General features: G+C 42.9%; 2 protein-coding genes across 7 annotated transcripts; both read left to right on the top strand.

The window, feature by feature from the left end:
* Positions 1-2,506: 2,506 nt before the first annotated feature.
* LOC138206978 (nck-associated protein 5-like) lies at positions 2,507-105,282 on the top strand. Of its 5 annotated transcripts, XM_069163925.1 has the most exons (20): positions 2,507-2,605; positions 20,113-20,186; positions 43,765-43,828; positions 53,741-53,874; positions 67,876-67,966; positions 71,542-71,721; positions 74,590-74,658; positions 76,564-76,602; positions 76,812-76,931; positions 82,337-82,441; positions 83,393-83,581; positions 83,875-87,452; positions 88,048-88,153; positions 89,271-89,358; positions 93,128-93,448; positions 94,920-95,041; positions 95,439-95,568; positions 95,671-95,846; positions 101,894-101,983; positions 102,937-105,282. In XM_069163925.1, exons 1-20 carry the CDS (start codon positions 2,528-2,530, stop codon positions 103,249-103,251), a joined length of 6,069 nt encoding a protein of 2,022 aa, XP_069020026.1. In that variant the 5' UTR covers positions 2,507-2,527; the 3' UTR covers positions 103,252-105,282. The 5 variants fall into 5 exon arrangements, with proteins under 5 accessions (XP_069020026.1, XP_069020027.1, XP_069020028.1 ...); XM_069163926.1 differs by lacking the exon at positions 101,894-101,983; XM_069163927.1 differs by lacking the exon at positions 101,894-101,983 and having other exon boundaries at positions 102,940-105,282.
* Positions 105,283-106,917: 1,635 nt separating this feature from the next.
* On the top strand, positions 106,918-114,379 carry LOC138206967 (ly6/PLAUR domain-containing protein 1-like). Of its 2 annotated transcripts, XM_069163905.1 has the most exons (4): positions 106,918-107,177; positions 109,894-110,028; positions 112,220-112,480; positions 113,109-114,379. In XM_069163905.1, the coding sequence occupies exons 1-3, from the start codon at positions 107,129-107,131 to the stop codon at positions 112,456-112,458; spliced, it is 423 nt and encodes a 140-aa protein (XP_069020006.1). In that variant the 5' UTR covers positions 106,918-107,128; the 3' UTR covers positions 112,459-112,480; positions 113,109-114,379. The 2 variants fall into 2 exon arrangements, with proteins under 2 accessions (XP_069020006.1, XP_069020005.1); XM_069163904.1 differs by having other exon boundaries at positions 112,220-114,379.
* The last annotated feature ends 1,828 nt before the right edge of the window (positions 114,380-116,207 follow it).

Genomic DNA, 116,207 nt, shown 5'->3' on the forward strand with positions numbered 1-116,207 from the left:
AGATGACTGGTGACATTAGCTTCAATACAATTAGTCATCTCTTAACAAGCAGTGAAAGGACAATTTGCTTGCACAATAGATTTCAAAGTTTTCTATTTAGTGAAGGTCTCATGACTTGATGGTAGTTGCTTTGATGGGAAACCATTAATCACCTACAGGAATGCATTCGGGCAGGGCGACAATTTTACACCTGCGTCATCTCAGCTTGCGTCACACAACCTGGCTGTTGTGAAGCTAGTGTCAGATGTCATAAATTCCTCAGTAAGGCTTGTCCAGGCGTCTGCCGAGAAGATGAGTCTGTAACCTACATTTGAGCACGAGCACCACCTGCCACTCATCTCCCATCAATCACTGTGATAGCCACCGGTCATTAGCTTAATTCTCTGTGAGGAAAATATAGGTCAGCAGGAGAAGGATATTCATATCCAAGGTTTGCCAAAGATGCAAATGCATGTTATTTTTTGTTATTCATTAAATGTAACAGTGTAATTTAGCAGATGGCAGTCTAAGTGGAAAACTGCACTGATGTATTAACATTGGAGCTTTTAGTGTGTGTAATTTACTGTATTTGTGGTGGACTACAGATCAAGAGGCCCAAACTGAACAGTATTGGCCCACTCAAGTTCTTTCTGGAGGCTTTCTTAGGAGAAATATCTCAGCTGTGGTTTATATTGTGAAGCCAAACTAATTTTGCAAGATCAATCTTTGGTGCAATATTTACACCAAGTCTGGAAACCATCAACTCAAAAGTAATTCCTACATTGTCAGACAGCAGAAAGACCCATGAACAAGCATTTGGATGGAGACGAGAGTCTCTGCTGCTCAAAACGTATTTCAACAACCAAAACTAGCCCAGCAAATATGACCAGCTTTTGCTGCTTCCAATTAATACTTATTTTCTTAACAAGGACTTTGTGAAAATAATAGAACTTGCTGATAGTTTGAGAAGCATCCACTGGAGAATAATGTCTGCCAGTCAGATAGGGACTGCACCAATTAAGCTGACAAAAATAAAACATGACTGGTGGATAGTTTGGGGAGAAACGTGGCCATGTTTCCAGATGAGCTTCCATGGTTTCCACTCTGAAAGAGAGAGCTGTTATTATCTATTGTCCTGCCTACTTGACCAGAGCACTCTGACAGAAACCCAACCTGCAATCTGACATTCAGAGTTCAGTCTCAGGGTGTCACTCAGGAAACTGGTTAGCAGAGGTGGTAGGCGATGATTCACGGTCTTGGAAACAGCAGTCAAGAAATCAGTGTAACCTAAAGAGTCTAATTAGTAGCTGTTGTGGAACTTTTGATTCTCTCACATGATCTTCCTCAGCAGATGGAAGTTTAGATTGTCTTTTTGTTTGAAGGACTTCTTGTCCTCGTTGGCGTTAGATTTCCAACATGCTGCAGTGTTTGCAAGGCTAGAATTTAGTTTCAGTTCCTGTTTTAATCACCAAATTTCGGCAACAGTAAATGACAAATGTTTTTTTTGTACAGCAAACCTCGGATATGTTTCCCTAACATCTAACATCAGGGTTAAACACTTTGTATCAGTCTTCACTTTGACTTTGAGGTACAAAAAAACCTCCTTGTTTCAGTGCCATTAAGTGTCGGTCCATACTTGCTTGTTCATGTAAGTTACAGTGGTTACAGGCCAACGTGTTTTACGAAGACAGGAGCTGCCCTCCGACCTCCAATCCATGTGTCTTCCAAGTGGAAAGTGTACAAAGTAGTTGGATGAATATCCTGTCTTTCCCTGCCAGAGCTCGCGAGTCATCTGACTTATCTGATGTCAAATTGAAGCGCCGTGCTCACAGTGAGACGGGGGGAAATAGTCCCGAGGCCAAATTCAGGCAGTCATTTCATTGGCTTTCTGATACTCCTCTCGCTCTGCCAGTCATCTGCATGAAGGCGCACACACGCTCACCTTTTTCACTGCCAATTCTTTCTTTACATTACCTTAGATCTCTACTGGCAGCAGCAGCAGCAGTAGCAGCAGCAGCAACGGTAAGATTGAAGGGATCATGTGTTCAGAAGCCACATCATGACTGAGTGTGAGTTTTGGACTCAAGCTTAGAGTCACATAAAGAAGAGAAACAGCCAACCCAGAGTCTGACACAGACCCCTTTGCTGACATGTGTGAATGTTTTATGTCTTTACACACATGCACAAACACCAGCCATTCACTGCTTTGCACACAAACACGTAAAAACACACAAACACGCACTCTCCTGGGCAGCAAACCGCTGTTGGTCTCGCCCAGGTGATTTAATCCAACTTGACTTGCTGGTTAAATATTGACAAGAGCTGATGTGGCCTTGCTGAGGAGAGACAAGAATTCAGACGAGGCACTTTGCTGCCAAGGCTGCACGACTGCGTGCTGCATCATCATTCCAACACACATACCCCGCCGAATGCGAACACACTCATGCACACAGTGGCAGGCAGCAGCTGAGACTCAGCAAGGCAGCCGGGGCAGAAGTGGGGAGCGAAGCGGCAGAAGAGGAATCAGACGAGAAAAGGCGGTCTCGGGATGAGTCAGTTCGTGGACAGTGGCGTCGTGTCTGTTTGCGGGAGGATCCGAAATGTCCCCCTGTTGGAGCTGCTGGCGGTGAGTGCCGGTCCATACGTTCTCCCCTCCATCCCTCCCAGCGCTCCGTTCGTCAAGGAGGTATCTGGGGCAGGAGGCATGCTGTCTGGAGCTAGAAGTAGGTCTGACTGGGGTGATAATCAGGCTAACATCCTGCCCTCCAGTCCGCCCAAAGCCGCTACCACCTACATCGCTTGTGCCCCAGACAGGAGACAGGAATTGCCCTGGGTTAGAGGTGCAGGACGGGGGGGGGGGGAGAGAGAGTTGGTGGAGGGAAAGTTTAAAATCCATCAGGAAGGAAATGAAGTAATAGTTTGTATTTGGTGTGTGTGCATGCAGTATTTGCGTTGTGCCTCTGTTTACGAGTGCTTTCATGTGCATGTTGTGCTGAAATGAGTCGACTGAGGGATTAATCGGCAACAATTTGGAGAACTGATTGATTGTTTACGCTTTTGCTGAAATGTGAGGATTTGCTGCTTCTCTGCATGTAAATCAAATATATTTGGCAACATTTTTACCTCGTGCATTTTAGTGACTAAATGATGACTCGTTTATTCCGAAAGCAATTAATTGAGGTGGAAAAAAATGGAATGAGATCAAGTATTTTGAGCCGCACTTTCCTATTTTGTGTCACCGTGTGCGTCTACACCTCTCCAGTGTATTGCAGTGTTGGAGTTCTTGACTGTGTGCGGTGCATTTAGAGCGGAGCGATCTTTCCATGTTCCATATGTAGGTCACTAGCCGACAAGCTGCGACTACCACTAATTAGATGCGAGAATGGCGTTCGCCTCACGTCTCCGATACATCTCCAGAAGGTCTGAATCAGGGGACCTGCCTGCCATCTGTACATATTTACCCCAAATGGTTGGGCTGGATTGTGACATACTGCATGACAGTTTATTGCATGGTTGCCATAATGTGCAGTGTGTGTGTTGGGGGGAGAAACCAGCATTTTAATGTGGCAGCCAGATCTAAAAATATATTTTGTGTTTGAGGAGGGCTTTCAGATGTGACAATGCATTCATTTGTGACATTTTTCTACATTTATTTTGAGCAGAAAACATGTGCTTCATCTTTAATGGATTGGCAAGAAAAGGGGATTTCTTCTGGAAAGACAGCAAGAGATAAAAAAAAGAAAATGGATTACTTTAGGGGGGATTTTCTCTTTTTCCATGTCTCATTCTCTAAATGTCCCTCTCTGTCCTTCCTTCACTCTTCCTCCTTCTTCTTCTGAGTAAGCCAGAGGTGTTTTGTGGAAATCCAGGGGTTCTTAGCCTCTGCCACCGCATGGACGCAATTATGCAGACAAATGTCTCCGCTGAGCTTCGAGACTCCATATATCCTTTATCTAATTACATTAACAGGAGCTGGATAGTGACTAATGGCTCATGGAGGAGGAGGAGGGGGAAGAAATACATGATGAGGAGCTGGAGAGGGCTGGGATGCATGATTGCATTTTTCCATCCTATTTCACTCTCTCACTCCCTCTCATGCCCAGATCTCTCCCTGTGCTCCGTTTAGAAATCCCCCCCCCACTCCCCCCAAACCCACCACCACCACCACCACCACCCAACAACCCCAAACCTCCACACATACACACACAAACGCACACTGACCCACTGAGCCCTTTTGCAGCCTGAAAGCCTTCTATGTTGCAAAACTACATGACTGTGTTCCTTTTTTCGGTATTTCTTTTTTGGCTGTATTGCACTGTGGCACGACTGTTTGCATTATGGCACCGTCCATCATATTTCTGTTACAGGTTCGTACCAAAACTGCACTCAATCAAAACAAATCTCTCACAGGGCCACGGGAGACTCTTTCCTATTAACATTGCTTTTACTGCCAATTGAATGAAACATTACGTACTCTGAGGCCACAAGCAAACGCTGACTTTTTGTGTTCTGTTTGGCGTGGGAAACTACCTTAAAGGTCCAGGAGTGCTTTTTCTTTATCATCCTCAGCTGGCTCAGCCTGCCCAAATAAAAGCTTTCTTAACCAGCCCATGGTCATAATGACAAAGAAATATGAGGGAAGGCCAAAGTCACAATCACTACTCAGATCTGAGTCATCTGCTTTTGCATGTTCTCACCCATTTGCACTGAATCCTGCGCACACCATAACATCTTACATTGGTCATAGCTCCTTCAGTGGATTCCATGTTCGTTATTATGATGTAACATGCAGAGACTTGTTTGAGGCATTATTTATAAAACTTTCCCCTGGCTGACACTGACATCACCTGTTATGTTGATGTGGCAAGCCTCTTTGCAAACAATTTATGCACCCAGCAGACACAAAGCAACATCAGCATTCACGTGGATTTGTGTTTGTGTCCACCTGATGAGCGCATATCCGATATTCACTCTTCTATTTGAACTGAGGATCATAATTCTCTGTTGTATTGTGACAATGATTGACCGCTTTCACATACAAGTAGTCATGTAATCCATGGTTAATATAAAAGTATTGATTACAGCTGTTTTACAGAAACAATTACTTCTGACATTCTAGTTTACTGCATGATATTCAGCAGGATTTATGTGGTATATTTTTTCACTGTATTGTGTCCTAATAATACCAACAGTAGTGTAAAAAAACGCAGTCTCCATACTGCGAAACTACCTGTAATGTAAACTGTATGTGGCTTCTATGGAATCACAATACCGGGAGTGAGATGGTCATTTACAATCATACCATAAACAGGATTTGTTTTTTTCTTTGTTGTTTTTAATCAGTGCAGTGTCATCAAATAATATAGTTTCTACAATCTTTTAATTGTCTCCCTCCTTTTTCCTGCGGTCAATGAATAAAGCAGGTGTCAGTTGTTTCCTGTTTTTTCCTAAGAGGTTTGCTGCCGGCTTACAGCAGCTCAGCAGTCTACTGGCTCACATTACTTTATGCTAATATCTCCCAGCTGCAACCTGCACCACCCTCCTGCTTCCCTGCCTTGCTTTCTCTGCCTCTCACTCACATATACACATATACACATATATATACACACACACACACACAAAACACACTCGCACAAGCCCCCGGGACAGTCACGGGAGGGCCGTGAAAAGGAAGCCGAGATGATTAATTAACTCTGCCCTCATTTTGATACCGCCTTATTGGCTTTCAGCATCCGAAATTCGGCTTCAGAGCTTTGCATAGATTATTGTCCCACCGCCACAACAGCTACCACCCAAAACAGACAGACAAACACTTCCAAAAATATTGAGGTCATGTGGTTACTCATGCTACGCTGAATGCCCAGCGTTGCTTTCCGGGCAGGTTGTGTTGCTCAGCAGAGAGTGAGGTGTCTGTTTTGTTGAATGTTGGCTTTTCCACTAATGAGAGAGAAGCGGTTCTCGCAGGAAACAAATACTGCTGACAGATACTGACGGATATATTGACCTAAGAGTGGTTGTAATTATAACTGTTGAGGTTGATTTAGATTTAATAATGTGCAGGTGAATGAACTGGATTGTGTTTCGCATCTTGCTCAATAGTCTTACGGTTACTCATAAATCACATTGTCAGTGTCTTTTGGATTAAAAACGCATTTAATGGATGAGCTGATAATGTGACCTGGAAAAAAAAAAAAAGCACAAGTCATAAAAACACTGTTTATTTGCTTTGACAGAGCAGTTTTTGGCAGTGTCGGCAACAAAAATTTGCTTAACTTTAAGCACCAGTTCAATCCCGAGAATCGGTGCAGTGCGTGTTATTCGTGTGCTTACTGTTCCTACCTGTGTTTAGCAGTTGTGCAATCATGTGTACTCTGACCATCAATGCCTGTTCACGTGTAAGCAAATTTACGTGCTTAACAGCCCGGGTTTGTGTGTTCTTGCATGTGATCATCTGATGTGTGTGTAGCTGTGTTCGTGCATCATCACTGGTGTGTGTTTCTTTGTGTAAGCGCCTGCGTGTTTGCTCTGGACTCCAGGTGCTCCAGCTGGCTGTGTCCCTGCGGTGGCCTGGCCCTTGACCGACCGTCCTCTGGTCCCGCTTTTCTTTTGATGACAGCCTCTGAGTACAGACGGCTCCTCAGCATTAAAGGGCCTGTCGGGCCCCAGCAGCAGAGCTAGACAATACAATAGTGTTCCTGTATTTTGCCTATACACTGGGGGGAAAGCCTGCAGCACAGGTTTCTTTCATTTTTCTCTTTTTTGTTATCCGTTATTTATTTGTTTGACATCTCTTTGGATTTTCTCTGTGCAGTTGTCTTCCTCCCTGCACTGGTGGTCTATGCACTCATATTGTGCTCAGTTACTGTGTGTGTGTGTGTGTGTGTGTGTGTGAATAGTTCATCATCTTCTGCCTCCCAAACAAAAGATCACCTGCCTGGCTGTGTGATGCGTCACAGGGTTTGAGCCCCGAGGGAAAGCCTGCAGCCCTGTGTGGAGCTCTCTAACTTCTGTGTCATGATGGGCTCCTATTATCTCCCAGAATGCACTGTTTGGGTAATTTTACCCGCATGATGTGAGCTGTGGAAGAATAACCCATCATCACAAGTGTTTGAACCCGCATGTAACACTCCTATGTTGGAAATTCAGTGTGTTTTGGTGTATAGGGTCGCTCCTCTGATAACAGGAAGCTTTCTGGTTTGTTACTCGTCGTGAGAAAATGGTTTTAATTCTGCCTGACATACTTTACAGAAAATGGCCAGTGGTTATTTTCATAGTGTAAGCCATTCCCAGAAATGTTTTGCTACAATATCCTGCGCTGGAACTTGCTCATATGCAAACACGGCAACAGAGCACATGCAACAAAAGCCAAGATCTGTCTTGCCTCAAAGTGCTGCAGTGCGTTGCATTATAACAAGGTGTTGTTTGCAGGGGACCTGATTTTCTCTGACGTGGCTAATGCGCTCTGTCAGAAGCGTTTGCAGCTGATGCTACCCTTGTCTTTGCTCTGTGAAAAGTCAGCACGAGGGAAGCGGGGAGTTGAGTACAGTCCAGTTCCCCACATTCGCCTGCCGGCGACGCTTCCGCCACGGCCTCACAGTCGGGGGGCAATGATCTTCATGCCAGTCCCACTGTTTAAATCGGCTGCTGTCAGGGCTGATAGGTAGACTGCATCAATCTTTTCCTTTGCCTGCTAATGTAGACCATAACGTTTTCTAATTACGCTGCGGGTTAGGAATCAAGCATTTAAAGCAAGCTTCTTTTCCACACAGTTTACAATTGTGTTATCTCAGGGCTTCAAAGTGCTCACCATAACCCGGCGACTGTTGGCATTTTATCTCAAATGCCAAGTATCAATATGAGGTGCAGAGCAGCGTTATTACAATGATTAGAAGGAAGCCCATGCAGCGACTGTTTGATTGCGCACCATTATAAAGAGTCAGTGGCTGGAAGGTTGGCCATTTCTGCCGATCCAATTATACGCTGCAAAAAGTCTCCATCCCGAGTCCTTCTTCTTGGTCCTTCCAGCAGACTGAAGATCTGCCTTCTGTCACGAAAGATTACCTCGATTTCTAGAAACAAATGCAGATTTTTTGGAAACGAAGACGATAAAATGTTTCCACTTAGATTTGAAAAATGAAATTGTCTCTCCTTTTTGTTCTGTAAGTTAAATTCAGCTAAAATAAGGTAAATTATTTTGCAGTGGTTTTTCATCCTTTAATATCACTGATTGATTCTGGAGATAAAGTCATTTGGGAGCTCGGCTTTGTCATTAAAAGACAGGCTATTTGTACCAGAGATCCTTGAGAACAATCAATATCATCTGCATGTAGTAACATTTGTCTGTGCGAGTCATCCGGCTTGCTGGAGCCACTCACATTATTGAGTCTCAGTCACTTTCTAAAGAAATCATATGATCTACATGCCTTTCATGAGTCCATAACTCAACTTTATGGTGATGTGCTTGTGGCACTCAATGATTTTCCGGGACCCTTTCCGTGGCCAGACATCCGAGCAGTGATTGGGGTTTTATGAGGCGCACCGAGCCTCAGGTGAGCTGGATTGAATGAGGGATGCTTTGCAGGGGAGCGTTTGACCCTCAGGGCTGATTGTCTGCGGTGTCAGTGGTCGACGGTTGCCTTTGTGTGTGGTCACAGTGGTCACTGAGGGGCTATTGTCTATTGTGGAAACCCGTGGCAGCCAGAGGGCTATCGAACCGCAACCCAACATCCATCTGGCACAACAGCTGGAGAAGGCTGTAAACTTCCATGTCGGAAATTATGCAGTGCAAACAAGATTCCTATTATTATTTCATTAGCTTAATTTCTTTGGGATTATCATCAATTTGCTGAAAATGGCTCAGATATGTTAACAGCCCAACAAAGCAGTCTGTATTTACCCTTTGTTGAATATTGCAACACAACCCTGCCCCTCCAGTGTATTCACCTACAAGCAGGTTTTATTTTGGAGGCATTCCCCTCCCCTGTCATATTCCTGAAGCATTGAGGAGGGGGCCGTGAGACTCAGACTGAATTAGTGCATTATTAAGCCTTTCTGCCCTGACCCACTTCCCCTACAGCTTGCATGGCTCGACTCCAACATGGAGTCTGTGTACACCAGGAGCCTGGAAAGCATTTGAGAGGTCTTAGGATACGTTTCACAGTAAATGGACCTCTTATCTGGAAAGAGGCTGAAATGAGGCGATGCTGAAGGCTCTTCGTTTTTCTCATCAGATTTAACTTTCAGTTAGTTTCTTTCAGGCCTCGTTGCATAAAGAGCATGATCAGCGTCTTACATGCAACCCAAAAATACAGAAAGCAACAATTTCCTCCAAATAAACTATTGAATACGCTCATAACCTTCTATCTGACCCCCCTCTTTTACGAGCCTGTATATTAAGCAAGGCTGCCAGCTATTGAACAAATAAATATGAGAAGGGGGCGACACTTTACTGTAAGGTTAGATTAACTAACCTTAATTAATGCCGTAATGAGCACTGACTTAACACTTTACTAAAAAATGACCTAATGTGTAAATAATAATTTATTATGGTTTATTATTATTTTAAGCCACAATGCCAAACTATTATTCTGAAAGATGTTTGAGCCATAGTTTTCACCCTACCATGGAGTGGATATTGCCTGTTCACCCCCATGAATATTACAGCCAGCGTGGTCAGTCCAACTTCTGACCTACAAGGGGAACAAAGCAGAACGCTCCAGCATGTCCTGTATAATGCCATGGTAAACAGCTCATGCTGAAGGTAATGCTTTCAGGGGTAGAGGGCATCTGATGGGTGAGCTATTGTAACCTCAGAATGAAGCCGCTACCTCACTTCAATCGGCCTATTGGAGGGCTCTGGTTGGGAAATGGCTTCCAGAGGGTTCAGAGAATGCAGGCGCATTTGCTCAAAGGGGGGGTGCCCCAGATAAAGAGGGCTAGCTGAGTAAACAAATAATAATGACAGAACAGTGTTGTTATTGTAAGAGCAAATAGCTTGCCTAAGCTAAGGAAATTCAAGACCTTGCTCTGCGACATTTTCCCACAGTAGCGGAACTATCACATTCTGATCCTAAAATACCTCAGCGTTCGAGAGCCCAAACATCTCATGATATGAAATCCACAAAGTGAAATTTTTACACAAACAAATATTTGAATTGAGGTTCCTGTTAGGAAAGTCAGTTATGGTGATAATGAAAATATGATTTATTTATCAGATGGACCTTTGACACCCTGGTTATATTTCTATTTCTGTAAGTTCTTCACAGAGAAATCCAGTGTTTCAGTCCCGTTACGAGAGAGTATTCAAGTCCACTGATGTCACCTCATCTGAAAGGCTTAATGAGAACCAGCACTGATGTCAAATTCTTCCCCAGCTCCCATCTGGATGAAATACAACAAATATGGCTGCTAAAAATAAGACTCCACTTGAGATGATAACAAGGATTTAGTGCCATTAACTGTGTAAATACAGTGTGCGGTTGGCCCCACAGTCATATTGAAATTCCTTCCCAACCTGGAAGAACTCTGATCGTAAAAAGGCTCCAATAATACCTTTGAAAAGTCGATGATGGTCGATTTAAATATTTCATGCTGCTGAATTATTGGACTCTCAGTCCTCTCTCAGATCACTTGACAGAGTGCGGTGAGCCGCTGCTTCGAGAGGTCTTTGTTCACATTAACCCATAAAATGGGTGCAGTAGCGTGGAGATGATCTCTTTCTGCCAAAATCACTTCACTGACATGAAAATTGAAATATAAGACCAAAACAACCTCCAGTGAGCTTTGTGGACTGTCAGCTGTATGAGGCCCTGTTTCACAAAAAATATTTTTGAGCGGTTCGTACATGCAGAACGCAAATGGCGTCAGCATCACATTTCACTGCAGAACCATTTGCAAGTCGTACAAGGCCTTAGGTTTTATGTTGCAAGTTTTGGCAAGTGCAGTGTGTCAAAGTGTGAAAGTGAACATGAGAGCAAAGGATTTTATCTTCCACGTAGCACCTCGCAAATTTGTTAAAACAGGCCCCAGTTTGTGTCTGAAATGTGCATGTCAGTTCTCCAGTCCAGGTTTATTGAAAATGCGATTTAAACTGCACAAATGTCAGATTCATGTAACTGACAAAAAGAGCACGATGATATTTGTTCTGTTTAACAGAGTGGAGGGCAGGGATAATCACAAAATGTATTGATGATATACTGAGTTATGTCTGGCGAATCATGATTTTCTCTAAGACACACTAATTAAACAATTTTATGTGGTTGTGACTTTAATGCTGCAGTAGTGACTATGTTTTATGCCAGGTGTGGGTCAAATGACAATGTGGAAGTGGAAAAAAAGGGGAGATTTCCACAGATGCATTACCCAACGCTGCAGCTCCACAAAGCTTTTCAGTACTTTTACGGCATTGTTTGGTTTGCTGTCCCAAAACTTCACTGTTGTCAAGTTCCAGCTGCAGCAGGGAGGTGTTTTTTCACTGAACCAAAGTTACACGGCACTAACTGGTAGCCATAATGGATCAGGTAAGATGATTTGCTCGAGAATTGAGTTGGGGCAGAGGCAGAAAGCTCGGAGACAGATATGTCCAATCTGGGCGAGTAATTAAAACCATCTTCATGACTGAAGCTGAAAACATGTTTTTGTCATTTGGTTAAACTTACCTTTTCGAAATCAAGTTTAAAGTTGACTTCCTATGTGCTGCTTTCCATCGAAGGCACTAAAACATGCACCAAACAAGGCATCGTCTAACATGTATTATTCACCGAGGCGAGTTCACTGAGGACAGTCTTATTTACAGCAACGCTGGGGTGTGGGGGTTCACCGAGATTTACACCACCCACGCCAGGACTGCTGCCGTCGTGTATTGTTGGCTGCTGGTCACCTCCATTGGTTCCCCAAACCAGTCAGGGGCACTTATCTGTTTAGGGAAATGTGAAATTACTCATTCACTTTCCCCACGCAATTTTCTCTTCTGGTTAGCTTTCAGATTCAAACTGGCAACCTTTTGGCCAAAAGCCTACTTTGTTAGCCTCCAGGCTGCTGCCACCGCCACAGTCTGTCTGGAAAGATGCGCTGAGCAAAAACAAGGTGATCACCCCCTCTGCATCGCCACAGAAATAATTCATGACCACGGGAATAATCATTGCACTGAGTCCTGCAGCAGAGGTCAAAAGTCACCACAACCCATCTCTTTTCACATTTCTCATTATTATTCTTTTACTACACCTTCCATCCCCCATTTAAAAAAGAAATCATCCCACTGTATCTTGATCCGCTCTCTGTCACTGTCAAGTTAGATAGAAAATGGGGATCTGATAAGCATGAGTGGCACAGGTGGGTTTGTGGATGACAGGAGCGCAAACAAACAGCCTTCTCTTGTCACATTACCATTTCACTGGTTATGCTTTCTTGCATGCCTCTGGGGCAATCTCGCTCCCCCATCCCACGGCAGGAAGACGGAGAGGAAAGAAAATCAGAAGCTGACATTAATGCTCTCTCGAGCAGGAATGCAACTCTTTGCCTCCACGCTTGCGTCGACATCTGCCCGGCACCTGGGTCGACCAACTCAACGTGCAGACAGGCCGCGTCAATAAATCAGCCTCTGGATTAAACAGAGGAGAAGCTGTGATAAAGCTGAGTCCTGAAGCTAATGCACATGAACTGTCAGGGACTCTGACAAAGTATCCCAGGCAAGAAATATCTCTGCAAAAACACACGCTTGGAGGTCATGAATTTGTTGGTGGAGAGATTTTGCTGTATTTGTGGATTTTGATTTGTTAGCGGGGATATCTCATCTTATCCTTTCAGCTGAACTTTAGCAGAGTAGGTAATGTTTATATATATATATATATATATATATATCTTTCAGGTCATAAAACAAGCTTGCGTTGCGGGTTGCTTTAGGTATCTTCATTTTTTTTTTTTTTTTTTTTTTTTTTGTACATAGACAAGCCAACAGGAGAGCTTCAATAGAGTTTAAAGTAAGCATTGGCATGATGACACAAAGAATACTGTAATGAGACGAGGTGAGAAACTCTGTAAGGGCGAGCTTTTAAGTGCAGATAATGCTGAGTGGATCCTGCAGAGGACTTTTTGCTGAATATATAATATGCCTAATTTCCCGTAAAGGAACAGAGTTACTACTACGTGATCAACCCTCTCTGCTCTTGCAAAAGCTTTACAGTGCGGCTCGGTTAGGTGTGGTGCCTGTCTGTCAAGGCCTACATAAACAGAAGCCCAGCTTCCCCCTGTGAACCAACTAACATCTGTTTAGCATCAGCCCTGCGCTCTGATCTGCCCATTCCCTTGTCACTTTCCAAAGGATTTCTCTCATGCTCTTTTTGTCTCTTCTCATACGTCTTTTCACTTTCCTTTTGCTGTGGACCTGAGTGATGTTTAGATTAAATCATAGATATCATCGGCAGTGTTTTGCAGTCCACATTACGGTGGACGTTCCCCCTGTAATCTGTGCAAACTGCAGTTTAAAAAAAGAAGTCAAAATGCTGACCCCCTACTTTAGCTGTGTCTTTTTTCAATCAATCAATATTTTTTTTATTTACAGTGCAGTATGGCCATGAATCATGGTCCCAACACATTTAACAATTCTGTTTTTCTAGTATCTGTTTGTCCTTACAGAGCAGCTGAGGGTTTATCTTTCAATTTCTCTGCTGCTTTTGTTTCTGATCCTCTGACGCTCTCTGGCTTTCTGTCTCTCTCAGCAGCCTCCCTATTTTCCTTGTGCTCCTGTGGGTTGTCAGGTCCAGGTTTCCTTTTCATTTCTGTCATCGCCACTCTCCCTCCCTCTCCAAGTACACCTGGCTGAATATTGGCCCCCAGATGATAATAAAACCCAGCAACCCCCAGGCTTGTAAAATTTTGGGCAGAGGCGCACAACAGACTTCCAGCCGCTGTGCGCTCCCTGTTTCCTCGATTCCCATCCTGTCTGGAAACATCAGGACCAGCATGGACACACTGTGTTTTTGTTTTTATTTCTAAAGGCCGCATTCCTCCACTGCTCCTCCCTGATGGGTGTTTTCGCAGATTTAAAAGTCTGAGAGCAAAAGGGAAGAGATTCATTCAATTCACAGTGCCATATAGATCAATGACGAGCTATATTTCCCCTTTGTAATCTTTTTTATTTTTTCATTGATTCATTCTGAGGGGCTTTTATTTTGAAATGTAAGCTACTGTCACTCAAATTTTCCTGTTGGGATGACATAGAGCATGACTTGTCTTGATTAAAAGACTCAGGAAAAAAAAAACGACCTTGAAAATGCACATATACTATGATGGTCTGTCTGATGCTTTCACCTTCTCTTCCACATAGGTAGCTCTGTGGAAGTGATCGAATAGCGATGTCAGCTCCGATGTATTTCATTCCTCGGCTACTTTTTCACCTCTCCCCTGTGAGATTTGCGCTGTGAACAGCTTTGCCACTGTTCCCAAAAGGCATGAATGGCTCACTCTGTCAAACCCCAAAGAGCAGAGGAGGAGCCCAAACAGACGAGGGGTTATTTGAACGCTGGACGTATCTTAATGTTTGGAAAGATAATCTGCGGGGATTTGGATTCCTGACGGTGGCGAGGTGTTGATGTTTGGGCTGGGCCCGGCCGTAGGTGCTGCTGGAGGAAGAACATCAGATAACCCAAACTGGTGAAACTCACCCCGAGGTGATGAACAGGCTCCCTTTTGTATCTCAAGTAATCCATAGTCCTTGACACTCCTCCATCTGAGGCAGGTAGGGAGATGAAGAATATCCTGCTCACTGGAGGCATTTGTTACATGAATGTCCTCAACTCAATGAGTTCACTGTGTGAGCCTCCAAAGCCTTACAGTCATTGAGGTTTTAGGTACAATCAAGCAGTGTAGTACTCAGCTCAGATTCAGCATCATTTACTGAGTGACAGTTCATTAGCTGGGACGTAGTAAGAATTTAAAGTTTTATCTTATTGAGAATGAATAGGAAAGATAAACATGAGAGTAAATCTTGACATGTGAAATAGTCTAATATGGATGTCATTTCTTGTGATACTGAGCTGAGACAGATAGAAAAGTGTGCATCTTCCTGAGAAGCCACAAAGAGTAATTGGTCATGACCTCGTCTCAACTCATTCCACGTTCAAATCTTTATTCTATCTTGTCAAAAATGAACAATTTCCTCCATGAATTTATCAAATCATTTTGCTGCAGGAAGCTGTCGTCCTTTACACAACTGGATGAAAATACCTGGGATCATGTCTGTCACTGATACCAAATCCTGTCCTCCAGATCAATCTGACAGTACTCGGATGTCTTTTTCCACACGAGAGAAATGACACGCATTAATCCAAGGAGCTACTCTTTCCACTGATAACCGGCAGGGCTATCGGCGGAGCTATCAGGGTCTAAGGATATGAGAGCCCGATGGCTGAGCTGATATTATGACACCAGGTCATTGGGGATCTGAGTAAAGACCTCTCAGTGAAGGATCACCTGCTTAGAGCCTCAAAACATGCTGATAAGACTAATGAATTTAACCGAAGCTGACTGATATGCACAGGCCTGATACAAGCCAAAGCAGGTTTCTGGAAATCTGCACACCGAGACAATTAGTCATCCTGATTAGTTCGTTGCCTCCCTACGATAAGATCACAGTTATTATGGATTATATTGGTGTATGGGAATACGTTTTCATTGATGCTGATTACATTTGGAGTGTTTACATCTTTGCCACTGATGTTCGTATAAACTTTGGAGTATTGAATGGCAGAGATTTTGGCAGCAAACCCAGTCGTATCTTTGGCAGGAGGCCAAGATTAACAGCCATATCAGATGTGGTGCATCTCCCACACCTTGAAAAGTCACTGTCATAATCCACTCTCAAGTGTGCTATAAAATAACAGCCAGAAAGAAATCTTACATTCTATTGGCATAACCTTTGACTTGGAGCAGCCCGTGTGGGAGCTTTACTTTCTGTCAAATGTGCAGCTCAGGGTTTTCAGTTGGTTTGACAGTCCCAGAGGGCACGCTGGCATGTCATCAGCCTGCAAAAAAAACTCATGGAAAGCAGAGATAGGGCTGATGAGGCCGGCTGGGGCGCAGGGTGAGAGGATAGAGGTTGTGACCTTGTCTTGGGCAGGGTCTTATTCCCAGGGGCTGCAGACCTCTACAAGGTGTCTTATCAGTAACGGCAGGCTGTGCCTCTGATCTGCAGACACATCAAGGTGGTGGAGGCAGCTCATCGCGGCGAAGACTTAAAGAAACGCAGTCTGACCTCTGCGGCAACTAGGTCAGAGTTTTATCTGGCTTTAAGTTTATTTATTTTTTCCAGTCACCTCCAAAGCTGCCTATATAAGAACCAGACGCTTGTCTAGGATGTGATTCCGTCCCTACTAATCTTCACAAATGTGTGAAAGAGCAGAGCGTGCTAGCGTGGCTCGTATGGATGAATAATGCATCTGATGTTTTATTACTGAGAAATCTGGACCATTAATCTTAACCAGATTGCAGTGGGTTTGAGTGTCAGTCTGTTTGCATGTTTGCACGGCTTTACCCAGAAGTGTGTTGTTTTTTCTTTATTTTTATTATCCCCTCCCTGCTTCTCAGCGCCAAAGCGGTGGGGGGGACGGTGCTCAGATTTTAAAATTTCATAAAGCAGTTGGAGGGGCTGGGATATGGGACTCAAGCCGTGGCACATGGCAGAGCCCTCAGCAGCTACCGAGCGCCTCCTTATCAAACGCTCTCACACGCATGAGTAAACATGGCCGGATAAACATTACTGAGAACCTGCGGTCATAGAGCAGGAACATCAGCAAGCACATTACCTGTCAGGTTAACAGGAGCTCGGCCTCTGCTCTCATCATAGCAGCAAAAATCAATACTGTGTCCAACACTGGCCTTTTAATTAAATATTGTGAAAGAACCAGAGTTTCATTTGCAACGAAGTAGTTAGAGTGGACAACATTGCCTTAAATGAAAACCCCGAGAATGGCTTTTAATGTTTGAAGCACAATATTGAAGCAAGAGAGTGTATATAACTGAAAATAATTCTTCTTCATGGAGCTGCAAATAACAGAAATAAAAATATATCAAATAAAAATGGAAATCTTGAGTGGGCAATTAGATTTTTTTTTTTTTAGCCCTGAATTTTTTTTTTTTTTTTTTTTTTTTTTTTTTTTTCAAATAGCACCCATTGGTTCGATACAAGATAACTAATTTTGGCAATCTGTCACTTATTTCACTTGATGCAGCACAAAATCTGCTGATGGTCTCCACATCTTTCTGCTGTCATTGGAAGTATATTAGAATTTAAAAGCCTCTTCATGATTTAGTATACTTTGAGGTGATTACGCACTCTTTATGAGCTTACAGCTCTTACGACATTTTAACCACTGTGAGGAATTGTTGGGCTTCAGTCGCCAGAGCACCAGTCCTGAGAAATATGCCTTCGATAAAGTCTCAGGTCAGTAAATTCAGTTTTGTTTTTTTCGGTCCACACGTGAGTACCCGGGCCTCATGGGAACGGCACAGCTTTCACTCTCGCCGTAAAACCGTCAGAAATAATGCCCGGCTGAAGATATAACACGCGGCATTACATACGTGAGTCATGCTTTAAATCTCTGCTTTAAATACCCTCCCCGTTTCACATGACAACACGCATGCTGCATTCTCTGCATTCCTTCATGTGTGCTGAGGATTATTTCAGTGCCCTGTCATTAGGAAGAGGTCTACGTGATGACAACACAGACTTAGGCAGCTTTACTTTACTTTGATGTGGCCTGTAAATATTTCCCCCGACATGGGGCTTTCACGAAGAAGGTTGCCCTTTGTGCAGCAGCCGTAATCATTATGGGATCGCGTTGCTAATGGTCTCTCGGAGACAGACGTTTTACCCCAGACAGCTTTCTTGGTTGCTCCAGAAGAAGTCACACATTTGGGTCTGGTTTCTTGAATATTGTGCAAAATTATTTTGACAACTGTGTTTTGTAATTAATAACTCAAAAAGCCTCCCTGCTACTACTGAAAACCAACATCTCTGATATTTAACTGCAAAACTCATGCCACAGCGACCAGCTTCTCTCCATCCACCCACCCGGTTAGGATGAATTCAAATAGCAACGTGAATGCAATCATTTGTCATTGTTTTTGCTATTGATTAACTGCTGTTGGATGCCAACAGTAAATTTAACTTTGGAAACTTAGCCGAACGCTAATGGCCTTTCAGCTTGGGTGTGAGTGGCATCCAGGCTGCGTGCTGTGGCACTCCGAGACTAACAGATGGCTTTGGGGCACTGCTGTTAGACACTGTAATTGGTTGCTTTCCAGACATGAAACATGTCACACTGATTAGGTTGAAATTAATGAAAACAATGATGAAAGATGGGGAGAGTAGGAGGTGATCTTATTTTGTTGTCAGTCTCTCTTATCTTTTGAAAGATAATGGAAAATGTGACAGAAATTGGGAAATGCTGCACCACACTGTTCAGCATCGATCTGTTGTCGCGCTTGTACGTCAGCACGGTTTGCCTAATGGCCACAAGAGCGCCCTTGACTGGCAACTCCGCAGGAAGCCTGGGCCCTTTGCCATGTTCATCTCCTGGCAAGCTGGTTTTGATGCTTGTCTTCGAGTGGCAGGCTCACATGACATTAAGTGCTTTAACTGCTTGAGAGGCAGCAGCACAGGAGGAGACAAAACAACTGCACTTACTGTATTTAGACCAGCAGCTGCACATCTGGCATGTTGAGAGTTTGCTCTCAAGGCCACAGGTTAAAAAAGCCCATGCAGTGATAACAGAAGTACTTTAAGTCTGGTCGGGCTCCAAAGGTGGGTCAGAGGGAGGTCAGAATCAGTCTGCTGCAGGCAAATTATTAAAAGTTCTTTGGCTGTGAAATAGTATGCATGTTTCCATGATCAAAGAAGGATTGTGAATGAAAACAAGTGCAGCCCGTGTCACAGAGGAGGCTGGTATTTGTTGTGTTGCTGTTTTTGGTTGCATTATAAGGAGTGTGGTGTCTTGTTATGATATAGTGCATCGTTATAAGAGTCCCATTTCCATATAGAGCAAACTTTTGCTTTCTGTTATTGTACTGTATCACAGCAGGGGTTCTCCACCAAGTTTGAAAACTGCAGCCCCAGTGTTTGTTTTTCCTTTTCTGCAAATTCTCTTTTAAAAGAATCAGTTTGTGTCTCACAGAAGGGATTTATTTTTCCCAGTGACTAATTACAGAACTGAGATTACAATAGCAGCAAAGACAAGTATGTTCGAGGAGCAGGCGAGGGAGCTGCAGTCACAATAAATGTGAAAAAGGTTTTATGTGTACTTTGACAAGAGGACAAAAAAATGAATAGCTCAGAAACTTTTTTTTTCTCCTAGACTGAGACTCCTGGTTTAGTTACCTCTTCATGGGAATCCCCATTATTCAATTACACTCTGCAAGCACATGACCAGAATATCTGGAAATCAATGCAGAGCATCTGTCCCACTGAGATAACCATTTACCCAGGAGATGCATCAGGAGCTGTCAAGCAAACATCTAATTAATTAGTCTTAAACCTCGACTGCAGTGATCTGACAGCAGCAAGTCACAACTGGCTGTGTTATGTACTGTAGGTAGTGTCTGGAAAACGCAGATGTTTGAAATATGGTGCCTATGTGGCCTATTTCTTACAGTTGCAACCCCCTCCTGCTATATGTAGTCGGACCGCGAAGAAGCAAATCATTAGGCCCAAGCCAAGAAATCCTGACATCTGTTTTTTCCATTCTGCTCTTAGCCTTAGCTCATTTCGTCCTCGTTGTAACTCAGTAGCGCACGTTTTGTGAGTGTGGGCTATTCCCGGCTGACATTACACAGCTGGGCTCGCTTCTGGGCCAGCCGTTAGAAGTTACCCTGAGGTGCTCCTGGAGTTACACAGAGAGAGAGAGGGAGACTAAACTGATTAATCACACCTACTTCTGGTCTGCTTTGCTGTTCTTTGCACATTTATCAGAGCAAAGTGAGGATACAGTGTGTCGTCATGACTTTTCAGCACCTCATGCTCACATTTGATCAATTGTTAGTATCATTTGGTTCAGCTGTTTAGGATGAGGGTGTGGGCTGAGGTCTTCCTGTGATTCAGAGTGAGCATCTGCATAAGCCTTTCTCCTCTCTCCTTGGCAGGAATACATGGACGCCAACAAATGCATCGACGAGCTTCTCAAACAGCTCGAGGAGGAGCGCCGAAATGTCCGAAGGTAAGAGGCTTCTCAACATTTTTTGGGGCAGATGTTTTATTGCCAGAGGATATCAGCAGCTGCCTGCAATCCATTCCCAGCCAGAGGCAGCAGAACAATGTTGTTTGGTTTGAGTGCGAGACAAGCTTTGTACGCTGTTCTTGAGAAATGCTTTTTGTGTTGGAAGCCCACTAAAAGTGGCAGACAAAGGGGAGACTCTGGGCCCAGTGTGGGGTTGACTGGGGGCATTTCTCATGGAGGTCCTTTGGAGCAGATTTGCCCAGACAATGGGAATGAAGAGCTTATGGAGATGCCAATCTAATGACCTTGTCCCCTCCGTGCTCCTATCATCCTAGCCCTTTCCAGTGATGCACCGCCCCTGTAGAAAAGAGAGACAATTTTTTAAACTTCACCCTCTTTTGTACAGCCCTCTCTCCATCTCAATGGAGCAGTAGTCCCCCAGCTCAAAGTAATTTTCCCCCTGAGTGAGCAGAAAGAGGTTGGGGGTCGGACAGAGGAGGATCGGGGTCTCAGGGTGGGTGGCAGGGGGATGAATGACCACTGACCATCCCCTTTACTAGGCCAGGGCAGCCCCTTAAAAAAGGAAGTGATGTGTAAAGGAATGCCCCCCCCCCAGTCCAAGTCATCCCCACCCCTCTTTATAAGACATCCTCTGAGTGACCTAACAGCTACTTAGAAAAGCCAGGGTGTCTCTGTACGAACTGACCTGTATTTGGGACAGAGGACCAGCTCGTTTTAAAGCCATGAACTTGTACCGAGTGACTGGAGAGGCTGTCTTAACCTAAATTTTTACTGTATTCGATCTGAATCGCTTACCCTAGTGTTGCTTAAATTCCTTTGGGGATACAGTCAAGGTTAATGTCATTTTTTTTTTTATTTGTAAAATTGTGCTTTAATGGCATCAAATGCTAATTGTGCTGTATGTTTTTTTTTGTTTTTTTTTGTGTGTGCCTTTGTAAAGGTGTGTTCAGACAGAATTCATTGTTATCCTCTATAGTGCCCTCCTGCCTTGTACAACTGTGTGTTTGATTTAGTGTCAAAGTAATGTTGAATGCACTTATGGGACACAAGTTTAAAATAAGTGGCTTTGAAACTGAATATTGTAAAAATGCCCCTGACAGAGAGAAGCTGTGCAGTGTAAAGTCACTCCAAACCTGAATCAGTTCTTGCCTTTTGAAAAACATCCTTCAATTCTTTTTTCGAAGGATCAAAAATAAGAGCTTGGTGAGCCCAGTGTTTGTGGTTGAAGTTTGTCTGAAGGGAAGCGCTATTTACATTACAGAGCTATTTTGTCCTCCACTGTGGCAGAAACTACTGCAAGAAGGTCTGCATAGTTGAGATGTAACCCTCTCGATGTTGAAAACAAGTCAGTGCAAATTCAGCCAATGCTTTGAATATTTCCAGTGTTTGAAGCTCAGTTATTTCAACCAACAAACCACCAGGCAGGATTTGTTCTCATTTCTTTTCGAGTGTTGTTCGATTCAGAGTGGTGACAGTGATAAATGACCTCACCAAGCCTTTTGTTCAGCTAAAACATAGACCTCAAGGAAAACAAAAAACGCCTCCTTCCACGTATTGGGCATCGTCTCACGATGTTGGAGATGTCCCTCAACCACCCCTCTGAATATGGGGCCCATCAATCCGTCAAGAGGAGAAAGAGAAGCCCTTACATTCCTCTAGTTCTCTGCATCCTGACTTCATGACCCAGTGACCTACTACATTCATGTCTCTCATTGTACCATATTATTGGGTAGTTTCACACTGGTGAAGTACACAGATTGGACAATTATAGTTTCTTTTTTTTAACCACATTACGTTTTTTTTAACCAGCGAGGATGCTGGTATATTAAATATCCACGTCGTTACTTCCAATAAACAGACAATACAATTTTCTCTTTGTTGTGGTCAGTATGTTTTTCCCTTTAGAAAGACCATACAGAGACTACAGGCTACTTTTGGTGGTACCATGAAAAAGATGTTGTGATTGTTTGGAGCATGAATCAAAAGCAGAGACAGATGAGGCATATGTTACAAAAGTTGGATCTTTTACAGACATTTTTAAACATTTTGTTTCTTGCCAAGTTAATACCATCTGTGGAGCTATAAATGGGTCAGTGCCACATTTTATGCCTACAGGTGGTGAGTTTATACTAAAGAATAGGCATAGATATTTAATTACGTGGATCTAATTAAAGATCATTTTCAGCTTGTTTTTTAATCGTCCGTCAAAAGCATCTGCTGTATCCTCGACATCCTCACGCACAGACACACACACACACACACACACACACACACACACACACACACACACACACACACACACACACACACATATTGTCTCTTGCACTCCGTCTCAGCATCATTGCCCGACGGAGTACAAAACCCCAGTGGGATGCTGGCCGGGCTTTCCTGCTCCCTCCATTCAATGTGACCACTTCCTTGACAGACGGAAACAAAAGCTCCACGGCACAGTGTCAACATCAGATGGAGCAGATCCAAACTTGGCACCATCAGACACGACGTACAGTCAGAGTCTAACCCGGGGATTCTTCATCGTTTGTTTGCTCTCATTAAACGTGATGAAATGTCTTTTTAAATGTCTGCAGTCTCATTAGTGGTGGCCTTGATGTCCTGGTGACACACAGTCAAATCCAAGTCTGTGGAGGAAAATGGAGTTTATTATAGACGTCTGCTGAGTGACAGACATGTATGGGCGGGACATATGGATGCTCTGCAGAGTTAAAAAGCATGACGGGTGGGGAGTGAGTTTGCATGACCTCTTTCTGACAAGCTGCTGTGTCAAGGCACCGTGACGGTGTAATCTTCCCTGTGGATTAAAACAATGTGGATTAGATTTTTTTTTCCCTCTCTCTCTCTATCTCTGTGTTCCCACTCTTGATTTGTTGCTGTGCTCAGCTTTTTCTTTTTTTTTTTTTGCACCTGAATCTTCCTCTGACCTTGTTTTTAGTGGGTCAAGCACACCGTGGCTGGCCTCTACCAGGTCACATGGCCCAAAGCTGGCCTCACCTGCCATTTTCTGCCTGCTGGAGCAGATGGCGTTTGTCTGTGACCCCTTCCACACCTTGGAGGACAGGGAGGGACGAGGAGGCAGGCAGGGGGCCCCGCTCAGAGCAACTGGGAAGTGGGGAGGTGTGGAAGGGGGAGGAAGCAGGGGACTCAGCTGGAGATGCTCGGGGCTTAGGACAGGTTGCGTGGAGCAGGCAGCTGCAGCTCAAGCCGAAAGGACATTAACGACGACATCTGCTGATCAATAAGCTATTTGTCATGTTCATGGAGCAAAGTCACTTCGCAAGGCAGAGATAGAAAGTGGAGGTCAGATCAGATGTGCACTTAGCTGAGGGATTATAGGTAATAGGACTTGCTTTGTGTAAGTGAATTTGCCTGTGGGTAGAATTGAAAATTGACCAGTTTTGTCCTGTAAGAGCTCAACATTTCTGCCTATTTGTCCTTGCCTGATCAGACAAGGGTGGTTTGAAGATTTAGGATTGTGCATTTAGAAGAACCATCAAAAACTGCCTGAATATGTTACTTTTTGAAGTGTACTTTTTTTTTTAATGTTTGTCCTTCATCAGTGTAAATCCCCTTGTGTCATTTGAGCTTCTGTTTCAAATCTTTATAATTGATTACCCTATTAATAGTTTTTCAGCCACTAATCACTGGAGTCAATAAAAAATGGCAGCAACAGCTTCAAGTTAAGACTTTAGAAATGTCTCCAGAAGCGTTTTAAGAGACTTTAAGTGTTTCACAAATGTGTCATTTAGGAGGACAGATAGAGGAAAATGTCCTTGCACCCCTATGAAGAAGGTTAAGTGAGAGGGAAATAAATGAGTGACTATATACATGCGAAAGAGAGAAAGAGACCACAGGAGCGCAAAGCTGGGAAACAGCTTTACAAATCTGGACCTTGCTGATGTTACTACAAGGCATATCTGGCCTCAAAGACGCCTGTGTGCTGCCGGCGGTCTGAGCAAGATGAAAGGCTATAATCCGCTGCTGAAGTATGTGGCGAGGCCTGTTCTGTCGATGAGGAGGTGGATTGGGTTCAGCCTCCCGCAAACCCTCCAACGCCCCAAGGATCTGCCGTCTCGCTTGGGCGAGAGCCATGCGTTTTACAACTTTAATTGGATAAGATGACCGGTCTAATGCAATAATTTGATCATGCTAAGCTCCAAAGAGATCTAATACACTCTCAAAGTATATTTGTGTGCCCTCTGAAGTGAGCGACTGAGCCTAATCCATCTATTAGAGGTCACTTTACGGCCCAAAATATCTGAAAGGAGCAGTTAGTGCGTAAATAAATCAATCCATGAAACCTTCATTGGAAGCTTCATGCAGTGCTGGAATTTGGTTTTTCTTGTTAATTTTTCATTGAAATTTTGTTTTGTTTTTCAAATAAATTCTTGATTAAAGCTTGTGGGGTGCAAACAATGAAGAATCTGAGGCTAAAACAGGAGGTAGTCACGGCACAAGTGCTTCCCTTTCATGTGCTGTAATTGGCAAAAATCTGCTCGCATCTATGAGAGTTTGATTGTTCGCACGAAGTCGCAGGTCTGACAATGGCAACGTGTCCTGTTGATCATCACGGTACTTGTCAGTGAGGAGTTGACGGCGAACATGAACTCCCCGAAGCAATTAGCTAAGGAGGCGACGCTGCCTGTGCCCTGTGACACAAATCTACACCTGCTTGTTTATCTTGGTGAGGATTCACTAACTCTGTCTGGCAGCGGCTCTCTCGTCCTCCCCAGTCCTATAAACGCCGAACACTGCAGCCCTGATTCATGTGGTTAAAATACACACGTCGGTTTTATGGAGCTTAAGAGAGGAAGAGGTTAATCGAATGGTTTAATGAAGCCTTTTACTGATGCTCCCTCAAGGTCGTTTTCTCAGCCACTCACAGCGCTGCATTCCCATGCACACTGAAGAGTGCTGCTTCCCTCTCCACATATTACTCACGATAAGCCTTCGTGTTTCTTTTTCTGATGCGTTCAAGGTTAAATATGAAGCTAGAACGTATTCTAAGAAACTCCACACTTTACGTAATGAATCTATCTTTTTCCTTTAGATGCATCGTTGCAATAAACAATTTAGGTTGCTCCCACCTGGGATGCTGTGGTTTCACAACATGGATATGCAGTGCTTTATGGGACTTGTGATACGTATTCTTGAAATTTGGACTAAATGGGGTATTATCTGCATTCCTAGAAGCAATTAGCTGTGTTTAAGAGCTGAGTCTTTTTCATTGGGGTCTTGTGTAATGTTTTAATTACCGCTATTGTTATTCAGAGTTTTCACACACTCATTTAAATGTCTTGTGCTGCAAAAAAATCACTTTAATTATGCATTGCTTGAGAATATTATGGATTTTATCTGATTTCAGTCGCTGTGGCATTGTCTGCTGCACGTTTGATTAAATGAAGGTTCGCAACAACATTCAGGTCTATTAATATCAGTTGAGTTCCTCTGCGCTGTGCAGTGAATAGATGGTTTTTTTTTTTTAACAAGATTAGCTTGGGTTGAATGTGTTATGACTTCTATTGTGCTCCTGCAAGTGTGCAGTTCTTTTGACTAATAGGTGTGCTGTGAAGCGCTCCGATAAACATCCTCACTTTAAGATAAGAAACGCGATAGAGTCTGTGTGGGTTGTATTGTTGATAGACTCTGTGTGGTTTGGATTGTTGATAGATCCTGTGTGGTTTTGGCTGGTGGATGTCAGTGGTTGCATCCACGCTATTTACCTCCAGCTCAGGGCTCTTTGGGAAAACATCCTCATGTTTTTGAGGAAACAGAAAGAGGTGAAAATGTGTAAACCTCACAACATGGTCGACCTAAATGTGTGCGAGTCAGTGATGAAGTGATTATTCATAAAATCTGATGTTTCTTTTTACAAAGATTGTGTTTCGGGCATTTTATGCCTTTTAATTGGTAGTGTTAGTGGAGATGATGGAATGACAGCAAAGATCAATTATCAATATGTAGTGGTGCAGGTTCCATACATGCTTTGTAGCTTGATGGCATTAAATAGGAATGTGGAATCTTTTTTTTCCTATTTGCATTAAAAGAGTAAATAATAGTGGAAAAAATACAAAGCAAAGACCTTCTAGTGACAAACTTTGTGACAATAAAAATCTGTCTACTGCTGTGACTAGCAGGGCCGTTGGTGTGAGGAGGACACCACTAAGATTACTCCACAATAGCCCCATTTGTTAATTGTAATCACACGAGGAATGTTCAAGTATTTTTTTTTAAGATTTACTTAAATTGAATTAAAGATTATCTCCATCGGTGCTAATCCTGCTCATTCCAGTCTCACTGTTTTTAAGCATTTCCTGAGATTCATGAGGAGGAAAATCTTGCTGGACCACCATCCTGCGAATCGTTCCGCCCCCATCACCCTGCTTAATGAATCATGACGGAAGTGCATTATCGTTTTCATTGTATTACACACTTCATCCTGCCACAAAGAAGTTAAATGACACAGTTAGACTCTCACTATCGCACACACACACGCGCACACACACACACACACACACACACACACACACACACACACACACACACACACACACACACACACACATATACACACAATCCCTGGAGCGGCTCTTGCAGCCATCATGTGATCTGTATCTGTCTGGGTGTTTGAGCTGTGTAGATCCTGGCCAGCGTTGTTGGGTAAACAAACGCACTGCCTGTCTACAGCGTGGCATTTCCTTAACTCGTCTTGATGCAGAAAACACCCCACCCCCTCCCCTCTGTTTCCTAAAAGACTCTAGCCATGCTGACATCTGAATATGTGGAAGGATTGTAGCCCCCCCCACACACACATAGTACCCCTGATGTGTTTCCAAATGATTTTACACCCCTTAGTTTTCATTCGGTATATCAGACATTAAACTGGCTGTTCTCAGAAGTATGTCTGAAGTTAAACACACGCTAATCATCTTTAAGATGCTCGAGAGGCAGGAAGTTTTTCTTCTCCTCCTCCTGTGTGATTAATGTCTGACTGGGAACACACACCTACACGGCGGAATCGACTGGTCTGGTAATGAGCGCAAGTGACACATGCTGGCCCCCTCTGGTCACTCATCTGTGATCAAGCTGCAGGGGATTAATGTCATGGAAGGAAAGTGTGGCTGATGGCTGGAGCCCTGGACTAACAGGATGTTTGTACTTTGACATTAACAATGTAACGCACTACATTTACTCTTTTTCTTTTACTTTTGAGAGACTTCTACGTCATCTGGTATTTCCACCTTGTACGTGTGTTGAAGATTTGACATACATTAAGCTTAGAAACGATTACCATAGATTGCACCATCAAGCAGCATTAATTAGTTAAATTTAGCTCCATTTGGAACGGATACAACTTTAACATTCTCAATACATGTTAATGCATCAATTATTTACATCTAGAATGAGCCATTCTTCACTTTTAGGACATCTTTAACTGGGTGATAGCATCGCAATGAATTGCAAATTCTGATCCAGCTTGACTGCACAGCAGGATTTACATTAATCGTACCTGAAATGTGCACTTGTCCATATTTGATTTGCCAGTCGGGACACTAGTGGATGCTCTGACCTTGTGTTGTGACAAAACTTTGACAAATCTGTGTTTCTTTGAATGAACTCTCTGCATCAGCACTCCCACAATGCAAAACACACCCTTATCTAAAAGTCAAGAACATTTCATCTTAGACTATGCAGGCAGAATTAGTCTTGAACAGACTTCAACATTTACATAAAGTGACAGGATTCTTGCTTGTCACGGAGTATTTTGACATTGTTGAATTGCTCGTTTCACCTCAGTAAAGGATCTAAATACTTCTTTAACCACTGCACACATACTACCACAACCACTAGCATCCTTTTAACCTCGGCCACTCTGCACCGCAGTTCAAAGGCGCTGACACTCACACGTACACTCGCACTACACACAACCACAACCAGCATCCCTTTTCCTCAGACCACCCTGCACCCCATTACAAATCTATATCGACCCACCGGCCCTCCAGCCACTGTCCCAGCACCATCCTGTCTCCTTCCCTATACCCCCCCTCCTCTCTGTGGAATGCTAACCTTGCCTGCGCGCTTGTGTGTGTGTGTGTGTGTGTGTGTGTGTGTGTGTGTGTGTGTGTGTGTGTGTGTGTGTGTGTGTGTGTGTGTGTGTGTGTGTGTGTGTGTGAGTGAGTGAGTGTGAGACAGTGGTGGAGCCAGGCTGGCTGTGTGGGCGGCCGAGTGTTTCCAAACAGTGGAATCTGTCACTGACACCCCTGGCAGAGCAATAAGCAGCGCCTTAATGAGCTCAGCAGATCACTCAGCACACGGAGCCGACACACACACACACACACACACACACACACGAACGCACACGCACACACTTGCACTTTAGACACACGTGTACACGTGCATGAATTGTACAAATACACACGCACCATCAAACATACCCATCCATACTTTATTACGTAGTCACTGGACATAAATAAGGCTGTGAGGACATGTATTGACAATAATGTGCACATAATGTATGAACACACACACACACACACAGAAGCGTTTTATATACTTAAAAAAAAAAGCGCACACATTCACACAACATGCTCGCCTATGCACATGCACAGAGCAATCCACAGCCTTTACTTGCGCATGCATTCACAAACCCATTCATTACGTATGCAGTAACTGTTGTAACTCCCCCCCCACACACACACACAGGGAGTAAAAATATGTACTTATGGCACCAGGCAAACACACACTCACACACTTCCCAAGACTCTCATTAAGCAGTTAAAATGGAAAGAAAACTAAGCTACACAAACAAACACGGCCTGTTTCCTGATTAGAAGAAAAGGGAGGTGGTTCTTGAGAGTAAGTGCGACTATTTCTGACACCAAACGCCGCCTCTATACTGGACTTTGCTGTGTATTTGTCGCTGTGTAGACAAGAGCCATCGCTCAATGCTTCCTGGCTCGCTGCTGATCGAATTAAAAGGGAACACCACCTTCAATATTTTTTGATTACGGTGCATGTGTTTGCGTTCATGCTGACTCAGCCGTCCATTTGTCTTTTTTACCCAAATGGGACAATGGTTTCTAATTGGTGACCACCTGCTCTTGAAATCAAATCACGCTCGCTCCACATTCAGATTTCCCCACCAGACAGCTGCGCTTATGATAAACACAATCAGCCCTCTGCATGATGATTCAGTCATAATGATCTGGCATCATGAATCTTTGAGTTTTATGATGATAAATGAGAATACGGCTGCCAGTTTTAGAAGACATCCGATAACGAGACCTTGACAAGATGTGTCAGGTTTTTTTTATGATGGCTATTAACGTGGTGCCAGATTTCTCAGCATCAACTAATCTATACCCAAACTCTGACGGTGCAAGTTTATCTCCGGCCTTACTCGCTCCACCTTCCCTTATCTTGAAGTTATCCAGCCCCCCTCCCCTGCTCTTTCATTCTCCTGCAAGCTAATTTTCTCACATGGTTAGTGTCATTGTTCATTTAGGACATTAGTGACAGTGAATATGGGGCAAAGTGGCAGTGATGGCCCCGGCTCCAAGTCAGCCCCGTCCTTTCTTTCCCCTCTTTAACTGAGCGCTCCTGTCACCGGGACCCTTTTAATTCCCCCTTTCACCCCTCCGGTGCCCGCCCCCTCTCGCACTGGTCCTATTGGGGAGCAGACAATAGAGGATGCCCCCCCTTCCTCTTCCTTCTCTGCCTCTTCATCCCCCTCCTTCTCATCTCCCTCAGCCCTCACAGGCGTCCTGCCTGGTTGAGGCTATGGGCTCCAGGCTGCAGTTTGTCACAGCCATTCAGCTGAGACTGATTGTGATTGCGGCAGATGGGCTGGAGTCACTCGGCCCAGGCAAACCCAAGCACTTCTCTCTCGCTCTCTCTTTTTCTTTCCCAGCGTTTTGTTTTTTTTGCTTTGGCCTTCACTTTTTGTCCTTCGCTCTCTTGATCTTGATCTCTTCCTCGGTTGTCCCTATCTGTCTTTTGTCAGCGCCTTCTCTTTGTGATGTGTTGTTTTCCAAGAGCTCAGTTTTCCCCATCCACATTTTGAAATAATGCGCTGATTTAGCAAGCTTACGTCCTCAGAAAGCTTTCAGCCAAGGTGATTGTCAGATTATTTAACTGCATCTGAAAGCCGCTCACCCAACACCTTTCTGACGTTGGAATTCGGAGAGCTGCATTTGACAGTTTTTGTAACTTTCATGACAATCCATCAACTACTGTATGTCCAGGTGTGCAGGGTCTGAAAGTTTCTTTTTTTTTTTTTTTTTTTTTTCATCACAGTGACTTCCATCACTTTTTGCACCATAAATGCATTCAAGCAGAGATACCCAAAGGGTGCAACGTTTTTGAATGGGTTTGATGAGACCTTTGATGTGGACATTTTCTTCTTTAGCTGTCCCTGTCTGTCCTTTTTGTCACCTTCTCTGCCTCATCTCCTCTGCACTGAAAGAGTCCAGCTAGTGGAACATCACAAGCGGTCTGTCGCTTGCATGTTCACGTCCCCTTGTTGGGAGTTAACCCCCCCCCCCTCCCCCTTCAAACACTGTTGTCACCCCTCAAAAACTCCTCCTTCCATGTGCGAACCCCCACCCCAACCTCGCTTCTCCTCCCTTGAGTAAAAAGCCACCTTCAGAGAGGCAGCGGAGCAGCCGTCTCCCTGAACACATGTTAGATGTCCCGTGAGCCCGAGGAGGAAGGACACAGTCAGAGAGCGAGAGAGAGAGAGAGAGAGAGAGAGAGAGAGAGAGAGAGAGAGAGGCTTGGAGGCAAACAGAATGAGAGAGAAAGAGATAGAGGCAGAGACAGACTGAGGAGAGAAATATTCAGAGGAAAAGATAAAGCCGGGAGGCGGGGTGGGCGGGGGAGGGGGGGGGGAGGCTCACAACGCTGTGTGAAGAGGAGCCTCTGAGCGTGTGTGCCTTAGTGAGAGAGAGCGCAGCGCAGAGGGAGAGTGTATGTAGAAGAGAGGAAGAAGAGAGGAAGAAGAGAGGAGGAGAGGGAAGCAGCATCGGGAGACTCAATGCATGTTGCCAGATTGAGAGACACCGGGAGGGTAGAGGACAGAAGCAAAGAGGAATAGGAGAAAGAAAGGGAAGCAGGGACTTTAAGTGCTTGAGGGAGGACAAGGAGGAGGAGGACGAGGAGGAGGAGGAGGAGGAGGAGAGGCAGTTTGGTCTCAGTCAAGTCGAGAGGCAGGCAGGCAGGGAGCAGTGTGGAGCCGGCAGTGCTGCATTGTGGATGTAAACTTTATCATCTGCGGGATCAGAGGGTAGCAGCTGCAGAGCAGGAGGAAAGCGTGCTGGTGGATTACCATGTGTGTCCTCTGAATGCACCAGGATGCTGCATCTCCACTTGGGTAAGAGGCGGACGGTCGTCAGCATGCGTGACATTACAAAATGACAGCGTTTCTGGAGCGGCAGCACAATTTTACTGTCATGTTGTATGATCTACATTGTGCCTGTTTGTGGATTTGGGTTGTGTATTCATGTATATTTGTGCTTCACTGCTGTCAGGATAATACAGCCAGCTTTAGCTGCAGTAGCAGCCAATTCATAATGATTTATTTTCTCCGACTGCACCTCCTTCACCGTCTTTACTTTGCGCTGATCTGCGATTTTCCTAATAATCCTCCGAGGAGGAACATATTCCAGATAGCAGCACTGTACACATGTGCAGGGGATGATCTCGTATCTGCACTGAACCCGATTAGCCATTTGTGAGGGGGAATCGCGTGTCCTGTTGCTAGTGGCAACAGCATGGGGGCCGGGGTGCTGCGTAAACCACTTTGTTTCTGATTGATAACAGAAGGGAACAGATAGCAGTCGTTTAAGCGGAGGTAAAACAATCCAGCATTGCAGGGGATTCGTATGTGCAGGAATGTATGTTTCGCCCTCCCTCTGCTTCTTTTCTTTCCTTATACTCTCTCTCAAGCAGATTAAGATTTTCAATCCGGGCCCCTAATCCCAAATTAAAATGACTGGCATTGAACTGGGTGTGGATACTAAGTGGTGGAGAATATGGATTACAGGGATATGGCCTCTCTGTTATGGTCAGCTTCTCTGCCGCTTCTTCTTAATGTGGCATGAAGTGCTGCACTACTGCTCCCTATATGTCAAAGTCACAGCAGGTCAGAGGTCTTCCTTTATAGTCAGCCATTTTTACAGTAGACAGCAAGAGTCTATAGGATGCTTGCCACCAACACACCAAGGATGCCAAGCGTAGGATTGTGGATGATGGCTTTATGTTTTTGGCTGACTTTGTTATCTCTAAAAACAGAACTGCAAGGGAGCACAGAAATGAGAGCATGGGAGAGTATGGGAGGTATCATCGCGCTCTTGCCAGAATGAAATGCCATTCTCTGTCTTTTAAAAAAAAAAAAAAAAAAGCTTTAGTCAAGCTTTAGTTTGCCCTGGGAACTAGTGCTTCCCATAAACAAGAGCAAAAAATAGCATCTGTCATGTAGTGGATGCTTTATAACTGCAAACGCCAATGAATGAAGGACAAGAAACAAAAGCACATTTTTCAAAGTTTTTTTAGTAGAATCTAACATTAACTCAAAGAGCAAGGTGTTTATTGAGGTGAGCTTTAACCCAACATTTTCAACAGGCTCACCAGGAGAAGTCAGACTCCCAGGAGTGCTCCAAAGTTCGGGGCTTATTACAAGGCAAACAGCAGTGTGGGTCCAAACTGAGCTACACAACTTTTCCTACTTCACACCTGCTCTGCATTCTAGTTTTACACAGCTCATAATCTGCTATCTGTCCAGTAATCTACTGCAGAGACTTCAGTCTTCGTGAGTTATACCAGTGAAGCTCATTCAACTATTGTAAAGGTCATGTATTGTATGTACAGTAGCAGTCCCTGTTGGGGCTACAGTGAAGCTGTTTGGTCCAGTTTCTGTTCACACAGTGTCCATTTAAAGCCTTTATTGGGAGCAGAGCAGCTGGCGGTGATATCCCAACCAGCAGGGCAGATGTGTTTGGGGCAGTTTGAACCACGCTACCCTCTGAAACCTACCTGGGGATTACTGGGTAAGAGGATTGCCAAGTGGAGGGATTTGATTTTATAGAATTAAAACTGTAATTCTCTCTGTCCCAGCCATGCCACAGTGCAACCATTTCTCCATATTATTTTTTTCCCCCCTCCTGCTGCCATGTTCCAGTATGTATCAACAAGGTCCATTACTACATCATGTGTCCTACATTTAGGCAGTTTGGATGTAAAAGTTGCAACACAGCCACTGCATGTTTGAGTGGAAGTCTAACATGCTGTTATAGATGTGAGAATAAGTACTGCAGTGTTTTAGATGCCTGCGGCTGTTTCAGTTGGCATAACCCGAGTGTTAATTGTTACCCAAAAAAATCCTCCTGTGTGCGTTTGAATTTTCTTCCACCCCTCCAACTCGTGTCCGTCACTTTGCCTCTCACTCCTCTACTTCCGATTTTCCAAACTTTTCCTCCTCCCCTTTCGTCTCTTCCCTGTATGTGGTGCTCTGTATTTGGTGACCCTCAGCCAGCATATTGGGTTCAGGTCAAACAGAATTACTGAGGAATGTCCCCCTGTTCAATGGATGGCCCAGTGGGCCTCAGCATGGGAGCACTTCCCCTTCATTGACAGCCAGGGGACTTTCATTTTGAAGGGGGTGGTGGGGGTGAGTGTGTGTGTGTGTGTGGGGGGGGGGGGGGGTCTTCCAGACAACTTTCCCATATAATTCCCACTGTCTTTGCAGTGTTCATCGGCACTGTGGAGCTGTAAGCCAGTTTAATGATGTGTACGTGTGAGGCACATCTCAGGATCTCGCCAGCCTGAGCCTTGTTGAGACGCTCTGCTTCTGTGACTGCAGGCCATCCAGCTCAATTAAGGGTGCTTTGAATGCATTCTTCCCCTCGGCCTGCTCTACATTTATCTTCCCCCACAAACAACACGTGGGAACTCTAAAAACGGTACGAGTAGAGCTCTCTGGAGCTGGTATGAACCTGTTTTTGCAAATACAGCATCTAAAAAAAAAAACTAAAAAAAAAAAAAAAAACTAGCTCTATAAAGAATTCTGACATTTTGCCAGACAGCGATTTTTTTTTTTTTTTTAATTTTTTTTTTTAAATTTTTTTTTTATGCAAACAGCCACAACACATTGTATTCCAGCTGAAGTCTCATGCTTTGTGTTTCACTGAATGTTAACTAGTTGGAAATGCGGAAAAATTGGACTATCAGATGTCTTTTCTGGATGTCTCCTGTTGGCTCTAGTTAGAGTAATGTCACTCAGGGAAAATATAAAGTTAAATGGTCCGAAACAATTTATAACCAATAAAAGGCTTTTATTTGCTAGCTATCAGTGGCTTATTGCATGCACTGACTGTTTTGCCTGGAGACAAAGCATTACCCAGACACCCTCACTGACTGTTAAGTGATGTCATTAGAGCCAGAGCATTTTTGTGGTTTCTAAACGGATGAACTCGCTCCATGTAAGTTCACAAAGGTGCGAAGACTCGTGGGCTGTTTTTGCAGTTACTGCATTTAAATGGCCTGTTTTCCAGTCAGAACTGGCATAAAATATTATCTCTTTTTAATAATGGTAGTTTGAGTGTCTTGGCTTGCAAAGATAAGCTTTTTGTTTTCCCTTTATAGAGGCTTTAACTGATACGTCTCATGGTGTTTCACTTCTTTGGAAAAAGAAATCTCAAATAGGATTTGTTTTTTTAGGTCATAGTCATGCATGCCAACAGTTTACAAGATAATATGGTGTTGTCCTTGTTTACTATACTCAGACTTCCAGCTGACACACTTTCACAGTTGCATGCATCTCTCAAGTTTTTAGATCAAAGCAGTCAAAACCCACGTTGAGAGAATTCCCTCTTGTTTCATATTTCTTTCCTTGTCACAGTGATACTTTCAGCGGCGCAAGCTGTTTATGAGGTTGGAAAAGAGGTCAGTGTCGTATTTGAGGTTGTGCGGGGTGGGGAATGTCAACAAACTTCAGCTCCCCACTATCTTGGCTCTAAATCATTGGATAATAGAGGGAGAAACATGCAGGACCACATCCAGTGGCTGGAGGTGTTGGCGCAGCTGGAAAGGAAATGGAGAGAGGCTGCTGGAGAAGCTCACCTTTGAGCTGTAAAACTCTTACCCAAACACCTCTCGTTGTATTTCAGTTCTTTTAGCCATTTGGTGACAGTCTTTACTTAGAGTGAATTACAACAAGGGCAGTAACTTTTAGCTGCTTGATGACCAGCATGCCAGAGTGCCAGAAGGAGAATGCTATGGCAATATTCACGTGACAACTGAAAGAACACGGTAGGACGAATTGCTCGGACCAAACATGTTTTTTTCCAGGTACCTCCATCTGTTTATCTGTCAATTTTCACCCATCGGCAAGTTAAATAGTTTTGACATTTTTCTATCAAAGGGATGGAAACTACACTGTAAAACCAATTGAAATGAAGGGACACAACTGAAGCAATGACTTTTGAGAAACAACTATCTGCAGCAAAAATACAGATCAGATAAATTGAGCGACTTTTGCAGCAGCTGCCTGACACAGACATGCACCCAGGGGTAGGTGGGGTAGAGATGGCCGACCCTTGACTGGAGTGCTTCTGTTTACTGTACCTTTGTCTGTATTGTATTTGAAGCGGCCATTTGTCTGCATCTGTAAAGGGGCTTCTGTTTGCCTGAGTCTCTGAAAACGATGTGTTGACAGCCGCTGTAAAAAAAAAACAACCTGCAGCCTTTGCACAGCCTCCATGAGTCAGCAGAACCTTCTAGTATTATGGTACAGTAGTAATTGTGAGTCCCTGTTCCCCAATTACGTCAATGCAGGCCAGGCTGGGTGTGAAATACGGAACAATGGAGGAAACATGTGACATACATACCTTTTTACTGCTAAACATGTGCAGGCTGCTAAATGAGCATTTTATTTAATCAAACTGCTGCTTCATAAGAACTTTTTTGAGCATCTCTGTATTGTTATTGTTTTATTACCGATGTAGGATTCAGCTGATTCCTGATTTTAAAGGTTTAGAAACATTTTAATCTTAGCTGAAGGGGAAATCTTGCTGGAGGGGGGAATTATACAGTTTTTTATTAGCAATTTCAGGTGTTCAGATGCACGGCCTTTTTTCAACTGTTTCTACCTTCCTCCTGAGAGGAAGATGTATCAATCAGTTATTGTTGGACATGCCGAGAGGAAGAGACATGTTGTTGAGTTTTGGGAAGTGTGTGCATCAGCTCCCCTTCCACCCTCTGCAATTTTTAAATACCCAGACAAAGGCGTCAGTACGCTTCAAAAGAAGTACTTATTATATCATCAAACGGCGTCTCCTCCCACGCACCCCTCTTTCATTGTCAGAACTGAGCAGCGCTGCGTCTGACAACGTTTGTGACTTCAAACAGTTAAGTATTCTTATTCTAGATATTTTGGTCACTTTGTATGCCGAGTGCAACACCATGGCTGCTTTTGAGGAGAGACGTTCCCATTCATACAATTCATTTCATCTAGAATCTATTTCTCGCTTCCTTTAAGCGTGACATCTTTGGCCCAGGTTCAAACATTTTTGCCTTTAAACACGGTTTGGCGTCACATCTTCTGGATTCATTTGAAGCGTACAGTCTTCATCTCCACACACGCAGAGATGTTTATGTCTATATTGGCAGCAGTATGATTCCAGAGATTTGTTTATTGTGTCCGGATGCACCTCACAAGGTGAACTCCTAAATCATGAGGTAATTGTAGTCCAGCGTGAAAGGTGCTTTACTTAAACGCAATTATGTGTCGGAGTGTGTGACTGGAGAGACAAGACTCACTGGGAAAACTTAATCAAACACAAGATTACTACCTGTTGGATTGTGAATGTTTGGCTGGGAATCCCTGTTGAAGCTTGATTTCAAAACAAGTGTGTTTGTGTGTATTTTTTTTTACACTTTTGAGGAGGCAGCATGTTCTATCTCATCCTCTATGCCCCATATCAACACATCTGCCTTCTTCATATCTGTGTTTGTAGGTGCAGCAACAGTCATCTCTTTTTTATGATTTGGACATAAAAGATTCAAAGTTGTGTGAGTGTGTATGCATGTCTCTGAGTATCTTTGCCAGTGTGTTTGTACATGTGTGCTCATCCATGTGTTTAAGTGTGCCCCCTGTGTGATCATGTGTAGCTCCATCTTCACTCTGCATGAGCCGTGCTGGTGAGTAAACCCTCCCTCCCGACACAAGCAGACAGACAGATCGACGGGCAGGCAGGCAGGCGGGCTGGTGGGTGCTGCGGCCATATTTAAAGCACATCTGCTCATCCGCAATGTTTCGTTTCGTCTGGACAGGAATGCGTCTGTGGCTTGGAAACAATTGAGGTCAGGCCCTGCTCAGAGAATAAGAAAACATTTAGGGAGACAGACAGTCAGGCTGGGGTAATCCACGCTTGGCGAGTGCATTCCTTGGAGCTCAGGAGAAGTCTCAGAGGATTCTTCATGTCTGATTTTTGCTGCTTCAGAAGTTCCAAGATGCAATGCCTGTATATGACCTGATCATGGCCCACTAAACATTTAAGTCACTGCGCTGGCCTTGATGATTCCTTAAAGTTGTTTATGGGTGCAAAGACAAAAAAAATTCACACAGTCTTGCGATTGCATCCATTGATCATGTGCTCTGAGTTCACATCAGTCCCAGCTGTCAAAAATAACGAAAAGATTACACAGTGCTTTTATGTTGCACAAGTAATTAAGCTACCCAGCGCTGAGATTCATGTGAAGTCCTGAGGCCAATGTGTTATCACAGAGGGAAAGTATAAACAACTCCACGCACTCAACATGTTGTTGACTTTGGATAATTCCTGCTAATCGTGATAATCTCAATTCATTTAACTACATTACTCAGTGTGGTGCACACGTGTGCAAACAAAGTCCAATGCACAACTCCTTTGATAAAAGTATAAGGGTGAAGTTATGGGTGTGAAGATGTTGGTGTTTGTCGGGCACACTGGTGTCCAAATCCACACAGGAATACAGCTCTTTGTTTGGCAAGGCATTTGTCATGCACGGCACCTTTTGTAATTTTCACGGAAATGAAAGCATTTTTATATAAATGTGATTCGACATACATTTTGGTGTCTTCGTAATCGTTCGCTGTGAAAACAACATTGAATAGAATAGAATGTTAATCTTCAATGGAAACGGAAGAAAACTTGTTAATGATTTGAGATGTACCATTTCACAAAGTTAAGACATCATCAGGCCACATGGCAGCCTCGAAAGGCGTGTGTTCTTTGTGTGCTCACAGCAAAACCTCTTCACATTTCACCTCGTCAATAATTGATGGTCTGCCATGGTGAGGTAAGGCTCCTTGTGCCTGGCTGGCTGGTTGGCTGGCTGGCTGGCTGGCTGGTTGGTTGGCTGGCTGGTTGGCTGGCTGGTTGGGTGGTTGGGTGGTGTGTGAGGTGCTGACATGTGGCTCCTGTTTTTCTGCTGCCCTCAGACAGGGTCCGCGGCGGGAGACGGGGTCAGGAACCAGCTGTGGGTGAGGCGGTGGGAGCAGGCGCAGGTCAGGCCGCTGTTCAGCACTCATGATGACACTTCTTGGTGATTGATTGGACCTGCCTAATGCATTGGGACCAATTGAACGGTCACAGATGTGCAAGCCCCACCCCTTAGTCTCATGAACCAGATGAAAGTGCTTACACTCTGGGCTGTAGCAGAATTTGACGGCATCTCAGTATTTGCAGAAAGGTATTTCTTCATTAAAGTCATAATGAAGAGCAACTATTTGGTGATATGTTGCATTTGTCACAGCGATTAATGACCACAGATGGTGAAGTGGGATATTAGATTCCTCCATCAGAACGAGAAGGGAACATTACAGTAGAAATTAGACTCATGCAAGGTGTGAAAAGATGCATTTTTGATCTAAATATATGATTCTACATTTTTTGAGCCACAGGAATTCATGTTAGAGCCCATCTGGACTTCAAGCTCTCTGACAGTTGTAACTCTGTTTTCCTATCAGGCTGGGTTGGATGTTATAACTTATCAAACGGCTCGGTGGGCTCATTGTCCCACACTGGAGGCTGGGGTGACATTTTTGGATCGGTGCAGAAGGTTACATAACATAGCTGTAGGAGGATTAAGGATGGGAATGACCGTTCCGGAGTCGAAACCAAAACGTAGCCAGAATCCTTGTGAAGAGGATGCCCTGTGTTGGCCATGGGGTTTGCGTGCGTATCAGGGCTCTTAACCCAGCAGGAGTGCAGACACTAATACATAAATGCATGGCAGCTCTGCTCTCATCCAAACATTGATGCTTCCCTCCCAGCCACTCTGGGTACAGTTGTGGTTCAGAAGGATTGAAATGTTTAGCTCCCTGTAAGCCTCGGTGACAATATCGAAACAATGTTTTTTTTATTTATGCATCTTATATGCATCAGGATGTGTGTATTTATGCCGGTTTGTGTAACTTTTTCAGGGAAACAGTTGAAGCATGTGGTGTTTAATCTGTTAACATATTTCTGTGCAGAGGAAAGATTAACCACACTTGGTAATTAGATGGTGCACAGTATTGCAAGGAAAAGAGGAAACCAAAATGCAAGACACAGCACTTTTTTCTCTTTCATTATGTGCTTAACAGCAAACAATGTACAATGGATTAAACCACCTGTATGGCAGAGCTGTGATAACAGTGATGAAAACACAGCTAAACGTCTGCCTCCCATAATGCAGTTCAAAGCGCATGGGTCCGACATGTCAGCTCAAGTTGGCAAACGCTCTCGGCGTGATTGATCCTCCCTCTGCCCTGACAGATCGTGTCTTTGCATGCCGCCACCGCGACGCTCCGCGGCAAGCAGCCGGCGCGTTGTCTCAACGTGACCGAAGGAGGAAGAAGCGGGTGCACAAGGCGGGTTTACATGGTGTCTGAAAGGCAGAGAATGTGTGGAAGAAACGGGATTGATCTGCTGTGAATGCAACAAGGCGGGTTTCGGGATCTCTCGGTCTGTCTTATCTTAAACAGAGAGATGTGGAGTGTTTGATGCTGCTGGGATCATATGTGAACAGAAGGGTTAGTGATCTTTGAGGTGTGCAAAGTGTGTGTGGGCGGACAGGAGATACCGTCAGCTAAGGAATTTGAGAAAGCAGGTGTACACACTTGGTGGGTGCTTATACATGCTGCTGATACAACATACTGTATCCTAAACCAAATCATTTTCAGGAATTAAGAATATGAACCTTAACAGTAGTACCCATTTGTGACTGCTTTTAGCTTGAAAGCAGTGTAAGAAAGCAGTTTTTGTAGAATTGGCTTGACCTGATTTGTCTGCCGATGCTCTTATGACCAAGGTCTCTGGACTTCTGCTGCATGTTGATTCATAGAAATGACACAGTATACTTTACTGTGTGTAATAAAGACAAAAAAGCAGGGGTTGTGGCATTCGTGACTAGTTTGGCCTGCTCCAGCGAAGCTCGGAGGGATTCCCTCCTCTCCTAAGGCTTCCTGTGATATCAGGTGATTCCAGGTCACTGGGAAACTCCTGGAGGTCCACGTCCTCGCCGCTCATGATTGGCTGCTGGAATTTACTTAGCCAAGCTTTATAATGCTGCTCAAAGAGGAAGAAAAACAGCAGAGGAGGAATGTATACACGGTCAGCTGTCAGCTTCTGCTTTCATCACATGCTCGGGTATACAAGACAAACGTTTGAAGTGTGAAATATACCCAGTGTGTACCACATATAGAGCATTAAGTACACATGGTTCATTTTCCAGACCTTTCTGCCACAATGGAAACGATTCCTCCTCTTCTGAACAATAATTCTTGTTTTTTTCAAACTGGATTTGATTTTTGTAGTTTGGCCATTTTTATCCTTGCAATAATAATCTCTCTCAAACATAAAGAAAAGCAAGCAGTCTCACAGGTTGTAAACAAACTCCACATCAGCAAAACTTATTTGGAGAAGAAATGACCGCTCGTGCTTCCTCTGCTATGAAGGATTTTATGGTTTCAATATGGTTTAGATACACTGCTGGCTGAACATCTGACTGCTCATGCTTCTTGCAATGCAAAACTTTGTTAGTGTTATCTTAACCATTCGAAACAATGTCCATAACAACAGAAATAATACCCCAGTTAGAAGAAACTAGAATTATCCTTTAAAATGAGGCGTTTAGGGACCATGGCCAGTGTTCTGACCCTTCTGGATGACATTTATGAGGGGAAATGTAAACATCATAATGAATGTGCAAGACCCACCACACTATTATAACAGCAGCCTTTTACAAGAGATGGCTTGAGATAAACTTCTTGAACCTTCAGGTTGGACTCTTGCTCAGTCTCAGGCCAGTTTACACAGCTGGTAAAAGTTTACAAATTGAGTGATTGGCAAAACGTCTCGCATCGATTTGAAATATGAATTTAGAGCGGTATATATCCGTCCACACACACATACATAAACACATGAAGAATACAGCGGGTTACAGATTGCTTTCATGTGAATGCTGTCCACATATCGCACAGTACCACGCCAACTGGATGCAAATGTTGCCAGTGAGCATTCTGCACCAGAGAACTGTTTTGACTACTGCTCGTGCCAATTACTATAATTATGTTTAACACAAAATTTCAAATTGCTCTATATTTGGCGATGATTTTCTTGGGGCGCAGTTGGCTCATGCTCGGTTGCTCCTGGAACATGCCTGTGCATAAGTGGCCTGAAACTTAACCCCTTACAGGGCTGACGCTCAGCCATAACACAGACTGGAGGAATGCCAGGCCAGTCCCGTTTAACAAAACAATATCTGCTCTGAGAAGTTCCAGAGAGCTTTTTTTTTTTTTACCCCAGAATTTTTTTTTTTTTTTTCTCAAGGTGGTGTAATGGTGTACAGTATGTGGTAATAGGAAGAGACATTGTGTAACGAGAACATGAGGGTATTAGTCAGCCTCAGGTGTGGAGCATGCACTCACACACAGCTCTGTGCACAGTTTCACACATATATAACACCTTTACTTTGATGAACGCATGTACACACCCAAATTTGCGAATGCACAGACACGCAAACTTCCCATGTAATCCCAAATACACATCATATACAACATGCTCACACACCCCAACACACGCCCTTGTATCACTGCATCGACACTTTGCTCGACTTCCTTCTGGATTCGTCACCATCACACAGCGTGTTTCACAATCATTGTGCCAGGCTTGGCTTAATTCAGTCTGGTCCCATTAGAGGAAACACGGTGGTGAGAATGTCTTCCAGCACCAGCACCAGCACCAGCAGCGTTTAGCTCAGCGCAGTCCAGACGGTCGATTCATCCATCAGCCATACATCCCCAGCTGTCTCTTCATCACCAGGGTTTTTTTTCCGACAGGTAAGCCGCTCGGAAACAATGAGGTCTTGTCACAGGCGAGGAGATGTTAGTCATGAGCTATTTTGGGGGTTGGTGATGTTGGCAAGGGGTCTGGGTGTCTGCTCGACTGAAGAAATGTGAAAAATGTGCTGGTGATTGTGATTACTTGTGTGTGTCTGGTGTAAAAAAGTCTTTATTAGGTCCCATGGTCCCATGTTAGGTGGCTTTGTGTGATGTTTACAAGGATTATACTTGGGTGAAATCGGGTCATCTGCCTCTTCTGCCAGTACACTTTGAGGACTTTTGTGATACTTTTAGAGAGTACTATTTTTGAATGTACTATGAATGACTGACTTTTGGTCTTAAACAGATTCATGCACATGCTACCCTGCCAGAGGAGTTGGTTTGATCCTCAACATGTTTGTCATTTTCCCAGAAATATGAATAGAAGCACTTGTAGAGTGACGAGCTCTCAGCAAGCACATTCAGTGAGGGTTGACCTGGAGCAGTGCTTCGGTTGTTGTGATGTTTCAGGAGGGGCTCTAAAACAGGGCTCCTTATTATCCGTGCTAGTGTGCCAAGATTTATCCCATTAAAGTCTGGAATGCCCTCACGTGGGAAACGGATTGGACGTGCACAGTCAATTTCTTTGTTCAGCCTTGTTCATGTGTCCGTATTTGTGTGTAAGGCGGGGGAGAGTTTGTTATGAGTGTGTGTGTGTGTGTGTGTGTGTGTGTGTGTGTGTGTGTGTGTGTGTATGTGTATGTATGTGTCAGCGTGTTAGGTCTGGCGTGAGGATGCCCTGCTTTTTGTTTCCTCTGAGCTATTTTTGTCTGGACAGAACTGGAAGCTGTTTTGCGTGGTTAGCAAAAGACCTCGTCTCTTTTGTGTTTGTGTGTATATTTCTGTGTGTGTGTGTGATTTGCCGGCAGGCTTGTGCGGCTTCTGCTGTTTGTCAGAAGGCAGTGAAGGATGGAAGAGTGAAGAGCTGGAAGAGGAATTGTTTTCCTAATTTGATTTGAGGTCCAGAGCTGTGTTTGAGTGTCATATGATCAATTTAAATGTTCTGAATACTTGTTGATTTGGGGCAAAGTTATGGGTACCAGTGTTACTTTTTTTGGGACTCAGATCTGTCTGGTGTGTTGCTGACTGATCAATGATCACACATTGACTCACTCTTATTTTCTCTCCTCTCTTTTTGTTTAGGGAAAAGTTGGCTGTGGCTCGCCTGCAGAGGGAAGTCGCACGGATCAAGAGCGAAGGAACAATGGTAAAGTACAGTGGAATCACTCGCCCCTGTAATCTGTGCAAAGTCAAAAAAGCCACAGTATACTCACTTCACACTCACGCGCACACACACACACACACACACACACACACACATACACACACACACACACACACACACACACACACACACACACACACACACACACACACAGTGTTAAGCCGTGCCAAGCTGTCATGCTGGCCAAAGTCAATCTAAAGTGTCTCAACTCTTCATCACATCTTCAAAAAGGAAAAACTCTGGAGAAACCTGTACATATGCAGTTATTTTACATTCAGTAAAATCAAATACTCTCTGAAATTTATAAAAAATGTGTGATAAAACAAAATAAAAACAGACAAATAATCCAAGCATCGATGCCATCTTTATGCATTTGTCTGTTTTTGAACATCTGTGCCCTGGAGAGGTATTTGATGTCCTGTGTTTGCAGTCAATTGGATAAATCTCAACTAATCTGTAGGAACTACAGGTACTCAGAAGCATAGTCAGATTGTGTAATGGTATAAAGCTGCAGCTGGAGATTAAAGGTTGAGTTTGGGTTGATTAAAATACCTCAAAGGTCACACAATAACACAAACAAACTGAGCTGCCTCGATCAGCAACTATCAGCAGCGAACTAAGTTTTGTTTTCTGATCCCATCCACAGCAGGCATGAAAACAGAACTATTTATTTAATCTGTGTTGCTGCCTGCACAATGTTTTGTCCTAAGCTTTTAGTGGAAGTTGCTTTAAAGGAAGGTCTTTTTTTACACAACTTTCAAGGGAAGTTGTGAAAGCAGGCGAGAGTGTTTATCCGGTGGAGAGAAGCATATGTGTGTGTTCATCAGTGCATATCTTCTTCTCTGTATCCATATTTGTCGGTGTGTGTGTGTGTGTGTGTGTGTGAGGGAGGTCAGAAAGTGAAAAGTTGAACCGTGTGATGAAGCAGTGCTCAGCTGATTGCAGCCTCCGAGCAGACGCTCTAACCACAGGCCCAGCTGTTTGACTGCACCCCAGTGACGCCTCTGACTCTCTTTATGGCAGCAGGCCTAAAGCAACAGCACACAAGGGCCGATGCACTCCCAGCTTTTCTTTTTTTTTTTTTTTTTTTGCTCTATTGTGTGCGATTCTCAATTGGTCCCCAAAGGAGAGATGCTTGTTTTTCTTCCTCGCCTCTACCTACAGTGGAAGAGGTCAAAGCACAGGGTCGGATACAGATCAGCCTGCCCGGAGCTGTGCAGGGGCTCAGTGTGTTGCTCAAAGCCACTTTGGCAAAGCAAAATCTTGCTTTCATTGAGGAGCTGCACCAGAGACATATGTTACTGTGTTATGGTTTGTACTTAGGTGGGAAAGTCCCCTGCAAATGGTTCTTCTTGTAAGTCTAACATGCATCAGTTTATGCTTTAATTCATTAATGTAGACATTGAAACTATGAATATAGACTTGTGAAAGCAGACAATTGCAGGCAGAAATGGGCATTACTTCCAGTACTTGTTTACGTCGACCTCTGAGTGACTCCTCCATACTGTCACCCCAATCATGCACGTGGAAGTGAAACAAAAAGGCTCAGTATTGATTTCCAAGAAGGTTTGTTATTGATGGGTAGATACACTGATGCATGGAATGCGTACATCCTCAGACGATTCCTATATTTCACTGTGACTGTGGAGTCATGCGCTATCCAGTAGTTTGGCTGCATGTTGCATTGTAGGAATAAACATTTAAAGTCCCTTTGAGTGAATTTGGTCTGGACTGAAGAAATAAAATGATACATTGCAGCTTTAAGTGACTGCAAATGAACATGCTCATAAGCGTCATAGTTTTGATTGAACTGCACCAAATAGGTGTGAAAGTATCTCACGTGTTGCACACAGAAGATCCAGCTCTACTCAATTTGTGGTAGCACTGAGGTCACCTTTTTTTTTATTTTTTTCTTCCTCCTGTGTGCACATAATATAATTCTGTTTAAGTGTCCGCACCTCAAGGCTACACCTCCGTGTGTCAGCACCTCCTCCCGTAACACTAACCCGGCATCCTCTGACCTCAACGCAGCCCAAGAAAAACACATCATTCGCCACGCTGTGAGACTCTACTGAAGGCCCGGCTCTCAGACTCACACCAGAGGATGACATGCTAATTATTACTTTAGAGGGGTATGTGGATTGCTGTCTGCGCATGCACAGGGTTGAGAGAGAGAGAGAGGGATGAGTTATCTTTGCCAGACAGGAGGAGGGTGAGGGGGGGATGGAGGAAGAAAGGGAGGAGGGGGGATATCACTAAGCTCCATTTGAAATTGGGATTATCCCCGTTGGACTCCCCTTGCACTCTCTCTCTGGCATTCCTGGGAGGCTTCGGAGCTCGGGCACGGTTCTTCAATAGAAATGAAAAAGAGACTGCTGCATCAAGGAGATAATTGTCAAAGTGCTGCCGGTGCAAAGTGGAAACTGCAAACCAGCCGCAGCCTGTGCCCAGCCGCAGACCCCCACAACCTGACGCCCACTTCCATGCCCACTCGCTTACCCAACCCCCATCTTCTACTGCCAAGGGACTAACCTAGAGACACAGATTAAAACTGCAGAGACTTTTGAAGTGGCGCTACCCCTCCTCTGTATCTGATGCCTCTGTCTCTGTTCCCTGCCTCGGCCTTACCCTTTTTACATCCATTAATGTCTTCTGTGTAACGCGATCAGAGAAACAGAGAGCGGCAGTGCCACCCATCGCAGCCCGGCGCTGCTTGTTTCTGCTGGGTGGCTCCGCAGGGACGAGTCATGCAGCACCATTACCAGTGCATTGTGTAGGAAAAGAATGTGAACGGCATCTTTATGATTGTGCAAGGCGCTCGAGCATACTGCCACAATTGTAAGCCTCGGGTCTCGCTTGTGCAGTTATGCAGCCGTCGGTGTAAACGAAACTGTATTAACAGCACGGTTTACAGAGGAACGTGTGTTTTAATTGGGTCTCCTGTTGTGAAACACGACGACGGCTACTGGCAGTGAAAAAGTATAACACTGTTTTTGTGGATCATTTGGGAGAATCGCGTGAAACCTATTAAATAATTTGTTGGGCAATCAGTGATTAGGCTCAGGCTATGAACCGTAGCTTTTTCATCACACATATGGCCACACAAGATGCACGAGTTTGAAGTGATACGGTCGAACAACCAGCAGATCTGTCTCTCTTAGACCACTGTTTTTCCTTAAACTTTATATTAGGGCTTCGACATGGTGCTTTTGGCTTGCTTTGCTGAGTGTGATCTCTAAAACTCCCACTGGAAAAACAGTGGCTTTCCATTTAGGTGTTTGATAAAGCACAGGTCACAGTTTACTCTGTGAGAGCCTCAGTGTCTTTCCAACAAGCCTGGCCTGTCTGTGTGGAGTCAAACCGCTCGTTCACAGTCTCCTCGCTGCTGTAGGTTTTCTCAGGAATTCTTCACACCCCAGTCCAGAGGCGTGGTGCAGGGCAGGGCCGCTCTCTGTATCCCGCTCTCTTTTGATGCCACTATGAAGTGCAATCTCAGTCCATCAGGGGCAGGATGCTGGGTTTCCTGTCAGGGAGAAAAGAGAAGTCCACATGCAGGCTCGTAAAGGCAGCGCCGCCCGCTCTGCTGAGGGGGCTGGGCTCTCTATTAAAAAGGCTTTTAAAACTGTTAGGTAAGATTATGACCGCTGGAAACGGCTGTCCAAACAACATGTGAAAATAAACGATCCGGCTTTGAGAAAAACTGGCTTTATTTTTCTTTGGGTTTTGTGGATGCTCTGTGACATCTGAGCTCCAACACATATGAGCCTCACACATACAGCAGATCGACACAGTTATTTCCCAGGATGCTTGGGTTGATTGCAGCGTTTGATTTGTTCACGGTTGAGTGGAGTATACGTGTGAACGATAAAGGGAATTGTTTTTGCCTCGACTTGGCTTAATTGTGTAACATAGCTCGTTTAAAAATCCGATTTCTCCGGAGTACTTTATGTAGAAAATGAAGTTAAGATAAGAAGAGCTGCTGCGTTTGTGAATATAAAGTGGAAGCGGGGGGCACAGTATGGTAAAATAAGCCCTGAAGCCAAGATAGGAATCAGCTATTTCTGTGCATGAAAACAGATTTCTCAAGGCTGTATGTGACATAGTTTGAAACACAGCATCAATAAAATCTACTTTAAATTGAGCTGCCTCAGTGGTCTGAATGCCCTTCTTTACAAGTCTTTGTCATTCAGCGTCAACCAGTCAGTGGGTCGAGATGGTTTAACTTTTGTTCTGCTTGTTGTTAATTCAGCCTCACGTTTTCTTTCAGGAGTTCAACATAATCTCAAAAACGTTACAATTATGAAGTACACCTCCAGGATTATGTCTGCATTTAAAGCCCTTTATGTGGTGAGGAGGAAACTATGTGGTTTTAGATTGGGACAGTGGATGCGTCAGACATTCCTGCAGGATACCAGAGTCTGTGTCATATAATAGATATTGACAGATCACTTTATTTTCGCAAATTTAAAAGATTTAAATGTGTGGTTTTTAGTTTGTTTTCACAAAATGGACTTGTCATATTAATTAAGATTGTTTAAACAACTGAGTTGCCAGCGCTTCTGCTCAACTAGCTCAGATTTTACAGGACATTTTCTGGATTACTTCGGAGCCAAAGCTTTCCAAGTTGGACAAGCACAGACACCACACGGGGAGTGCTACTGATTGGCAGCATCACTGTGGTTTAATTAGTTGGTGGTAATTAGACGAAGGTATGATTGTTTATCATGACAGTGATTTATTAGTGTTTAAACCATCGTAAAAAAAGCACCTTTAAAGTGGACATATTTTGTAGTGTGCTTTCAGCAGATAATGGAGCACTCTGAGGGGCTCCAGTCTTTAAAAGACTGGGAGAAAGGCTTCGGTCCTCATGGAGCTTCCAGCGCTGAGGGACTTTCATAGAGTGTTTCTGACAGCTGTTTGGAGGATGTGTGACAGCGTGGTGGTTTGGGGACTCAGGTGCTGTCTCCGCAGATTGGCCTTATCAGCCACGGACAGGGGCGAGGGCCGAGCCGGGGTCCCCCCCAAGCGCTCAGCACATTCACCGGGGTGACGAGCGCTGACAGCCGGGCCCAAATCACATCTCCACACCGTCCCTTTCACGCACACTCTCCGCAGTCTATTTGTGTATGTGTGACTGAGTGACTCGGGAGTGCGTGGGTGTGGTGGGGGGAGCTCCCTTGGCAGTGATAAATGGGCCACTGGTATGATTTAGCATATTCCTGGGGTGTGTGTTTGCTATAGTGCCAGTGGCGGTCTAAGGGAGAAGTGGTCCACTTTAATGTAGTGGCTCTCCATGATAATTGAATTGATGAAGCCCTGGGGGACCCTGTGTGTAGATTTTGAGTAAATTAAACACTGTTTTGACTCAAGCTTATTTCTATAACAAGTCACTTCAGAAAACACGTTACTGTGAATCTTTCCTGTTTTCGTGTATTCCTTTTAAATTTTGTAGTGTTTTGTGAGGTACCAAACAATGTAGACCATAATTACTATTTTATCATTGGAATGGGGATTCTTTGATTGACATTTAATTTATATGCACATTATTATCTTTATTATTTTGCACGCTTTTGTCTTAAAGATAATGCTTGATTTGTCTTTGGTGTGTCAGACCTGGCATTTCAACTCCATTATGTGTGCTAGCCAGGAGGCCAAATCCTCCTCATGTTACACTTTCCTTTGAATTCAGTCTTGCTGATGAGCGCACACACACGCACACATGCACACACACACACACGCACACGCACGCACACACATACACACACACACACTCTCACACACACACACACACATACACAAACATACGCAAACAGCCTAGTGGCATGTTTTATTTATGAATGAAGAACCTGCACGTTGCATTGTGTCCCTGATGTTTGCTTTAGCAGCGAGCCACAGATCTGCTCCCGGCCCTTTGATTAGGCAAAGAGCTCCAACCGAGGGGGGTTTCTGTGTAATGAAGAGATTATTGAGCCCCCCAAAAACTGTACCCCAAACCCTGCATGAACACGCATATACAGTCACAGATGAATGCCCTACAGAATCATGGCTGCACAAACTGCACACATGCACTTAACCTGATAACACTGCACTGCAGCTTTTCTTTTATGGGAGAAAACATTGCAGGCACAACAAGACGAGGCAGAGGTCTCTAATTAATTTAGAGTCCTTGGTGGATCTTGGAGGGTATCAGGGGGGTTCGAGTCTTCAAGTAATTCAGCTCGGATGAATACCATTACCATCTAATGCTGTCCAATTACTGAGGCAGGCTTAATTCTGGGCTCCTCTGCAACTAATACAATTTTAGACATCTGATTTGCTTCAGAAGAAATAGGGGTGAAGCCCTCTGGGCTGCTGTACAACCCTGTGTATGTTACAAAACTGCCCAATATAGCACACATAAATTAGGTGTTTCTTTTATCCAAGATTTTTCATTTATTTCCCCACATATAGTGTATAGAAATCAATAGCATCTTGCGGTCCATTCAATCTCGGGGATGGAAGCTTTACATGTTGATGGTGATAAATTCTGTCATATCTAGATGGATACATTTTTTATCAAGCAGGAAATGAAACCAGCCGCGGCAGTGACAGAGGTCAAATTTAATCCTGAAACACCCAATCTGGGCGTCTTTCAGATATATGGCTCAGTAGGACGGTGTAAAATCCTGCTTGGGCCATTTTATAGATTGCTTTCATTTGACATTGCTTTTTCTAACCACTGTACTATATAGGCTTTGTTGCAGCTGCTACCACTCGCTCCAGTTTTATTCCAGGAACAGATTGCCCTCCACAGGACAGAGATGGTAGTACACCCCATCCAGTCATGCCCATGACAGGCAGTCAAGTGAGAGGATTACCTCCTCAGTGGTTGGATTAACTAAAATAAATGTTCTCATAGAAAGTTGCCAAGGATGTATTCATCACATCCCATCTCAGTGTTGACTTTGAAATATCTTCCCAGGGCTTTTCTAACGGTGTGTTGTCTTTGTAGCTGCAGCTCGGGCTTATTAAAGAATATGCTTTCAATTAGCATACTCCTTACCACAGAAAAAAAAAGTTGCTGTAGACAATAAACATTTCAACTGAGAAAAACTAATGTATGGTTTGGGATTTCTGGCCACGTAAAGATATGGTAATGTTTGATTTAACTGCCCCGGGCCTTGTTAAATTGCTGAAATTATATATCGAACAAAAGCAATAGAGGGCTTTTACTACAATGCCGACTATAAATCCTGCGTTGTTATTGAGGTTGTTGGCAAGACTCTGTCAGCAGACACATAGTGGTCGGTGGTTTATGCCCGGGGCGTTCGTTAGACCATGTGGGCAACAAAAATCACGACTAGAGCTACTGTGCTTTTTGTGCGAATCCAGGCCAACTTGCCGAACAATGCTCTGCACATTAATGCATGTGCTGGTGCAAATAAAAGGCCTTTGTGCTCATTTGCATTGAGGTGAAATTCAGCTAAACTACAGCATATTCGAGGCATTTGAAATAGTGCCATTATGCCATCATTTGTATTATTAAAAACACATTTCCATCCTTGCAACTTATGAGAAGCTGTTTTGTTTTTGCACTAAATATGTGCTTATAACATCGGCATGAGCAAACAGTCTGCGTGTTGCATCTCTTCACCCATTGTCCTTGAAGAAAGAAGGTGAAGAGGAGCCAGAAAGTCGTTGGTTTCTGTCCAGATATATAGGTTGCACTCTTGGCAGGGGGATGCACTACTTTATGCCTCTGTATGACTGGATTTACAGCAGCCATTACTCCTGACAGGGGGGAGCCTCCCTGTTGTGTAAAGAACCTCTCCACATAGTAGCCCTGAATTTACGGCCCCAATGGAGACCAGAACTGGTTTTAATGGTGACTTGGGTTTAATATTCTCTCTCTGGCTGATTCACCCTGTTAAAACACACTTTTGAGACAGAAGTAACAGCGTAATGAAATACGGTTGTTTATTGGTCGCATTAAAGACAGTATTGTCAGAGTGAATATGGCAGTTTGCTTTCGTGTTTGGTACTTTACAGGCATACCTTTCAGTTGTTTTGACAATTTTCTTTGCAGTGTGGTTTTATGGTATCGCTTTAAATCATGGTGGCATATTTTGATGATAGACTGAGCCTGAAGGGAAGCCTCATGTTGAAGATATTTTGTCTAAAGAAGAAGAAAAGGATAGAAATTGCCCGGTTGGTGTCCTGTAATCTTTTTACACCACTAGGTGTCCTCATAATGCTTGTGTGTGAGAAAACAACTCAGCATCTCTGTAGTCACACACTGAGTAATGATTGCTGCACAGGACGGGGACCTTAAGATGAGGTCTCGAGTGACAAAAGAGATATTACTTCTGATTGTCTACCGAACTGAAATCACTGAGTGTCTACTGTCTGCATGCTCTGTGGGTGCCTGTTCAAAGCAGATGGTGAGTGACAGACGGGATAATCCTTCTCTGAGTTCACAGCCATAGAATGACTTCTTTAAAAAGAATTAGAATTACGGGCAAAATATTTTAACTGTTTTTGGAGGAGATGGGTTCCCAGTGAGAAATTTCACTCCCAGATCACATTTGTAATTAAGCCAAAGCTGCAACTTGGTTTGCAAAAGCAATTTTTTTCCTAAATTATCATCTCTGGTCTCTTTGACCGGTTATTTTGTATATATGCATATTCCTGACAAGATCTTGACAAAGAATGATCATTTAAATCTTTACCTCCTAAAAGAGAGACAACTGCTTTGTTATAAATTGTCAGCGGCAGCAGCTGCCAGGCTTTATGTAGGACCTGCCAGACTAAGAGAACGATGCTCGCTCATTTGCTCTGTCAGCTAAAAATCCTCAGCCTCGCTGGTAGTAGCTGCTCAAAGCTCCTCTGCGACTTTGTCAAAAATACAACCTCAACTCATAATGCCAAACGTCTCCCATCAAGGAGGGAGTGTGCCAGCACAGGGCGAAGTCTTTGAAGTTTAGTTTGAGGCTAGGAAGGTTCTCTCTTTTGGGAGACAACGGCTGAGGCCATCAGAAAAAAGGAGAATCCTATTAAATACTGGAAAGACGTTTCATTTTGGAATTGTCTCTGGTGGGAGAAGACCAGATAATACTGGCTGCATGATCCGTGGAGCCCTTACACACCGTGGTAAAGTTCCTCATGGGGCAGATAGGGTTAACTCACACCAAACCTGGCTAAAAAAAAAAATCCCCCACACTTTACTATGTAACGGCTCTAAACTGAACCTCCCTCTTACTGATGGGTTCTTGATCCTGATTTCACAATCCATCAATAGGTGGATCAAGTGAGGTCATGTTTATCCTTAAAAACATATATCTTTGCAAAGTTACTAGGCAACAAAACTGTAAAAAATAAATCCTGCAGGGACAGAGTGCATTTTGTGTCTGTCGGGGGGTGGGGGTGGGGGGGGACTGCTGCAGAGGTAAACATGCTATTCATGGTTTGCGTGCAATCAGTCAGTGTGTTCTGCATGTTGGCCGACAGAAATGAAAAGAAAGAGCAGAGTGAACGTTTTAAGGGTCACGACACCAGGTTCTGTGATGTCGTTTGATATGTAGTGTGAACTTTCATAGCATAGAGACCAAAGCTATCAGAGGTTCATTACAAACATTTTTAAAGTAACAACAAACTACTGGAAGCTGCTGAATTGCCATCATGCCATCATGTTCTCTTATTTTCTCTCACCTGAGCCATGAACAAATTGCAGGGCTTTTTTTTTTTTTTTTTTAAATCAGGACGACCTGTGTTAAATGTCACACCAAAAAAAAAAAAAAATGTTTCAGGCACTTCCACCCATGGGCCGAAATATGGCATATGCCTTTAGCCTTTAGCCTTTAGGCCACTCACTGCTGCCAGTTAAACGTCCGTTCTTCTATTTCTGCTCGTCCACAGCGAGAAAAGCTGATCCACGAGCTAGAGGAAGAGCGACGCTTGCGACTGGAGAGCGAGAAGCGTCTCCGGGAAGTGACCGAGGAATCAGAGCTGGGACGGGCGCAGATGGTCTCACTGCAGCACCAATTCTCCAGGTAAAAAGACCTTTTAAACAAACTGAAAAACAGAATTGCACACTGTAAATGTGGTTTGGATGTTAATATTGAACATGTGGTATATATGTACAATGTAGAGTTATTAGCACCACAGTAGGAGCATCTCCCCTGAGTAAATGAGGCTTTTGAAGAGGTGACCTCACATATTCTCTGCCCTTTCCCTGACACTGAAACTAAGATCATCACCAGCCATCTGCAAGAAATTGTAATCAGCGAAGAAATGCGCTGAATTATTCAGGAATGTTTGGCTTTATTTAAACCTCTTCACATTACTTTATGTCCTGCTTGACATACCATCTTCACACAGTAATTAATGTCACCTTTGAGTCGTGTTAGAGCTACGACAGGAATTTAAGTCTCTTTTATTTGGAGTATGTAGCGCAGAAATCACAAATATGTCCTAATAGTCTGATGAAGGCTCCCAGAAGAAAAGGTTTTGTCATCGTACCGTTAGATTCAGAGTGTCTTGGATTTTTTGTTACCCTCTTGTTTGCAATTACTTTTGCCTTGGTGTCCAAAGGGCTCCTTTCTCCACTGATTTTTACTTCACAAACGTAAGACTTTGAGGTCTTTGAAGAATTTGAAAGTCCTTTGCGATTTGTGCAACGAAAAAAAACCTTAATGCCCTGAGGTAGCACAATTATTGTTTTGGTTTTGGAAACCAACAGTCACTGATTTCCTGCCATTTTTGTTCTTGCTATTTCGCTCGATGATATTCCTCTCGGCCACTTGACCTTGTCATCAGCGAGGAGATTGGCCAATACATTAGTTTGGCTGTGAAAAATAGAGCTTTTGAGGCGTGAAGTGCTCAAATAATGCTCTTGTCATAACTTTAGTAACCTCTGTTTCATGAACTCGCCCTCTGCCGCGCAGCTGCTGAAGTGTGACAGAGAGGGACAGCAAATCAAGAGTTGATGCCATAATTAGGCGATAGGCGTTCAGTGATTTACTTATGCAAAAAAAGTGCAAAGGATTTCACATTGACTGCTTATCTTCTCATTAAGTTGGTGGAGAAAATCCTGTACATTTTAATGGTCCCAGTGTTATAGCGCAGACGAGGGCAGAGTCACCGCCAAGGGAAGAGTGAAATATTTAAGAGCCATTCCAAAGATTTATCACATATTTAAAATGTTCCATTGATGACTATGAATTATGCTCACTGGTGTTTCTCACTTCCTCAAACTGGCTTTATAAAAGCAACACCCTGCGGCTCATTCATGCAGTTTACACCTGAGAGCTGCTGGATACAGCTGAGCTTTAACCACACGGGTTAAATGCCTTGCTTAAGGGTTCTTTTGCTGCAGTTTTTGAGAGCGATAGTCACATTTTCAGTTAACTTTCCTGTGCTTGGTATGTCAGCAGCAGGCCATACAGGAAATTACATATGAAATGCTAGTTTATAGGCAGTTTCCAGATGAAGTACCATGACTTTCTGTTCAGTCTGAGTCATATAAATCATCATGCAATCCTGCATAAATCTGTCTGAGCCAATTTTATATTTTCCAACATAGCTGGCTGCACCTGTCCACGTCTTCCGTTTGGGTTTTTTACTGTGAATAATTGATGATTAGACAGAAGTATCTCACTGTCTGACCTGTATGTAGACTCATTGTGTTCCCCGCACACAAGAAAATGTGATAATATTTGTGTAGGTACGGTCCACTCCCTCACTCCCTGTTCGAATGAGACTCCTAAAAGACAGGTCGATGCAGAAGTGAATTAGGGCAGCAGCAATATGGGAGTCAATGTGTTGATGCCAGAGCAAGAGAAAGTACAGCAATTCTATTAGGAGGGAAATGTATAAAGCTTATCCCTGATTGGGTCCTGCACAGGTCCCCGCAGAGACAGATTGTCGCCATGGCAGGGGTCGCCCAGATGGATGGTTCTCATTGGGTGTCCGACGGCTACTCGGGCTGCTATACCGAGACTATGGCTCGGCAATATAGACAAAGATTCCATTATGTCCTTAAAAAGTGCTTATCGAAGCGGGATGTTTACCCAACCTCGCTGGCGCGCTCAGCTGTTGTCATTTCACTGGTGTTGCTCATTGTCATCATGCTGGATTGCTGTAATTTCCACGTCGTCAATGGTTTTGTGACTCCTCAGGGAACACAAGGTTCAGCTGCTTTCCTTCCACAAGTCACAAAGATATCTCCCTCCACCTCCACACAAGCAAGCTAACAGGATTTCAGTCTCACTGTCAAAGTCTTAATCTTTGTTTAAGCAACGCTGAGTGCTTATCTGAATGTGAATGAAGCGAGTTTCTGCGTGAGCCACCAACATGTGTGTGGAGTGTGTTTACTGGTACCTGGCCCTTCAGCGGATTAACATGCTTACTTGACAGCCAATAATCTGTGGCACTGTGCCCTGGTGGCAGATGGCACATCGGTGTGGTCACTTTAATTAGCGACTTACAAGCCAGTAAAATAAGAGAAAAAAGATAACTCGGTCACCAGTGTCTTCCCATGAATCTTTGTCCTACTTGCTGTGCTGTTTTCAGATATTGTCTTATGGATATACCTACACCACAAAAGAACATGGCAAGAAATGCTCTATATGCGTGCACATGAATAGACGACAGTTATTTTGCTTCTGTGCGAGTTGAGCTGTGTGAGACCTTCATCCATATATTTTGATGGATTTAGGCTTGTTATTTGTTGTGCATTGGGGGAATAGAAACCCCAGTTCATCAATGTGTCTTTAGAGATAACACCTGCAAATCATGTTAAGTGGACATCCAATCTTTTAAATAGACTGGGATCCGTTTTACCCTAGGCAACAATTGATTTGCGTATTGCTAATTAATCGGGGTTGTGCTTTGAATCATAAGGATGGAATGAAATCAGGCTGTTAGCGGGCGGACCAGTATGAATGATAAACACCAGGCGAATGTAACAGCAAAGATATCAAACACTTTGGAAATGAGTGTTTTTAATGGATTTTTCAAACTGCCATAAATAGAGTCCCGTCAGCTTTAACTGCTTCAGGATTTGTTACACCGGGAGACATAGTTGTTCTGCGATGATATGAAACAAAGGTAATGAGCTGCACTTTACGATATCACACACAGAAGGGTATGTATGAATAAACAGGCGTAATCACACCAAACAGAAAAGATCAGACAGCCAACCCTGCAGCCAGACGAGCTCCAGGGAATCTCAGCTTCTTACAGCCTTTGTTTGCATGTTTGTTTTCCTCCGTACGCCCCTATGATGCTTACAGCGGTAATATTTTAAAGCAGGATTTGCCAAAACTGGAACAACTGGCTTTTCTTTTTCCGCCCACAAAAAACACAATTTGCCTGTGTTTTCACGGCTGAGAGTTGGCATTCCTCAAGTGACTGGCCACTTAGCTCCAGACATAGGTACACATGCCTATATCCACACAAACACACCCTCCCCCAACCAGTCGGGTCTTAGCCTGGTGTGGGTCACATGCCCAGCCCCTCCTGACTTGGGTCGACCCCCCCCCCCTCCTCCCACAAGGCTTCACCACCACTAGCAAGGCCTGCTGTCATTAAACTCCAGCAGATTAGTGGGAGACTCCAGCCCACAACTCGGCAGCCTCCTCAGCCCACCCTGAACGTCCCATGACATTTAAGAGCCGGAACAGGATGAGACAGGACAGAAGAATGGTGGTATGAAAAGATGGGGACACGACCAAGAGAGCTTCAAATCGTGTCCTTCAGTAGATGAGAACATAAAATGAGTGAGACTAAATTAATTGTAGAGACAAAAATACAATCAATCAAGTATATTTGGATGTGTATCCTGCAAGGGCACTTTGAGGCCTTGTCCACTTCCCCTCCCCATCCCGTGTTACCACTCCAGACGAGATGGCCGCTGAGCAGACAAGACCACGGGAGCCACTTGGGGCCCAACGTTAAGGTCTGGCTTGAAGATGAGGGAGGCAATTTTCAGGTAATGAGCAGAACTGCAATTATATTTCTCCCCATGAACAGGACCAACTTTTTCAGTCTTCTGTGGCAATTTGTTTGGTTTCCCTTCACTGCTTTTTGTTTTGCTTTCCATACTTATCCTCTTAAAGACTTTATTGTTGTCTTTGCTTGGTCCAGTGTGGGGATTAGACACTTGTGGAAAGGGAAAGGAGAGGCCCTTTGTTGGCCCAAATCTACTCACACACACACACACCTTTGCATGTTGAAGCTCGGGTCTGATAATGCTGACCTAAATGCTCCTCGCTAATTCTCTTTCTTTCTGCTCCATTCTCTGGAAGTCGTTCAAAGTAAAACAATGTGCTAAAGGTAGTTTAGAAATAAATTCCTCTTGACTTAATTTTGCTGCTGCTGCATTAGTCATTGTCACCCATAACACATGTGTGTGTGTGCTCATCTGCAAAACCAGGGCATCTACAGCCGACCCGGTCCTCTTGACTTTGAGTCATTACCATCTTGAAGGGCCCTCTTCTTGGCAGGATATGGGAGACTTGTGGCAAGACTAACAACAACAGCAGACGATGACGGGTGCCTGCAGATTTATAGCTCGGCGGCGTATTGTTTCTGCACATTAGTCAGTGTGTGAGAACATGCGTGCACACATGCATATTCAGTGTGTGTATATGTATGTCGGTGGAGCGATGATGTAAACAGGCAGGAATGGCAGCGCTTTTCAAGTCTGGACATGTTGTTTGGACAGTCACGCTCAAGTTGAGACGCCTCCACGGTCCGTAGAGTAAAGTTTCAGAGCTGTGTGTGTACTGTATGCATTCATGTGCTCCTCTCATTACCACGGCACTGGACTGCACAGCTGGACCGGCAAAGGCTAATACACTCAGAGAGGGAGCTGAGTGATTGCACTCTGTTTCCAGATCAATGCCCTCTCTTCTAATCATCCAAGCATCCCGCCATGCCTGGCCCAAGTGTTTTAATTTGGCACATTTGGAATGGGCCCCCTGCATGCCTTGGTGGCTGCAGGGTTTAGCCGGTTGAATCAGGCCCCTGTTCAAGACGACACATCTGTGGTCATTAACAGGATGGAAGGGGGGTCAGTCTTTTGAAGTTACTTCCTTACTCCTGCCCAATGGGGAGGAGGGCTGTTAAATAGATAATAGGTGTCTGGACTATTTTGGGCGCACCTCATATTTAAAGGATTTATTGGTCCATTTCAGCCGCTCTCTTTAACTTCCAAATTTGAACGGGGAATTATGTCTGATTGAGCTTAATTTGGGTTATTCTAGTCTATCACTTGCGCTAAATTACCGGCCTATAAGAAGGCTTTGGTATCAATCTCTCCGATTTTGTTTGAAGAGAACAGCGTCTGCTCATTTACCGAGCAAGACGCCGAGTATGTGTGTCAAAGTGCGACCCGCTACTTGCTTGTAATTGTGTCAAACAATCAGAACCACTTGTAAACAGCCACTCCACCCCACTAACTTCCGCCTCGGATTAAACATGCTGGTTATGATGTTTATAGGCTGTTGAAAGAGGCCAGATTACAAGCTTCTGCGGAAGTAGGGCATTCATCCTCACATCCCGGTAGCTCGCCTGTTTTCTGTGGCTTGTGAAGCTGGTGCTCACAGATTGTAGCCTAAAGCCAAACAGCATGTAATTCAAACTGACCTCGTGGTTGCAGTATAGATTTGGTTGTTTGGCAGCTGCTCTGGTTGACACATATGCATAGTGGCTGCTGACAAGCTCTGTATATATGTTTTTTTATGAGTAAGATTTGTATATGGACAATATATGAGCGACAAGAAGACATTACAACAGGAAATCCCAGTTACCTGCTTCTTTAAAGGCTCAGTTCACCCAATTCAGCCCCCATAGTACAATGGAGGTGAATTGAATTTGTGGAGCTCATTGACTCTGGATAATCATCAAACCTGAGTCAAGCCCACTTTCCGGCAAATAAATTGTCCCAAATTAAAAGTAACATTTGCAGATATTGCTGTTGCATTTCAATTGGAAAGGTTAAGTTAATGGAGAAAATGTTAAAATTGATCAAGGTGACCTTGGTGGATTTATTTGGCTGCAGGAAGGCATTACAGGAAATGTTGTGAAATACTAAGTTGGACAGCTTTATGGAAATATTTTATTTAAAAAATACATAGAATTCATGATCTTTTAAAAGAAATTCAAACCAGATGTTTGATCTATAAATCCTCTCTTAGTTTAATTACAAGATAGAAACATGGGTGAATATCTGTATGTTTCTGTTTGGCTGTGAAAACAAATCTCCCTCAGGTCAAGAAAGGCTTATCTATCTACATACACTCATGCCTGCAGCTTTCAGTTTTTTCATTTGGTCAAAAGAATTACAGAAAATAGAGTTAGAATTTCCTAGTGCCCAAGCTGTCATTGTTTTGTCTGACAAGGTGTTGAAAACCCAGAAAAGAATAAATTTACCGTCATCACAGACTACAAAAAAAGCAGTAAATATGCACATTTGAGAAGTTTGTTCTCTTTTACTTTAAAAAAAATTCTAAAAGACTAATGGAGTATGAAAGTAGCTGCAAATGTATTGTCTGTGGACCTACTAATCACTTAATCGACAGGTTGTTTCAGCTTCTACCTCCAGCTTGATTAGATTAGGATTTATCCACCATCATCACACCCAAGTTCCTAAATGGCCCTGTCTGGGAGAGGTTAAGGCTCCTGGTGTAAGTAATGGACTCTGCTGCTATCCTGACTCAGGTTTCCCACTGGGATGTCTTCCTCAGTCTGTGTCTCTGTCTCCCATGTGGAACACACATGCCTGCAACTCACTGGGGAGTTTCAGGCAACCAGTGAGATACTCTCTGCTCTCGAGAACCGATGGCTTCCTCATTGCTAACTGCTTCCTTTGACCAGAGGTGAACATGTGGGGCAGCCGTCTTGAATTTGCACTCTAAATCCTTCCAAATGTAGTGGAACTGCTGGAGGGATGAAGGAAGAACCTAAATCTGGTTCCCTCCATATGTCCCTTTTAATTCACAGTCTTTACAGACTCATCCTCAATTGCAGCCAGTCCGCACGGCACTTTGTGGTGATTCTAGAAAGAGGGGTTACATGTTCTGTGCATTTCTAATATTTGCAAGGAGATTTTAAATTCTATTTATGTTAAAAATAGGTCACAAAAACAATATTTATGTGATTCCCTGAACCATAACTTTAGTCTAATCAAGACATCTGACATTAAAAGAGCATCCCGTGTAAAACAAAATAAACTTTGTCACAGCAGTTGGTCAATAAAATGGTTAAAATGAAATATGACCGTCTGTGCTCACTAAATACTTTGCCCTCTTGATCTCTTTTTTTCTTACATGTGTGTCTTGTTGGTAAGGTTAAAGGTCGCTGGCGGGAGTCAGCGGTCATGAGAGCGAGGACCTTTGTAATGCTACTCCACTGTAACATGCATGACAGATCTGCATGACTTTTACAGCTCCAAAACTGTCCTCGGAGCTCTAAACTGGACCAAAGGTTTCACCAAAAGTGTCTAATTTAGCTCCAGCACGGTTGTTTCTCCTTCATTTAGGTCACGTCTAAGAAAGGGTCTCCTTGCATGTTTTCTGCAAAACAGCTCTAAGAGGATAAAAGTGGCTTAGCGTCGGGTTAAGCCAGGCAATCAGCCGGTGGGTGTATATAAGTGATTTGCTGGAAAAGAGTCTGGGAAGAAGAATGGAATATTTCTATTCAGAAACAGACAGTTTTGCAGGGGCTTGTTGAGGTCAGCTAAGGCGATTGTATGTCGATGAAGCAGTCACGCAAGGGCCCCTGATGCCTTCGATTCAGCTGCACAACCAGGTGATTGTTCTCCCTATCATTTCACCAGCTTTAGGATATTCCAATTGTTCTCGGGTCAAATCAGATTAGTGGGTTTTGGTCAGCCTGAGCCTCTGACAGCACTGATAAAGTGAGAGTCTCAACAGAGTCTGACGGAGAAGAGCCGACCGCTGAAGCTCGTTTCTTGTTCTGGTGAAATGGTTGAGGTGTGTGACAGAGCATTTAGATATTTCACTGGTCACTGATCTGAGATCTAAAACACATTAATGTCGGCGTTCTCTGTGTCTGACACTTAACAAAGTGGCCATGGGTTTCTGTGAAAAAGAAAAAAACAACATAGAGTGGGTGCAAGATGCCATGCTTTTATTTTTAATTCAGAATATAGGCACAGTGTAGCTAATGTACTGCTGCCAAGGAATGCTGGCAGCACGAATATCCAACCACTGCAGGGGGGACCAGCAACTCCTGCTCGGTCTGAGCTGTGAAACATGCAAACATGCAGGTGGTCGTTGGCAGAAAGGCGCTCACTATAATTAACAAACGTGTTTCTAAAAACTATGTTATTGAAAAGTGGCACATTTGGACAGAGGATCGTTGAGAAAGGCGAGCTGGAAGTCTGAGATGGCATGCAGAGATCTCTGATCATGCAGTGTCCTGGCATGCAGCCTCTGTGTTAGCTTTTCTTGCACAGAAAGTGTTGATTTTAGCTAAGCCAAAGCCTCTTAATCACCAATGAAGACCCACACAACCAAGTGCACACACAAATTCATGCACATCCTGGCTGACACAACAGGGGGATCCCTGTCTTTACTTGTGCTTCATCCTTGCAAGTCCATCCCCAATTCCTGTCTGATCCAAGACTACCGGCCTGCTTGCCTCCCAGCAGGGGCCCTTCTCCTTTGGAAAGGGCTTAACATGGGACATATGGGAAAGTCTTTGCCTGCCAGATCTCTGTCTTTGCACAGGGCCAGTGTCGGATAATGACACGCCGGAGACACAGCAAGTAGAAAATGAGAACAGGAGATCTGCTGTCAGGCTGACTCGGTAACCCAGCCACAGGACTAACCACGCTGTCTGTCGATTGAGCGAAAAGCACTCAGGCTTATATAATGACTGCATGGCCTATTTTAGGCTAGAGACCCACATTTCAGCAATATGTGTCTGGGTCACTTTTTAGCACTGTGAGAGGAGAGCGCTGGGTGTGGAGTTGGATTTCTCTGCATATGGAGCTCAGGGATGTCTACACTGTGATTCTGACTTTTTTCAGGAGAAATGGTGGCGTTAGAAGTGGAGAAAATCTGAAGATGGGGTAAGTTTGGAGCTAACATTGTCAGCTTTTGAGAGAGGTTTGGAGTCCTTTTGATAATTTTCACATCTGTGAACGAATTTGTCATTGAAGGCTGGAGCTGAGAAAAGCTGCTGCTTTTTCAATGAATAGAAATAGTTTGGAATAAAACAGTCTTTCTTTGGAAGTCCTGATGTCATTGTGACTCTTACAGTTAAATAGTAAAGAGGACAAAGACGTTAAGTTTTGAATATGTTAACTGCGGGTTTGTAAACTAGTAAGCGTGAGACGTCACGAAATGTTTCACCTCTAATTGCCCCAGTGTGTTCTGATGATGCATCGCTTTGTTCATCTCCGAGGATCACCGTCACATGAAAGCTCTAGACAGCCAGCTTGCAATCATATGTGTTGTCTGTGTGAGTGCGTGTGTGCGTGTGCGTGTGCGTGTGCGTGTGTGTGTGCGTGTGTGTGTGTGTGTGTGTGTGTGTGTGTGTGTGTGTGTGTGTTTGCAAGAGGGACAGCAGTGTCTTAGCCTGCAGATCGTCACACCTCAGGCTGAAAATTGATTGGACTTTTAATTGTATTTCCTGGATTGCTGACGAACGGGGCGTTTGAAATTCCGCTCAAGCGGCACAAGGGTCAGAAGAGTCAGAATTGGCGTTCGCCTTTCGCCCCACACACACACACACACACACACACACACACACACACACACACACACGTTTGTCCTTCCTTTCTTCTCTCCTTCCCTGCTTTCAATAGCTCATTGGCAAGCACTTTTTGAGATTAATCACACCGTGCAAAACCTTGTTTTTTTATGTAAAGTAATGCTCTGTCATCTGAGAATTATATTCCATCCATCATAAGCATTTAGCGCCTTCTCCCTCACATGTAAATAGGTTTTAGGTAGCTGAATTTATAGTAATGACAAATTATACTGTTTATTTTATGTGATGGTTTGCTGGGCGCATGTCCTCTTCTGTACTTCATAGTTAGAACTCTCACAAATACTTTTTAATGAATTATCAGCGATTTGTTCTTGGCATTCTTATTTGTATTCGTGCACTGCATGAGTTCCTGAGAGACTACCACTAATAGGTCAGTAAGAATCCTGTATTCAAGACATGAGATTACACTTCACCGCAGAGCTACAAACATAATATCTGGAGTGGATGATGTGTTTACTGTTGATGTTGCATCCTTCAACCTGCACTGTAGGTTTTTTTTAAAGAATAGGTGGAAGATTTCATTTAGGTATCAAAGAGAATACAGAGTGGAGAATACAATGAGTTTACTTTTTTCAGGTTTTGGATTGACAGGAAAAATCTCTCATCCGAATGGAGCAGATTTTCTGTCCGCATTAAGTGTCGTCAGTCCCTCAACACCACCACTAAAACTCCAAAGTCTCTCAGTCCTCTTTCCCTGCTATTAAAAGGACCCAAGTATGTCCAGTGAGATGCTACACATCTGTGTCTTCCCTGACATCAAACTTTGAAAGGAGGCAGTATGGAAAACGAGGCAGCTCCAGAGGTCTGTTTAGAAACACAAAGGGTCTCTTTCAGGTGTGCAGGAATGCCACAAAACAGGAGCACCCCATCCAGACCCACCCTCCCTCCTCCTCCAGCCACAACACAAGGAAGCAGGCAGGCTGCAGCATCAAAGTGTTTCATCCTGCCACTTAGTCATGTGAAGGTCATTGAGGCCTTTCCAGACGCAACGAGCATGTAAGTTTGTCTGGAAGTTGTGCAGGTATGGCTTTGTATGTAGGGCCACACCTGCAACAAAAACAAACGCTCATACCATTCGTTTAATTTTACATTCATTGCCTCCCTGGCTTATTTGGTGCAGGATTTCATGCATATCACATTAGAATAATTTTGACTCCATCTGGTGGCTTGCTTAATGATATTTCCACCATCTCCCATATCAGTCCCCCTCTACATATTCATCATTCACCTACCTCACATTACTCTTGTCGGTGATTTGTGCCGGATTTTTACTGGATCAAATCACCAAAATATTGAAGTGTTGTACGAAATTAGCTATAACTTTTGGTTACCATACTTTTTGTAATAAGAAAGAGATTTAAAGTCTGTTGTTTTGTGCCGTGGACAGAATAGTTTAGGTCCAGTTTGACGGAAGGTTTGAGGTTTGTGGAAATTTCCTCAAAGTGAAGTGTCAGGCAACGACCTTGATTTCTTTGAAAAATTGCCTGGGATTTATCTTTTACAAAGATAGAGACTTAGCTCTGTGATGTGATAATAAAGAAGAGGCACAGACTGCGGCTATATCTGTAGGTGGTCACCTGCCTGAGTCCCCTCAGTCCAAGGCCTACCCCTACTTATAATATTGATCATGCCTGTCCGCTAGTCCTTGACCCGGTGTCAGCTTCTCCGGACACCAAAGCTGTCTCTGTCTGTTTGCTCCATAGGTTGTGCTGATTAAGGCCAGCATTTAAAGCAGGAACTGGAGCAATCTGCCACCAGCATTGCCTGCCTGCCTCTTTGACTGTTCAGTCAGCAGCTAGCGGCCTGATTACAGGCAGCTTTATGGCTCAAGCCTGGACAGATGGTGTGCCGAGCATCGTCCTCCCCTGCCCTGCCTGCCTGTGCTCATTTTCACCCACTTCTACACAGCTAACAGCCAGGGCAGATCATTGGAAAACTACCAGGAAATAATTATATTGCAAAGCATATATAAAACGCAGTTCAGCATGAATATTCTACCTTTAAAGTCTTCAGTCGAGACACGAAAAATCTATTTCTAATGACATTTTCAATCTTCTCCACACTTCATTCACCATGAAAATTCCTAAAATAATTACAAAACTTGTTTTAGCTTTTTGCTTTTGGTAGAAAGAGTCTGTTTGGATTGAACCAACCACAGATAATGTGTTCATTAGTCAGCGTGAGAGGTGCGGGCAGGTAGATTTTGTGACCTTTGGGCAGATCCAGGTTGGTTGTTATGCTATAACAATAATAAGCATATTACCAAAAAACAGTTCTTTAAATTTGGACATGGAAAAACTCTCCTGGTAATCCACACATACAGTCAATTGATATGTTTTTTTTTCTGCACAAATACATCCACATTCACCTTGATAACTTTGGCTGTAAATGTGGAAAGGACTTGCTGACGTTCTCTGGTTGCTTAAACGTTTTGTGTGACTCGTGCACTTTTACATTGGCTTGACAAATGGTACACGACCTTCTGTCACAGTGACAAAGACATGAGTCATGGGTTAGAGATTTGAGAGACAAGGAGGTGATAGTCCTCGCTAATGCAAATGGTGTCCAACAGACGAATCTCAGAAAATTAGCATTTACTTCTTTTTTTTCCAGTTTCAACTTTGTCATGTTTTGACTGGTTTCTGATTTAACTTTGGTGTGAATCAGACCACAAAGAGACCAAGAAGAAGAAGACGGTTTCATGAAATTCAGATGATTCCCACTTGACAATGTTGAAGCCCTTCTTTGTCAAGATGGTTCTTCTTTTCTTTTTTTTACAATAGCTGCCTTTCACAACTGAACCACCGGTGCGCCTAAATGTCTTTTTTATCTTATCTTTTCCATTTACATGATCCCAGCCGGGTCTGAGATTATCTCACAAAGCTTATCTGGTGCTGTGGAAGTCTTCTTTTTTTTTCCTTTTCCAGAATCACAAGGTGATTTCATGTATAGTCAAAGTTCACCATACAGCTCGAGGGATAAAGGTGGCTTGTGGCTCTCATTCAAACGGAAATAGGCAGAGACATTTTCACATGCACTCTTTGGCACCTGTTTTGCATGCAGCTTGCAGTGTTCGCAGCACAAAACAGAAGCGTGGATTGATTCAAGCAGACCGGGCCTTTGAAGGTCAAGGTTACTCGCTTGGTGTTTGCTGCAGTGATTGCACTTAATTCAAGCCATCAGCCGACACATATGTGGTCGTGCACTGACACACGCCCACTAAAATCTCGCACAATAAGTCAGTAAGTATTATGTGTGCGTGTTTTGTACTCAGTTGAGTCATCTGAACAAAGTGTTCCCCCGCATAAGCAGAAGTTGGGATTCAGTCCAAAAACATTTCCACTTATCCATCGTTGTGTCTCTGGGTCTGATCCAGTCTCATTCCCTTTTCATGTTCACCGGAGGCCCATTTGGGTGTTTGTTTGTTTGTGTGGGCATTCTTATGGAAAATATAAAAAAGAAAAAAATCACAATTGAAAGAGGCAATGATCCATTTCAAACAACAAACATTTCATATTGCTTGAAAATAGATCCCATTTCAGATGTTTTTGGCCGTACCTTTGAGTCCGCTGCTCACTTTGAAGCCACTGATGGCTCTGGCACAACATCATTTCAGACATTTTAACTGAATGTAATCCTGAGGTTCTCTGGCAGGCTCATGCTGGCTGCCCAAAACAGTCAAGATTACAAACAAGACGCATTTGGCATCAAGGTTATTACACCTTGGAGCAATGTGACCCAAAAGAGCTTTCTCTGCCTCAAAGACAGTTACCCAGGATAATCCACAGCTTTTACTTTATTATCTGAGGACTTGTGTGAGCCCAGGAAGTTCTGTAAAATGATACATAGATGATTTTTTTTTTATCTGTCTGCGGGATGACAGGATTTGTCTCTGCCTTCCAAAAGAAGGTGACAATACTGTGGTTGAGGTTTTGCTACATTTACATACAAAAAGTTGTCTGTAAAGTTTAGAGAAATATGGTACAGTTAAGTGTATGATATGAACAGAGGTGGCTGCCTATGATTATTTCTGCCTTCCATCTCAAACTTTGTAAATAAGAAATGATGCCGCCCAAATTATCTTAAGTACATGTCATGCATAAGTGCCAAAGCAATAAATACTCACAACTAAAATGTCTGCCAAGTCTAACAAGTATCTGCCACATTATGTTCTCCTTCATTTCCTAATTCATGTTTATTTCAGTGCGACAGGTGACTTAACATGATAATGTGTGTTGTGTTTGCAGGATGGAAGAGACGGTGCGGTCGCTGCTGCAGAATCAGGGCGTCCTGGAGCAGACTGCTGTGGACACAGTGGACATCATGAAGGCCTACAAGGTAAACCAGCATCCCATGTGTGTCTGCCACTCTTCCTGTGCCCACTGCAGTGAGACTATGATTACAGTGGACAGAGTTCATGTTAGGTAAAGGTTGACGATTAAGTCAATTAATTGGCCAAAATTTTCAATTTGCCAAAAGGAAATAAAGTTATTTTCTGTATTTATTGACTCAAATCGTCTTGGAGGAAAGGGTATCTTTGTTTATTTTTCTGTTCAAACATCCACAGTGTTGAATAAAGCCGGACTGAGCTAAGGTGAAAGCGTTCATTGCTGACCCTGTTACATAAGAGAAATAGCCGCTGGGATTGAGCAGAAAAGCAGACAGAATAAGTAACACCGTATATTCTTATAGCACCGAGTCACCTTTGGGGTCGCACATCAGAATTTGGAGCTGAACATGTTTACACTGTGTTCCAGCACTGAAATGCTGTTGCTTCGGTCTGTCTATCATCAGTGCCACATCATCTCAAAGCCATGACTTTGGAAAAAAAAATAAGTATTTTGCTTACAGCTGTGTGTGATGCATTTGTTTGTGCACTTGAACACATTTTCCAAGTATTTATCAAGCCTTTTGTAATGCTTTATTTATTGTAGTGTATTTTACACTGGATGCACACAGTAACTACAATTCCCATTAATCAGTGAACAAATTAATGTCTGTAACATCAAGCTGGTAAAATGAGAATGAAATGCCTTGAAAGAATAGAAGAAAAGGGCATTAGTAGTTCATGAAGCAAGCAATAAAAAGAGTGTCTTCATGAATGACTACATGAGAAAATCACTGTAAATAAAAGCAGAATAAAATCTTCCAATTATGAGTGCAAATAAAAGTAACTACAATTAAAAACAGAACAAAAAAAACGAGCAGCATAACATCAATGTCAGTTGTTCTACCTCTCACGTATTCCAGTAAGCATGAGTGGAAGTGATACATGGGATTAGCAGGATTGTCCTGAGATGCAGAAGCTTTATCATAAAAATACGACCTGACAGCCCAGTCTTATGAATGAATGAATCTGTTAATATGCAAAAAATGTTCTCTGTGCACACAAAATAATCCCTTCCTGGCCTCCATGAGGAGAAACAACATGACAACAGCGATAGGAAATGGAATTTCAAGTGGTGGCTGAATGTATTTGGTAAATATTTTGGGCTGCGGTGAGCTGAGTTCAATCCTAATTTAAGTCATTTATAGACGATATAGAAGATGTTACTTTCACTGTGACATGCAGGATGTGCTGCGTGCAGACGTACTTTACTCCTGTGATCAGCAGTAGATGGACATTGTCAAAGAGAATAAACGTGGAGGGTTATTATGCTATTCCCAGATGCTGTATAACTGAGCACCATCCGTTCCTACGCAATGATGTGCTCCTGCTGCAGCAGTATTCTGTGTATTCAGCAGACAAACTCAATAACTTGAAAGGGCAGCATGAGGGACAAGGTTCCCTCCCCTCTCCCACTCCAGACTCTCTCTGTGGAGATTATTACCGAGCCCTTTAACGCTGTCTGATGAGCAGTCTCTGGAAGCACACTCCACCAGCAAACCAAAGCAAACTTAAAACCGTGACTATAAAGTATTGCCTCGAACACAATTGTCTGATGGAATCAAACAAGATTGAATCAAGCTGAAAACAAAGTGTTCTGAAGGACATTATTTCCAGATCCTATTAGGAGAGAGTAGCAGCTTCTTCTTTGCTGCATTTGGATGTAAAAAAAAATCTGAGTTGCAGCCATCCATCAGTGCTTCTAGCATCAATTTTGTGCAGCACATTAACCAGAGGTATCTTCAGGTTTGACAGTTATCTGTCAAAGCCCAGCTCGGGATGAAAAATATAATGCATGTGCACAGTGATATATCGTACTCTCTGTACCATTTGAAGAAAAGCTACCATTGCTTCACTCAGATCAACTGTCAAAGTCAAGCTAACCCCCACTTTGCAGATTGAGTACAATAACAACCTACTTTATTGGAGAGGAATTGTAAGTGAATAACACAATGCAGCTCGTATTTATGTAATTGACATTTAATGGACATATTGGAGGATTTTTATAGCATAAAACGTATCTTTTAGATGTAAGTAAAGTTTGCTATTAATTTATTTAGGGCTGCAACAAATCACTTTCTTAATTACTGATTTATCTTTCAAGTTTGATTTGATTTGATTCTTTTGATTTATGGTTTAGTCTTGTAATATTTTTAATTTGAGGGGTTGCAAGATGATTAATGGGACAGAAAATAATACAATTATAAGTCAAATATAAATCTATATATATGAAGGTTGTTCATCGAATATTTACTTTTGCTTGTTAAATATTAGATGGTTTCCCCTCTTTTGGCTTTTCACAGCTTTTCAAATGAAACAATCACACAGTGTTAGTGGAGAAAATCACTCTGTGGTTGAACTGCATACAACTGATAGTCATAGGCTGCCTTTTTCTGAAAAAGTAATCTGCCAAACTGCAATATACCTCTTTAGGCCTCCCGTATTTACTCAAGAGAAACAGTCCAAACGGTTTGGTGGAGAAAATAACTTTTTCACTCACCTTCTCAAAACTCAATAACATATTCAACCTCTAAAGGTTTATTACTGGACTATAAAAGGCCATAAAATATCCCCAAACCCAAGGTTATATCTGATGGGTTTTTCATTGAAAGCCCAATAGCCAAATTTAAACATTTATAATCCTTAACGTAAATTGTTGTTTGGTAGATTTTTAGGACGTTTCTTTTATGTTTTCTTGATATAAAACAAAGATAAATAGAAAATCATGACATTTGAGACACCAAAGAAGAAACTTGCCTTTACAATTGACTTAAAGAACTTTTAATTATGACTTGTTTCAGTTGTCTTCTTATATATTCCTTTATTTGAAAAGGCTTTAAAGTTGCTACTTTAGCGACCAAATTATCTCTTTTTCCCTCCATATTTTATGGTGAATAGAAAATCAGTTAGTAAGTACATAACTTGAGGCTACAGAGATTCTCTGAGAAACATGAATAATGTATTGACGCTGACTGAAAGCTCAGTGTTTTCTTTTTGCAGTTTGATGCAAGCCAGACAGATCCTAATTAGTAGCTAATTATTACGAGCAGTTAATTATCGTAGATGCCACGGAGCCAAAATACAGAAGAGAGAAGACACAGACAATAAGATAGCTGGCAAAGAGACTGAGAGAGACATTCAAAGGCACAGAGAGATGGGGAAACAGCGAGGGCAAAGAGGGGGAGTGCAGGATCCCCATTATACAGCCGAGAGAGCCCTGAAGGTCACTGCCACTCTTTAGAAAACAAGTGAAACATGATTAGGGATTAGGGGATGTTTTGGAACTCTGTTGTCGCCGCTGTCTCTGTGTTGTCCCATCTGCCCATCTGATCCTCTCCCCTTTCTCTGTCTCCGTCTTTCACTCTCTCCTTCGCTCTGATTTCACGGCTGCTCACCCGTGTTTCATCTCGCCCTGAAACATTTGTCATACCTCTATTTAGAAGGCTTTCTTCCCATCTGCTCTGATTTTCACTTGCCAAATTTTCCTCTCTCCCTCTAACCTCGTCTTGTTGCCTGCGTGCGTCAGGAAAAACTCTCAGAGGAAGTGCAGAAACAGAACGATGGCCCAGGAGAGAACGGCTCCCTGCCGGCGACTCGAGCAGAGCCGGACCCCGGGCTGCCGCCGAATCCTGAACATGATGCCAGCCAAGCAGAAGAGGACAAAGACAAAACCAAGCCCCTTCTGGAGCGCCTCAAGGCCCTGGAGGTAACTACTTCGCTTTTCTTTTCTCTCTCTATCTCGACTGCTTTGAATTTCTCTTTGTTTCCTGTCTACCTTCTCTCTGCTTTGTTCTCCTTCACTCACGCCTCTTTCTACTTGTTTGCACCCACACTTCTTGCCACCCCTGGCTATCCTTTGTGGCCAGCCCGTCTGCCAGTTGTCAGAGTCCTTGCTCACTTGTGTCTGAAAGCATGACAGCTCATCAAATTCTCCAGTCTTCTTCGTTTGGAGAGCAAAGTCATCCTGTGAGAGTCGCTGCTGGGGCCTCCGGCTGTACTCCAGCCTCGGTTTGTTTTCCTCTGCGCTCTGGGATTTGAGCTACACTCCGCCATGAGCCCCAAGCAACATCCAAAGTGGGAGCATCGCCACCGTGATCCATGCTGATTGTTCTTTTTTCTTTTTTTTTTACTGAAGCTACTGGACACACATACTCTCAGATCTCTTTAGCAATTAAAGGACTCAGACTTAATTAAATTAGGCATACAGTCCTACAGATTAATTTCCTAAGTGGTTCCACGTTGCCTTTTTCTGTTGATGTGGTGAAAGGTGTGTGACAGAGTCTCACCTCAAGTCATATACAGTTTTTTGACAGACGTTACTAAGAGTCTTTACAAAGTCTATTATGCCACTGACACTCAAACATCCCGGATAGAAAATAGACCCTAATTACAGCAAAGTGGCAGATAATTGCCTGTTGCTCCTCAGTAGTGAGTTATCTTTCGAGAACTGGCAGGAAGTATAGTCAAGCTGTCCTACTGATCCATCTGATGAAGCACATTACTTAGACATTACATTTTAAATGGCTTTATCAAAACTTATCTGCCATTTCATTCCATTCCCCCGTAGCGGGTGATGGATGCACCACCGGCTGAAGCAGCAACAACAAAACAGAGGCAATACATCACCGCTCCGCATTGTGCATAAATTCTACTGACACTAAGTAAGAACTGCACGGCTCTTGTTTCTCCAGCTCAACTGATACTCTTCATGAACTTGGCAGGCACACGCTGCAGTCTGTAACTGCGGCTCAAATGAATACAGCCAGGTTTTGGGAGAAATGCCCATTGGTCATCTTACTTCAAGAGTGATGAGCACATAAATGCTAAATTTACCCACAAGTCCACAGGGGGTAATTTACAAACATGCTTCATGACTGTGAACAAATTGTGAGCAGGAAGTGAAATCAAAAGTACTTTCAAATGGGATGAGGTTTATTCTAAAGATTCCCAAACTTTACATATTGATAAATGTAAATGTAGATGAAGTGGATGAGTTGTATCACCACTGCGTTGTAACTGCTGCACTATTAGTTAAAAAAAAAAAAGAGTGCAACAATCTTTTTTTTTTGTTCACAATGCATCAAATTACCAAGTGCAATATAAAATGTGTTCATAGTGACAAACCCACAGAGAATTATTACTCATCACTGCACATGTCCATCATCTTCACTTTCTATTTTCAATGACGGTTACAGTTTTTACATTACATCTCGCAAAGTACCAAAACATGTTCGTTTGTAATACAATGTTTAGAAAGGTTGGTTTTCTGCCTGTTGCTAAGGATCTGCCTCTGCTTAACTACTTTCCCTAGTGTTAGACACTTGTTGTACACCGAAGCTTTCAGCACACTTATTCTGGTACACTGTACTACCGCCTTCCACAAGCTTGGAAAATGTCAGTGTGATGTAATCCATCACAATAAACCTGTCTAGGGTGGAGATATACTTGCATATTTGCTTTAAACTTGTTTTTTCTTTGCGTCTGAACTAAATGTTCACGTCTCAATATGTGAATTACATTTTTAGGGGAAGAAACAGAAATAATCCTTCTAAACAGTGTTACTGCACGAACCTAAATGTCACATGCATCTATGTGCTGTCTGGTAGCTCAGAGAGCGGCGCATTTCCAGGCTTTCTTTTGCAACAAGGGAACGTTTGAGGTAATGAACACTGAAAGAAGAGAAGGTTTTTAATGAGCAGTGAGATTCTCATTTGAACATTTAAAGGCTTGTGTGTCACTAAACAATAAAGCAGCAATAGAATTTGTGGGGGGTGAGGTAACAAAACACCTCTTTAGTTGCATCCTGGATTGAAGTGTTCATATTGATACTTGAGTTGTGTAGGCGGATTTGCTGCTGTGTAACAAATGAGGATTTCATTTTTTTTTTTTTTTTTTTTTTAATACAGCTCATAGAACTATGGTCCACAGGCAATTATACATTATATTGTATGGTTGTGATAAGTAAGATATCATGGGATTTCTGAAGCTAAAGGTGTCTCCTAAAAATAGACATTTACAAACCAACACACAACCTCTCTAATTACTCAGGTCATTCATTACATTAGGGCCCATAACCATGTTCCAGGCTTCGAGGCTTTAATTAGTCCGTGTCTCTTCCTCGATGGCATCTTTGGAATGTTTTGGGTTGTAATTATGTTTCCCATGTTTTCATCAAGGGATTGGTAGTTTCTACAAAAGGGCAGAGGGCGAGCAAAGCGAGGAGGCTGACAGCTCCTTATATGCTGCCTGCCTCTGACAAATTGGAAACTCCTTGAGATCAATAGGGCACCGCCTCATCGCTTGGCAAGTGGAGGAGATATTCTTATTAGGTCCGGACTCCAAATGGCTTGCTGCCGCCCCAAAGTTCACCATCATAACTTCCATCCCCTTGACCTTTTTCTCGGCTGTGCTTGGTAATTTTTTTATTGGCTGTTCTGGTTTAACGTTGACATATGACCTTTGAAGATGGAAGTCTCCTCTTCGCTGCAGCTCCACTTGATTGCTACTTCTGTCTCATTCGCTGTTGTTTTGTTTGCGTCAAGTGTAACCAAAGTGTGTGTGTTTTCCTTTGCAGGAGCAGAACTCCAGCTTGGCCTCAGAGAATGAGAACCAGAGGGAGCAGTATGAACGATGTCTCGATGAGGTGAGTGCAGACCGTGTTTGTCTTGTCTTATTTCAAGGCACATTCGAGGGCGCTGTGTCACTCGCCAGATGTTTTACTTAAGAGCGCTGACTGAATTCGTTTTAAGTGACCAGAATAAATTGTATTGTGGAGCTAAAGGTCTTGATGAGGTCCAGCACAGCACCATGACTGTCTCACACTTGGGCAAGTTACTTCAGCCACAGCTTGAGAAAAGTGTGGGGGTAATGCTTGATAACAGTGCCTCATATTTTTCAGGCAATAAAATCTCTCACCTTTCACCAGCACAAACTTGTCACAAACTTACATAGCAATTGGGATGCAAACTTTCTTTATGCAACTCTTATGCACCATTTAGTCAGCAGGCCTTCTGTTGATGCTTGTAATAACAGAAATGCAAAAGACAATTCAGAACCAAGTGTTTCTAACAGAGCTTTGCTGTGTGCAAATAATCAAAACAGTGTCTCGTTGTTATCACTGCTGCTCCTCCATATACATTTTATAATAAACAGTCTAAAATGCCAGCTGCTTAATGGCCTTAGCCCGATGTGAACTGCCGTTGCTGAAGCAGGAGTTTACATAACAATAGCTCTTGTGTGCCCTCTGGTTATTTGTGAGAGCTTGGGAAGTGTTGTTCAGGGAGCCACATGAGGAGAGTGAAGCAGCCCATCTCTCGGCTGTGCCTGCTCGCTACATCACTCCAGGATGGAGGCAGAGAGGAAGGGGAGCGCTGCCACAGGGACACGTGTCCAGCGGGGACAAGTTGCCCAATTCGAGCTGGAACCAAGCGGCTCAGCAGACTGAGCACATCTGCTGCGGGGTGGGAAAGACTGGTGGGAGATGAAGGGGGGAATAAAGGAGAGAGGATAAGGAGGAAGATCGAAAATGAGTGATAAAATAGTGTGTGGGGAGAGGAGAGTATGTTGTGAAACAGTGTTACATCCTCCATGGAGTGTATTTGGAGTAAACTCAGCCCTCGTCTCCTTTCTGCTTCCATGCCCTCACTAAGATGGCTCAACTTGGCTTTGTTGTGTTTACTTGTGAACTGTTTTCCTCTGTGGTTGATTTTTTTTTGTGGGTGGAAGGCTCGGTAATAATCCTGTTTTAATGATGGAAGCTGTGTGTGCCCGTTAACTGCTGCACAGTCCAACACCTAAAGCTTGCTCTGTAACAGAAGGGATGATTCTTTTTTTATGTTAGACCAGCTGCCTGTCTACATTTTAGTATGTGGGCAAGCTTATTTGTAGTTTAATTACTCATATCATAGTCCTACTGTGTCTGCAGTGAAGTTCACATTCTCTGTCCAAGACCATTAACTCGCGTTCGTTTGATGACCTGGCTGGCTTACAAGAAGCAGATCTGTATAATGCTTGCGGTTCCAGAAGCAGGGCTCATTTCACCGTATTTACCCCTGTCTCTCCTCATTCAATAAACGAGAGCGAGCGCACTCAAAAGAGCCGATGTGGCTTCACACAGTAATAATGAGCAATCAATGGACGGTAATCTGAGCCGCTTCTGCATCGGCGTTGTGGTTCTGAAGTGGGGGTGGGTGTGAGCCGCTCTGAGACCAAGGCTCAGGCACAACAGCACTCAAGCTGGGCGCACCTCTGCTCCAACGCCAACCCGCCGCTGTCAATACCACCAGAAGGAAGTTAGAATTAAACATAGTAAACGACATGAGTGTGCAAAACAGACACCGCCACTGTGTTCGTGTTAGCTCATAATTCATCTTCGGTGTAAATTGGCTGAGGTAGTGCAAACACTGAAAAGTGCAGCATTAGCAGTGCGCAGGCGGCCTGCAGAGGCCTACACGGGTCATATGAGGTCAAGGCTTCATCATTGTGACAAAGCAGCCATGCTTCATTTAGTGATGCTTTCTCCTTTTCTTTCTTTCTCTCTCATTTAAAGGTTGCCAATCAAGTTGTGCAGGCGCTTCTCACCCAGAAGGTTTGTTTCTTATTTCCATGGAAACCATTGTGCTGCTCGTCTCTGATCACAATCAACATCACTAACTAACTTGCATCTTTCATTGTTAGATCGCTGATAGATGATTATTAATGTTGACGGATATCTGAACATCTTTCTGCCTGAGTTTGAACTTACAGACACTAGACAGCATTTTTTTTGATACACTTTCTGTGCTGCTTCTCGATCAGGATCTTCGAGAGGAATGTCTGAAACTGCGAACGAGAGTTTTTGACTTGGAGCAGCAGAATCGGGCGCTGGGCATTTTGTTCCAGCAGAGGATCAAACCTGCCTCGGACCTTCTTCTCCAGGTATGCTTCTCTCTCAGGAACCCACCCTGATGCCTGTTATGATTTACGATATGATGCCTGTTTATGCAGCGAGGGTTTTAAGAAGAGTTATTAAAACCCTGATAACTTTTTTGGTATTGGCTACAGCACCTTTCTGCTGTCTCACAGTATTCATGCTAGCGTGATAATGTCTTCCACTGACTCTGACCTGCTACCAACTTTCTTCCAATTCTCCCAACCACATATTAAAAAGAACCATTTATTGACACAGAGTACCAGCCAACTGAATGGAAAACCTAGATGAACAAAGAACTTGTATGAACGCCACTGGAATGTGCTCTTAGCTAAATAGCACCACTAGACATACAAGATGATGACTGTGCGAGGCCCGACAGATGTTCTGTGATTGTCACAGTAACCCTGCTTGTCTCCCGTGCACTAAAGTCGTTTTCTAAAGGAAGAAACAGCTCCTCCGGTCAACGAGACTCAGCGCTCATTTTTATGCATTTGAAGTTGTGTTTTATTCTGGTTGATAGTGAACTGCTGCGGGGTCTGAAACGGAGACAGAAGCTGAAAAAAAGATTCTACGTAATCTTTCCTCTTTTACGTCAGTCTTTATCAATCCTTTTCCCTCATCAGAAGCCGTTTTCAGTCTGCTTTTCCCCTATGAAGCGAAGATGAAGCAAGAATAGGCCTTAAAGCACAGAACTCTTGTACTCATTTTGGTTTGTTTTTTTATTTATCACATGGCTCAAATTATGGTTTCACGTGCAGTTTTAATGTTCTTTTATTTAATGGTCTCAAGTTAAGGGTTCACACATGCACTGAGGACTCCCTGGTGCATCAGAATCGGCTTAAAACTAGGAAGAAAAGCTTAAAAGTGTCTGCCCTGGTGTCCCCCCAGACAACTAACACCATCCTCCACATTAAAATACAATATGCAGCAACTTTATGCCCCCAATACAGCTCTGAAATATTTGCAGCACTAAAACTATAATCTGCTCCATGAAGAGACAACTTCTGTACTTCACATCCCTGCAAACAACAAAGACGGACCTTCCACTGGATGCGTTACCCATCTATTGTCAGCAGTGATACGGTATCGCAGGGCAATGAGGTCACTTTGGAAAGTAGGATTTCACATAATTGTGCAAATTGCCGCAAGGCTCTTCGCTGTCAATATGAAAATGGCGAGCTGCCAAAAGAAAGGAGAGGGAAGAGGAGCTGTCAGACCACCACACACAACAAAAGAGAAAGAGATGAGGATGACAAGAGAAAGAAAAGAAGGACAGGAGGGTGAAAATGGAGAGGGATGAGATAGCAGAAAGGCTTGGGCGCCGAGACGACCAGGAGGTAGAAGTGAAAAACTAATGGCAAAATAGGAAGAGGCAGACAGGGAGTAAATGGAGTAAAGAAAAGAAAGAGGAAAGACAAATAATATGGCTGTGTGTGTGTTGTAAAGCTCCTTGTCAGTGTCTAGCTCCTTCCAGTGCCGTTATTAGACAGGCAGGAACATTGTTAAGTGAAACTGCAATATCAAAGGCTTGAGGACGGTTATTGATGATACCACTGCCGGGACCAAGAGGAGCAATCTAGCTGAAGATGTGAATTAAGGCACTCGGAAATATGATAGTTGTATCGTATTGGCATTCAGCCGAGACTGTTATTTTTCTCCTTCCGACGTGATTCAGATGAAAAGAAGCGAATGGAAGGCTTAGTTTATATATCAGTTGGTAATGTGTGTGCGTAAGACAGGTCAAAAATAGATAAATCATGTGATGTGTGCATGGTACAGATGAGTGTGTGAGTAAAGATGGTAAATTTGTATCAGATCCGGGTCTGTGTGCGTCCACATTTTGACACATCACCAACATTTGACGCAGCATTTGAATGTGTAGGTTCTTCCACTGCAATATTATTTGCCCGCCTACTCAATATTTAATAACGAAATTCTCGACATCAGCCGTGTGATTCAATGAAAGCATTAATCATAATGAGATCACGCTGCTCCGGATGTTCTGTGCATTTGTTATGAATTCTCCAGTCGGGTGTGGGAGAGCTGTTAAAAACAGCTCTATTTATGTACATCACGGAGGACTGGAACTTCCGATCAATCAATCTATTTATCCATCTTGCTTTACATTTATTTGCTTTTTTTCCCCGGAGAGTTAGATGACAGAATCAACACTCATACTCTCGTACTTTTTATGTTCAATGTGAAGCTACAACCAGCTGCCGATTAGCTTAGCACAGCACTAAACCCTGGAAACATGTTCTCTGTGTAAATTTACTGCGAAGGAAAATGAGCAAAGACTTTTTGTCGGTATTTGTCAGATTTGTCATGACAACTAGGCCTACTTTTTGTATTGAACTTCATCAACCATTTGAGCAGAATTTCTAATGAAGATATGAAAACGAGGGTAAGTTTTCATTTCTCTCCTGCAGCCTCAAGCAAAGGGAGGCTTAATCACCCATGTGAGTGTACAGTTTCCCATCTAGCTCCGGACCTTTTGCTTATCAGTAATTAAACATCCCCTGGTTCCCCGTGGGCATCTTGAGTTCCTCTGATAACGAACCATAATGCTTTTGGTAGTAAGTGCACCACATGTGCACCTTCACTGATGTCAGCTGCACTGCTTTTCATTAAAAACGTTGGGGGGAAAAACGGGCACTATTTGCAAGTGAAGGTTTGCAGTACCAGCAACTATGCAGCTCATCAAATATGATAGGCAAGTGGCAATTGAGTCACCCATTACAGGGAGAAATGCTTGGTTTTTCCAGCCTCCTCAGAGCCCCAAGGACAGAGCATGAACACCATAGCCTCATTACTGCTCGTGCACTTTTGCAGGTTGTGTCGTCCAACATGTGCTGCGGAAAAGTTTCTGTGCAAAAGAAGTTTGAAATCACTGTTTAAAATCACTTTTGGGATATTGAATGCTTTTATAAGAGCTCCATGTATCTGAACCTATTCATTTCATACCACAGCTGAGCATTTGTTTCATTTTATGGTGTTCGTAGGTAGGCTGTGTGTAGCTGGAGCTTAGGAAAAGCCTTAGTGACGAGCCAGTCATGTAGCTCAGGTCATGCAGGTGAGCATCATGTTTACGAGTGGGTGTGTATGTGAATTAATGTGCATACAGGTCTCTGTTGTGTTGCTGCTGTGCAGCTGTAGATGTGTGGGTGTGCGGCAGGGCAGTTCAACCGATTTGCTTTTTGATACTGGGTGCTAATACTGACGTGTATTTGTTTGGAAGCTGCCTTTTGCTGCTATTCTGGGCTGATATTCATTATCTTGAAAAATGACCACTGTTAAGGCAAAAGCAACAAAGAACAAAAGCAGGAAGCTTTTTCAGTGTCACAAAACTTCTCCGTTAGCTCCCAGACGAATGCAATAATTCCAGACATTAGCTAATAGATAATAAAAGGCCAATATTTGCATGATATATCACAATCTTGCCTGCATTAATGGGATTTTTACAATTAACACTTTTGACTTTGAGCTCGGCCTTGAACCTCAAAAAGATCAAGAAGCGTACAGTCGGCCTTGTCATCTACCGTTTCCTTCAACTATCTTCCCCCGTGACCCTGTGACACTATTGACTGAATCCTTGATGAGGATGCTGAGGAGGTGAAATCCAGCACCCTAAGATAAGATCAGAGCCTCCCGTGATACGTCAGCCACTCCCATCCTGTGTGGACAGCAGGGAGGCCACGTGATGCGGCATGAGAGCTGCACCAATTTCATTACCTTTCAGCTGGGATAAGAAGCGCTTTGAGTCCAACCTAGTAAAGCAAAAATCATACTATTCCCCCTTAATGTTTTCAAAGAATGCTCTGTCTTGTCTCTGTACAGAATAAACCCGGGTATTTATAGACCTGAAAATTGTTGTGGTAGTTCAAAAACATTTTAATGGTTCAGTTTTGACCTGAAAAGGCGAAAGAAAAATGGAGCCAGAAATCCTTGCTGCCGCTTGTTTGTCAAAACAGATCAAACGTCAAACTCGACCAAATTATAATGAACCTGGTGCATCTATCCAGAGCTTAATGTTTTAATAAATCCTAAAAATAGTGAAAAATACTGTCCTTTTACTTTTCTTATCTCTGTGCATAAAAGGCACTTAAAGTGAGTATCGATCTGTTTCCATGGTACCTAGTCAATGATGGCAAAAATTCAGTCTCTGCGGAAGCTTATTCACAAGCTCACACTAATACAAAAAGAAGCTTTTCTTTTAGATGTTTTGCTGAAGGTTGGAGAGAAAAATGTAGGATGGTTGCATTCTGGCTGGAGGCAAAGACATACAGGTTGTTTGTTCTGCAGAGACAAACGTAGAAGTAAAGTTTGGTATCATTAGGAGCCTTTTTTTCCACAAACTTGTTCAGAAGAGGTTTTTCACAACACACAAAAAGTCAGTAGAACCAGTCAGCCACGAGCTTCATGTAAAAGAAATACATTTGAAGATAAATCGACCCGTTTTGCTTTAAAATGTTTATGGCATTGAAGGAAAATTTGAGCAGTTGATTTTCAAAGCTCCGTTTCCATTTGCTGAAGGTGACTTTCGCTTTTATAACATGCAATTTACTTGATAGATATTTCTCTTCTGCAGGTGCACAGAATGAGAATTGCCTTTTACTTTAATGGTCGAAACTGGATAAAAAAAAGACTGAAATATACCAGAGAACAAAGGTGCATTCATGTGTCTATACATATACTCCCGGAGTGGGCATTAGGTTTACCCTTGGCAGGAAAGGCTGCATAACATCAAGTGTTTCGTCCCTGTATATTTCCAGTTTAAGTTAATTTGAGCACAGGGAATCCAGTGTAATTAAGTTCTGAAATTAATATGTGGAAATATATTTGGTTTTGTATCCTTCCCTCTTTAGCACACGTGTTGAGTAACAGAGGAAACGGCAGACCAGTATGAGAATGAAAAAAAAAAGCAAAGCAAATCAAAGGAATCCCTTACTCCCTGATGCAATTATTTCCTTTTCACATTAGTTTTTTCCGGCTGATGACATTAATGACTTCGAAGGAGAAGTATGAATCAGAGCTCAGTGTGTTCCAGTGGAGGGAATCTGGTGGGTCAAATATTACTCTGCCTCGGTCTACAGTATCGCTGAGATAATTTGGAAAATAAATTCAAATATTTTTTTTTGTGTATATATTTCGAGTGCATTTATCATTCACTAGATTTGCTGCAAGTTCTTTCAATAGTTCAGACATTAATTCCATCATAATTTGAATGCACAGCGTTTTGTGGAGATGCAACAAAAAAAGACTCTGCAGTGTACAGTACAAAGTATTGATAAAAGTCACCATACCAGTCTGTTGTTGTGTCATCTCACATCTTACAGCACGGGTCATTTTAATTTCTTGATATCTCCAAACTCACAACTCACTGTAGCGTGTCCTTCCTTTTGACTTTCAGAAACTCCACTCTCGGATCATGGATCTGTCTGCGGCGGATTTGCTTCTGGAGCCGGAGAGGAGCAAGGCTTTCCTACTTTCCAGGAACACAGACTCTCCCTCTAATGTGAGCATAATGGGAAGCATGCAGAAAGTCAGTGTATTTTTCTGTTCAACCCAATAATTCAGCCAAACGCTGTCGCATAACCGCAGCCTCACCCTCTTCAAGAAATCATTGCAAGATATTAAAATACAGCCCTAACAATCTGAAGCCATGACCCCGTCTTTGATGGCAGTATCACTTGGCACTAAGAGGAATAAATCCTTGTCATATTACCAGTAAACCATCGATTGAGATTCGTCGTCAGTAAAAATGACTCCATAGGACACTGTGGTACATTAGTCATCTTATGTATTATGCATTGAGGACAAAAAAAAAAAAAAAGAGTTTGCTTCATTCTTTTACCCTTTTACCCCTCTGAGAATGCCACCTGATAAACTCTAATGCGTGTTATCGGAGCAGAAGACAAAGTAATGAAATAATAATGGCCATATCCAAATGTGCAAGTGCTACATATTCTTAAATAGGTTGTCAAGTGATACATGGAAGTGACGCTTACATAATATTAGTGAAATAAAAACTGTAACATGAATGTATATCTTGTAGCTCCACATTCATCGTCAGCGAGATGCTAATTGGAAGAACATCTGCATATGTTGCGGTGATTGCACATGAAAATTTGATTGATATTTTTTGAGCTTGCAAAGTGCAGTGCCTTAGAAATTTAGTGGACTTTTCCAGAATATGTGATTGGTCTGTCAGGTGTTTCTTAAATATCTTTCATCACAAGCATTAACAGCAACATAGCAATTAGATGTGCAACACTGCCCTACAGCTTACATTCCAAATACTCTTGATGTATCGTCACAGGAAAATCTTATGAAATTGAAAACAGCTATACACTTTTAGGTTATATTTAGGAAACAACAACAGTTTTCCCCACTTCAGAAAACAGTATAAATGATGCCATATAAGATTTTCCACTATGATGTTATGTCTCTTTTCTCCGTCTCACAGGAGGTTCAGTTGAATGGAAAGGCAGGTCTCCCTGTGGCTAAGTGTCTGAGCCAGCTGAGTCTGACAGTGCCAGCACCTGTATACCCACGCAGCAGCTGTAGCAGTAGTGAACTGTCCCTGTCAAGTGCATGCAGTGAATTCTCCAGCGGCTCGTACACCTGGAATGATGGACGCTCCTGCGGGAAAATGGTAAACATCGCTTTCTCTATAAACCCTGACATCAGTCACAGTAACAAATAGCACTCATCAAGATGCCTGTTAGGGGTACTATTGAAAGTCTCAAGGTTTGTCAGCAATATAGAATTATTTACATGGTTGTAGCCTTTATAAGTATATTAATGATGATATGATCGGGGGTTTTTTTTGCCAGTTCTTTTGCGTACAAAATGTGACTGGAAATCTGAAGTTTCCACTCAACCACTTGCTATTATTTTTAAAACATGTACACAAGAGACTGACCCCTCTTTTTCTTTGCCCTGTAGTCATCTCTGACCTGGGAAAAGAGGCTGAGTTTGGGTTCATCGGCCCCGAGTAATATCTGTGCCCCTCCGGAGGAGCAGCCGCCCACAAGGCGTAAGGAGAGCCACATACTGGAGGGACTGCGAAAGCTCCAGAGGAGAAAACACAGGAGCTCCTCTTTTTCATCCAAGGTCTCCAAATCAGCCTCCAAAGACTGCATGAACTCCAACGAGGGCATCTACTCCCTGGGGATCAAGAGTAGCAGTAAAGGGGTGTCCAAGCCGACCCATGTGGGCAGAACTTCAGCTGCACGGGGAAAGCACTTCTCTTATGATTCTGATGATGCAGATGATGAACTGGCTCATTCCAGTTGTAGAGATAACATCCCCACCAAGGACAGCTGGTTTCACTGTAAGAGGCTCTCCCACAGCGTCTCAGACAGTTTGTGTAGCTGGGAGGGGACACAGGAAAGTGGAGATGGAGGTGACGTTACCTCAGGTCCTGTAGCTGCAAAACAACCCTCTGGCTATGACTCAAAAGAGCGTCCTGAGAAGCTGATGAGTTTCATTAACAGTTTTCTCCCTGAAGGAGGGCGGAAATCAGCTTTTAGTAAACCATCCAAGCTGCGTTTCAACCCTCCTAACCCAGAGGGGCCCAATCACCTCCGTGATGTGGATAATCCAGAGGAACTGAATTTGGAGTCCAGTGACATGCACATGTCCTTTAACCAGACACCAGAGCAGGCAGAGAGGGACTCCAAGAGGCTGTCAAGGGATGTCGCCAAGCTGCTACCACAACAGTGCTTGCGAAGAGACCAGGGACGCACCCAGTCTGCAGATGGGAGGCCCAGGCCTTTCAGCCTAATTAAGGAGCCCAAAGGAACCCAGTGCACCCAGTCTGAGGAGAGTATATTGGCGATATTTGATGCAGAAGGAGAGCCTATTGAACTTTGTCGCAGCAAAGGAGTTGCTGATTATACAGAGCTTGTGCCCCAAGAGAGACCAACAAGGCAAAAGTCTGCAAATGCAAGAAACTACACTGTTCTTGAATCTCCAGAGAAGCCCTCTGAGTATCAGATTAGGACTAGCAAAGCAAGTAATAGCAGGGAAGGAAGTGCAGAGAGGCTGTCAATGCAGTTGACTCCACAAAGGAAACTCATCAAACCACCAAGCAACCGGGTTAACAAAGGTCACTCCATCCCTCCCTTGAATGATTCTGCTGGTCCCAAGTCCGGTGGCTCAAAGCTTCCTGGTCGTAACAAACCTGCAGGATCTCCACTGAGATTATCTAAGGGCTCTTCCACTGAACCAAGTAACAGTGGTAACTCAGGACCCTCTGGTCAGGAGAAATCCCACTCCTCTCCTACAGTTAGATTGTCAAGATTCATCAAGACACCAGGAAGCTGCTCGCAGAGCCCAAAGGGGGTAAACTCCAAGCTGCCCAGCAGGGCCGAATGGAGTAAAGGTTCCCTGTCCAGTTCCCCTCACCTCTCACGGAGGCACCTGGAGTACGCTGACAATGGTGAACAGCCAACCAGAGACAAACACTGTGAAACCAGCAAAAATAAACTCAGGTCCCCTTCTCCTCCCCCTCCCCCGGGCCGCACCACCTCCTTACTGATCAGACCAAATTATGAAGGGTCGCCTCAAGCACATAAAACAGGGGTGGCTCAACCATCCACACCAACCACTGTGAGGGGCCCTCCCCCAAGTTACCACACCTCACTTCTACCAAATATGCAAAGTACGCTACCCATCAAGGATAAAGACTGTTTAGACTTGGATGCAGGCTACGGGACTGCACTTGCACCTCAGAAACTGGTTGACAAAACCAGTCAGCACCTTCAAAAGTCCCCTGCCATGACTCAGACACCTACTAAAGGCACTTCCAAGCGGATGACCACGAAAGACTACCTCCCTTCTGCGAACTCAGGGTGTGCTCGAGAACCCGAAAATGCACCTAAAAGCTCAAAGAATGTCCCTCCTCCCTACAGTGCCCTCAGAGGGTCCTCACTTCAGAACTCATTTGCAAGTAAGAGAGGATCCACTCAAGAAAATATCCATCAGGCAGTGCAGAAGACCTCTATTAGTTTGCCTATATCGCTTCAGGACACCCCTCAAGGTCAAACAGAGCAACAAAATGGCAACGCTGTGGTCAGCCCACCCAGTTTAGTTATTATGTCCCCTAACCCAGTGGAAAAAACTGGAAAGACTCGCATCCCAATGGGGTTTAAAGCATTTTTAAAGTCTCCCCCTAGCCATAAAAATAGTCCCTGTGTACCAGGCAAACAAGAGAAAGATCATATCAACTCGGTCTCCAAGGAAACAGTGACTTCAAATGCTTCTACCCAGTGTGACAGCTCACATTCAGTGTACAGCATTGATTCGCCACCCAAGATGTCTGTTACAGAGGGGAAAGGTGAAGTCCAGTGTAGGCTGCTTGAAGAGGAATTGCAGGCTCCCGTGTTGCCCGAGGAGGGAGATGTTTGCGATAAGGGCAAACGGAGTAGTCAGCTTTTCGGTAGATCCATATCTGTTACAACCAAAGCTCATCTAAAACCGGCCTTGGGGATGAACGGGGCCAAAGCCCGCAGCCAGAGTTTCAGCACCAACTACATCGAGAAACCCAACATCAATGTTCTAGATGGACCGGGAAAAATCAGGACTCAGATCATCACCAACTCAGGTGAAAGGGGGAACTCCCTGTCAAGACAGAGCTCCTTGGAGGCACCGAGTGTTGGCTTAGCTGAAAGCCCTGTCCACTCCCCTAGGTCTAGGCTTAGCCACTATGGAGGCATGACAGGGTCAAATAGTCACAGCATCCTTCCTGAGAGAGCCTCTAAATCAGGCTCCAAAGGTGAGGTGTCGCAGGGCACAGTGAAGGGGGAGGCAGTCACCTCACCTTCTCAAAAAGAGGCTCGCAGCTTACCCATCAGTGATAGGATTGGTTTGAACAACATCCGTAAACCAGCGAAAGTTGCCTCTCATCCCCAGTTTCAGCCTCCATCCTCTTATGTCTACAGCTTGGAAAACGCAGCGACAGAGACAGAGGGCACAGCAACCATTCCAAATGAGCCAGACTTTAGCAGGGAAGTCAAACCTCAGATGGACTCGCCCAACAAAGCCCCAGATGTGGAGGAGAAAAAAAATAGCCCAACAGCCTGCACTATTGAGGAGAAAGTCATGATGGGAATTGAAAAAAATCTGCAGAAATGTCAAGAACAGGAGAAGGTAGCTGCCAACGAGGCCAAACAGAAGACGGGTCCCTCTCTGGCAAATTGGTTTGGGCTCCGCAAGAGCAAACTTCCAGCTCTGAGTGGTAAAAAGGCCGACTCCCCCAAAGGGAAAGAGGAGAAGAAAGAGCTGAAGATCGGATCGGTGCTCGGAGGGAAACAGATGAAGTCTGACAAGAAGAAGGACAAGAAGAAAAATGACAACCAGCAGAGAGACAGTCAGGAGGTGCAGAATCTGTCAGAGATGAACAACAAGCTGAGCTCCATCATGGACCACTGCAACAATCAGATGGGACAGATCGCCACTCAGATCCAGTCTACGACAGCCTTCATCGGCAAAGACCAGTTCGTGAAAGAGCTTCTTGGCAGGTGGGTAAAGAAACATCTTTGTCAACAAGACAATCAAGTATGAATTTTTCTTAATTGATCGGATGCTTCGCTGATTACTTCTTGTCGCTGAGCTGTCTTTCTATCAAGTAAATCAGCACTTTTAAAAACAAATTGGTGGCTGTATTTAATTAGAAAATGAGCTGTCCCCACTTTAAACTCGAGTGTTCAGATAAATCTGGAAAATAAACAGCATAAACAGCAGCTGCCTGTTTGAGAATCCTCCAAACAGTTCTTGGACTAAGCACTTTGTCGCACACTCAAGGTAAAGTATGTTTACCCCGAGAAATCTCCACATGTCATGTTTTTCACATCATTGATTTTCTACTTCAAATACGAGCTGAACGATTTTTCTCAACTTTCAACTTGTGAGGGACCACTTCACGGAGGTTGTTAAACATTTGATGACATTTCTGTGTGTATGTTTGCGTGTGTGTGTACACAGGTTTGCTTGCGCGCTCACAACGGGAAAAAGCGGGTCAATGCAATTTATCAGCAGGCTCGCTTTCTACCTGGCGAGTTGATAAAAGGGGGTACACAGACATGAAAAAACAGATCAAATCGTATTTTCTCACAGGACTGCCGTGAAGGGCAACTCTGTGACTGCATCGCCGCCTGGGATCTCCACACCCAGGAAACACAGCGAAATGAAGGGAAATATGGAGATCTGTCCAGATGCTGCTGTAAGTGGGCAAACATGCAATAGACCTCCACTGGCTTCATTACAGTGGTGTTTGTGCACACACATGCATGCAAATTCCCACAGGTTTTCACACTTGTACTGAATGTTCACAAACACATCCAACAACCCCGCCACCTCTTCAGCTTTCATATCCCCTAAAGGCTCGCTATTGATTCACATTGTGCTCTGACTCAGCCTGCAATTCATCTACTTTCTTATCATCAACCCAGGCCGGTGGTGTTTCCACAAGGCTGAAGGTTTTTAAAGTATATCTCACACAGAGACAGCAATCAGGCCCTGCATGTAATACAGACTTAAATTCTCACAGTGGTTTGGTTCTTTAAATCATATTGGTGCACTTTGTAAGCAAAATGCTCAAATTATGACCTTGTGGGCTTATTCTTTACTTTGTGTTAATCAAAACACTGAAAAATGATGGAGAGGCTAAGTGCTTGCCTGAAAAAAAGCGAGACAGCAGTAATAAAAGGAAGTAAAAGGAGCAGTCTGAACTGAGGAGGAGAATGACAGTTTCACTGCATAATGTAGGAAATTTAATCCAGATGATGTGGAATTTCGATAACATGGAGGAGCCCCTTATCACAGGCTCTCCATTTGACAAAGGGGCCATTTAATACCATCCTCCGAGCTTTCTTTCTATCTTCTCCTCGCAGAAATACAACAAAAGAGCTACACTTTATGACCTACAAGCTCCTCTTACACCACCCCCAAAACCACTGCTTCTTTAAAATAACCCAATTAAAGTAAGACAGGCGAGTGAAAATTACCTGACTTCTTTGAGCAAAACTTTAAACACATTTCATAATGCCTGGAGCTCATCTATTCATCTGAGAAGTCGGAACAGACATGAATCTGTAGGTACTTTTACTGATCTTTGTATTCTCACATTTCTTTGCAAATTACTTCAAAGAAAGCTTTTTAAATTGATTTTACACCTGACACAAACAAAGGTGCGTTTGGCTTCTACAAGACACTTTCCTACACATATTATATTATATTATATTATATTATATTATATTATATTATATCTTATGCATTATTCTTATTTTACCTGCTTTTGAAATTGTATCACGAGCATGCACTGTTTGTTCGTATTCTAGACCCTGATAATAACTCAGAAGATCAACCTGCGGGCTGAAAATGAGGAGGGACAGATCCCAGACACAGCTTGTCAAGACCACATGATAGGTAAGCTAATAAATGGAAGGATGTTTCACCAAAAGTAAAGCTACGTTGAATAATTATGTGCCAAAACCGCCTCAGGGGACTAGAACATCGCTATGATTTTGAGCTAATAATACTTAAATGCAATCACGGATTTGAATAAAATTAAGCCATTTCATTTAAATATACTATTAAAGTAAATCCCATGAAAATTGAATTGTGTTCATATCCTATTTTGTGTTCATATTCCTTTTGACCTAATTTGACGTTACCTTCACGGTGCCAAAAGTTTATGTTGCTTTGTGTTCCAACCCACCGGGTTTCATATCTGCCAGAGCTCACCTCACCCTGTACAGTTTTTCATTTAGCTTATGAAAAGCTGTCACTAACCATCACGAATCAACCAGTGCAACAGAGCATTAACAAGTTGTGCAGTTGTGATTCCCTAGTGTGATTGACAACTCAATTCCTTCGCCAACTGATTCTACCTCGCCATTACTGTGGGGAAATAACAGGGCTGCAAACAACATGTTGACAATCTATTCAGGTGATTGATGTGCAGCCGGGTGATATTTTACAATGCCTGGGCAGCTGAGGAAGTGAAAAAATAGATGCATCAAACAATTGCGAGAATGGATGATGATTGTTATTATTGCAGTGCAACAAGCTTACATTGTAGATTGTAATTCAGCATGAGGGAGGAGGAGGGTGGAGCAGCTGTGTACTGGATGTGGAGTGCAGCCTGTTTGTCACTCTGGGGTTTTTGTGAAATTGTCTAAGTGATCCTTCTCAAAGGTCATAATGACATATTTATTGTCATACAAATTTGAGATTAGCTCAATCCACTTCTTTATTTATAACTATGGGGCCACCATCTCGAGTTCAGGTGCTATTTTATAGTTTTGCTTTAATAAGTTAGATTTTCTAAAGCAAGGTTTTCAAAGTTTTACTCATATTGGCCTGGCATTAATATCATATCATCCTGGATATAATAGCCAAGAGTCATGGGTATTTAATTTACTGATTTATTTGCAGAAAGATAATACAGAAGACAAGAAGCAAAGAATGTAATTTAAAATCTCCCTACAGGTATTGATGAAACCCATAAAAACGAATCTCTGTTCATCAAAATTAAATTTTAAAAATGTCTTTTCTCCAAGAAAACTGGTTCCCTTGGTATGTGATATATCTGAATGTGTTTTTGTTTTCAGATAGAAACAGTGTGAAAAGGAGCTTGTGATGGGTCAGAGCCGTGGCATCTACAATAAGATGGTTAATTGTTTCTGTATTCTGTTTAACAGACTGCCTTCTTTATATTCTGCCGACTAAGCACTTGTAGGCAGTATGAATTAAATATTTCATAAAGGCTTCAGCTGCTCATTGCTCTTCGCCGCTGCTTTAATGTCACGTCTCTCCAAAGTGCAGCAATCCCAGGCTTAATGCCAGGGAAGCACATCAATCATACGAATAGTTTACATCCTGCCAGTTTATGATGCAAGCAGCTTGAGGAAAATCCATGCTCAAGTAATAAATGTGGGCTTTGAAGTTCACTCCACGCTGGTCAGTTATTGTATATTAGAAGAACTTCCTCTGAGGCAGTTTTTTTTTGCTCGTAAAGGGACAATAAATAACATTTCCAGTGGCCCAGAGCACAAAATGACCCTAATATGTCTGCAGGGCTTTGAATGGCTTTGTTGATCAATAGCAATGATTCAGCAATTACTTCACTTGGTGCTGATGTTTCTATTGTTCAGAACATTACTATGTTTGGAAGAAAAAAAAACACTGCAATTTGGGGATTTTTAACAAGCAAGCAGCAACAAAATGATAGACAAAAAAAAGCTTACCTTTGAAGCAAATGAAAAAAAAAAATTCATTATTTCTACATTTTGCAGCTGTGTTGCTAGATCTTCACTCTAAATTACCCAGGATACTAGTCTCTATTGTGAAAGTGTGTCTTTACTATTTTTGGGTCAGTTGCTATTACATTTTCATCTGATTGTTGGCACTGAAATGCCTCCTAGCTTAGGTTGTGCTGGTTAGTGATGACTCTCTCTTTTCCCTTTGACATCTCTTCATTGTATGAAGCCAATTTCACACAGAGGAGGTATCAACAAACCAGCTCTTTCCCCTCAAACCTTGCAGCTTGTATACAGAAGTGATAGGGAGCTCATGAAAAACTAGATTATGTCCAGTTGTTGTTGCCTCTGGGTAGCATTACTGTGGACCTTGTTATAGTTTGGTTGGAGAGCATTTGGAACTGCCAGGCTTGGCATTCAATTATACAGCTGTGTAATCTGTGGCTCTCTCCGCCTTTCTCTTTTCACACACGCGCAATTAAACATCCCTGCGTGCGTTATTTGTGTGTATGACAACACGCAATCAGGATTTCTGTTTGATTTTTTTTATTCCAGTACACATAGCTGTCCTTCAAGTTCCTCCCAGCAGACGTGTGTACAAGTAACAGGCCATCTGTCCGATGAACATGGAGCATCTGTACAGCCAAACTCACATTTTCACAGGTTCTGTAGGTGCAGAAGGTTGTTGAATGTCAGAAATTAGTCAAATACAAACTAAAAGTACACATAAACAAGAACATTGACAACAAGCACTCATCTTTTTTTCTTAATAACTTCCTTAAATCACCTCGTTTGTGCATATGCTGACAGTGCTTTGAGATTCAGAAGAAAGCAGATGTTAGTGAGGCACTCCAGTGGCTCCCAGAAACAAACCAGTGAGCCGTCCAAAGAAAAAATAGATCGATAGTTTTATCTTCTGACCGAAGTATAAATGTTTTTAACGGCAAACTGGTTCTGAAACTAAGACCTTTTACCCAACTTGCAAATGCTTTTTAAAGTTAACTGTAATGCACAACAAAAGTGAGAGAAAAGTTTTATTCAGAGAAAGGAATGCCCACGAGTAAGCTGATTCGTACCCCACCATCCCACCAAGATCAGGCTCTATAGTTGAGAAGCAGAGCCTGTCAATATCGACCCGTTTCTGCAAAATAGAAAACAAAAAAACATGCTTTGAGAGCTTTTACTTACCCATATTTTGAGAGACAGAGCTGATGGCTACAGAGGATTCTTCAACTTCAAGGCCAACAGAGGAAGATGCAGAATGATTTAACGGAGTCGATTTGCAACCTCCGCACAAAAACAACAAAAAAAAAAACGTTAGAAAGATGATAGATTATGAGACTTTTTAACTTCTACAAATTCCAACTCAGCAAAAAGTTGCAGAGCACAAATAATTAGCGCAGCCGATGTGACTGTTCATTATTAGTGTTCACAGTTACAAGGACCTGGGCAGAATGGCTACGCTGAACGGCCGTCCATCTGTTCCTGCCTGACTCAAGGCTCTGCAAACTGTGGCTTCTAAACGACATCCATCTGTTCTACTCGCTGTCATTTCTCCTGATTATAACGCAGCATGCTCTCTGACAAACCCGTGGAACGTGTCCTCGGATTGCAGCTCAAATGTGTAGTTCTGAATTGCTGGCAGCAGGTGCTTTCTTGTGTTCTGTATTAGTATTGTGCGTCTGCCACTTCTGGGATTACTACAAATGTTTTTTAACAAGAGTGTCTGATAGGAAGATCGGAGCGGAGTTTCCATCAGCTGTTTACTGAATTTATTTTCTCTCCTGTCCTACTCGCCTTGTGTTGCTGAACCTGCTACAGATTCCCTGTTCACTCACAACCCCTTCCGCTGCATGTAAATTCAAGCCCTCCTTTTCCTTTGTTGTTGTTTCCTGCTTCTCCCAGACATCACAGTCCTCTCCCTGTTCCTCTAGGCTCCGGCTGTCAGATGAGAACCCTGGACAGCGGCATCGGCACCTTTCCTCTCCCTGACTCCGTCACCCGGGCCAGCGGTCGCCACATCCCTAAATCTGAATCCAGCCCCGATGGGGTGACCGCCGGCTCCTCCGAGCTCAATCGGGAGCCTCCCTCTTCTCACCCTGATCCCTCACAACCTGATGTGAAAGTGCCTTCCCTTCCAAAAACCTGCCCGCATGCTCCTACCACCATGGGTCACTCCTTGTCCGACCCCACTGTGGCCTGCAGCAGCGACACCCAGGACACCCAGAGCCGCCTGCCCAAATTAGCATCCTCAGGTAAGCCAAGACCGTCTTCATGTTCACAGCAACAATAGTCTTTGGGTTCTTCAAAGATCATCAGAGACTCGCACTCTATCTTGATATTCATCAGTGCTTTGTACTGTCATCCTGAACAGCCAGTTTTTTTCACTAAATTATCTTGAAGATCATCGCCAGCTGGTTGTGGCACCGCATGACAAGGAAGAACAATGCTTTTGTTTTCTAATTGTTTTTTTGTCAATCAAGGCCAAAGAGGAGAATAAATTGAAATGCATGTCTGTAAAAGCTACTGTTCGCATTCTGGACGGCAAAAAGCCAAGCCTTGAAAGCCTTGGACAGCTTTCAGAAGGTACGAAAAATATTGACTGTCATTGTAGTTTATGTCCACGCTTTTTCCTCCGGAGCACCTAAAGCTTCCAGACAAGCAGAAGAGGAAGTAGTTAGTCGCTGATTAAAAGAGGAACCTTGTTTGTTCAGCTAATTCAGAGGCTAATGCATCAACACTGACAACCGATACTCAGCTGAGGTTGTCGAAACCCATATGCTCAGCGTGCCCCGAGGAAAACTTACAAATGCAATTAGATAAGCATGTCAACACAGCCATAGATCATATAGCACCTTCTGTGTTGGCGCTGGCCGGGATGCACAACAGAATGGTGGTGGGTAGGATGCAATCAGATGGCTGATTAATTCTACAATAACACACCAAGATGAGTGATCCCACCCAGAGATTTATGCTTACAGGCTGCATGTATTTCACCTCAGTGCTGCAGTGGCTCTGCAGAGGCAGGAATTTGAGTCCCAACTGTCTGTGCAGATAGAGAGCAGCTCCTGTTGAGTCCTCCCTGTAGAGAAAGTTGATTAGACGCGCCTACAAGTATGCTGTGCATCTCTATCGTATGTTTTACCTCTCTATCATCATGTAGAATAAAAAAAATTAATCAAAGGATGCCTGAAAAGAAGCAGCGTCTGTCACATTGTTTGCTTCCTAATAGGCGAGAGGAGGAAGGTGAAAAGATTTGATGATCTTGATGTCGATTTTTTTTTAGATGAAGAGTCATTGTAATGCAGCTGAATCTTTTCAGCATGAAAGAGAGATGTCTGAATGTGAGACAATTAAAGTGGCGTCTGCCCGAAACAGCGGTAGGTAGAATGATAATAAGGCAGTCATCGTGGATGACAGCTGAGAGCTGCGTTATATGGGCTGCCGGGAGACACGGATAGAACAATCACAGGGTGGACACCATTAATGTTTGATAGATTAGATATTGTGTCGCTCCATTCATATATGCAGAAAATTGGATGTGTAGCCAGTTGGATGGGGTTTTGTTGAATGGATGTGAGACGTGCTCATCCTGTGTTTCATCAGTCTGTCAGCTGAAGGAAAGATGTCTCAAGAATTCCTCTTCCCACTGTCTATATGTCTTACATGAGGTCGCTCTGTTATTTATTGTGCACCTCCTGACTCACTCTCTCTTTGGACTTACAGATGCAATCAGGACAAAGAGGTTGAGTCTTTGTGCCCCACACAGCAACATCTCAGACTCCACTGAGGACAACGACAAAGAAACAGAGAGGAAGATGAAAACCAAGGACCATGATATCCCCAGTGTAAGTCATAAACATTACAGTATGAAATATAAATATCTAATACTCCAATATTTATGGGTCTTCAAATGTTAAAAGAATTCAAGAAATACAAATAGATTGTCCCAAATGTTACACCATTTTTTCTCAATGTTCCCATAAGACTGAAATCAACCTCTAATTCTATGTCTGGAAAAAGTATTAAAACTTTAATTTAACGCCACTACTATGAGTCAACAACTAAATCGGAAAAAAAACATCGCCACATTGAATTTCTCACAAAGCTGTGTAATTTTTTTTTTTAATTTTTACTGGATTTCTGGTCGCTTTCTTTAGTCTTTCTTCTCTGTAATCATCTGTCTCTTTGAAAACTCTTCATGTCTGTGATTTAAAGTGAGTCTGCCTCTTTGCCTCTAAACAGGAAAGAGCCTTGCGAGTGTGCACGTACTCGGGCAGCAGCAGCGACACCGAGACCGAACTCGAGGTAACCGGAAGCACTTTGAGCTCGCCACAAAGGACCCTGATTAACAGACCTAAGAAGAGTAATTCAGGTCTGGTTGGATTTATGAAATTCCCTTCACTTGTAGAAGTAAGAACCACTTTAGTCAAAGTGCACTGTTTCCCTTCCTTAAATCAAATTCCTCCGTCTACAGTGGAGCAGAATGAGGAGACACTGAAGAGAGGAAGTGTTGAGAAATCCTTGTCAATCATGGACTACTACCAACACGATGTGTTCTCGCACCTGGACAGAGACAGCAGGAGGATTTCCCAGTACAACTTGTTGCATAAAGAGTCATCGCTGGATGGCAAAGCAGGAGACAGGCTCAGTGTGAGTATTAAAAAGGCTCGTTGTTCACAGCTAGTCGGTTTTGCTCATTAAATGCTGCTTTACAGGCATGCTGGTGATCCCTCTCAAGCATTTCATTGGTTGTTATAACCTCACTTTTCATGCGATATTCACGTCTTTGAATTTGCTGCTCGATGTTAAAATTTTGTATATTTCTTTCTTATATAAATCCTTTTATATAAAAAGGGATTTTATTGATTTACATGCCTCAATTCACCATTTTAAGAAGATAATGCAGTGGTTGATTGTTCTAGAATAAATCAAGTTCCTCATTTAATGCAGCCCAGTGGAGGCACTTTAAAGTGATAAGAAGCCAGGCAGCTCCCAGGTAGGCAGCTTTAAATAGTAAAAATCGCACTTGCCCTCAATGAAACGCTTCCTAGGACCGAGGATGCACAATTTTTCTTCCCTTTCAGCAGAGGCATGTGGAATAATAGACCGAATTGTTCCCACTTCTGTGGGTCACAGACTTCCGCAAGTAGACTTTCAGATGGTCAGAGCGACTTCTGTTGAGTTGCAAAGTCAACTTCACCTTCGAAATAGTTTTTGAGGCATGAACGCAGTCACCAAGTTCCTAGGTTTTCTCTTCTACTGCTAGAGTTGTTTGCAGTCAAAGCTTTTCTTTTCTGGCATTGGAATTGTTAGCAGATTTTCATAGAAAAAAACTGCCTAATTACTTTCGATCGCCTCACCCTCACATCTCAGCGGGTATTTGCCTACGAGTATTTAACGCTGCTGAATGACAAATGAGGATAAGAGACCATGAAATGGCCTCCAGGCTGCACTGGTCGGCTCTACGGGACAGCCACACTCTCCTCGCTTTACACGGGTCCAACCCCACCACAAACCCTGACACAAAAATCCATATTCTGAACAACAAAAATGTCTGGCTCAACACGGCTTTAAAAACACTGGTTTATGAGAGGTGTGGAGAAAAAAAAAAATCTGAATTTGTTTGTGCAGTGATTCATGGCCTCTGATGTCATCTCGGAATTTAACACAAGATTAAAAATAAACTATCTGTAATGCATTTACACCCACAGATTAGAATAATTATTGAGAATCTGTTGGTTAAAGGTGGACTGTGCTCACTGCACCAGTCAATAATCAAATGTTGTTGTTGTGCGAAGGCTGCCTCCTTCTGAGAAACACTGCATGTGTAAAAATGCCTACATTGGATCAAATTTGGCTGCGTGTTAGTCACTGAGGTGATGTGGCGAGTACAAAAGTTCACAGTGATTCAGCAAGTAGACACCTCTGCTCAATGTCCTATAGAGAAACGATTGTGGAAGACTGAGTGCCTCTAAGCTACAAGGTTGGATCGCTGACCCCACCATCACAAACAAAAAGAGAATTTCAATCATGTGTTGTGTCATTGTATGAGGCAGAGTCTCTGCTTAAAGCAAAGTTCAGAAATCGCACTCGAACTGGAAGCGAGACTCGCTTGAAAGAGAGATTTTCTGATTTTGAGTCCCAGCGGAGAAGCAAAGCATCGAACGGGAAGTTTCGATGCGGCGCTGTGCAACCAAGCTGCAAGCACAACTCCATTAGCTGACATGTGAGAGACAAAACACAACAAGCAAAGCTGCTGTGTTTGTCTCATCCTCAAACCTGTCTGTCATTTAATTGGATGCGGTAGGCTACGTTTGAGAGGGTGGAGGGGGGCTAGCCTGTAGTGCTGACTGAGACTCAACCCAAGATGTGAGGTCAAGAGTTCAAAACATCCGTGAATCATGTCCTGTCATGTCAAATTTATCCAGGCAAGCAGTGATGTAAAGGACCTAAACATATTTACTCAAACCTATTTATGATACTTTACTTTTGTTGCTCAACTGTCTGAAAATATGGTTTAATATTAATATTTTCTATTCCACCTGCTATTGTTACTTACGATTTTAAACACGGAGATTAAAAACATATACAAAATATTGTACCAGTATATTGTGGTTGAAATTAGCTCCAACTTACCTGTTACAACTCAAAATTTATACCAAAAGTATTTAGGCACCTACAGTTAAATCCTCTTCAGCCCAAATATTGTGAAATACTGAATCCCCAGGGGCAATTGAGCTTTTTTTTTTTCATACTGTATGAGGGAACAGAATCACTTGGAAAATATCTTACCAAGCCATCTCTGTATGTATTTAAGTATTCTCTTCTTAAAGTCAGTGAAAAGATTTGCTGCAACACTCCAAGAAAATACAACTTTGTAAGGACATGAGGCTGTGAAAACTCAATTCATTCAGAAATGATTTGCTGTGATTTTACAACCAAATAATTAATTGCAAAGACTGCAAAGGGAGATTAAACATTTCTGTGTTGGAGCAAGCATTATTATACTTTCCTGCTAAGCCTAAATTGATATTAATTTTGACAATAAACTTATTCGTAAGCTGTGAACCAACTACAATGATGGATGAGTGCTGTTGAACCCATTTACCCCACATTATTCTTGGGAGAAAGACAATCTATCTGAGTGTCATCACCTCCTCACCCCTCGCTGTGCTCGTCCGTACCTGTGCGGCCACTTTCCTTTTGTTGTGGCTCGGGAGACACCGTCATTGGCTTTAGTTTGGGGAAGTTTGGTGGCTGGTAGCGGGCCTGTGTCAGAGCCCTGTGATTTAAGCGCCTTTAATAACCTTTCACAAACACTCAGGAGAGTGATGTAAAGCTCAGCGGCTCCCATCAGAGCCCTCACAGCCCGTGCTGGCCTCCCATTCATCATCCTGACAGCACCTGACAGCCCTGCTAACGGCGCCTCCCGCCCCCTTCTCCTTCTATCCTCTCCTTCCTTCGAGTCTCTCTTTCTCCCACGCGTCTTTCCTTGTATTGCTTTCAGTTTTGTCTCTCTCTATTTCTGTCTCTCCTGTACAACTCTCTTTGTCTTTCTTCTCACTTGACTTCTCCCACTTTTGCTCTAAACAGATTTCCTCTGTCCTTCCATTTTTTCTTTTTTTTCCCTTCCCAAACTAAATTTGCTCTTCTTTTATTTCTCTCCTGCTTACTCACTACCCCCCCCCCAAAAAAAAAAAAAGAATCCCATCCTCTGTCTACATGATGGAGAAAGATTTTGCTGCAGGAAAATAATGTGAGAGCTTGTGCCAAGGTGACACATCAGTGAAGTTAGGGAGATTCCTGGGACCCGTGTACAAGAAGTCAGCATGCACAGCAGCTCCTCAAGTGTGGAGCAGCGCGATTACATTGTGAGGGAAAAGGAATATTTCAGTTGACATGCAATTTGAAATAGGGCCGCTGCATAACCAAAACTATATCAGTGTACAAATAAATATCAACAGCAGGAATGTGCGCTGCCATGCTGTTGCCATCAGACTGATAGCATTGCTAACCAGCACGATACAGGAGTCAGAGCCCGAAATAGAAAGCAAGAAACTGCCACCGCTCCTTCCCACATTGGCCTGTAATCAAATTATTCACACAGTGATGACAGCCAGGGTGACACATAGTCTGAGACAATAAACTTCTTTCATTTGCATGTTTTTTCACCGTCCTCCTCATTGTAAATTAAATCAGAATACATCCATGTGACATCATGGGCGCGGTGTGGGTAATGTGTCTTGCATTTGTGATTCACAAATACGAGTATATATGTATAACACAATTCTATCAGCAACAACGAAAAGTAAGCTCCAAATTTGACGGTAACCAGACTTAAAATATGTTGCCTACAGCAGACACAAGATATTTTGCTATCATCAGTACGGATAAACAAAAAAAAAAAAAAATTAATAAAAGCGTTTTAAATGTATTGATATCAATGCTGTTCTTAATACAGCTCTGTCCCTTCTGACATGACATCACTTCCCGTAAATAATTTGTGTGTTGGTAAGCAGTGAGTATTAAAACCTACTAAAAATTAGTATTACTTAAAATTACTGAATGTAAATACATTGGCTGTGCAGGAAAGGATATTAATCATGGATAGTATTGGAAAAAACCGTTTGATCTCAAAAGAAACGTTTAGCATACATTCAAATTTACCATTTGTCCAATTCAAAAACATCAAGGTAAAGGAAGAAAAATACATGACAGCGGGGGGAAAGGAGAAAATATGTCTTGCTCAAGTCGCAATAAAAGGCTCTTTCACTAAGCTCCTGTAGCGAGCAGGTCTACTCAATTGGAGTTTAGACATCCCATTACTGACATGTGATGCAGAACCAATTGCCGATTTGGCCCCTCATGATTTCAAGTGGGAAGCTCTCACTGAGACGTCTGCCTGCAGCCTCAGTTATGTGTGCTGCCATCATTTTGGCTGCACCCGCAGGTGGTACGGAGACCTGCACCGGGAAGGTTCGATCCGCTGGAAATTGTGTTCCTCCAAAATCAAATCCAATCAGCGATAGCACAGCCGTTCTTCTTTCTTTCCTCTTGTTTTTGACCAGCAGGAGATATAGAGGGAGGTTAGCGGAGGCAGCCAGGACCTGAAGACTGTTCTTTACTGTCACACATATCTGCTGCTAATCCCCGATCCCCATCACCTCATGCATTCTTTCGTTTCCCCAAGACATTGAAGGACAATTTATATGGCTGACAATAAGCTGACATAAAAAGAGTGAAGGTGTGAACTGCGGTGTGTGGGTGTTGAATTAAAATTAAACAAGTCTAATCTGCATTCAACACCCGTGCTTAATGTAGGCGTAACCCCCGCACCTGCACAAACCCGCTCGTCATTTCATGTCAGATGTTGACTCACATCTGTGTCACCTTTGGGCACATCTTCCTTCTTTTGATTCTGTCCTCTTTACAAATGTATTGTGATTGTACCTGCTGAGAAAGGTCACAGTGCACATTAATGGGCCTTGATAGCATTTTGTGGTTGATTCTGCATCCAAAAACGCCATCACAGTGAGAGATGATTTAACAGTCACCTTCTGAGTTAAGCTTCTGAAGTTTTACTTTGACATTTGCACATAAATTCAGAGGTAAAACTATATTTGCTCCTCTTGCAGAAGCCCAAATAAACCAATATTTAATACGTGAGGGGTGTAATGTTTTTTTTCTCTACTGGAAATCCCCTATATGTCTTACTCTTATTGTACAGTACCAATAGATCTCATGCTGCTGGTTTCTTTCCAGCCTCCTAATCACAGAATAGTTTACACCTGGGTTGGCAGGTGAAGGCAATTAACTAGCTGCTAGGAGAAGAAACCAACAAGGCTTCAGGCTGGTGAGGAGCAGCACTGAGGACAGCTCTCACTATTGTTTTTACTCTCCACACCTGCAGCTAGCATACAAACCGATGCAAAAACTTCAAGCTGCTTGTGTTGAACTTGTCAGAAATCATAATGGCAAAAAAAAAAAAAAAAAATCCTAATTAGCACTGTAACTACAAGCATTTTCTAACCATGGCAGAGTGGCTGCAGCTTCATAGTGCCCACTGACACAGGAAAAGGCATTAATGCTTCACATATAGACCAACACAAGCAACAAAGGAATGAAACTGAATTTGTGATGATGATATCACCAACCTGGCAGAAATAATTATGTAAGTGCCAGCAAACTGCATGCAAAATGGCGGTAAATCCTCCATTGCAAGCAGTTACATCGAAATAAAATCCAACATTAAAACCAGTGACATCAAATCAGATTTTTAATTTGGGCTGTTTAAATAACATGACTGGAAGCCCAGCAGTGACCTTGCAAAGAAAAAATATGTTTTTCCTCCGTAACAGATGTAGCCATTCAACTTGATTTCATTGAGACAATGTGCAGATAATTTCCTCAAATTAGGAGAAACTAAACAAGAGCTTTGTCCTTGCAGTAACATGATTATTATCTGATAATACAACAAATAAAGGATGCATTGTTAGAGAAGCCTGGTAAAGCTTGCCTGGACCTACACTTGCAAAAACCATCTTCTAAAATGTACACTTCTTCTCTGGGTCATGTCTTTGGTGATTTAAGATCAGAGAAAACCTGCAGTATTCTCTAACAACATGTGGAAGCTTTCTCAAAACTACACCACAGATGCAGTCATGTTTATGTGTTCCTGCTTTTTGTCTGGGTTTCAGTCTGAAGGGAGATACACCTCGCAGCAAAATGCTAAATGGTCCAGGTTTGGAGCCTCCCATGAGGTTGCTGAAGACCCTGCAGCTATTCCGGTGTGTACTTACCCCTGCAAAAATACCTATGTAGATAGCTGCTCTGCTCCCGGGCTCAATTTACTGAAGAAAAAGCAGCTACCTGGAGAATTTAGTTTATAGCCTCTGATGAGCGGATTGGATGCTGAGTGGTACAGTAATCAGCTTGTTAAAGTGCCTTTTGAGACATTCATGAGAAGACAACTCATAGTTGGCACTGCATAAACAAAAACTTTTAGGTTTATGTGTTGTTTTGTTTCCCTGTGTAGGCAGCGTTTGACTCACTGGTGATGTGGCAGAGGGGGATATGACAATGAATATAAGCACAAAGTAGCATCTGGTTAATGCAGACTTTTGCACTTTTGTTGTCGTGTCTAATCGCTGCTGAGTTGCCTGAAGGCGTGTACCCTCAAACGACGTACGTGTGATGACGCGATCTTGTCTAGTGATAAGACCCACAATGATAACATTTCTCCGCGGACTGTCACGACTCTAAGCACATTACTTTAATCAGTGACGCCTTCAAGATGAAACTATTCCTGCTAGTTGAAGCAGCTTTTTGAGTCCTTTAGACCTCACGTTTCCCCTGAGTAACATATGCTTATGCTCACCAATAAAGAAGGCTGTGTAAAAGAAATAATCCAACACAGTTAATATAACGCCCAGATGCCCAGAGATGGACGCCTGCCAACCCCCAAGACATACATTTGGTCCTTCAGTGATAAAAATCTGAATATAGATCACTGTCATGCTCTCAAGCGGCGTCGGTCTTATTGTTTTGCAGGACAACACTGTAAATGAGATAAGTTACATGGTGCAATGTGAGATTCACCTCTCTGCTTGCTATTGCCATGAGTTTCAGAAAAGAAAATGTAACTGTTTGCAGTGCAGCATACATTTACTGGAAGTTGTTTGTCATAAATCAAACATGTTTAGGGCTCTGTGTTAATCGAAGTTTGTTTTCTTCTCTTCAGAAGGAGATTCCCATGGAGAAGGTTCCCGTCAGTGCGAGCCACCCAGCCTCTCTCGACTTCTCCTTGGAGTCCTTAAACAAGCTGAATCACAGCAGCTCCAGCAGCGGCAGCCTGTATCCGGACACGGGCTCGGGCAGCCGGAGGGGTGACTGCCACGCCGACGCAGCAAAGAGCGGGGAGAACTGCTGCAAGGCGGATGAGCCCTCCTCCTCCAGCTTCGCAAGCAGGCCTGGGGCGGATCCCGTGGGCTCCCTCAGCGACTCGCTGTACGACAGCTTCTCTTCCTGCACCAGTCAGGGCTCCAACGACGTGTAAGAAGGCAGCGCTGAAGTGGCAGAGTCCAGTCCATGTCTCCAGCCTAGTTTTGAATATAATTGTCTAACATCTCGGACTTTTTGGCTGTCATCAGATTTCTCCTTCCCTTCTTCTTCTAAAATTTCCGTGCATTGATTGGATGTTGAAGAGTACAGTTGGCTCGTGGCTTGATTTTCAGGTAGATTTGCATCTCTGTTGGCCCTAAAGACCCTCCTCAGTTTTAGTTTTTGCATTTTTGCAAGTAAAAACCTTTTGTTTATTGTCTGTTTTGTTATTGGCCTTGAACCGGACTTGGTTTTGGTCTCAACCCCCTCTGGATCTGCTTTCGATTCAAGCTCAGCTTTCAACAAATCCTGGAAAAGACTGTGACTGGACCTACAGCCCTGCCACAACACGAGGAGCCCTGTCTTTTCTGCATACAACATGAAGCACTTAGTAGAGCTGCAGACACGAGGATGAAACTTCAACCCAAACACCAAACCAGGACTTTTTAATAGTTTGACTCTGGGTGTGGTGGACTGGACAGCAAAAATGTTGGTATCATTGCAATTTTTTTGTTATCTTTCCCACCGTGCTGGGGTTCTTCTTATCATTGCACTGTAACAAAGACTGTACAAAGTTTGTGAGGAGTGTAAAGTGAACGATCATTCAAACAGTATTGAGCAGGGTCAGCACTGATGGGCAACGTCGGCACACAGATGCAATTTGTTGCTTTGCTTGCATTCCTGTTTTCTAGGATTGAAACCCAAGGTGTCATTTTATGTATTGCTGCTAAGTACAATATCCATTGAAGTTGCCCAAAAACTGCCCTTGTTGAATTACAACCCATAAAAGAATACACCTGATTTATCTTGTTATAGGAAACAATATAAAAAAGATCACAAGAGGATTAAAAATGTCTTTAATTTCAGTTTATTTTAAATAATTTTATCTTGTCTTTGTGTTATTTTGAGGAGTTTTACAGCCAATAATGGCAAACAAAAGACAAGAAAATGATCACGGTTCAGCTTCACACTTTGATCTACAGATGACAGCTGAAGCTTATTATGTTTCCACGTGGTACATTAGGATGATTTTCCAGTGTCTGAATGATACGCAGGTACAGCAAACCACCAACTGTTTGGCTTGAATGCACCCAGTGTCATTGTTGGTAGCTCAGGGAACATACTGGACTAATGTAGATTGTAAGAATTAAAATGCAGCCATCAGGAAAACACTCGGGTAGTCTTTTGCTTTTTTTGAGTTCCTGTTGCAAAAACTCCTGAAATCCAAACAGTCTTGTTTAAAGTCTCATGTAGCAGAGCGTACCTGAACTCTCCAAACCTCAGTTTCCCTTTCATAGCTGTATATTATGTTGTATATAAAAATAACTATAAGTTAATATCAGAATGGGCATTGCTGATTGATATATGCAAATATGAAAAAGACAAAAAAAAAGAAAAGGAAAAAAAAAGATGTCAATTGTTTGCCAATCATTCAACCAAGGTTTTAAGTCTACTGTTTGAAAATGGCATGTATCTTTTCTTAAGGAAGTCTTTAGGGGTTCTTGTTTTAAGCAACAAAAAAAAACACCTTTATTTTGATCAATAAGAGCTAATGCTAAAATATTTTATCACTTTATTTTAAAGACATATTTGAACTTTTAGGTGGAGTTATGCCAAATTTATATCTGGAATTTGACCAGCTGGTGCTAATCAACAGAGCCGACTGTGTGTTTCAAGTTTTCTATGAAACTGTTAATATTGTATGAAGAGAGTCTGAAGAGGACTTGTGTATTTTTCTAGATGTCCAGTATTTATACCCACATTTTGTACTGTCAGACTGTAGTGTGATTGTCATGCTTCACCTCTTTCCTTAAATGTTACTGGTTCCTTTGTAAAGAGAGTTACCAGCAGTGTTACTTTGGTAATTAATATTATTGTTATTATTATTACTGTGTGCAATTTTGTCTGTTACACTAGACTTTAATGCTATATTTTATGTAACTATTTCCTAAATAAATATGAGAAACTATTTCCAATTTCAAACTGAGCTGCAGGGCGTGTGTGTGTGTGTGTGTTTCAGTTATAATGAGGAGAGACCAACATGCACTCTCATGTGTAAATGCGCACGCACGCACACGCCCGGGAGATTTATTCATTCTTTCTTTCAGGGTGGAAATACAGACTTGGAGAAAACCCGAAATCTTTCAACCCCGAGGGCATCGGCTGTAATCACCGCTACCCACTCACAATCTGTCGGCTGGAGCTGAAGCTCGGAGCTGGTGACAGTTCACTCCGTTTGCTGCGGAGGGATTTATAACCATTAGTCCCTTGATGGGTAATTATGTGTGTATAAATAAATGCAATTAGTTGATGCATGCTTGGATTATTCCTCCCTCTGTATGCCTCTCCGAAATAGAGTCAATATACTGTATTGATCACAGAACGCGTGAGTGCAGATAATGTTTAGAGTCCAGGTCAAGTAGAATTTGTTTGTGGTTTATGATTTAGTTTATTTTACATTAGAGGATGACCTAAGGGAAAAAATTAAGTTGCCCTTACAGCTCAAAAAAGGTAAATTATACAGTGAATAAAAGATAACAACATACATGTATTTAATTAAGGGGACAAACATTTCAATAATTAAAGTAAAAAGACGAGGTCAAAACCATAAACTATATCAAATATAAAAGTCAAACCCTGTTATGGCTGGACCCTGCTTTTACTTTGAAAAGAATACAGGTCAAATACAGGAAGTTGAGGCATTTGGAGGACATCAGCCATCTGGCCGTACAAACACCGAGAAACAGTCGGCCTTAATGTCTGAATATTTGAAGGTAGAATAAATCCATCATGTCTTGGGAGGACAAACAGCACTGTTAGTCATGATGAAGAAGCGTTCACAGTGAATTCTGGAGTTAAACTGAAAGGCACCTGCAGGTGTTTTTGTTTATGCTAAATTGCATCTAACGAGCATGGCACAAACATCAGTTTACTGCCTCCAGTCTGCATTTATTTCTGGTTGGATTTTACTTCCAAAGCTCTTTTGTATCATCATCTGACTCTGTGCTCTCGTTATGCCCTTTCAAAGCCAGGTCAATGTTATTGTGAGGTGAATGTAAGAGTAAATTTGACGAGCCTTCAGCAGAGAACCGGAATAGGTGAGCGTCACTTAGTTTCCCCTGGGAATTGAAGGGGTTTTTTAGGGCCACATTGAACCGCGCAAGTAATCTAAATTGGAGACGACAGAAAAGCTTCGCGCACTGGGAAGGAGTCATTAAAGGTAAGACTTAAATAAATGCGTGATCCCACCAACGTAAATGTGACGTAAATAATTATAAATGCATGATCAATTGTACAACCGAATACAATAGTTGAGGTGTTAGTGAATCTTTGGTCAAATGTGTCAAACTCAAGTTCTTTGTAAAATCAAAGGGATGTTTCTGGCCTGAACATTGATAAGAGTGGAATTGTAACATGATATTAAAAGGTGAAATATTAATAAAAAGGCCTGCAGTGATAAGAAAATACCAGCAGTGTCTATCACCATGAAGGTAGATTATCTTAACTTGACTTTCACCGGTGCATGAAGAGAACACCAGATATGGAAATGCCAAATGTGAGCTCCAGTCACGTGATGCGCTTTATGATTTCTGCGCTCCCCATTTGTCTCCAGTCGCTTTGGAGAGGACACACACACACACACACGCACGCGCACACACAGCTTTTTCTTTTAATTTTTTTTTTTTTTATTGCTCTCACCTCAGCCAGCCAAGAAGAGGAGGAGATGAGCGGATCTGCGTCTGGGCTTCCTCCGCGACAGGTCGTTCTCCCCCTGAACAAGTTTCACCAGTTTTTGGTCTGATGTTTCCCCTCCGAGCGTCTTTTGGGAGAGAATGCGTCTGCTCGTTTTTGCGACTTTATTCGGAGTCTTTCTCGACGCAGGTATGTGCAACTTGGAGAGATGCAGCCAGTGTGTTGTGCATGGCACAGCTTGGAGCTCAGGTTATGTGAATTAAAAACAACTGCTTATATTGTGGTAAGATATAGCCTAGTTGCTTTTTATAGCCCACATTCGTGCGCAACAAAGGGGGTATCGTATGGCACATGCACTGATCCAAAATGTTTAGAACTTTATTTTGATGACATTAAATTATGAAACAGACCTGTGCAACGTGCCAAACAGAATATCATCTGACAGGCGGCATATACTTTTGGGGAAAAACTTAACCAGCATCGGAACACAGCAGGCTGCAGTGGACAATCGTGCTGCGTTTTTGGTGCTGGTTTTGCGCACCGAGGGAGCAGCGCACCTTAGCGCTGCTGGACTCCTCCGTGCTGCTTCGGGAGCAGAAGACATCGATTCAAGCCAATAAACACCCCTGAAGCGTTAGAGCCAGTGTTTATCAGCAGGCTTTTTGTTCCTGCTCCTCTGGTGCTTGTATTTGCTTTGAATAAAGAATGTTCTTCTTGCCAGTACAAGTGTTGGCAAACAGGGCGAAGACGCTGCCCTCTTCTGCCTTTTTGCTCTTTTTGGAGTAGCTGGACAAAATGGAATGCCGTTTCCGGATTTTACTGATAATATATTTTGTTTTGTAGTGCCTAAAGTGATTATATTTAATAGGATTGTGATTTAAAAAATATTGCTTATGTAGTTCTACACCTGAATTCAGAAGGTGCAACTGATTCGGAATATTTTTCTTATCTGACTCTGTTTTCTGTTGTGGAACTAAGAAATAGATTTAGAGCTATTTTCTAAAACTGATAAGGTAAACTCAGGAGGGGATTTTTGCCCTCCAGTATGTGATGGATATTCCCCCCACAAAATAAGAGTTTCTGCTTTCCCTCCAGATGATGGATGGGGATTTCAGGCATTTACTGGGTTTAAATTAATTAGGGTGGTGGTGTGGATCTTATGTGTGGACCTTTATCAGTTGTGTTTGATGAAGCTGTCTGGGTTGAGATTAATGATTGTTGCCATTTTAATAATTACACCAGTAATATCTGTCAGTGGGGACAGTTAGCTCGAGGGGAGGGAAAGGGCAGGCGTGTTTGTTGGACTTTAAGCTTTTGATTGAATGGCTCTGTTTGAAGCTGCTGTGATGAAGATACTTTAATTGAAATACTAACAAAACCTGGCAGCTGCAGCATATATAACAAGTCAGAGTGTCAGTTATCACCTGCTGATGTAATTACTTAACAAAGGAACATGTGGGAGTGTTGAGATTTCTAGTTTCCTGCAGATTTCTGTGCAACAAAAACGAATAATAGGTTGAGTAAATTCTACAGACATCATTATTACCTGTGATGCAGTAATATTCCACCAGATACGCGTGATGTATATTGCATATAGCACTGCACGACAAGCAAATTTCTGCAAAACATACTGTTTAGAGGACAAATCATTTAATTTCCAATTATCCCAGCTTTAGAAACTACTCAAACAAGACTGAGATCTCAGTTTTAGCCAATGTGAGCAGGTATAATTGCACTTTCTCCTTCTGAAGTCTCATAGTTTACTTCTGCACATGTCTTGCTCTTTCTGCGGGCCAGTATACGTAATGGACACTCAGATTCGCGATGAGGTTTTCAGGCACTAAGAGGAGCTCGTTGACGCTCCGTTAAAAGCACTAGATGAAATTTGCAAAAGCCACAGGAGGTGCAGTGTGTTATCTTTACGAGAAGACTGTCAGCAGTCAGGGTGCATTTTTTTACTCCCTCGGGGGATGAGAATGCACGAGGGTCATCTCTGCACTGGCGGAGCACATTTCTTCTCTGGCATGTATTGTAAATGGACTTTTATCACTTATAAAATCAATGGGTTAAAAAGGGAATTTAAAGGAAGCATTCTACACTTCTCTGATGTGTTTTTTTTATGGCTTATTCTCACCGCGCTGTGTGAATTTATAACCTCTCTATCGACCCTCATGAGGCAGCAAATGAAAACAGCTGAAAGTCAGTGAAGATTAGATTTTCTTAGGTGCTCTGTATAGTCACAAAGCCTTGGCACTGTCCTTCTGCTTCCAGGCGGAACATCGCAACACTGTGTTATTAGTCATGTTTGGAGCTAATGTACCATCAGAGGTCCTCGCACAAAAGCAAAATCTATAAAAGCCGCCCTCACTTGATTCAAGGAAAAACAAACATACAGCTCCGATTGACAGAAATGTGTGCAATGAAAATAAAAGTCAATACTAGGCTTTGCACAAAAGAAAAAATAACCCCTTCAAGGGCAACACAGTCATCTGCTGTAAAAAAAAAGAAAGAAAAAGGTTCTACTTTTCATCAACACGCTTTCCCGCAGGAGACCAGTGTGGCTGTTTATTTGTTTAGATGCTCTTCTCTCAAGATCACGATTTCATGATGTCATGGTTTTGACAAAATGAAGCTAGTTTTTAACAGAATAAGCAGATCAATGAACCCGTTATCACCACAAAACAAAAGGCATATTTTTCACCAGCCCGTCCTGCTGCACATTGAGACCTCCACAGCATCTCCACTCAATGAGACACCTGCTGACTGTGACCTGGACTTTTATCTGCAAATCTGTGCTGTAGCTGATTTCGCAGGATGTTGTATATATTCAAATAAAAATGGATCACAAAGGTGAACGATGTATAAGACTAATGATGATCCTTCCGATTTCCCCTCCGTGGGACAGGAGATGCCCTTCAGATCCAGTGTTACCAGTGTGAGGAGATGAAGCAGAATGACTGCTCCACGCCGGAGTACGTCGTCAACTGCACTGTCAACGTCCAGGACATGTGCCAGAAGGAGGTGCTGGTCAAACCAGATGGTAAGCGACAGCTCACTGACGCTTTCATGCTGGTATCTTAGACTTTTTGAGGCTGGTATGAAGGCGGATCTAAATCGAGACTATAGTTTTTGTTATAGGTTGAAGGATTTTGTGCATCCTTGGTGGAGGTATAGCCTGTCTAGATTTTCTTATTCCTCAACACTATCCGGGATAGAGTTGGTGGAGGCTGTTCGATTGGGATGCAGATGTAAAAGCCAAGGCAGCCAAAAGAAGTAGAGAGCCGAGTTCCTATTTCTCTGATGGAGGAAGGTGACCGTCTGGAAACTGGAGACAGAGTTGAACACAGAGCTCAGAGGGTACACGACCTTCGGCAACGTTATTGATTCTCTAATTCTCGAAGCAATTTTCAGGGCAAATAATTATATTAATGTCTCAACTGGAAAGAGCTGAGATGAGAAGATTTATTTTCGTGTCATACAAGTGCAGCGTACATTAAACACTGATGAAATCAGCTGTGATTTTCGTACCTGTAAACATTTTTCTCTCTTGACGATAAAATGACAGAAGATTCCTCACAGAGGAAACTATCACTTCTTTGTCCCCCGAAAACCTTCTAATCCTCGTATGCCTGAATCACTGTCCCAGCAGAGGAGGTCAAAACAATCTCCTGTGATTTTCAGAGTAATAGCCATTGTTATCTGTTATTTTGTTCCTTTGCTCACCTTCAAAGAAACAGAGAGAAGCATTGATAGATGTGTTGTTCTAAGAAATCACAGCGTGACAGTGAGAAAACCGGCCTGTGGAATATTCTCTTGTAAAACTGTTCACATTATATCATTACGTAAACGACGCCCTCCACTGCTCTTACTTTCATTCTCATTTTCATGAGGCTTCTTGGTGTTGCGCTGTTGTTGTGCCGCTCTAATACCCAGAAAACACCACAGTATCTCACTGAAGCACTTCATGCAGCTCATTCGTCAAAGAGGACCGACTCTCATTCAGCTGCCAATGACACAAGATCAGATTAGTTTGGTGCTGTTTTACAGGAAATATAATGCTTCAGCCTGTAGAGTGCCAACGTTGGTTTTTTTGTGTTAGAAGACAAATATTTAGGTGGGAATCTGAGGGAACAGATTAATAAATATGCACATTTATTGTTCAAACATTTTAAGTGATGAAGAATTAGGATGTATAGTAGGCTATAACTGTAGGTCAGGAAGTAAATCCATGCTCTCTTTTTTATTTATTTTGTTGTTCTTTGTTTTCTCTTTCACACGAGGCTCTATGAAAAATATAGGAAGCAACTAAAGAAAGAAATCAGTGTTTTTATCTGCTGCACTTTCATGTGTTGTATGGAGATGATCAACTATTAATGAGAGTCAAGTTTTCTGTTCGACAAGGTGACTATTTCACCTGTGTGTGATGAAGGATGTCACAAAGCAGAAGGCTGGGTGCTGAGGTATCTCGTAATTGGAAGTTTACTGGTTCAGTAGCTTTGTTTGGTGTCCTTGAGTGAGACATTGAATCAGGGCATCAATGCTACAGATGTTAATTTTACTCTTTACCGAGATACAGAGTGCTTTCAGAAGTGCACTCTCATCACAGACTATCAAAGAGGAAAAGTGTCCAGCTGCACACGGTCCTCCTCTTGCATCTATAAAAGGTCTTTTCAGATAATGGAACATTCTGCCGGCAGAGATTAAATTGATCTAAATTTGATTTAATCAGAATTTTGTCCTGTCCAGAAAGGGTGAAATTTAATTCGCAGACAAAAGAAAGCACAAGATGAATAACTCGATAAGAACGTCACATGACAAAATAGCTACAATAAAATACTGTAGAACACATAACGAATGATATCAATATATATCAGATGGAGGAACATCACTTGATTAAAGGACAGAGCGGTTCTGGAGTTCAATAAAAAGTTATTTTTTTCCATACAAATTGTGGGAACATACAGTGTCACACTGACAAACATCAGGTAATAAGAACAGACAGGAAGTCGATGCAGCAGCAATGCAAAACACACAACTCCTAAATCTTCAATATAACTAATCTAATTATAGCAGGGAAAATGAATACTCAGTCCTTTGAGACTTTGAGTCCTTTGAGACAATATGTTAAATATTACAACATTTCAAAGCTGTCCAATAATCTGACTCCCTCCTTCCAGACACATTGAATCCTCAGAAATCCCTCTGCTCTGTCGATTCCTTCTCCCCTGCAGGGATACATTATCGGAAGTCCTGCGCGTCCTCCGGCGCCTGCCTCATCGCCTCCTCTGGCTACCAGCAGTTCTGCACCGGCAGGCTGAACTCGGTCTGCATCTCGTGCTGCAACACGGCGCTCTGCAACGGGCCCAAGCGGAAGCGTCCCGCCCTCTCGGCGGCGACGTCCAGCCTGCTGCGGACGCACCGGCAGCTTCTTCTCTTCCTGCCGGCACTGATGCTGCTCCCGCTGACGTAGATGCTGCGGCCACAGCTTCATTGTACAGTTTGTTTTCTGTACTCTAAACCGTATAAAAGCAAAACACTGCACTTTGTTGCTTTTTGGTTCATTTACACTCCCGGTCAGAATTCAGTAAGAGTTTAAAAGCAGAAGTCAGAATAGAAAGTTTGGAGCTACATGGTCAAAGGTTTTGGTATCAGGGAAGGGAAACGCATCAAATCTGTCCTTGCAACTTCAGTTTGACATATTACATCAGTTCAGGACCCAGTTTATTCTTTAGTTGGCAGGTTTTCTCCTGCATGGGTTCCTGCTTGAGTTACAACCAGCAGCTGGTTAACTTCCAGCTGTAATTGCTACACAAGGACAAGAAACAAAGTGACTGCAAATGAAGCACCTAGCCTGGCAAATAGTAATTTTTCCTTCGTTTTTTGTGTACAGATGCATTTTTAGTGCATTTATTCAGTGCCACTGGAGTTTATTTAGCACTGTCTTGACGTAGAAAACAAACCAAACTCAAAAGAGATCAAATAAACACAAAAATGCTGCAAACATACAATTCTGAGTAATAATGAGCTCACATTTGATCATTTTTCTGCTGTAGGCTCAAGCAGGGCTCTGACCTGTGGTTGCTGCTGTGATTTGGACTTCATGTCTTTGTATCTTCTCAGTGTCACAAAAAACTGTTCATCTGATCAACATAACGGTGTAACTGCTGAGTGACCCTGAAACCTGGAGATCTGGAAGAACACAGAGCTTTCTGAATCCTTCCTTGCTCTTGTTGCTGTAGGAGAACCGTCCAAGCTGAGGCCGAGGCATCTCTGTTTCTTTGCTGTTTATGAAGTGGGGCGTTTTGTGAAGAATCTGCTCTGAAGTTATTTTCTGATTATTACACGCTGTAAAAGGTGCTTGTAGACATTATTGTCGAAAATGATACTTTCAAGCTTTCTTTTTGTGGTTTGAATCCGCACTGCTGTTTTCTTTCTTGTTGATGCTGTAGCTGTTGTTGCTCAGAAAATGATTAGTGACCTGAAGAACCCAAACTGTTCTCGTACTCGATATGTTGAAGACGACGCTCTGAGGATTGGATGTGAAGGTTTCTGACGTCTCTTACTGCACATTATCGCGTCGCTTTTATGCATAATTTCCACTGCCACACAGTATTGATTGACACTTTACTACAGGGAGTATGAGAGATGCTGGAGTGGTTTTGGAAAGCCCGTTTAATTTCTTGCTTCTTCATCCTCGATCATAGAATTTAGTTGATTCTGTTGACATTAATCTTCCATATATAGAGATATTTAACTGGCTTACAGCTGATGTGCAGTGAATGATATCATTTATATAACATAGTGCAGTGTAAGAACAAGCTAAAAGCACAAATAAAGGGTGATATTAATCTTATTCCCCTTAAAGTTTATATTTCAATAGAATTAAACAGACACTCAAATCATAGTGATTTGCATGTAGCAACTGCTGTAGACCAAATACTATATTTTATAATTGACAAATAAATACTAATTAGTTACATTTCAGTATTCAGGCAAGCATTTTAGGAAATCTACATATTTTTACTTCCCTCTCAGTAATTTATTTGCCTATTAGTATCATGAAGCTTCTTTCTTTGCTTGCTTTGGATTTGTTTCTGAATCTGTACAGTAGTGAATGTGCTGTGAACTGCAATGCAGACGTTCTCGCACTTTCTTTTAATGCCACACAAAAAGGTTTCAGTGATCGAGAGTAGAGCAAATGATACCAGAAGAATGATGAGAATGGTGTGCATTGATTCATATTTGAAGACAGGCTGTTTGAGACATCTGACAAATGTTCACGCCGTTTTTGTTTTTTTTAATTTTATTTTTTTCAGGGTCTTCTGTGAAGAGTGACACTGTACTCGCTGTATGTGATGTAAATAAATGTTGCAGAAAAATGTACCTGTCAACTGGCTCCATGTCGGGTTTTCAATCAGTAAGAGCGCTGACATCTGTTTCATGGCAACACTTTATTTTATGATTTCATAATTGTTGAACACGTTCCCTGGACAGAAAACTGTAATTTAATGCTGACTATAGAGATTTGCTGGGACATTTAAAACAAACCGAATATTCATTCATTATTGGAAACTTTATTCTGTGTATTTGTACGCATTGTTGTGGTGAAATATTTGATTTCAAGATTCTCGATAATTTAATTTAATTAATCAGAAGCATCCCTTTGAACAGTTTCCATTTTCCCTGTACAGTAATTTGTGCCATATTAAGTCTTTACAAGGAGCTTCCTGCAAATTTATAGCTACATAATAGTTCTTCCTCAGAGGGTTCCCACACAAAATAAAAACACATTTCCATGAGGCAAAAATATGTATTTAAATCATGTGATACATTATTTGCCTTGACAAAAAGAAGCTTCAGCGTCACCTCTGATAAATGACTGAACTTTTTTAGGGGTGCGTGACCTCATTTGACTGTCAGGGAAATGAAATCCACGACTGCTGGTGCGTCTGAATGCTCTCCATGTATTTAACCTTCACACAGCCGGGCTAAGGACGAGTGTTTCATCATTTTATCTACACTTTGCTTTGCTATCTTCACTCTCAGTTCTGTTTTGTGCACTGTGCCTCCTCTGTGGTTTCCAAATGAGTATCCATGCAGTTTTACTGCATTTCTTTTAAACATTTTAATGCATTATTGAGTAGAAAAGCTTTCACTTGTGTACGCTGGAGTCTACCTGTGTGCATTTTTGGCTTCGAGAAAAACTGCCACCAACAAAAATTTGATAAAAGATTCATGTGAAACAGAAGATGAAGGTTTTGTCCGAGAATTTTTTTTTTTGTTTGTTTTTTTTACATAATCCTTCTGTGTCACGGCTGTCTCAGAGCTGCTGTTTTTGTTTAGTGGTGACACACCAGGTTCCAGTAAAAGTCAGGTAATCACAGCAAAGATATGATATGAAAAATGTGCAGAAGGACCCAGCCATGCTTAGTGATATTGAACTATTTATGCCCTCAGCTAAAACACCCATACTGAGAATGCAAACAACTCCCTCAGCTCCATATCTTGTGAGCCAGTTTTGCGTCAACAGTTTTGAAGAGGGAGGCACAACTTGACAGCCCATTTGTGGTTCTGATGAGTGCCACTAGTAATGGATGATTGACTGGTAGTGTTTACAAGTAACCATTTTCAATTATGTGCCTAACAATGCAGCAGTGAATTGTTAGAGACACAATAGAACAACTCCCACCGGATGAATCCTGCAGTCAGCGGTGAAATATGCAACAATTCTGCAAAGAGATAAAAACACGATGAACACAGTGATATGTGATGACTTTAGTGTTGTTAAATAATGATGTTAAGAGGAGTTAAACCTCAGTTATGTGTGTCTGAAACAGTTTCTTGCAGTGTGAGGGCGCGTCGGTATGATTGAGCATCATTAAGCATGAACACATAGGAGGAGTAAGGGGAGGGAGTCAGGTCCGCCGATCGAGTGCCGACTGCAGATCTCCCGGGGTTAAGAAGCAGCAAAAACAGGAGATTATTAGGAATAATAAGGCCCTCCTCTGCCTTGCTCTAATGATGAGTGCGCAAACACAGTCATATTAGAGCTCTGGCAGTGGAAATACTTCAGCTGATGAGGGACCACAACTCATCTATTTTGTTTACTGTGGAGGCTAAGTGTATCGGGAATGAGGGGGAATTATCTGCTCTGGTGTGGGTGGGAAGTGTTTCAGGTACATATCGCAGAGGACAGCAAGATCAAAAACCTCCAGAGGG

This window comes from Embiotoca jacksoni, unplaced genomic scaffold (assembly GCF_022577435.1).
Source record: "Embiotoca jacksoni isolate LCO1_2020_lvr unplaced genomic scaffold, fEmbJac1.0.p SCAF_30, whole genome shotgun sequence".
Lineage (NCBI taxonomy): Eukaryota > Metazoa > Chordata > Actinopteri > Embiotocidae > Embiotoca > Embiotoca jacksoni.

Bases quoted from the DNA above. Each gene is read 5' to 3' on its own strand.
- LOC138206967 (XM_069163904.1), top strand. From the start codon at position 107,129: ATGCGTCTGCTCGTTTTTGCGACTTTATTCGGAGTCTTTCTCGACGCA. The intron at 107,178-109,893 runs GTATGTGCAACT...TCCGTGGGACAG, and splicing joins CGGAGTCTTTCTCGACGCAG to GAGATGCCCTTCAGATCCAG. The intron at 110,029-112,219 runs GTAAGCGACAGC...TCTCCCCTGCAG, and splicing joins GGTGCTGGTCAAACCAGATG to GGATACATTATCGGAAGTCC.
- LOC138206978 (XM_069163925.1), top strand. From the start codon at position 2,528: ATGAGTCAGTTCGTGGACAGTGGCGTCGTGTCTGTTTGCGGGAGGATC. The intron at 74,659-76,563 runs GTGAGTGCAGAC...TCTCATTTAAAG, and splicing joins ATGAACGATGTCTCGATGAG to GTTGCCAATCAAGTTGTGCA. The intron at 95,847-101,893 runs GTGAGTATTAAA...TCTGGGTTTCAG, and splicing joins AAGCAGGAGACAGGCTCAGT to TCTGAAGGGAGATACACCTC.